This window comes from Cyprinus carpio, chromosome B1, assembly GCF_018340385.1.
Source record: "Cyprinus carpio isolate SPL01 chromosome B1, ASM1834038v1, whole genome shotgun sequence".
Taxonomy (NCBI): Eukaryota; Metazoa; Chordata; class Actinopteri; order Cypriniformes; family Cyprinidae; genus Cyprinus; species Cyprinus carpio.
The window spans coordinates 32,788,245-32,910,313 of NC_056597.1; the positions used below are offsets into that span (position 1 = coordinate 32,788,245).

The following is a 122,069-nucleotide window of genomic DNA, read 5'->3' on the forward strand; positions in this document are numbered from 1 at the left end:
TGGGAACCACTGATTTAAAGTGATGTCAAATACATTTAATACCAACTTCTTTTACTTTCTTTCTTTCTTTCTATACTGAATTAATACTGTACATTACTCCACCTAAGAAGATGCCCCAGCTTCAAATGGATGATTTGACCAACTTCACCAGCCCAACACACTTTGTTACTGAATAGTCCATGTACATGCTTTAACACATATTTCTTCATTATAGCATACTAAAGACACAACTTTGTCATCAACAGTTAACCCATTATTTAATTTTGATGATTATAACTGACAACTAAGGAAAATCCCAAATTCAGTATCTCAGAAAATTATAATATTACTTAAGACCAATACAAAGAAAGGATTTTTAGAAATCTTGGCCAACTGAAAAGTATGAAGATGAAAAGTATGAGCATGTACAGCACTCAATACTTAGTTGGGGCTCCTTTTGCCTGAATTACTGCAGCAATGCGGCGTGGCATGGAGTCGATCAGTCTGTGGCACTGCTCAGGTGTTATGAGAGCCCAGGTTGCTCTTATAGTGGCCTTCAGCTCTTCTGCATTCTTGGGTCTGGCATATCACATCTTCCTCTTCACAATACCCCATAGATTTTCTATGGGGTTAAGGTCAGGTGAGTTTGCTGGCCAATTAAGAACAGGGATACCATGGTCCTTAAACCAGGTACTGGAAGCTTTGGCACTGTGTGCAGGTGCCAAGTCCTGTTGGAAAATGAAACCTGCATCTCCATAAAGTTGGTCAGCAGCAGGAAGCATGAAGTGCTCTAAAACTTCCTGGTATACGGCTGTGTTGACTTTGGACCTCAGAAAACACAGTGGACCTCCAGACTCTGGGACCCTGATATCCAAAGGAAATCACTGACTGTGGAAACTTTACACTGGACCTCAAGCAACATGGATTGTGTGCCTCTCCTATCTTCCTCCAGACTCTGGGACCCTGATATCCAAAGGAAATGCAAAATTTACTTTCATCAGAGAACATAACTTTGGACCACTCAGCAGCAGTCCAGTCCTTTTTGAAGCGAGACGCTTCTGACGCTGTCTGTTGTTCAAGAGTGGCTTGACACTTGATATATATATACTTTTTTGTCCACAAAATATGGTTAAGTAGGTGCAAACAAACACACACACACACACACACACACACACAGATCTGTGAGTTAGCATATGTATTTTGGTAATTTACTCACACTTATCAGGAATCATAAGATGCAGATGAAGATTTTATTGAAGACAAAAAAATGATTTTACAGTAACAGTGAATGTGAAAATAATATTCTACTAAGGCACAAAATAATTTGCTATTCTATCATATTAATTTAACAAAATTGTGATTTCCTTCATTTTCGTCAGGTAAATATTTTCATTAGACTAGACTTATGTTTTAAATAAGTTCACAGGTTATACAATCATCACAAATTAAATTAAAAATAACTTCAGAACAAATATGACTATAAAGACACAAGGGAGACACAAAAATCAACTAATATTACTATAAATGTACTGATATTCTATTTAATATTGCTCTGATTCATTTGTGATGTAACATTATTGATCCAATGGAGCACTTGTGTTAATCTAACTGATTTCTGATGATGATTTCATAGATTTTTGATTATGGAAGTTGTATCATGTATCATGTGACGGTCAGAAGCCACACACAGGACACAACGAGCCACAGGCCTGGACCGAGACGAAGAGCTGATGCAGATCCTGAAACACACACACACACACACACTCATTAGTGCTCGGCTGATCACACACGGGTCTGATGATGAATCTCAGTGGATCAGACAGAGTGGGTGTGGCTTTACCCTGTACAGTGACAGTCGCTGCAGCTGATTGGCCGGGAGCCGTTGACTGCGTGCCGCTGCCTGTGCCGCTGCTGTTAGCGGTGCTGCTGTTGTTGTTTTGGACGGTGATGGGTGCGGATGTGCTCGGGTCGGCTCGGCCTCCATGCAGACCCATGTTCAGCGTGTCTAACTGAGACTGCGGCTGTGAGGAGATCCAGGCCTGAACCACAGAGTCATTCTCAAACACCTTCAGATCGGCCACGGCTGAACCCATCAGAAAAACAACCGGCATACAGTCACACTCATATCCACACTGAGAGGAACGTGTGTGTGTGTGTGAGAGAGAGAGAGAGAGAAAGAAAAAATAAAAACACAGAGAGTGTGTGTGTGTGTGTGTGTGTGTGTGTGTGTGTGTGTGTGTGAGAGAGAGAGAGAGAGAGAGAGAGAGAGTGAGAGCGCGTTACCGTCACTACAGGTATGCTGAGGCTTCTGAAGGTGCTGATGTCCATAGTGATGTTAGAAGAGGCCAAAGCCCTCACGTCCTCAACCGGAGCACCACCTACACACACACACAGACACACACACACATTTTATTATGAAAAAGCAATGCATCATGCAAACCTCGATAGATCCTTTGGTTAGGTTTAATGTAATACTGCAAAGGATGATATCCATTCTTGTTTTCTGTCTAAAAATGGTTAAAATAATGTCTAAAAATACAGATTCTCCATTTATGATGCATCATGTCTCAATGCAAACTATAACACACATCTGGCTGTTTTCTGCATGATCTTTATGTTGTTTGAGGTTGAATTAAAATCAAATATCGCCATATTATTATAAAAACTGAAATGTATGGTTCAGATTGCCCAGTTCATATAGGGCTATGAGTTTTTTCTGAAATGGCTCAGCACTGGACCCTAGTGGAAAGGTTTGGTACTGCACGATATTGAAGTTTTACTGAAAGCTAATTTTAAAGATATCAACCTCAAATTCGGAACACATCTTTAGTTTTGTAGCTTTGAATTTCTAGCAGCTTTAGGTTTTACACGTGTTTTGTAAAATAAATGTAAAATGTAGTGCAGTATATGTAAAGTCTTGCATTTTTAAAAGTAAAGCCTTAAGTCTGTGCTCCAAATAATGTAAGATTTATGACAGTTTAAGTTGGAAATGTCATTTTCAGGTCAATGCATAAAAAGTGGGACTGACAGTTAACAGGTTAAGGGTGGGTAAGAGCTGAGAGATAACTTTAGCAAACATCACTTCTGTAGAAACCCTCTGAGTATATAAGATATCTCTGTGTGTATGTGTGTGTTTTACCAAGGTAAGGGCTGATGAGGTGGAAGTAAATCGGGCTGTTGCTGCGTTGAGCACTGAACGAGGATTTGGCAGTGCTGTACAGAACTGATTTCTGCTCATAGGAGCACGAGGACAGATCCAGAACTTCTGCATTGCTGCACACGAGGAGAGAGAGACATGAATGATTGACTGAATTAATTGAGCTTGTAAACGAGTGTGTGAGCGAGGGTTTGAGTGTGTGTAGTACCTCAGGGCTCGTGCTGTAATGCTCTGAAGTGTTAAGATGTTCAGTGCGCAGATGTTCGAGCCGATGACGTTCAGCTCATTAGTGCCTAAAGTGTGACCGGCCACACTCAGATACCTGAGGATCACCTCCTTACTCTACAACACACACACACAGAGAGAGAGAGGTTATCTAGCTCCGCTCACCACTTCTAACATTTCATATATTAAGTTCACTGTAATGTCTAACAAAATGAAGGACAAAATAACATTTACAACAACTCTTCACAATAGTTAATATAGTTAGCTCATGTGATGACTAACACTAACAATTAGTTCATAAAAATACAAATGTTCATTGTTAGTTCACATTAGCTCAGGTTCATTAAATAATTAAAATTTATGCATTTAGCAGAATGTAGAAACTAACATGAACACGAAAAAAACATTCCAAAGCATTAAACAATTGTAGTTAATTACCTAATATAGTTACCTAATATTAACAAATGAAATCTTATGGTAAAGTATAGCACGCTACAATAAGGTCTCATTTGTTGACAGTAGTTTGTGCATTAGTTAACATAAGCAATATGGGTTATACTTTATTTTAAGGTGTCCTTGTTACAGTGTAATTATACATTTAAGTAATGAGTAATATTAATTAACTCCATGTACTTACTATATGGTTAGGGTTAGGATTATGGTTTGGCTTAGGGTTACTTGCATGTAATTATGAATGATTTATTTTTATTATAATAGTAAGTACATGTAACGTGTAACAAGGACACCTTAAAATAAAGTGTTACTGCAATATGTTTTGCAGCAATCATTAACCTTTGTTGGTGATAATAATAACAATAATAATAATGCATTTTATTAAATGGCGCCTTTCAAAACACCTAAGGTCACCTCACAAGCAAACACATAAAAAATAAATACAAATCACTACACAATAAAAACACACAACAAATACAGATAAAGTGCAGTAAAGACTCAATAAAACATTATAATAAAGCCTGTATAAAAAGATATGTCTTAAGACGTGTTTTGAAAGTCATTAGGCAATCACTGTTACGAATATCAGGGGGAAGGGAGTTAGTTAATAAAATTGTTCATTGTTCGTGTTAGTTCACAGTGCATCAACAACTGTTAATAAATACAACTTTTAATTTTGATAATGTCTTAGTAAATGTTGAGAGTAATGTGAACTAACGTTAATAAACACTGTATAAGTATTTTTCATTGTTAGTTCATGTTAACCCTGCTGAAAAGAAAAACAACAACAACAACAAAAAACAGCCTAAGCTGGTTGGCTGGTCTCTAAAACCAGCCTGCTGACCAGCTATGATCAGACAACCAGCTTAGCTTTTAGCAGTTTTTCTCAGCAGGGAATTCATGTAGTTAAGGTAGTTTTAGTCTCAGAAAAACACACACCTTGTCTTTGTTCCATTCTCCGTTGTTTGAGTCCATCAGTGCGGTCAGCGTGTCGATGCTGGTGATGCTCCAGGTCCTGATCTCGTCGACCGTGGCTTGCCGTGAGACAGACGCAAGCAGCTGCAGCGTGCTGTCGGAGAGTCCGGCCGGATACACCTGGAACACAGCGTCTAAGGCTCAGTGCTTGGACCACTTCTCTTCCCCATCTACACGTCATCATTAGCCGCACAACTTCTTGTCCAAGCTCTTGTTCTCTCCAGACTGGACTATTGTAATGCTCTCCTGGCGGGCCTTCCTGCATGTACTATCAAACCTCTGCAACTGATCCAGAATGCAGCAGCCAGAGTGGTCTTCAATGAGCCGATGTAAGCCCATGTCACACCTCTCTTCATCAGCTTGCACTGCCAGCCAGCAGCCGCTCACATCACATTCAAGGTACAGATGTTTGCCTACAAGACGACCACTGGCGCTGCACCGATATACCTAAACTCACTAGTTCAGACCTACGTGTCCTCCAGAAGCTTGCGTTCTTCAAGTGAACGACGCCTTGTGGTTCATCCCAAAAAGCCACACAATCACTCTCATGGACCTCTTCCTGGACTGTTCCCAGCTGCTGGAACAACCTGCCTATCTCTATCTGAGCAGCTCTTTAGCCATTTTCAAAAAACATCTAAAGACACATCTTTTTCACCCGCACCTGACAAACTAATACTAGCACTTACCTATTCTATACTATTCTATTCGGTCTAATTTATTTATCCTAAATCCTTGCACTGTGCTAGACTAACTGAGACTTGTCACAGCATTTGTATATTGTTGCTCTATCGTTGGTTTGCTTCTACTTTGTAAGTCGCTTTGGATAAAAGCATCTGACAAATGACAAAAATGTGAATGTAAATGTAATCAGCGTTCATCAGCGTCATACTGCGACCCGCCCGAGACCCGCCGGAGACCCTGTGCAGCACAGCTCACTCACCTGCTTCAGCTTGCTCAGAATGATTCCCTGGAAGTCGTTGTCGTCCACTTTCTCCGAGACGGCAGCCAGGTTATCTCTGAGGACCCTGGCGCTCATACAGGCATCGAACTGGGCCGCGGTGTAGCCGAACGGGAACGAGGCATCTGCGATCGTGGCTTCCGTGATGTTTCCCGCGGTGCAGTCTGACCGACACAAACATCAACACAGTCAAACAATCCTGTGAGAGCTATAAAACACTCCCTCTTTATGTCACAGAGGCTCACCATCATATGTCAACTATTTTTCCCAGTTTAAGCATCCTGGTTATTTTTCTACTTCTTACTCTGATTGGCTTTCTGAAGCAATAATCAACAGCAGATTCATGCCTCTGTGTATTCCTATGATTGTCTGAGCTCCATATGCCTTTCCAACGTATTATCCAGTGATTTATTTAAATAATCTTGGATTTGACTGTAAAATGCCAATTAAATACCAAAACTGGTGACGTAGATGGCAGGCAGGACGTCTGGCTGTATCTTTGCAATGATTTGATGTATTAAAACCAAACTTGAAACCTGTTATCATTTCTGTGCTCTTAAAGTATTCACTAAATTTCAAGTCTTTTGATCGCATACTGGTCAAAAGTTATTTGAAATAACATATCCATCTCTGGTCATCTACATTGTTGCTGCTTGCAGCTATTATTCTTTAAATATACAATGTACTATTAATTTGATTACACAAAATATATCTTAATGATAAATTATATGACTTGCAATATATTAGCATCCTTATAAGTCATTGTGTGTGTGTGTGTGTGTGTGTGTGTGTGTTTTACCTGCAGAGCGCCCGATTCTGGTTCGAGCGTCTAACTCAGCGTTGCAGTTTTTAAAGAGTTTCTTTAGTTTCGGCTTCTCCGTGTTTCTCGTCCTCAGAAACGGCATGAACACCTTCATGTACTTTCTCTTCAGAGGCTGTCACACACACACAATACATAAATAAAGCAGCAGTTGACACACCTGGAACCAATGAGGGAAGGAGCGAGTGAGAGAATAAGCGTCCGTACCGCGCTGAAGCGGCTCCAGAAGTCGTCAGTGAAGTACAGCGGCAGGGTGTCGAGGCGCTCCAGCATCTGCTGATCCCAAGCAGAAGAGTTCCTGAAATCCAACAGAGTTCATTTATACAGCGCTTTACACTAAACAGACAGCCTTACAGTGATAAACACTGTTTCATAAACACATTTAATTCATTGTCAGTAACACTCATAATAAACCCTTTTCTGTTTGCTGATGTTTGTTTTATATCACCTGTGCAGTTCAGTGTAATAATTCTAATGATCACAGTCAACTCAAGTTTGTTGAATGACTGAACTGTAAATGAAGAGCTCTTTGCATGATTTTTCTCACCCATAGACAGTTTCTCCTGAAAGTAGCAGCAATTGCACAGCGCTGATCTGAGCGTCGGACAGATCGTGGCACTTCTTCAGGCTCTCAATGATGGCTGGATCAGAGTTTTGAATGTAGACGGGGTCGAGAGTGCAGGTCAGGTTACCCAGAACCTCCACATGATCTCTGCTTAGCCTTTGACCCGAAATACCCTACAACAACATACACATGTTTACAAGAGTCTGGGGTAGCAATGCTGTGTGCGTGAGTGAGTGTGTGTGTGAGCTGCTCACCAGACAGCTCTGTGCGTTGTTGAACAGAGTCTTCTGTTTGTCAAGGACACTGGAAAGAACGGAGTAATCTGCCGTGCCCACAGCGCTGAAATACGAGCGGCAGTTCGCCTCCTCCACCTTCTCATAGCTAACCGACAAACATTAACAAATTACCACAAACGAATAGATGGACAAACCGAATCACAGATGACAAGAAAATCAAACAAACATTCTGAAAAAGAGAAGTTAGGTATCAAGAATTAAGCAGAATTAAAGTCAAACATTCATAAATGAAATAAAAGGACACTCATAAAGAAGAGGATTTTTAGGAATTTGTCATTTTTAATTGTAATTTGTGTACTTCATTAATGACCATTTCTAATTCTTGTCACTCTTTGTGGGATCTGTTGTCCAAGAGCACAACATGCACAAGTAAATATGACAGATATTGCCCTACTAAGTATTTTATCTGAATGATGGGAGTGTGGTGAAGTAGTGAAACAGCCCTTCTGCTCAGCTGAGATTTGGTATGATAGCAATACTCGTTTGTTTTCTATCTTGGATAATTTAACTTTACTTTCATTTGCAAGGTACTCACTTGTAGTAAAGCAGGATGTCTGAAGGTAAATCTGTGAAGCTTGGCGAAGTCTCATCTTTCATATAGTTGTACATGCACATCAGTAGAATACAATTAAAGAGTTTAATGATAAACCGCATAGACGCAGACGTAAGTCCTGAGTGGAGGTAAGTAAGGTATGTACCTGACTCTCCTTCAGCTGGACCTTCTGCCGTCCTGGCCGACGTCTGCAGGCTTTGACCAGCTGCTTGACCTTGGGCTGGGCAAGCGTCTGGACAGACGTGCAGGTGAAGCCCTGCAGAAGCTCCTCAGACAGCCTGCAGAGGGAGACAAACACACTCATAAAACACCTGCTGCGTCTGACTCTGTACTGTCTGTGAAAGAACAGAAGTGTCACTTACTCCTCAGTGTTCTCACTGACACTCGCCACGGAGCCAAACAGCATCACAGCCTGCGACACGACAGAAATCACAAACAGACTCTTAACTCTCCTGTTGAGTTGGGGTCACATTCATCAACATTAAGCTGACTGAAACACTGATTAAACTATTTAATTCCTCTTGAAATATTGGGACTTCTTCTTATTCAGGGTTGTGAACACGCACACAAAAGTTTCTACAGTTTTGGAAAGACTAGAAAGGATTCCATGCAATTTGTCAAAAATCAGTCATTTCTCACATATTCTATATATTCAACTCTCTTAAAATTACAAAAAAACAATACAAAAGACACTTAACAGTAAGCTTCAATTAGTAAACTATTTATTCACCTTTGTTAACTTTATATAATAACAATACAAATGTTCATTGGAGGTTCATGTTCAGGTCGATTAAGTTATACAGTAACTCTTCATAATCAAGAACACTATTATCTAGTTGCTTAGTAGCATGCAAAATACTAGCATATCAGCTGTTTATTAGTCCTTAGTAAGCAAAAATTCATGCCTTTTTCTGCATAACCATATTCTGGATCCCTTAAACCTACAACACACAACTACGCTTTAAACTATTAATAGCCAGCAAATTAGGAGTTTACCGTGGGAAAACTCTAGCTTATAGTGAATATGTGTTCCCCTAACTTGCTACCAATAATATTAACAGATACAGCTTTTGATTTTAATATGTGACCCTGGAGCACAAAAGCAGTCATATGTGACAGTTATATTTGTAGCAATAGACAACAATACATTGTATGGGTCAAAATTATGGATTTTTCTTTCATGCCAAAAATCATTAGGATATTAAGTAAAGATCATGTTCCATGAAGATATTTTGTATATTTAGTAAATTTCCTACTGTAAAAATATCAACACTTCATTTCTGTTAGAACCACTATTGTCAAAGATGATTGATAGTTAGCATACAGTTTGGATTGGCAGTATGGTTCTGTTCTGGGCAAGAACTCCCTGTGCATCCATGCAGCCTAGCTAGACAAGAGCAGGGAGAGCAGCAATAACACCCCCCAAAACAAACAATGCTGATATCCCACAACACAAACTGAGAGCAAAATCTCAAAGCTTTAAGCAACAAGCATGTTGCCCTTAATCAATGACCAAAACCAAATATGTTGCCAAAAATCATGTTGCCTTTAACAGAAGACCGAATGAATATGTTGCCAATACCTTAAAAGCTTAAACAACATGTTCTTAATAACACCAGGTTAACTTAAGAAAAACATGTTTCCAATTCAACCACTGCTTAAAAATACAAGCATATTCCAAATAATGACCGGATTGCTCTGGAACAAGCATGTTCCCAACAATATAGCTATAACTTAAGAACAAGCATGTTTCCAACATGACTAGACTGAACAAGCGTGTCTGATACCAGAGCAGAATAAATGCTGAACAAGCGGCTGCACCCGAAACTGGAAAATGCTACCTTTGGAGGACACATTTCAAGGTAGTAAGGCATAAAGACACGTCGAATCCAATGCAAGCTTCACTTCCTGCCTTCTGAGATTCCTTCATCTGGTCTATATTTAAAGGCAGAACAGATGTATCCTTCACTGCCTTAATACCCACAATCCTGTGTGTCATATCCCGTGATGGTTGAGCAAAATAAAGATGGCATCTGAAGTTATTTCTAGCGAGAAATCAGTATTATTAAGTAATTTAATATTCGCTTAGTTATCACCAGAGCTCATTCTATTTTGTTGTAGATTATTGAACCATTAAGCTGCCTCAGAAGCATGTCTAGTATCAGTTTCATGAGTTAACATCATGAACAAACGCTGCCTGCTATGTCATTGGCTGATAGGCAGCGAGACAGCAGATTTCAACTGAACAACGACCTTTACCATTTTCTCTTGGAGCTGCGCCGCAGCAGAAATGATTCAGTTTGCACCATGATCATTATTTCCTGCTGCTTAAATCTGTGCTGTAGCGCTACAAAAATAAAGGTGACTTGACTACGTTAAACGGGACATAACACACACATCCCATTTTCGGCCAATCTCATGTTAATCTTGAGTACCTATAGTGTAGTTTTACATCATTCACATCTCCGAAGGGTCTTCAGTTTTATCAGATTTATAAAAGAAAGATGCAGCTTTACAATTCTCTCCGAAAACACCCTCAGATTCCAGATTTTCAAATTGTTCAATGGAAAGATTATTTATTCAGATTATTTATAAATCTCAGTTTCAAAAAACTGAGCGTTATGACTGGTTTTGTGGTCCAGGGTCACATATACTAGTAAATGTTGAAATTGACATTAAGTTTAACACAAGCTTTAGAGGTATTTTTCATTGTTAGTTCATGTTAACTAATGTATATAGCTAACAAATACAACATTATTGCAATGTGTTACCGGGTTTTCTGTTTTTACATGATTTTTAATAGTGGTGATTTGTGGTGAACTGCACAGAAACCAATGGAGGTCAACTTGACCCGTACACTATTGTAGGAACAAATGCAGCAGGAGGGTTCAGAGCTCAGGAATTTTACATGGTCCTCTTCAATCATCATTAAAACAGTGTAAAATAAAAAGCATAGGTCATATGAAATAAACATAGAGGAAGAGGAGAAATGTGGGCACCTGCTCCTGTGTCCATTGCTTCTGGTTGATGACAGTGACGTTCACAGACTCCTGAGGGATCAACAAGATGCGCGGGATAGAGCCAGCCAACACGTCCGGAACGTTCTCGATGACTTTAGTTTCGTCTATAGACACAATCTGAGGAGGAAAAGGATGAGAGAATCTGAGAGAAGGTTCAGATGTAGAGGTGACCACTACTTGGCTAAACACATGCCTTCATGACATAAACCAGCTGCAGGATTTCTGGTGCTGAGAGGATGTTGCTGATGAATGTGGGATTTTGGGATATGGCTAGGAGCTCTGAAGGTTCAATGCTGGAGATGGTTTCCGCTGGAACACCCTTGATGAGTGTCCCGAGAGACAGCAGCGAGGAGCTGGTGTTCAACTGAAAAACACCCCGAAGTTTGCTGGTTAAATTACTCAGAAATGTTAATATATATATTACGTCAGTTAACAGTTTTGATATAGTTTTTCTGTTCTTGTGATATTCAGCTCCTATTCCCAAAAATGCAGCTGGAAGCGTTATTTAGACTCACTGGAAAGTCGGACTCGATGAGAGTCTGTATAACTGCATTGGCTTGGCCCTGATTCCAGCCGTCGACGGCGCTGAGGGTCGAGAGCGCGCCCTTGATGACATCAGAGGAGGCGGAGCTTATCTGAGCCTCTGTCAGTCCCACGCTCTGGCTGCCGAGCAGCTGGATGGTGGAGGAGGAGAGCGAAGGGAGATTGGCTGCGAGAGCAGAGGTGATCTGAAACGAAGATGAAGCAGGTCAAATGAAACTTGACTGATTGATTGACTGATTGATTGATTGATTGATTGATTGATTGATTGATTACCTCAGGACTCTTGGTTCCATTACAGAACACGTTGATCCGCTGGATGAGCACCAAACTGTCTGCTTCTCCTAGAAGCTCTAACACAAATGAAGGGATTCCACACAGGAACTGACCTGGCAGCCTGTAACACAAACACACGTGCAGCTGTAGACTAGATTCAGATATTACAGTTGCACTGCTTTAGTTGTGATTTGACCAGACGAGCTGCACACCTGATGGGGTTGAATGACGGGTTCTGATTGTACAGCTGTGTTACGTAGTAGTTGGCTACGCTGGACTGGATGGTTACGGTGCCGTTGAGCAGCTGAAGGTTCTCCAGGTTTTCCAAGAACACACCAATCTATAGAACAATACAAGAGCGCCATTACTGGAAACACTTCTCAGAGATGCTTAAGTCAAGTCACATTTATTACTATAGCACTTTATACAATGCAGGTTGTGTTGAAGCAGATTCAAATAAATAAACAGGAAAACAACAGAATCAGTGATGCAAAATCATCAAATATGAGGCAAATCCAATTTCAGCAGTAAAGCAGAAGACAATAGTGCCATTATACAGTTCTCATCCGAGAGTGTTGTGCCGTCACATTAAGTTTCTTTTAAACCTCAACTAATCAAGCCAAAAGTAAAAGTGGCAAGGAACATAAACTCCATCAGGGGACAGGCGTAGCACGCTTGTTACCTGATCAGACGAAACGAAGGAGTTGAGGTCAGACAGATTGACGAATCTGATGAAGATGCCAATGTAGCTCACAAGCCAGTTTGTGGAGTTTAGCTGAGGATCGGAGGCGTTATAGCAGCGCGGTGAGCCACCTGTATATACACACACACACACGCACAAACAATTTAATAATACACACATACTACAGCTCAACAAGTCTGGATAAATTGAGAATAACTTTTTTTTTTAACAGAGATCACAATTCACCCATGATTCTGTTTTCTTTCTTTTTTTCCATTATATTCATTTGTAAATACTTCACTTGGTTCATTGCTGGATGAATCAGCGTTTTTGAACAAACCTCTTGAATGAATGATTCAATGACAAACACATTTTTAACAGTCACTTGTCGCCACCCACTGGCATAACAATGTTATCAATACAATCTTTATCAGAAGCGTTAAGTAACTCTTCAGAAGGTGATTTACTGTATATAGACATCCGTATTTCTATTCAAACTGTAAATTTTTATCCCCTCTCTGGGTCAGGAGATAATAATGTTCCGGTGTGACTGCACTTGTCAAATGACATATAAATACTAAGTACATATATTTACCATTTGAGAGATACACCTTCATGGAGCTGTAAACATCCTCTGGGGTGAAGTCAGTTCTGGAGAAGTTGTAGTTGTTTCCGAGAACTGAAACACTACACACATAGGCAACTGCTTAGTATAATGCGAGGCATCTCTGTGGAGGTATTTAGTGATGTGTGAGCACTCACAGTTTCCTGTAGGGCAGACAGGCGGCGCTGCTGAGCTGTGCTGGACTGATGAGCTGTAAGCTGAGCAGAGGCAGGTATCGCACGAGTCGATGCTCGAACCACTGATCCACCTCAGACTGGATCTCCAGCTTCAGAACCCCAGGCCAGACGCAGGACAACACCTGCCGGGCCAAACCCACGGACCCCAGCGGCTCCTGCCAGACACACAGAGAGACGAAAGCTTAACACAGGGACTCTGAACTGCAGAGACGCAATCTTCAGCGTCCAGGAAAAATACTAAACCTCCTTCAAAACAATATAAATACACCCTTTTTGTGCTCAAAACAAGTACTACACTGAGGGTACTCATCAGGCAGCTCAATAAGCAGCTACCTTTACACAGCACGCAAGTTTCCATTCCAGGTTTTCCTATGTAAACACACTAGACAGACGTATTTAACTATTGTGCTGCAGTCTTTTGCACCATCTCGCACATAATATATGATGATGTTTAAATTTTTAAAAAATCTATCTCGAAACCTTGTGTTTTTTCCCCAAATGGCGACATCGCACTGTGAAGCAGAAATAGGATCTGACTAAAGGCTGGAATACACCATAAGGCTTCTTCCCAGACTTTTGTGTAGCTGCAGAAAGTCAGAGCCAGTCTGCAGGTTCAAGTTACCAGATTTCACAGAGAAAGTGCAGTGTATGATGGATTCTAGCTTCGGACTCTGATCCCATTCAGTCAGAGGACGTCAAATACATTTGATATTTTCAGACAATTTAAAACACATTTTTTCATGCAACCTGTTTGTTGTGTCATGTAGTGTGTGATGACCAGCTTTTCCTCTGTAACCATCTGAAAGTGTATGATGTCTAGTGTTTTCATATGTTCAGATTTTAAGCCAAGTAGTGTTTTCCAGCCTTTACGCTCACAGCTGCAGAAGAGTCTGAAGACTGTCCTCTAAACCTACCGTCTCCAGATAGCGTGTGGTCTGGTTGTACTGACTGAGCAGATGGCAGAGTCCCGACCCATCTCCGAGCGTCTGAGGCGCGTTCAGGAACTCGCTCAGCTCGGCTGTAGAGATGGAGCTCAGCAGCTGCGGGAGAAAATGCTCAGATGAGAAGGGCTGCGATGGAAAGAGGTCGAGCAATAGAGGAGTGCTGATGTACCTCAGGCTTCCTGTCCATGGGGATCAGAGACTGGAAAGTGTTGAGGTCTGGAAATCCAAACTGGAGGAAGAAAGACTTGAGGAAGAGGTAGAAACTTCCACTGACATAACAGCGAAGAGGAGCATCTGCGGGAAAAAAAATAGACAAACAAACAAACCAGCCATTTTATATAAAAACAATATTGAACAACTCTGGTTATGCCTAAGTTGTACTGTTCTTTAAAACAAAAAGCACACATTTTACCCCTAATAAAATTCTCTAATGTTGTTTACTTGTTTGCCAATAGTGTCAGTGAAGGACACGCTATATGCTAAATCTCAGGCATTATGGCAGCACTTTAAAATAAGATTCCGTTTGTTAATATTAGTTCACTACATTAGTCAACATAAACTAACAATGAAAAAATACATCTAAAACATTTACTAACTGTAGTTTGTTAATTTCAACATTTACTAATACATTATCAAAATCACGCAATTAAAAACAATATGTACTAATACATTATTTAAATCATTTTATCTGTTAATATCATTTAATGGACCTGAGCTGACATGAACTAACAATGAAGAGTTTTATTAACCGTGACTGTAACAAATGTATTGCTTATGGCAAGTTAATATTAGTTAAAGCATTAACTAATGGAATCTTATTGTAAAGTGTTACCAACATTATATATTCATGTACTAGAAAATGAAAGTACATTTACATATATGCATTTGGCATACGCTTTCCGGTATGCATGTGATCAGGTCATGCTGTATTATTATTAAGTCATTATCTAAATTTTTATTTAATTGTATTTACGATGCAAAAAATGAATGCTGTGAAATGAGCAAAAACAAAGATGTCCGCCATTTTATTCCAAATAATTTAAATGTTATTTCCACCACAGAGTGTTAATGAAACACTGATTATTTTAGATGTGACGGGAATAAAGCTGCGTTGAGAATGTTTGTGACTTTAAGAAAAATAATCATGTAAGCATGTAAAATTGTGTTTTATAAGACCCTCTATTAGCGACCCTGGCTGTGCCCACAGCTGAAGAAACACCTGGATGTGTGTGTGTGTGTCACACCTGTGAGTATCTGTTGGATGTTGTTATAGATCTGACGTTGTGTGTTTTCATCCAGAGCCGTTCTTTGAGAGTCCAGCACGCTGACGCTGTGTCACAAACACACACACATTGTTTTACTCTGCATATATGCTACTGTCTGTGTTTATTGTCCATGTTTACTGTTGCCATGCAATGCACAAAAAACGGCTATAAATTGACTTTGATTTTAATGAGTGAGTGAATAATCTGAAAACCGCATCAATATTTTCTCACTACAGCTGAACAAAAACACGTCTCTTACGCCTCCTGTTTGACACTGCAGCCTCGAGCCCTGACGATGTCAAAATACACCGTAACTTCTGCTGAGCTCAAAGTGGACAGCAGCGGCCTGAGTCGAACCGTGAGCCAGACTGACAGCTCAGCATCACTGACTGAAGGAGATGACAGATCGCCTCGCACAAACACTGTCTGCAGGAAGGCCCGCTTCACCTCCGCAGAGTAGCCCAGTTCATTCAGCTGCACGGAAGACCAAGACAGGACAAGATTGAGGCAGGAGGACACATGGACGTAAACAAATGTTAAGGATATTCACAGCTGCAGAGAACAAATCCACAACTTACTTGGATGTTTGGAGAAAGAACATCAAAAAACTCGGAAAGTGTCTGCGTTTGAAGCTCATTCATCACAGTCTGAACATCCGCTGGTCCGCTGAGACGTGACGGGTCGGAGCAAAGCTCAGCCAGCTGGGACACAGTCAGAAACTCTGCCGCCTCGACCTGACCGAGAGACAGAGAAAAGAATTGAGAGAGAGAACGGATCAAATGAAGATGTTACTGCAGGAGAACAATCACCCAGCAATTACAGCAAAATTCATCTTTCAGAATCCAACTACTAATCAATGTCATCAAAACTATCCATGTGTGGCTTTTTTTTCTGTTTTTTTTTTCTTCATAATTTTTTATATATAACTATTTTGTTATATATGTTTTTTTCTCTAAATTTTAATCATTACTCAGCATCTTATTTTAATATATTCTATGTTATATTCTTATTTTAATACATTATATATAAAAAAATGTAAACCAAATATACAAAAATATTATACAATTATTTTAATGTATTAAACATCATAATGCACTCGTTATATGATCTCATGAGTAACTGTAACCCCAGTTATATTACATTAGAATATTTATCTATTCATTGTTACGCCTTTATTAATGTAATTCATTAAAATGCATGATAAACAACCAATTCAGATGTAACAAGGAATCTGCAAACATTACAATGCATTTTAACTTTGGTTACAATTATTTATGAAAACACATAATACATTATAATAAACATTATGAATCCTTTTATAATGCTTTATACAAAAAAGGCTTCAAATAAAGTGTTATATTGCATATTTATTCTTCTTGTCATTACTAGTTTTAGCAATAATTCTTTGCCAATGTTGTACTGTATGTAAGATAATCATGCCAATAAAGTATTCATTTGAAAATGTAGTAAAAATTGTGTGTCTGTGTGTGTGTGTGAGAGAGTTATAACCGCAAAACTGCCGTCTCTCTGCTTACCCCATTAAAGTCTCTCTTCAAGCTGATAAAGTCAGTAAAGTTGGCAATGAAGCGGAACCGTCCAAAGTTTTTCAGCAGCCAATCAGAGTCACTGTTAGTACTCAACACACAAGAATCTCCTGAAAAGATCAGATACACGTTATTTAACACTTGTTTATGCCAACACACACACACACACACACACACACACACACATTACCTTGGCTGGGCTGATGGGAAAGATAGTCTCGTATGAAACTGTAGACGTACTCTGTCTGAATCGGTGTGAGACTGCTGAAAACGTTATCACAGCCTTTCACGCTACAAACACAGGAATAAATCAATGATTGGATGAACTACAAACGTTTTGTCAAACACAGAGGTCCCCAGACATTGCTGTTTAGAAACTACATCTCTGCATAACTCAGAACAGACACATATCAAATAAACACAAAATAATATTAGTAATGATCTGGAGACAGATTTATAAACCCGTGGAAAGTGGAAAATGTCTTAATAAAATGAGACATTTTTTCCAAACAAACATTACTAAACAATAACCTGAACTTCATCAAATAACATGATCATTATAGCGTATTAAAAAGAATATTCATTTAAAAAGCTTTAATGTGGCTAGTTAATTAAGTAGCGTTTCATAACCTGGGCTTCTTTCATTCATTCCGCAGTTTATCATGGACACTAGTCCGTGTGCTGGAAAGGTCAAAATTCAAACTGATGACATAGTGTCCAAACAGACTTTACTGTTTATTACTGTGCATTGTGTGAGTTTTCAAGGAGCAAATGCACACCGTAATGATTCTGACAAAGTGAATGCCCTAGAAATGATTGACTGACCCTGGCCATCGCACTGATGACTGAACTAGACTAAGACACACCTGGGTTCAAAATAGCTGCTCAACACTGCCCTAAAATCAGTGCTAGCAAAAATAAGATGCAGATTTTTTTGTGGATGAAAGGTATCTGCTATAGAAAAGCAGCCAGTGCTCACATTTCTCTGTAAGAATCGCAGCTGATGGTCCTGGGGATGACAGAAAGGCTATCCGGACCAATCCCAGGGAGGAAAATGTGCATGTACATCTGGAACCATAAAGCAAACGTCTGCGGATTGAAGGTTTCAAATCTGTTCGCCAGGTCCATCAATGTCATGTTCAGAATGATGCTGCTCACAGCAGTACTGATGCTTGACACGTTTCTCTGAAAAAAAAAACAGCACAGAGCACTACAACGTCACATATACTCTTGAATAAATGAATATGGAAAAGACAAAACTTGTGATGTTCCAGGAAATCCCTTATATGGACAAATACATTCAGTTTACAGTTTATCACTTTAGCTGAACATAGACATTTTGAATGAGGAAATATGAAGACAATAAACACAAGATTGCAACAGTGTATCGTTTATCTGTGTTCTTCAAGCCATCTCAGTTATTGTCATAAGAATAAAGCATATTTATAATATGAAGCTAATCGTCATAGACTTGGTCAATGTAGAGAATACTACTAAATAATACATTTATTTTGAATATCTGAAACACCATTTATTTGGTGAAAAAAATAAAAATAAACAAACAACAAAACATGATATGAACACCAAAGTCAGCACAAAACATTCCCACCTGTGCAGACATGATGATTAAATTCTTAAAAAAGTCATCCAACTGGTTCTGGTCTGGAGAGTTTACAATAGATCCAAACAATTCTCTAACAGCAGACTCGTCATCTACCAGACCTGGTGTCAAGATTCGCTCCACCTTCTGTTCACCAGTTAGAGAGCCAAACACGGCTTCCTGCATAGTAAAAAAATGTTACTTCTGTTAGGGAAGAAAACATCCACACTAAATTCAAGATCATCACTGCACACAGAATTTCTGGAAGCAAGAATAATTTTAATTCTGTTTTACCCTAGAGATGTTGAATTCTGCCAAGTCAGAATAAGGCACATAGGTGAAAAACCGACCAAGGTTCAGAACCAGCCAGTCAGTGTCATTTTGGACACCCTGTTTGCAGGCTATATAGAAAAAGCATTGCATTTTTGAAATGTGCATTGTTAGTTGGTGCAGTTGATGTCAGCCGTGACCTTAAGCAGCATTCCTGCGGTAAACTGGGGAGGACAGGGATGAGCTTCTCGGTGAACCACACTTCCCAGTCATGAGCCACAAATCCCGGAGCTCAGTTCAATGATCCCGAAGGTTCGGTTCATCATCACGTCTCTCACAGCGGGGGTGATATCGGGAATCTGCAGGGATAAAACACCGGGAGTGTGAATGGCACAGCGTGAAAGTAGCGTTCTCTGGGCTAGTCTTCATGGCTTCCACGCGACCTCTGTCAAACGCTTTGATTCATTGACTTGCCTCAGGAGATGCGGTTAGAGCCGTCAGAAACTCCTCCACGTTCTTGAAAGCGTTGCCATTCTCCAGGCGGTCGAACACAGCGTCGATCTGATGGGTGTTGTTCAGCGCTCCGGAGCTCAGTGTCAGCTCAGCTACTTGGCTAGGGCTCAGCAGCGCCAAGGATGCAAACTGAAGCACAACATGGACAGCAGATGATACATCACAGGTGAGGCCGTTTACTTCAGATCAAAAATACATTCCTAAAATAATGACAATTCACATGGGCAACTGGAGCAAGCCAAAGGCTACTCACGCTGGAGAAATTTTCATTCAGCCTTTGCAAGTCCTCCAAGGTAGCGTAGACGGAGAAGTTGCCAAAGTTCTTCTCCAGCCAGTCAGCGCTGCTCGTAGTATTGGCAAGACAGGCAGGATCTGGATTGAACATCGGGGGAATTAAACAGAACACCTTTGAACTGGCGAAACACCCGTGACAAGCCGAGACGCTGAAGGATGCCTAAGGAACTACAGCATGACGGGTGGCAACTCAAGACATTGATAGGGCTTAAAGTACCTGGTAGGTCGTCTCTCGAGAGGAAGGGATTGACAAATTCAGTGAAGACGACCCGTTGTTGCCCCACCTCCATGAGGGACGCTTGACGACTTAGAGCCTGCACCCTATTTCGGGAGAGATCGTCGGTCGTTACGGATTGCTCAACTCCACTCCCCTGACTACCACTTCGGGATTTACAGAGCACTGAAGATACTTACACAACTTGGTAGGTGTCGCAACTGAAGTTCTTGGAGCTAAGGCAGGACAGGAAGCGGAGACTCTGGAGACTGCAGGCAAGAATGGTCTCAGCCTTCCCTGGAACCAGTCGGTAATGAAGCTGACATCTGTCAGTTGTGCGGCGCTGAAGTTGTTGACTTTCACCTCTCCAATGGCATCGAGAACACGGGACTCAGGCTGATGGCCACCGAGGGTCTGTGAAAGCAGAGGGACATATCTCAATGTAGAGCCCAGAGACAGCACTCCATCTCCTGTTCCAGAAAGCAGGGGTGTCACTCACGTTGTTGGAGTACGCTGACAGAGCAACCTCCAGAACTCCCGCGACTTTCTGGAAGAAAAGCTTCCACGTCTCTGCGCTGCTGTTCACGCTGCTCGGCACCTTGCAAGTCAGCAGTGTGACGAGGGCGTCAGAGGACAGGGAGGATGCAACCTTGAAAGGAGTGGGCAGATTTGTGCAGTCAGAGAAATGGGAGTATTTGCAAAGACAGGCATTCAGGTGCACCGTTCATGGAAGACTTACCGGAGAGCAGGCATAATTAGAGATGGCGAAGTCGCACAGCTGAGCCGAGGAAGGAGGCTGGCTCCCGGGTCCACCACTGCAAGGGACAAAAACATGTTATCCATTTTCACCACTTTAAAGCCAATCTCTGTTCTCAGCAGGCACCAAACCGATACTCACCTGTGGACACCTCCACACAGCCTCACCTCTGCAAAGCAAACAAAAACAAAAAAAACAAAAGATGAGGTCTAGAACTTACTAGCTATCTCATGATTTTATCACAAACTGATGAAAATCTATCAATCGCAAACTAGCATCCTGTGTTCTGACTCACCATCCACTATTGTCTCTTTGCACTGGCGAGAAGGAAGACAAAGCAAGAAAATATAAGAAAACCATTATGTACAGCTTCTAATGGGCTTGAACTTTACCCATAACCCATGTACGACAATGAAGTACTTACGAAACCCACAGGGCGAGGGGGCGTGCAGCCTGAGGAAAAAACCAAGACAAACAAGATTTCTGTCAATGGGAGGCCACTTGCAAATGCCTTACATTCACCTGCATTTGGTAAGGACTCTTTTGGTTTACCAAAGAACAACACTGCGATCTTTACGTATTTGAAGAGAGCTGCTCAGGCCATACCTTCTGGTGGTGACTGTCGAAGTTTGTCTATGCTTGACTTCAGCTCCACTCCAACTCCAGTTGGGAGAACCGCCAAAGCGCTCTCCATGCCTTTCAATCTGTGGAAACGTGCAAAAAATGGAAAATCTCAACATTTACTTCTATTCACTGAATTAAGACAAGAAACCAAGGGAGCCAGATTGTTTACATTGCGTCGTAAGAGTCGCAGGTGAGGTTGGCGGGGATCACCACCAAAACTGAAGGACTGAAGCTGGCCAGCAGGACCACGAGATTAATTTGGAACCACAGCTCATAGTCACTGGTTTGGAAGAGAGGGAATTTGGGAGCCAGAGCCGTCAAAGTCAGGTTCAGTATTGCGTCCCGGACTTCCGCGTTTGTGATGTAGGTGATGTTTTCCTGAGAGGGGAGGGTGGGGGAAGAGATACATTTAGCACCACGACAGGACCTTCTAGCACGGCCTCCTTGCCCACAAGCAGCACATTCTTGGTCTAAGCAATTATAGATAAATTGCACTGAGAAAAAAACAAAAAAAAACAAGAATAAATTGTAAAAAGACTCACCTCCTTGCTGACCTCCACAAACGTTTCAAAGAATTTCTCTAGCTGCTCCTCATCTGGGGCTTTTAGGATGCTGCTCAACACCTCCTTCACCACGGTCACATTTTCAAGAGCACCGGTGGACGGATCCAACAGCAGCTCTGCTTTCTGGTCAGGTGACAGGGATTCCAAAGCTGCCAGCTAAGGTGAACAAAACCCAGACACAAAGTAAATAACGCATGACGGTTGGTGATTTGCTCTCTTCCCAAAGACATGGAGAAAAAAAAAAGAAAACCAAAGAAAACAAATAAACAACCAAAAATCACTACCAGCCAAGAACTCCCTTAAAGCTGTGTGAGAAGAGAAACGTAATAAAAATAGGTGATTTACCCCACTGATGTTCAGCTCCTTGAGGTCTGAGTAATTGGCCACCGTGGAGAATAGACCCAAGTTGATGTCAAGCCACTCAGCATCGTTTCCGATGTCCTTTCTGCAATCTGTTTTTCAAAATAGGGGTGGAAGAAGATCAGCCTGCGTCGGTGCGCTGCTATGAAGCCGACACACAAAAACCCTGACCTGTCAGCTTAAACAAAACCAGCAACGCATGCCACCCGGCAACAGAGAGGTGCCGGGAAAGCACGCCCTGGAAGGCCTACCTGGACTGTTGTATCGGACGGCAAATTGCTTCAGGTGCTCCACCAGAACCCTGGTCATCTCCTGCCTCCTGGTGAATGTCATTTTGTCGAAAACATCTCCCATTCCCTCAACGCTGCGACAGAAAGGAACAGAAGGGTGTTAAGGTGGGCGTGTCGATGCAGATCGACAAGCTTCCTTTCTCCACATTCAGGCACTCACATCACATGGTAGTTGGTGCAGTTGATGTCAGCTGTGACCTTAAGCAGCATTCCTGCGGTGAAACTGGGGAGGACAGGGATGAGCTTCTCGGTGAACCACACTTCCCAGTCATGAGCCACAAATCCCGGGAGCTTCAGTTCAATGATCCCGAAGGTTCGGTTCATCATCACGTCTCTCACAGCGGGGGTGATATCGGGAATCTGCAGGGATAAAACACCGGGAGTGTGAATGGCACAGCGTGAAAGTAGCGTTCTTTGGGCTAGTCTTCATGGCTTCCACGCGACCTCTGTCAAACGCTTTGATTCATTGACTTGCCTCAGGAGATGCGGTTAGAGCCGTCAGAAACTCCTCCACGTTCTTGAAAGCGTTGCCATTCTCCAGGCGGTCGAACACAGCGTCGATCTGATGGGTGTTGTTCAGCGCTCCGGAGCTCAGTGTCAGTTCAGCTACTTGGCTAGGGCTCAGCAGCGCCAAGGATGCAAACTGAAGCACAACATGGACAGCAGATGATACATCACAGGTGAGGCCGTTTACTTCAGATCAAAAATACATTCCTAAAATAATGACAATTCACATGGGCAACTGGAGCAAGCCAAAGGTTACTCACGCTGGAGAAATTTTCATTCAGCCTTTGCAAGTCCTCCAAGGTAGCGTAGACGGAGAAGTTGCCAAAGTTCTTCTCCAGCCAGTCAGCGCTGCTCATAGTATTGGCAAGACAGGCAGGATCTGGATTGAACATCGGGGGAAATTAAACAGAACACCTTTGAACTGGCGAAACACCCGTGACAAGCCGAGACGCTGAAGGATGCCTAAGGAACTACAGCATGACGGGTGGCAACTCAAGACATTGATAGGGCTTAAAGTACCTGGTAGGTCGTCTCTCGAGAGGAAGGGACTGACAAATTCAGTGAAGACGACCCGTTGTTGCCCCACCTCCATGAGGGACGCTTGACGACTTAGAGCCTGCACCCTATTTCGGGAGAGATCGTCGGTCGTTACGGATTGCTCAACTCCACTCCCCTGACTACCACTTCGGGATTTACAGAGCACTGAAGATACTTACACAACTTGGTAGGTGTCGCAACTGAAGTTCTTGGAGCTAAGGCAGGACAGGAAGTCCCTGGAGACTGCAGGCAAGAATGGTCTCAGCCTTCCCTGGAACCAGTCGGTAATGAAGCTGACATCTGCCAGTTGTGCGGCGCTGAAGTTGTTGACTTTCACCTCTCCAATGGCATCGAGAACACGGGACTCAGGCTGATGGCCACCGAGGGTCTGTGAAAGCAAAGGGACATATCTCAATGTAGAGCCCAGAGACAGCACTCCATCTCCTGTTCCAGAAAGCAGGGGTGTCACTCACGTTGTTGGAGTACGCTGACAGAGCAACCTCCAGAACTCCCGCGACTTTCTGGAAGAAAAGCTTCCACGTCTCTGCGCTGCTGTTCACGCTGCTCGGCACCTTGCAAGTCAGCAGTGTGACGAGGGCGTCAGAGGACAGGGAGGATGCAACCTTGAAAGAAGTGGGCAGATTTGTGCAGTCAGAGAAATGGGAGTATTTGCAAAGACAGGCATTCAGGTGCACCGTTCATGGAAGACTTACCGGAGAGCAGGCATAATTAGAGATGGCCAAGTCGCACAGCTGAGCCGAGGAAGGAGGCTGGCTCCCGGGTCCACCACTGCAAGGGACAAAAACATGTTATCCATTTTCACCACTTTAAAGCCAATCTCTGTTCTCAGCAGGCACCAAACCGATACTCACCTGTGGACACCTCCACACAGCCTCACCTCTGCAAAGCAAACAAAAACAAAAAACAAAAGATGAGGTCTAGAACTTACTAGCTATCTCATGATTTTATCACAAACTGATGAAAATCTATCAATCGCAAACTAGCATCCTGTGTTCTGACTCACCATCCACTATTGTCTCTTTGCACTGGCGAGAAGGAAGACAAAGCAAGAAAATATAAGAAAACCATTATGTACAGCTTCTAATGGGCTTGAACTTTACCCATAACCCATGTACGACAATGAAGTACTTACGAAACCCACAGGGCGAGGGGGCGTGCAGCCTGAGGAAAAAACCAAGACAAACAAGATTTCTGTCAATGGGAGGCCACTTGCAAATTGCTTACATTCACCTGCATTTGGTAAGGACTCTTTTGGTTTACCAAAGAACAACACTGCGATCTTTACGTATTTGAAGGGAGCTGCTCAGGCCATACCTTCTGGTGGTGACTGTCGAAGTTTGTCTATGCTTGACTTCAGCTCCACTCCAACTCCAGTTGGGAGAACCGCCAAAGCGCTCTCCATGCCTTTCAATCTGTGGAAACGTGCAAAAGTGGAAAATCTCATCATTTACTTCTATTCACTGAATTAAGACAAGAAACCAAGGGAGCCAGATTGTTTACATTGCGCCGTAAGAGTCGCAGGTGAGGTTGGCGGGGATCACCACCAAAACTGAAGGACTGAAGCTGGCCAGCAGGACCACGAGATTAATTTGGAACCACAGCTCATAGTCACTGGTTTGGAAGAGAGGGAATTTGGGAGCCAGAGCCGTCAAAGTCAGGTTCAGTATTGCGTCCCGGACTTCCGCGTTTGTGATGTAGGTGATGTTTTCCTGAGAGGGGAGGGTGGGGGAAGAGATACATTTAGCACCCCGACAGGACCTTCTAGCACGGCCTCCTTGCCCACAAGCAGCACATTCTTGGTCTAAGCAATTATAGATAAATTGCACTGAGAAAAAAAAAACAAGAATACATTGTAAAAAGACTCACCTCCTTGCTGACCTCCACAAACGTTTCAAAGAATTTCTCTAGCTGCTCCTCATCTGGGGCTTTTAGGATGCTGCTCAACACCTCCTTCACCACGGTCACATTTTCAAGAGCACCGGTGGATGGATCCAACAGCAGCAAAACTTACATTCAAGGTAACAAGGAATCAAAAGCTACCAAAAAATGTAAAAAAACCAAAAACACTCACAATAAAATCAGAAATGCATACTAGCGTAGAATGAAAATTCACCAAAATTTTTCACAAGCCATTCAGCACTGCTCATAATGTTAGAAAGACATGCAGGATCTGGATTGAATACAGAAAATTGAGGGAATTAATCAAAGCACCCCTGAATTGTGAACTTTGATATATTTATTGGTTTTATTGTAACCACTTTTCGTAAGTCTCGTAAGTCTCGTAAGTTCTGTAACAGGTTTGAATCATTTAAACTTAAAAACATTTTTACTGCACCTGAAAGTTGTCTAGACAAGAATGGCTGAATGAATTGGGTGTAGATGGAGGTCTTAGATGTTCCATTGATCAGATTCACCTGCTGACTGAGTGTTTTGACTCTATTCACAAAAAAAATGTTTAAAGATTAGCCACAATTTCAATTTGCTTCTCTGTAATATTAGTATATACAAAATTTTGATTCATACATTGTCTGGTAGCTGACACATGAAAAGTTTATCTTGCTCATGTTGGATATAAACTCTGTGGTAATAAACGGGAGGAGTGGAATAAGCCTGACACAGATCCATGACTGAACAAACTCCATGTTTTGCACATTTTCTGCAGTCAGTGTGTGTAAAGCACCAAAACTGTCAGCAATGTCCTCGTTTGAAGAAACTCCCTAAAATAAAAATAAACTTCATTATGCACATAATTATATGATAACTCACTAACAGCGTTCAGGCTGAAATTGCACCCTGCATATAGTTCACAGTGTTCATTGATATTGAAAGAAATAAATTATAAACATTTGATGGTTCATCTGATTGCAATCATTAAGGCAAATATTTCAGAAAATCAGAAAGCGCTAAATAAAAATAAAATAAGCAAAAAGCAAAGCAGCCAGCTGATGTTTTCCAGCAAGTTTAAATAGTTTTAAATGTGTTTTTCTTACAAGGTGAACCATAACATTTAGTGTTGATGCAATGATCTTTCCAAGCTCAGTTTGGAGCATGTGAAGTTTTTCTTGAGGAAAACTTGCTGGGCTGTTTGATATACATTGTAGATGGTGTACAGTGTCATCCACTGCATTTAAAATCTAAATATGAAAACACAAAAAAGTACCACAGCTGAATAATTAATTTGATCAAAAAGCTTGTATTATAATGGCAACTACATGGGGACATTTAAGAACATTTCTTTCTCTAGCTACTGCAGCCATGCATTTTTGCCATAATAATCAAGTGAGGAAATTTATTTTTTTAATTTTTTTATTTTTACACTATGAGTCCAACAAAAAAGGTATATTTCATACAGAGATCTGATTTTAGCATCGAGACAGTCTGGGATTACATGAAGAGACAGAAACTGAGACAGACTAAAATCTTAAGAGCTTTGGCAACATCTCTATGATGCTTGGAGAAATCAACCTACAAAATTGCAGTGCTGTGGAAAGTTTTAGGCACTTATCAGTTAACTTCTATTAACTAAATCAAATGATTTGGTATGACCACCCATTGCGTTTAGAACTGATTTTATCCTAGCTATGCGTGTGCACTGTGTTAAGGGTTAGGTACTGTAGATTTCAAGTTTCTTAGATATGTTGCCGTGTTCTGTCTCAGCCTTTTTTTTTTTTTTTTTTTTTTAAATCTCTTCCTATTATCCCAGACTGACTTAATGATGGTGAAATCTATGTGTGGATCATACTTTCTATTGTTATCTGTAGCATACAAAAATCTCACTGGATTATTATAATTAATAGCAAAATGTACACTGCTCTTTAAAGCTTGGTCAGTATTTTTATTTATTTTCATTTTTAAAAGAAATGAATGCCTTTAACAAGGATGCATTAAAATTATCAAAAGTGACAGTAAAGACATTTATAATGTTTAAAATAAATTCTGATCTTTTGAACTTTCTATTCATCTGTGAATCCTGAAAAATAAAATGTTAGATTAATATTGGGCGGCACAACTGTTTTCAACATTGATAATAATCAGAAATGTTTCTTGAGCAGCAAATTACATTTTACTATATATTCACATACAGAACAGCTATTTTAAATTGTAATAATATTATACAAAACTAATGTTTTTACAGTATTTTTGAACAAACACATGCAGCCTTGATGATCGGAACAATTACAAAAATCATTACATTAGCATTCAGCAGCTTTACTCTCGGAACAATAGGTATTTACAAATCTGAGCCCTCCTATGTCCACCATATTTATACTACATTCTACATTCTAATGTCATAAACTCTAAACATATGTAGTTCCAGCATGTGTCAGAATTTTTCACCTGAACTGTAAAATTCACAAGAAAATCAAGTTTGCTATGTGCAGATGCTTCTCTCTTTAATCCATATATTTGTATATTAATTCACATATAAAATGTATTGTTGTTCTTAAAAAGCATGCAATTTATTCTTACTGCCTGATTCTAAGTAACTGTTTTTTAGTGCCTGCTGTGTCAGTTTATGAATAATATCACAACAGTGAATAGTTTTATAAGTAGAGAGGGAGATGTAGAAAGAAAGCAGAGAGAAATCACTCACCAGAGAGCTGAAGTTTTTCAGATTATTCAGATCACAGCTGTTCAAAGTTTGATTGCTGGTTCTACTGTAACAGTGGGAATAAAATATATTTGGTTGAAATCTATGAGCTAACTATTATGATACAATGCACTAATGTTAATTAAGTACTCACTCAGTAGTGAGACTGCATGATCCTGTTTCTAGGAAAAACCATAGATATTTATTTATTACTTTGCAGGTACTCAGATTAGTTTGTAATACGGAGATACTAGCCCCAAACAGGACTAGTGTACAGCGCAAAGTCTATAAAGGCGCAAGGCCGCGGCAAACAGACGTTAATATGTATTTACATGATAGGGAATGAGATTGTACTTGTTAACTGTAAAAGCTGAGCTTATTATGACACAGGGGGAAAAAAAATGCCTTCATCTTGCAAATGTTATTCATCAGTGTGAAATGTAATAGATCATAAAGACTACCTGAGTTTAAAAAATAAATAAAGTAAATAAATAAAACTATAAAAGTAAATAATAATAATAATAATAATAAAATGAAAATAAAAGATTTTACAGAACATTTGATGACTCTTCTGAAAAGTAAAGAAAGTATGACACCCAGGCCTGATGTTTAATTCTATCCACTAGGGGGCGCCACCTTATTATAATTGGTCTCCTCGACAGACTGCAAATGCTTTTGCATATATGTGCTGTACTATACCAGATCGCCTTCATACATACTCCATACATTGCAGTTTACTGGGTTAGGCCTATGTGTCTTTGAGTACTGTCATGCATGCACAAGATGTTGCATTAATGTTTAATAATCTCACCATCTGAGTGTGTTGCATTGCACTGAAAGAAAAGCAGGTAATATAAAAATTAGTATTTTACATTATGATACTAAATGCCTCCTTGAACAAGAAAGAATTAAGTATAAAGTTATCTGGACTTACAGATTTGTAAGTATACACTTTTGATTTTGTAAAGAAAAACATGAAGCAAAATATGGAAATCATTTCCTCTTGGGGTTTCTCCTGACTCACCTGTGCATTACCCAGAGATGCAGATGTTGCTGTGGAAGGGCGAGAAGAAAATATAATCAGTGTAATCATCTTATGAACTTACAGGAAGCACAGTCATTTTAAAAACATTCATTCTGTAATAAATAAATATATTCAGATGGCTTACTAAGACATACTATTTTATTATTACGATTATTCTTAAATGGATTTGAAGGTTTAGCGATATATGTGGTTGTTCGTTCAGTAGTTGTTAGTTCGGCAGATTTTGTAGCAACAGTAGATGTTGGTTCTTGAGTTACAGAAACAGTTATTGGATGTGCTACAGTTGCGGTAGACATCATTGTTTGTGTACTTGCAGAAGTTGTTGATGCTTCTAAGCTTTTAGGTAGAGCAGTTCTAAAATCTCTAATTGCTGTAGAAAATAAAGCTACTAAAATATCCGTTTTCGAACTAGTCGTAGTTTGTCTTATCGGTGTTGTACCGAAGGCTGTGAACGGTTCTACAGTGCTGAGTGATGAAAGCTTGTTTGTGCTGAAAGTGTTTTATTAGAAGTAGTTGTGGTTGTTTGTGCAGCAGGTGTAGTAAACTTTGTTTTAGAAGATATAGTAAATAAATGTGTTAGCATTGCAGGTGTTGTATCACTAGTAGTGTGTGGAAGTCGTGTTGCATCGAGAGTATTTGGTACTACAGGTGTGGTAAGAAGAGTAATTGCTGATCTTGCAGATGTCGTAAGAAAAGTAGTTGTTGGTGTTGAAAGCAGTGCTCTAGATGTAAATGCCTCAGAAATATGTACAGGAGTTGTAGTTTCTGCGTTTGTAAGACTGTATTTTGCACTGCAGAGCTTGGAGGGCATGAAGGTGTTGATTCACTTGGTGTTTTGTTTGATTCCAAGATCTCTGGCAATGTTCTGCAAATGTTTTAGTGATAGCAGTCGATTCTTCTTGTGTCACTCCAACAGTTATTAGTACCAAAGAAGTTAATTAAAAACATTCTATGTTTTCTAAATGTTTTGTATGCATGGCAGATGTTGAAGTCACAGTAAATATTGCTCTGTCAGTTGTAGTAGCAGTGCAACGATTGCACTTTCAGGAATTTGTTGTTGTCATGACACTATCTGCAGTTTTTGATTCAGTTTCCACACTGGCAGTAGTTTGTGGTAATGGAGATGCTGTAAGATGAACAGTTTTTGCTACAGGTGTAGTGGGGAAATTACTTGTTGTTTCAGAAGTTTCATGGAATTTAGTGGTTGATTAAAGTTTTTCTAGTGATAGAAGTAGATGTTGCAGATGTTAAATCACTAGACGTCTGTGTTGCACCATCAGTGTTTGTTGGTTTTAAGGATGCAGCTGCAGCCAGTTCTGTAGTACTGTAAAAAAATGTCTGTAGTTTTTACAAAATAATTTTGGCAGCTATCACAGACAGAACAGTAATTAATGCAGGTGCAGATGTAGCACAGATGGAGGTTGCTGGTGTTGTTTGCAGTGCACTGGCAGTAATTGATGATGCTTCAGATGTTGTAGGTGTAGCAGGGTGGTATAACCCTTATTGCTATTGGCTGGGGTCATGCTGGAACTTTAAACCTATCAGAGCTCGTTGTGGGGAATATAAAAACGAGAGCGTTTTGTGGCTTGGGACACACCATCAGTGGCCCCTTTTTGTGGATCCTTCCATTGTAAATTTATGGAAGGTGTAGTAGCAGTGCAGCTGCAGATTTGGTAATATCAATGTGCTTGTTACCGCCAGGATCATTGTTTCTGGTTTTCCGGCTGCTGTGCATTGGACGCTCATGTTGGTTCACAGTTAGGCTTGTCTCAATGCTAAAGGGAATTTTGTCAATTAACAAGAGGCTGATTTGTTAATGTTTGTAGTTGTTGTCACACAAATAGTCTGCATTTCCTATGACTGGTGTGTAGTACGGCGCCATAATGCTCCTGCGGTTTATATAATTGTGAGTTCCCTTGTTTTTAATTCCCAGTTTATTGTGAGTAACTCACTTTTCTATGTTTGGCAGGTAACTGTACATGGAAGGGTTGTTGTGATTGTTTAGTTTGGGGCAGAATACATCCACTGCTGTGACAGCCCGGCTGTTTTGCCTGGGTCTTATCTTGGTTAATTTGATTATGGTTTGTGAGTTGGTGTTTATGCCATGGATGCTTGCATGCGGGTGGGTGTGAGTGTGTGTGTGTGGTGTGTTTGTATTGTGGTTGTGTCTGAGTTGTTGTTTCCTTGACCAGATATTTGACTCTGTTTTTTTTCCTGTATTTTGTGATTTTTGTAATTTCTCCATGTATTGTATTTTCAGTCAATCTGTATAGTGGGAGAGCCCAGCTGTGGTTGTAATGTACTGGTGTGTACACAGAGTTGTGATTAGTTTGCTGTGCTCTCACATGCTGGCCACCTCTTTTACTTTCTATTGTTTCTTTGTGTATTTGCATGTATATTTTGAAATTGTGTTTTGTTGATTGAGACCTTGTGTAAAATTAATTGTATTGTGTATTTTTAACTTTTGTATTTCAATAAAGTGCTTGTCTTTATATTTCCAGTCCACGTCTCCATTCTCACCCTGTCTTGGCAGTGAACCTATGTGCCTTTGATAAAGTTACTATTTCCCGGTATTTTCCGGGTGGCGTAGTTAATTAATGGTTAGATATTAGTTTTGTAAATAGTTTCAAATTGACCACCTTCGCCACACAGACAAATCAGTTGTTCCTGCAGTTGTTGTGTAAATTGCAGTGTTTGGTATCTCAGTTGTTACAGCAGTAACGGTTGTTAATTCTGCAATTGTTGTTGGTACAGCAGTTGTTTTTGTTTCTGCAGATGCTGTGGTTGGTGTCTCTGTTTTGTTAAAGTAGTCTGTAATTTCAGTTTTTGGCATAATAGTGATCATTTGATCTGTTGCTGTCTGGGATACAGCACTCAGAGATTCAGGTGTAGTTGTTTGTGCGGCTGTTGCTGTGGAGAAATTTGAAGGCATGTGAGCATATAATGGTATTTGTCTTAAATTAATCATTAACATGTCCTTGACACTCTTCTTCTTCTTCTTCTTTCTTCTTCTTTTTTTTTTTTTTTTTTAAGTGTCAATGTAATTCACATTCACTAAACTGCTTTAAGACTGAATAAGAAAATGCAGGGTCAGCACCCAATGCTTATTCAGAAATGACATGATCATGCAAAGCGGCAACAGATGAAGAATTTCCAATTTGTTTGTTTTTCCCATAAAACACAGTTATGTGTGAGCACAAGATTAAGGAATGCTCTTTCAGACTTAAGGCATGCTCTCTTTTTTTGCATGAAAATTTGCACTCTTTTCTACTGGTGACATTAAAAGAACAAAGGCCAAGAGAATGCATGCAGAGGTATATGGAGTAATGATGAAGGACGTCTGTGAAATCAGTAGCCATGCATGATTCATCTTTATAAGGAGGTGAGGATCCAGATGAGCAGACTACAATCTTCAACTGGAGTGACTGAAGTGAAGCCGAGATGACCAACAGACTTCCCAAGGATATTACTGTGTTGATAGCATTATTGGTTTATTAGTTGGTTTATTAAGTATTATTAGTTTTGTTGTCATGTGTTGAGTCTATTTAGCATGTTTCTTTCATAAGAATGTGCGTGTTGATGTGTTTTGGTATATATGGTTTATGAGCACACAAATTTGTATAATGACATGGGTTAGCAAACATCGTAAACATGGTTTATGAGGTTTACATTTCCTGTGTCCCCATAAACCAAAAGGCTTAAAAACATACTAACCAGTGTTTTTTGACATTCAAAAAATGCCTGTAGTTTTGTGTAAGGGGATTTAGGTAGATTTAGGTGTAGAGTTAGTGTAAGGGGATAGAAAATACAGTTTGTACAGTATAAAAACCATTACACCTATGAAGAGTCCCCTTAAAGCACAAATGCAAGAATGTGTGTGTGTGTGTGTGTGTGTGTGTGTGTGTCTCACCCATACAGAGGGCAGACAGCAGTATCAGTCTGCTGAGCATGATGTCTTGTCTCATCTTGTTCTCAGTTCATCATTTATGCTGCAAGGGTGAAAACAGATTTATTATTCAACATACACTGTAAAAATGTGTAAATTTACAATATGTTCCCATCTGCTGTGCTTTCACATTATTTTTTACAGTATTAAAGCTTATAACAGTTTATAAAATATATAATTTCTGTGCTGTGATGCAGAGGTTAGCACATCATTCCGGAGGTCAAAAGAATTTCAGGGTAAACATAAACTGAACATCATTTTAATAATAATTTGTATTTAGGACTTTCGACACTGTGCTTAACCCTGTTTCCCTTTCAGTCAGTCACTTTCAATGTCATGTCGAGTAAAATTAAACGAGCCAATGCACATAGGCATGCGAAATTTATAGAATGCGAGTATAAGAGGCAGCAGCTGCATCACATTGATTCATCTTTTCTCTTCAGAGCCGAGCTGTTCACAAGACTGCTCATTCATCCTGAAGAATCAAGTGTTGCTGTGCTGAGAGAAAACTCTTCAAGTGGTGTTGGTGTGATGGCAATGAAGCGGTGATCCACAACAGAAGTAGAAGCATTCTTCTCTGTTTTCTGTCTGAGACAGCCCACACAGCCTTTTCACTGTGATGTGTGTGGTGCTGTACCTACACATCGCACTTTTTCGCTGCAACTGTGCGGCTATCTCCCCCTGTGTCCTTCAGCACCAAAAAAAAAAAGTGCCGGCTGACGATCAAGATCACTGTCTCATGTGTTTGGGCATCTCTCTCATTGAGGTGGAGTTCATGGATGACTAATGTTCTCACTGCTGGAACATGACTCATGATCTCAGTGCTGTGCCCGGGACTCTGTTACCTCAAATGGGATCAAATGAGTCCCTCTGCCTCTGCTGTGATCTATCACTCATCTCGGTGAAAGCCGGGGCGTTGCTTCTTTCGGTGGTGGCGGAGGATCACAGTGAGAGATTCTCCAAGAGGGAGCTCTCACTCCTCACACACTACAGCTGATGGGGCAGCTGGAGGAACAGGCTAGGTCCTGTGCAGCACAGAGCATACCACTTGTATCTTTTGGCACCTCCCAACAACCATATATCAATCGCTGCTCTCTTCAGGGATGACCATATGGCTGCTTGCCCCTTTCAGGTGTGGTAGCGTTGCCTGAATCAAACCCAGAGATGACAGGATGACTCAAAACTCACAAATTCTCGATGAAAGAGCAGTTTCCTCTATCTTTGGGTCTCAAGGAAAGTAGGGTAGCGGGCAGCCGTGGGCGGCTCAGAACCGTGGAACCAGGTAGGTGTTGTGGCACTCAAGACCACACGTCATGCCTGAAAAGCTGTGGGTTACGGCCAATCTTGGACCTGCGAGTTTCGAACTGTGCTCTTCACAACCTGCTGTTCAATAGGTCCGCCCCCAAGATTGGTTTGCAGCAATCGACCTGAAGGATGCATACTTTCATGTCTTGACACATCCTCACCCAACTAATTTCCCAATTTTCCCACCACACTCCAATGCAACACTAAGATCCTGGCCCAGCTATGTGCCCAAGGTTCCTACCACTCCCTCCAGGGACCAGGTGATGAACCTGCAAGCACTGCCCCTGGAGGAGGCAGACCCAGCCCTGGCTTTGCTCTGTCCCGTCTGTGCTTTGCGGCGGTATATACACAGGATTCAAAGCTTCATGACCTCATACCAGCTCTTTGTCTGTTATGGAGGCCAGCAGAAGGGGAAGGCAGTCGCCAAGCAGAGGATGTGGCCCGCTGGATAGTGGATGCCATCACCTTGGCCTATGAAGCACAAGGTGTGCCCTGCCCACTCAGGCTGCATGCTCATTCCACCAGAAGTGTGGCAATATTCTGGGCGACAACTCATGGTGCCTTGCAGACAGATATCTGTAGAGCTGCAGGCTGGGCGACTCTGAACATGTTCGCTAGGTTCTATAGCCTACGTGTTGAACCGCTATCCTGTGTTCTTACCTCAAACGGGTAGTGGCACTGAGAGGCCCTGGTTCAGAGTCAGCTAGCTGCGTCTTGGCGCTTGTTTTTCTCCAGAGGGTTCCCTAACTGGGCAAACCCTTTCGAGTCCTCCAGTGCTTTGGAATTTGAATGTGGTGGAGCGTCCTGCATCAGGCCTTCATCCGATTAATTCTTGAAAGCTGGTGTGAGGCTGGTGCCGTTATGAATTACCCTGTTGGGATCCCATATGTGTATTCTCAACGGTACAGCTACTAAGGCCATGTTTCCCCTGCCAGAGTCCGCTCTTCAGTCTCTGAAAAATATGCAGCCTCTGAGCCATCCCAAAGACTTCCATTTGCAATACGGCCCTACGGGGTTACTCCACATGAGAAAAATGTCACTCCCCCCTGTGGGTGAGGTGACTCTCCAATGTTTTTCTTCCAGGAGGAAGGGCACGTTTTCCCAATGTTATCCAAGTCCCACTGAGTGGGTTTCTCAAAGAACAGCAGTGATTGACCTTCTCTGTGTAAAGCCCTTTCCTGTCATCTGCCTTATAGGAGGGATCAGGAGCCTTATACAGGGCACAGGAGGGAGCAGCATCTGTGGCGTGTTGGTAGAGATTCCCAATTCGTCAGTCACCGACGTGATGTCAAAAGTGACTGACTAAAAGGCAACATCTGGGTTACATATGTAACCCTTGTTCCCTGAAGGAGGGAATGGATACGTCACGTCCTGTCGCCACAGCTGTACCACCTCTTGGCGGCCAGGGCACAGGCTTGGCTCCTCAGTGAAAACATGAATAAATGCAACGCACCTGCTGCCTCTTATACTCACGCTGCGAGGCATGGCAGTCAGATGCAAATTTCACATGCATTGGCTTGTTTAGTTACAGTCAAAATTGATTGGTCTCTCTGGCGAGATTCCCAATTCATCGGTCACCAACATGACATCTCCGTCGAGGGTTACATACTTATCTGAGACGTTTGTCTTTTTTAAACCAGGCTTTTATACTCAGGTAAGTGGTGCTACACACTACAGTTTTAAAAGGTGGTCAGCACTGCTTATAACCTACATGCAAAGGCAATGCTAACCCTGTTCAACAGTGCTTTTGCATTCAGTGTGAAATAAACATACAGCCACAGAACAGTGTTACCAGACTGAGTTGACAATTTCCAGTTACCTACCCAAAACAATCAATGCCAAAAGAATGTGAGGCCATGTCAACAAAGGTTGATAAGGACCATTAAATGAATCAATTGCCCAGCCAGGCGAACGATACAACAACAAAAAAATGAATCCAAGAAATACAGTGAGCTATTAACTTCACTAACGTTAGTGTGGTGGATCAGTGAATGCGGGAGAAGGTGAGAGCTGACATACATACTGAGTATGTGTGTGTCTGTGTACAGTAGAAAATCAGTCCAGTCTCCCCAGCTGTAAATATCATTGGCTGTTAAAGTCTTGTGTTGCTTATAATAAATTGACATGTTGATATCACACAAGCAGTCTTTCAGAATGCTCTAAGTTACATATAGAGGCATACTGTATGCTTTAATGAGTGTGGTGGGGATGATGGACTGTCGCTCTGGGACAGGTGAGAATGAGGTTGGGGTGGGGTCTGAGGGGAATCACAGTATACTCATTACAAAAAAACTAGACTACACCACTGATTATATCTGCACCAGTTTAAACCCATTCAGCTGACTTGTAGACCAGTCGTGAATTCTCACTTTGACAGAGGTTGAATCCAGAAAAGCATATTATCATACTACTCTTACTATTTCTACCATATGTACAATTGTTACATTTACAATTAGTAATTTACATACTACTTGATCTGACATTATTAATTTATTAATTAATTAATTTATTTGATTATTTATTTACAGTGTTGGGGAGTAGCTAGCTATTTTTTTCAGTTGCTTTACAGTAGCGAGGGTACTTTTAAAACAGTGTAGCTTTTCCTGTAGCTAACTACTTTTTCCATCAAGTAGCAATGTAGCGCAACCAAACGCTACATTCCGTTTCGAAAACATTTTCAGTCAAACATTCTAATTAATTTAGTGTGCTCCTGCTTAAAAGTGCTCATCAATGTCAAAATGTTTGAAATAGCCAATCAAATTGAAGAAGACAGGATTTACTATTCACAGAAGCTGGTGGCATGCCACTTGAATGGCAAGACAATTCAGCAATATTTGCCAACTGTAGGGTGACCATACGTCCTCTTTTCCCTGGACCTCTTTTTGGACATAAGAAAATGCGTCTGGCTGGGATTTCTTAATTGCCCAAAATGTCCGGGATTTGGCTTTTTTCTTAATCTCATATACGCCAGGAAAGACAAATTATAATGTAAAGAAGTATGCCAGTCATTCATTAATGTTAATGAAATAATAATTTCAATAAATAAATAAATGACATTTTTATTTCTGTATTGTGTTATATTTCTATGTTAGTAAGTGGTGTTACTCTGTCATAATGAGCTTGTGTCCCTGCTTAAAGCACATACAGGAGGTGAATAATAGGCATTTTAAACTGATAAATGTTTCTTTTTTATTGCATTCTAGATAAAATGTCTAATTTACAATTATGAACAGTCATAATATAACCCCCCCCCCCACACACACACACTACACATGCAGTTTTTTAATGAACACTAATCTAACAGAAAATAAAATCGCAGTAGTGTGCTTATCATTTGTCAAAGAATGGTTGTGGTGGGATTCACGCAAAGTGCAGTGTTCACCTGTGCAGTTGATGATTGACATCTCCATTCACAGTCAGTAAATACTCTGTCAAATATTGTATTATTGTGTGTATCGGATAGTTTACAAATCAAATGATTGGGACACTTTTTGTCATTGAAATTGCTTGGAAAAGTGTCCCAACCAGTGGCGGCTCATGGGTATGAAAATAGAGGAGTCACACTTATTGTATTGGTCTGGGATCCCTGCCGATTATTATTATTATTTGCTTAACCACTTTAAAATGACTTTTTGGTTGCTTTTAGTCAGAAAACGTAAAGAAAACGACACACATACAACAAGATAATATAATATCACTTACCTGGCCTATCACTTAAAGCAAACATCCATCCCTTCTTAAAAGTCTGTGCTAAAAGAGAGCTACCTGTTGTGCTATTTCATTAAGCTGACTGCTGTAGCCTATATCAGCTTAGGCGTGTTCTTCTTTTTTTTTTAATTTGTATATATACTGTATGAATGACAGCTTGGTAAATCTGTTGGCGATCAAATATTCAATATCACTGCTCATCATAAGTACTTGGATCATTATCAGCACAGCGCGAGACGTTCAAACTAATAGCACGCAATTTACATCTCTATGATGATTGGTTGATACCAGAAAGGAGGTTAGCCTCCTCTATGAGGTTTCTTTTCTCAACACTCATCAGTGCTGAAAGTGAACACTCGATGCTGATTGGCTAATTTTTTTTACCAACTGGGGCACGAGAGATCAACTCTCCCCCGGCCTCCCCCTCCCCTTCTTTATCACCTAGCAGTTGTAATTACATCAGCAGATTCTGCACATTTGTGATAGAAAAGCTAAAAGAATAAACTACTTTAATTTATGAGTACCTTGTAGCTGGTCAAGCTACAGTTTCAGAGTAGCTTCCCCAACACTGTTTATTTAGTTTCTAAGTTATTAATAGTTGGATCTTTGTTATAAACAGTTTTTTTTTGCAACTTAAAGGGGTCATATGATGCTTTTTTAAAGATCATTATTTTGTGTATTTGGTTTAACAGAATATGTTGACATGCTTTACTGTTCAAAAAACACATTATTTTTCAAATACTATTCATTATTGTAGGTCCTCTATGCCCCGCCTCTCTCAAACGCGTTGTTTTCTACAAAGTCCCTCCTTCTGACAAGCGCAGTCTGCTCTGATTGGCCAACTGATCCAATGCATTGTTATTGGCCGAACACCGCAAGCACTCGTCGGAAATGTAACGTCCCTTTCCATAATCATGAGCTTCATCTTTCAAATAAATGTAAAGACAGTTAATAATGTGCTTAGTTTTACCATCAGATAAAGCCAAAAGGGGAACAGAGTCGCGTGACAGACACAGTGATGAAGCTCATGTGTGTTTGCAGTACACAAGCCACGGACGGTTGAGACAGCTGACTCCACTGTGTGACCCTCTCTCTCTCTCTCTCTCTCTCACACACACACACACACACGATGCACAAAACTCAGCATTTGAACAGTCAATAGCAAATACTTAAACTAATAACAAAACATACAGTAGCTGATTCAGAAGCACCAGACTGTCGTAGCAAAGTCAGAATTACCTCCTCTCCTAGGTTCACGAAACGGTCGACCATAAAATGCATTGCTGTTCTGTTGTAAGTAATCTTAAAGATTCCTAAATGCATCTACTTTCTGAAGGCCAAATAAAGTGCTTTTGCTTTTGGCTAGATACACACACATCTCCCTGACATGATGCTTCAACACTAACTGTGTTACTGAAACCACACCTTCTTTCTCTGCGTGAACATCTTGACGGCATTACGCAAATATTTCCACATAGTGACATAGATATGTGGAGGGTGTTTGAATGAACTGTTTTAGGGGGGCGTGGCAGAGTCTTAACATTGCTAAAAAATATCTCTTTGGATTTGAGACTTTAGTCTTTGCAAACTTTACAGATCTTCTTTATTCACCAAGAGCATGTAACGCTCCAAAGAGAAAGGAAAAATTGAAATCGCACCATATGACCCCTTTAATATATTTTTGTGTAAGCTGTGATTCATTTTATTTTTCAGGATTCACAGATGAATTGAAAGATCAAAAGATCAGCATTTATTTGATCAATGTAATGCATCCCTGCTGAATATTAATAATAAAAATAAAAATAAAAACTTTGAATGGCTGTCACAGTTTCCACAAAAATACAACATTGATAATAATCAGTAATGTTTCTTGAGCAGCAAATCAGCATATTATTATAATTTCTGAAGATCATGAGACACTAAAGACTGGAGTAATGATGCTGAAAATTCAGCTGTTTTTACTGTATTGTTAATCAAATAAATGCAGCCTTGGTGAGCAGAAGAGACTTTAACAAAAAAAAAAAAAAACATTTGGCCTGAAGTGTATTTCTGATGTCAGCATCATTTGATATATATATATTTTTTTTTTGTAGAAGTAAATTGTAAGAAACTACACAACTAATATACAGAATAAAAATCACCTGGAACAGTATGAATGCCTGTAAGAAAATAAGGGAAAGATCAATTTTGAGATCTTATAATGGCAGAGAAAATAGCTTACCTGTTTGACAGCTCAGGTGACTGACAGTCAAGTGAATGACAGAAAGTGTGTGTGTGTGATAGAGAGAGTTCTGGGTGGAGCTGACTATATGATAAAGTAGCTGCCGCCCAAATTCAGACCATTCTGATGCCCCCAGCACACACACACACACACACACACACATACGCACACGCACACACACATGCACGCACACACACACTGGGTTTCTAATTAGAATATTACAATCTGTACACATTTAAAGAGCTTTGCAAGATTAAGACAGAAATGTGATTTGCTGATTGATAGTTTGATATATGAGATTATTGTGAGGAATGTGATAAATGTGACAGGTACAGTATGAACACACATCCCCATTTATGTCAACTACCAGGAAGAGAAAAAAAATTCCCAGAAACATGAACATCTTCATCTGAGTTTTGCAGATGAGCTTCTGAGTTCAGATGAAGATTCTTTAGGTTCATTCAGCATTTCCTGCATTGAATCATGTGGCTGGTTCTGATCTGTCTAAACAGATTGATTGTGCCTGTCAATCATCTTCACAGGGCTGAACCAACTGTGTGTTTGTGTTTTTGTTGTCTGGAACATTCTGGTTATTAAGGACATGTTGTTAGTGAACTGCTGTCAGTTACAGTGTTTTTTACTCTTCGATACACAGTAATATAATGCAATAACAATGTAATGTATAGTCTAGTTCCTCCAGTTCTATTTAACATCCTAAGGAGGTTTCATATTATAAATATTTTTATAATCTATTTCCTTGCTGTCTCTGAACAGTAATTCTGTAATGGTTTCTGTAAAGCTGCTTGAGAATAACATGTTAAAACACTGCGCTAATAAAGCTGACTCGTCTTTTGACAGCTTACGAAACCATTAAAAAAAAAAAGAAAAGAAAAAGAAATCGTAAAGTGTTTTTCAAATAACTTTGTTTGAGTATTATTTTCATGGACACGCAGTAGCTTTCTTCTAACATCGACAGGACAGATGATTGCATTCATTATTAATGTTTCTAGAGTTATAGTTCTCCATATGTAAAGCATTTAGCCAATATGAGTCCAAACCTGTGTGAACTTACCAGCAAAACCTAACAAAAGCACAGTTCACTCGTCTCCTCAAAGTACTCTTCATTATTACACTGAACAATGTGGTGTAGTTCTTTCCAAACAACACACTAAACTGAACATGAAGCTCTGAATGCTCCAGTAATCCCTGTTTTATTTACAGTTTATCTTTTTTTTTTGTCTTGTTTTATTATGATGTGCTATTTTTTGCATTTTGTTTATGGCTGATCCGATCAAATAAGGTGTCTGTTTGTGTGCTGGTGTTGATCTGCCCTGTGTCTCATGTAAAGAAAGAGAAGGTGGTGATCTTCATGTGTGTCCTGTGTTCAGCAGAATATCACCATCTGCTCAAAGACTCCAGGCAAAACAGCAGACCCTTTATGAGCAGTTGCTTCCTGACCTCCAGTCACCATTCAAAAGAAGATATTTTGAGAAATTATTATTATTATTGCGTAAACTTTCCCTTTTAGACATCAGCTCTTTGTTGAATGTCTTTTAGTAAATAATGTGTTACTAAATAAATCTAAATATCCAATAAATAAATAAATATCCAATGCCACTTCATGTGTTCAGATTTGTGTTCTCATAACCTTTGTCTTAATAACTGTACTGTAAAAGTAACACTCATTTGTTTTGTCAACATTCAGCCAATAAACTCAAATGTGTACAGATCCTTATGAATGTTGAAGTCATTGCATTAACATTTTGATTATTGTCACCAACTGGTTGCAAATTAAGTTGAAACAGGATCTAGTTGCAGCAGTTTTCAAAATGTATTAAATAGATCCCGGGACACACTGAACACAGAACAGAACAACCTCGTTGAAAACATCAGGACGACTAAACTGAAGTGAACACAGGGCTTAAACACACTAAGAGCTCATTGAGGAGAACAGAAACAGCTGTGAACCAGTCGACGGATCACATCGCGCTAAAGAAAACCACACTTTAAAACCATAAAAAGACTAACAATTCCCCAACCGTGGCGTTTTCTCAGCCATGCTATGACTGACAGTAGAACCATCAAACAGACCAATAAACTCAACATAAAAATCACAAAATCAGTGCAATTTTCAGCGTAATCTTGACGGATCAGGAAAGGATTTTTAGCGAACATCTGCTCTGTTCCTCACACAAGACTGCAGTCATGCTTTTCTTTATACTGTATTTATTTTTGAGAAATGGTTGTGCTTAGGTTTAGAGACAGGCCTGAGATTAGCAATTCCAAATTAATTTTTTATGCTATATTGTTAGTAAAATGATTCACAGTTCTACGTTTATATGTTTTTATATTCACTATAAAATGGTTATGTTTAGGTTTGCGGTAGGGTTGAGGGATCTGAAAAACGAAATCATTCAAAGCTAAAATTATAAAAGTCCATTGATACAAATATATTTCTGATCTAAATGATTTGTAAGTATTTAATGTTTCTTTAGTTTTAAATCTGTAACAAAGTTTATGTTTTAGATGCTTCAATTCGTCCAGACTGAACATTTCAGCATCAAACTAAACATTCAAAACTGCAGGTAGAAAGCGTTCTAAAGCTGTAAGTGTTGCAAAGCAGTACCCACATATCAACAGTGAGCCCAGGCTGGACGTACTTTGAGACGACTAGTTGGGACAACGTTTGGGTGAATTCCGTTGGTCTGGCATGTTTTTTTTTTTTTTTGCTGTTTTAAGAAAACTGTATTTATTTATATTAAGGACTCAAAAGGTTTTGTAAACTGAAAAAAAAAAAAAAAAAACATTCGTGTTTAATTGCACAGTTTATATATTTTAAGATGTAGATTCTTGCTGCTATTACAATTTCACAAGCCACTGTCAAAAAAAATGTAAAGTTTTATTTTTATTATTATTTTATATTTACTATGTGTGTATGATCATAGTTCTTGTTGCACTGTGAAACGAGGAAAATTTCATCACATCACATGAATCTAATATATATATGTGACATAAAGAACCTTGAACCTTGATGTTGAAGTGAAAGTTATTTTTTAAGTTGATAATAATAATAATATTGATAATAATAATAAAAATTATGGAATCTATGAGTTGTTATCTTTATATAGTATCTAAAGTGTGTCAATGGCCTGGAACTGACATCTTAAACAAAACATCACTGTGTGTGTGTGTGTGTGTTTCTGGTTTGGTTTCTCCAGGAATGTTGATCTTCTAGTCTTTGTGATTTTAACAGCTGTTTGAGAGCTGAATCACACAAACAAAAGGACTGAATTACCCAACAAATCAAATGCAAACACATCCACACCCTTCATTTTTGGGTCGTCTCCAGGATTTTTAGGTGGAGCCTTAATGTTTTACAAGAAACATTTTCCCCTTCCAGAACAGAAAAGATGACATCACAACTTGTGCCGTGACACAAAAATCACCCTGTCCCCATCTCTCTCTCTCTCTCTCTCTCTCTCACACACACACACACACACACGTTTTGCTAATGTAATTGAAAAGCCAGACTGCATAACATTGGAATCTAAATTAAAGTATTTTATTTCACTCCAATATAACTGATAGCTTGTTGCACAAAGTAAAAAGTCATGTAAGTGCAATAACTGATTATTTTACACAGAACTCAAACTGAATGAGTTACAGCAGGTTTCCCAGCATGCTCTGCTTCTAATTGTGTAAGGAGAGTAAATGTTGAAATGTTTTGTACTGTATGTTCAATTCTGTTGGGATTAAAAGGGGTTTATGTTATGTTTCTGTCCTATTACAATATTTATGTTTATTTGAAATGTAAACTATGCACATGCATGTGTGCTAATACTGGATATTAGTTAATTGCATAATATTTGGCTTAATTTGATCTTTTCCGAATTCAGTTAATGTTTGTGGGGAAGTCATGGTCTAGTGGTTAGAGAGTTTGACTCCTAACCCTAAAGTTGTGGGTTTCAGTGTCGGGCTGGCAATACCACGACTGAGGTGCCCTTGAGCAAGACACTGAACCCCCAACTGCTCCCCGGGCACCGCTGCATAAATGATACTCACTGCTCCGGGTGTGTGTTCACGGTGTGTGTGTGTTCACTGCTGTGTGTGTGTGTGTGTGTGTGTGTGTGTGTGTTCACTGCTGTGTGTGTGTGTGTGTGCGTGTGTGTTCACTGCTGTGTGTGTGCACTTTGGATGGGTTAAATGCAGAGCACAAATTCTGAGTATGGGTCACCATACTTGGCTGTATGTCACGTCACTTTTTTTTTATTGTATTTTTTTTTATATACACATATAAATCTTTTGGAACAATATACAGTGGTGTGCAAAGGTTTGGGATTTCTTTTTGGAAAGAAATCAATACTCAACAAGGATGCATTAAAAAGATAATGAGTGATAGTAAAACTGTATATTGTTAGAAAAGATTTCTATTTGGAATAAATGCTTTTATTCATCAAAGAATCCTGAAAAAAGCATCAAATTAACTAAAAAGTAAAAGTATATCTGAGTTAAGGTTGTCATTAATGAACAATTAGGACTATATATACTAAATACTGAATTCCAAGCTTCCTTTACGATATCTGTTCCTGTTGCAGAAAATCTACTTTATGAATTCATGTCAAAAGCTTAAAGTGGGAGCAGTGTTTTCTAAGTTTTAATTGTTCATTTGTCATAGTTTTAATATTCTCTATAGTTTGACTGTACAGTTGCTGTATTGTGGTGTTATGGCGATTGAATCTTGTTTCTTATTCTCACGCTAAGGGCTGGACAAATGCTTCTGTTATGAAACCCAGAGAAACAGGAACACAACAATCAGGCCGTTATATGATCTGTCAATGCATCTGCATGCATAAGCCTGTGAATTCTGACAATTCCTCAACGTCAGTCAGCCGAGCTCAACATCAACAATGTGCCTGAGGTGGAGCTGGTTCGTCCTGCTGAGGATTTCGCCCAGAGCCGGAGCATCTCAGGTTTAAGCATCATGTGTGTTTTAACACAGAAGGATGATTTACTGCAGGAGTTTCTGCTGGTCATCTGATGATTTTGAACGTTTGTTTACTGGAAAATGTTCAGATCCGGTATCTCGTTGTATCAATGCCATCCTTAAAACAGCAGAGAAACTGCTCAACCTCAAGATCAGTCATGCTTTTATTGCTTCTTGTTTTAATCATGAACTTCACAAAAAGTCATGAATCTCTTCCATCTTTTCCTTCACCCGTTTGTACACATCGTGCATGTGACAGTAAAGATAAGCAATGCATGGTTTCGTTACGGTGCTCCGGATGTCTCATTATGATCAACTTTAAAGTCATTCACATGTCACAGCATCTTAAGTGACATGCTCAAGTAGCTGCTCTAAAGTGACACTCTTGAACAAAAGCAGCCATAATAATAGTAATTACCATCATAATCTCTTTTGTTTAAATATAAAGAATGATGTCATGGTATCTGAACTTTGACGTTCAGTTCTGAACCGCTGGACTCATTCATTCATTCAGAACCGGTGCAGCCAGTGAATCTAGCTGCTTCTCATTTCACACACACACACACACACACACACACACACACACACACAAACACACATACTCACATACACATACTCTCTCTCTCACACACACACACACACACACACACAAAAAAACAACCAACAAAAAAACCAACCAACAAAAAAAACAACAAAACAACCAACCAACAAAAAAAAACAAAAAAAAAAAAAAAAAAAAAAACGCACACTCACTCACACACACACACACACACACATACACATTCACTCACTCAAACGCACGCGCACACACCCCCACACACACGCACATTCACACAAACACACACACACACACACTCACACACACACACACACACACAGACACGCACGTTCACTCACTCACACAAACGCACACACACACACACAGGCACAGATTCACTCACTCACACACACACACACTCACACATTCACTCACTAACACACACACACACACACACACACACACACACACACACACACACACACACACACACACACACACACACACACACACACACACACACACACACACACATTCACTCACTCAGATGATTATGAATAAACCCTAACAGAAAACATTCTACATGAAAAAAAAAAAAATTAATTAAAAAAATAAAATAAATAAATAAATAAAAAACTTTATTTCTTTAATTTTTATACCATATTACAAATAGGGACATCGAAAAGTAGGTGGTATATTATTAGTTAGAAGAGCCACAAACCTCTCAGCCTAATTTATTTCTTTCTAATTTTAAAAGTGCTAAAACTTAAATTAAAGAGTCACTTAGAATAAAAGCATCTTGTTGTAGTTAAAAGCAGGGGCGTTGCACAAGATCCCGGGCCCTATGCATAGGCAGTCCTGATGGGCCCCCATGCCCCACCCCCCCACCCCCCCACCCCCATGAAAATATCCAGGTTAAATAAAATATATTCCAGACTTTTCAAGGGCCCTCTCTTCCTTCGGGGCCCTGGTAATCAGTACTGGTTTTACCCCCAGTCGACGACCCTGCTTAAAAGTAATAATCTTCATGTTTCTGTTTGCTTTTTATTAATATAATCTTTCCCAATCTTTCTTTTCCAGGAATTATGTATTTTACATGTCTGTCTGTACAGTTACAGTAATGTAAGTCAATGGTGTTTGCAAATTAGTCGGTAAAAACACAACTGTTAAGAACACATCCTTACTGTGTGTCTGTATGCTGTACTGTGTGTGTGTGTGTGTGTGTGTGTGTGTGTGTGTGTGTATATATATGTATCCCTATTTCTGTTTTTAAAAGCAGAGTGTGGAGAGTCTGATGGTGATGTGTGCTGGGTCGGCTCATCTGACAGCAATCCAGATATCATATTTACATGTTATAGCCTACTCATAAATGATCAATCTTTGGATTAATTATTTAATTTTTGTTTTGCCATTTCTATCGTTCATTGTTCCCTATATTGTTGCACTTTATTCTAGTCGGCCCATTTCCTGAAAATAAATAAAAAATAAATCTGATCTATGATGTAATGCATAAAACCATTTTTTTGATTACTTGAAGTTTATTGATTCAACTCATTCATTCAATTTATTGGTGTTGTACTCTTACACAATAGCATTAAAATATTCATAATTTATTGATTTTCCCTGATTTGTCTTTATCAACTTTTAATTTTTCCTTTCTAAAATACCTACTGCTTATACAAAGTCAGAAAGTCTTCAGTGTTGTGGACATTCAGATGAGATCAGTCATCAGTCAGGTGTTGGATTTACAGAAATCGTTTCAGGTTTAAGAAGTGTTTCAATAACGGCATCAACTACTGATGAACATTCATTTTTATTGTAATCATCACTCTTTGGAAGGCGTTTGTCTTTCAAACACATTAAAATGCACAAATTCACAAAATTTCTTGTCATCTGATCCTCTTTCACCTAATATATTTGTATATGAAGTACCGCTGAGATTTTAAAATAAATATTTTAATAATGACGTATCACATTTGCAAGTTCACGGATGTGACATGCATGTAAACAAATAAAATATTTCATTTTTTCAGTAAGTGTTTTATTTTTATTCATTTTAAAATGATGTTTTAATTGAACATTTTAATGATTTAATTAATTATTAGCTCTTTATTAAACTCATAAACCTCCTGCAGCGCCTTCACAAACCCAGTTTGGGAAACCTTGACGTAACATTATATTTAATGCACTTTATGTTGTTGATAACAAGAAATTTAATATATTTTCTTACTCTATATTTTTTTTATATCAGAATGGTACAATATTATCCTATTTAAATTAATGTGAAAAACGGTCAATGTGACATAGGTCAAGAGAAATCTAAAGGTAATCTAAAAGTAGTCTGTTTATATTACCTAAAACGTGTAATGCAATGGATTTCGAGTCTACCTACAATTTTTATCATGTAATTTGGAATCAGTAATGGATTACAATTTATAAGTAATCCACCCAGCTTTGTCTATAGGCTATTTTAGTCATTTAAATAAACACGGGTTATCTTAATATATTGAATAATGACTTTGTTTTATAATATTACACCACCCAAATATATCTACTTCCTTCTAATTCAATTAACAGGTTTTTACTGTAGCATTTTTACAGTCTTTTACAGTTAAACCTAGAGTCATTTCTACAGTGTAGAGCTGAATGGGAATTGCTGCTGAGATGCTTGAGGAAGGTCTTGAACTTCTGTTATAAATGTACGACAGAACGCTAAAAACAGTGGAGTTGATCGTGGACTTCAGGAGAAACCCCCCTGCACTCCCCCCACTCACCATCATGAACAGCACTGTGGCTGCAGTGGAGTCATTCAGATTCAGGACCTGAAGTGGGACACTCACATTGACTCCATTGTGAAAAAGGCCCAACAAAGGTTGTACTTTCTTCGCCAGCTGAGGAAGTTTAACCTGCCACAGGAGCTGCTGAAACAGTTCTACTCCGCCATCGAGTCTGTACTGTGTACTTCAATAACTGTCTGGTTTGGTTCAGCTACAAAATCAGACATCAGAAGACTACAGAGAACGGTTCGGACTGCTGAAAGAATTATTGGTGCTCCCCTGCCCACCCTTCAAGAACTGTATAAATCCAGATTGAGGAAAAGGGCTCAGAAAATCATTCTGGATCCCTCACATCCAAGTTACCCCCTTTTTGAACTTTTGCCATCTGGCCGGCACTTCAGAGCCACAAATACCAGGACAGGCAGGCACAAGAACAGTTTCTTCCCCAGGCAACCTCATGAACAGTTATTGCTCTCTCCATTGTGCAATAAAAAATATGTGCAATACCTCTTATATTCATTTGCTACCACCCATCTTAGTCCATCCCTACATCTTATTTCATCCACAGCACACCTGTACATACAATTTTTTTATTTTTGCCTATTTTTGTATATATATATATATATACATAAAAAAAAATATATATATATATATATATATATACATACACACACACACACACACACACACACACACACAATATGAGCAATCTCACACTCATAGCCGTGAGATGTGGCTGTACCTTACAGCTATGAGTGTGAGATTGCGTTTACACAACAGTTGGACGGCACAAGTGTATAAATACATAAATAAAATAAAAACGGAGAGTCTTTAAAAGCCCTCTTTTGTGCAGAACTACTTCCACCACAGATTCAAATCTCAGTTTGACAGTTTAATAGCTGAGCTCAAGCCTCCATTACTAATTACAAAACATCACTTTAGAACTAATAACGAAGGAATGTTGGGTTGCTTCACTGAAAGCTGTGTATTATGTGGAGCAGAATATTATGAGAGAGAGATTGACTGAGAGTGTGATCACCTGCATCTGATACAGCATTCTGTATTTCTTTAGCTCATTCTCATATATAAAACATTAGTCTGAATGTCCGCTGAGGAAAGCGATATCTTTGTCGTACTATCCTTTCATCTGTTAAGGGTGATTAACTGCCTCTTACAAGCTGTTATTAAAAGTAAAAATAACTTCCTTAACACCCTGTTTCAGTCTCTTTCAATATAAACAAATTATATGTTTAACCACTATAGAGACACCCGAACCAGTGGTAAATTCCAGCAGATCTGGCCGAGGTGAGGCACTCTCTGTGGGTTCATGATTGCTGAACGGCCGCTGACACTCTGGAGCTCACATCTCCGAAAAACTCGAAACTAATTTTAAAATAGATATTATCTTTATTAACAAACAGCATATTTAAAGTCTAAACAAATCTGTGTATTGTTGTTGTCTCTGTGTACTGGAAGCTTCTGTCACCAGAATAAATTCCTTGTATATGCAAACATACTTGGTGATTCTGTACCTTGACTTCTTAAACATCCAGTGGGCTCGTTTGAATTCATTGTCAGGCGTGTTTCAGAGAAACAGTGTTCTGTAACAGAAAACAGCTTCTGTTGAGGTTTCTTTGCACTGCAGTCTCGTCATTAAAGTCCTTCCTGAAACTGAGGTACAAACATCTGTGTGCAGTGGCAGAGCTGATTATTGCTCTCATTCTCTGCAGGCAATTGGTGATAAATGTTCAAACTTTTGCTGTTGTGTTCTGGACATTACTGCGTGACGGTAAAGAAAAGCATGCAGAAGCAATGAGGCTCTCAGCAGAAATGCATTGGATCCAGGCTAGAAGCTTTACAGATGACTTTAGCCCCCTCTGCTGGTCAAACACATGAAGAGGAAGTATTGATTAATGGGTTCAAGTCATTAAAGCTGGTTTTGCTATTTGCCGGTTTTATTCCTTGAAATATTTGTAGTGTCATGATGTGATGCAATGTAAGCACATGCACTGTGACAATAGAGTGATGCAAGAGAATTTTAACTCTTATTTGAAAATGTGTGTACATTTTATGGTAATCAAATATAATTCAAAATAATTATTACTCCATCCCCCATCACCAGCCTCCATGACAACAAGTGCAGTTTAGTTTCAGTGTAATCTGCAAACTTCCAGTTACCATAATGCCAGCTGTCACTAACTGACTGACTTACCTTGAATAATAGCAGCATGTGTAAGATCGTTCCTGACTCGTGCTCTGAACAGAAGCTTTAAGTTCCTTTCACTTCTGTATCAAAAAATAAATAAATAAATAAACAAATAAAAAAGAACCGTGGGACAGTTTTACTTCGGAAATGTAATTACACTGGAACCATTAATGAAAAACACATGGAACTGGTTCTCATTGTTTAGTGATTTTTACAATATCACATAACAAAAAACAAAATACCAATATAAGACATAACAACCATCAAATTTGATTCACAGAATCAAATATAAACAAAAAAAAAAAAAGGACAATGTGAGTTCACAATCTTTTTTTTATTTTTAAGTTGCTCTGACATTTGTCTACGGCCATCTGTGTCTGATCTGTGACTTTAACACAAACTGGCAGTAAGTGAGTTCTTAATTTAAAAACAACACTGTGTGTAGAGTGTCCTTTTCTGCTCCTCAGAGTAAGAAGGCCCTCTGTGCAGGTTTATACAACATGAGGACAGAACGATCATCTGTGGGTCAACTGCGACACATAAGGCATTTAGTTTGACGTTCGTGATTTTTTTTTTTATTGCATACTGGCTGGGCATTTGTAAATAGTGTAACAACAATAGAGGTGTGTGAAGTAATTTTTGTGCGTTTAGATAAAATTGTATGAAAAGATCAATAAGGTCAGATCTCATGCACTGTTTGTTTCAGGCGCTTCATCAGACTCAAGCGATCATTCAGTCAACAGATGTTAAAAATTGTTATTTGTCTTAACTGTAAGGTTGCAGGCGAGTGAAGGTGTGTTTCCAGCAGATGGCAGCAGCTCATCATGTTTGTTTCAGTCCTCTTCACAGCGTCTCCTGTGAGCCTCTGGTTTCTTCAAAAGTTTTAGTTTCAATCTCAGCGCAAACATGACGTCAGCGCTCATGTCGGCTTAACTTCAGATGCTGTGTGAATTAAAGTTCGGCTTTTCTCACAACCTGAGCTTCAGCACTCGCTTGTGTTCTTTCCCCAGAGTGCTTTGAACTGTTCTGATCGGGTGTGCCTCACACGTCCTAAAAAGTGCAGCTGTGGGCTCTTTGATCGCCCTCTGGTGGCTGGCTGCAGTACAGCTCATAAACCCCGCCCTCTCCATGTAAACGAATGGGACTTGAGTCAAAATAATAAAAAAAATATATACTTCCAATACAATTTTCCGAAATATGGTTTTGGTCATTTATGGTAGTTTTTTTCACGCTGATATATGTTCAATTGTTAATTTTTGTAATAAGTTTGATTTTAGCTAGGAATTTGATGCTATAATGATAAAGAACCAAATTGCCTATCACATCTATGCTGATGATACACAGATTTACTTAGCCTTATTGTCAAACGACTACAGCCCCATTGACTCCCTCTGCCAATGCATTGATGAAATTAGCAGCTGGATTTGCCAGAACATTCTTCAGTTAAACAAGGAAAAAACTGAAGTTATTGCATTTGGAAACAAAGAGGAAGTTCTCAAGGTGAATGCATACTTTGACTCTAGGGGACAAACAACTAAAAATCAAGTCAGGAATCTTGGTGTGATTCTCAAGTCAAGTCAAGTCAAGTCTGTTTTATTGTCAATTCCTCCACATGTACAGTACATACATACAGAGAATTGAAATTGCGTTACTCTCAGACCCATGGTGCATACAGATAACAGTAGAGCCTAAAAATACAGATAGATACAGATAAAATATAAAATATAAAAAACACTATACAAATAAGGGCATGTAAAAAATAAATAAAAATAAAAATAAAGTTAAATAAAGCAGCACATGGCAGATAGAGTGTAAACCGAACAAACAGTGCAGATAAAGATTGTAGAAAAAAAAAAAAACTTATTCAGTCTGATTAAAGTGACAAAGGTTTATAGTTCAGTGGTGCCTGGGGCAGAAGAGGGAAGGGGGGGGGGCAAGTTCGGGAGAAGAGTCTTCCGGCAGGACGCGTTGCAGGCGCCATACCACACAGTGATGCAGCTGGTCAGAATGCTCTCGATGGTGCCTCTGTAGAAGGTGTACATGATGGGTGACGGGGCTCTTGCTCTCCTCAGTTTGCGTAGGAAGTAGAGACGCTGCTGTGATTTCTTGGCCAGTGCTGCGGTGTTGTCGGTCCAGGAGAGGTCCTCTGTGATGTGCACACCCAGGAACTTGGTGCTGCTCACTCTCTCCACAGTCGCACCGTTGATGGTCAGTGGAACATGCTGAGTGTGCGCTCTCCTGAAGTCAACAAGTCAATCTCCTTCGTTTTCTCCACGTTTCAGAGAGAGATTGTTGTCACTGCACCACCCGGCCAGGCGGCTCACCTCGCTCCTGTAGTTTGTCTCGTCTCTGTTGCTAATGAGACCCACCACAGTCGTGTCATCCGCAAACTTAATGAAGCGGTTGGAGTTGTGTGACGATGTGCAGTCGTGGGTCAGCAGAGTGAAGAGGAGGGGGCTCAGCACACATCCTTGGGGGGCCCCAATGTTCAGTGTGATGGTGCTGGATATGTTTGCTGCCGACCCGTACTGCCTGAGGTCTTCCAGTCAGAAAGTCCAACAGCCAGCTGCACAGCGAAGTGTTGAGTCCCAGCTGGACCAGTTTGTGAATAAGCTGTTGAGGTATGATTGTGTTGAATGCTGAACTGAAGTCTATGAACAGTATACTGACGTATGAGTCCTTTTTATCTATGTGTGTGAGTGCTGAGTGGAGGGCAGTTGCGATGGTGTCATCGGTCAAGCGGTTGGACCGATATGCAAACTGGAAGGGGTCCTGGAAGGGGTCCAGGGAGGGGGGGGGGCAGACTTGATATGGTGCATGACTAGCCGTTCAAAGCACTTCATGAGGATGGGAGTAAGTGCAACAGGACGGTAGTCATTGAAGCAGGATGGAAACGCTTCTTCGGGACTGGAATGATTGTGGTAATGATGGTGATTCTGGAGACAGTACTTAGTTTCAGTAGTCATGTCAAAGCAGTAACTAAATCAGCATATTATCATCTCAAAAACATTGAAATAATTAGATGTTTTGTTTCCAGTCAAGACTTGGAGAAACTTATTCATGCCTTTATCACCAGCAGGGTGGACTATTGTATGGTCTTTTTCACTGGCCTTCACGAGGACACCATTAGACACAGGGGCGTGTCTAGAGCATTTTAAATGGGGTGGCCAGTCTGGGGCACTGGCTCAAAAGAGGGTGGCCGGAGGTGGGGGGGTTATGGTTTGCGGCACGATGTATGTTAAAATACATCGTGTATACACTCACTAAACAAAGAGTGACAGCTTTTTTAGTGGTAATGAGCACTCTTTGCAAGCTTTCTAGTCTTTGGTCCATTTAAAATGTAGAACTTTGTTTTTCAGCCACACACACGTTGCAAAGTTTCGGGAATGACATCTGCATATTTATGTGGGATTCACTCTGGAAGTAGCAGTGATTGACACAATGATGGCCAAAGCAATAGACGGGATGTGAAAATGGGCATTAAGACTAGAGCACCCTCACTAATTTTAGAAGCACTCTCAGTGATTATTTCTGGAACCTGGTTAATACGCTTTTATTGCAAAACTATATACAAAAACAACAAAATACAAATGCACTTAATAAAACAATTGAATGAATGCATATTTATAAGTTAAGCACTTAACTAAAATAAGTAGGCTATTAATAAAATAAATAACTAGAGAAGGCTTACTATAATCAGCTTGCTTCCATTTAATGAGATAAGCCTACTCCTCATCTGAATTGGAAAAAAAAGCGCTTCTAGTCTTCAGTGATACAAGAACGTTTGAGCATACACGTAATCTCTGAGCAAAAGCAGAGCCAATTCATAAAAGAACAATGTATATTTAAAAGCACACATCCAGTTTTGTGTGAGTGAAGGAAATCCACTTGCGAGTGGAGATTCGTGCTCGCGCTTTACATGGATCACGTAACATTATGCGCTCTCGATATGTCAAATATCACGCTATAGAAACCGCCTAAAATAAAGTATAAAGAGGAGAAGAAAGCGGCCCTAGGCAGTTACACATTGCCAGGATCCGTCACTGCCAGATGCAGTTAGAAATTTACTAAAAACAAGTCTATCGCAAGACATCTGGTGGCCGGGGGTGGGGCGGGGTATACCTGGGGTGGCCAGCCAAATTTCAGGGGGGGCCGGTGCCACCCCTGGCCACCATGTAGACACGCCTCTGATTAGACAGCTGCAGCTCATCCAGAACACTGCTGCCAGGATTCTGACTAGAACCAGAAAATCTGAGCATATCACACCAGTCCTCAGGTCCTTACACTGGCTTCCAGTTACATTTAGGATTGATTTTAAAGTACTTTTACTCGTTTATAAATCACGCAATGACTTAGGACCGAAATATATTGCAGATATGCTCACTGAATATAAACCTAACAGAGCACTCAGATCATTAGGATTGAGTCAGTTAGAAATACCAAGGGTTCACACAAAACAAGGGGAATCTCCTTTTTTTATTTATTATGCCACCCGCAGTTGGAATCAGCTTCCAGAAGAGATCAGATGTGCTAAAACATTAGCCACTTTTAAATCTAGACTCAAAAATCATTGGTTTAGCTGTGCATTTATTGAATGAGCACTGAGCGATGTCTGAACTGATTGCACTGTATTTTATGTATTGCACTGTATTTTATGCAACCCAAAATGATTGCACTATATTTCATGTAAAATCATTTTCTATTTTTAACTGTCTTTAATTTTAAATACATTTTTAAACCATTTTAATTTTTTTATATTCTTTGTTTCATTTTTGTGATTATTTTGTCATGATTATTTTACTTTCTTTTATGTAAAGCACTTTGAATTACCATTGTGTACGAAATGCGCTATATAAATAAACGAATCTCTACTGTGCAGACCCTGGCTCCAAATGAACCTCAAGTACAAGTACAAGTAGCAAGTACAACCCACACCCCACCCAATATTTACACCATGGATACTGGAAACTTAGAGTCAGGCTATTACCTAATTATTTAAATCGTGTTAATCAGTTAAGGGAATAGATTTTTCCCTATAGATTTATATTACAAATGTGGCATGTTGTTGCTACTGTTTCTAAATGTGTAGGCTGTTGTTTTTTATATAACAAATGCTATATAGATTAATAAAAAAAAAAGTACATCATAGGCATGGTAATGATTAATAGGCTAGCCTTATTATAACAAATGCTAGTTAAGAAATATGGTACATTTCCATCAGAACAAGTACAAGTCAGAATCGAGAGCCATGTGTAAAATGGGTTCTAATGATGAGAGATGGAAAAATTTGGCCGATATTCCAAGAGATGACATTAAATCATTAAGAGCCTGATGAACTGGTTAGGAGCAAGAAATAAACAATAAGAAAATGTTAAGTTAGATTGACTTCCCATGGCATGTTGAATTAGAACATTCTGTCAAACTATAGCCTGTACGTGCCTAAATAATATAAAATACATTATAAATATGATGTAAACAAGTCACTGTTAACTAGGCTATTACTTTATTGCAGTTATGCTATCAACCAACTTTGCATGTGTGGATGATCGCACAAAAGACCATCTTACAAAAATAAGCAAACAAACATATAAATAAATCTAATGAGGGAGCATTGGATTTGACCACTGTATGAAGAATTTTGGAGTATAATGTCACAGTCTACTTTATTTTGTTATCCTCACTTACAAAAATGAATTGTTGTGTCCTGCACCCACTAGTAAAAAATATCAAAAATTAAATCTGGTGTCTGAATAATTTTTGGTTTGACTGAATGTCGTCCTTTGATCCAGATTAATGGTAAATATGTACAGTTTTACAATGCCAGAGCATTAGAAGCATTATAGAATCTCACTGTCAAAATTATGTGAATAAAGAGCACTTTTGCAGGACCCACTTTGTAAAAATGATTTTTTGATAAAAAGATTCTATACTATACTAAATAAGAATCTATACTAATTCAGTCTTTCTCCTTCAAACTTTAAAGTTGAATTCAGTGTCACTTGTCATTTCTTTACAATTTTTAAAATTAATTAATTGATTATGAAATCTATTAGCAAAGTACATCCGATGGATTTAGTGGTTAAAGACACATAATATTAAGTGTAACCCTTTCGCATACTGTACATTCATGCTGTAGGTATCATCCACACATATTGCTGAACCTGATAATTACACATACAGCACACTTTACATCAAATTAAATCAAACTGTTAAATTCAAGTGGAAAATGAAAAACCCTTCACTCAAATGTGTGAAAGGTTTCCCAGTGATCGTGTCCCACTGTTGGCCTTCCTCTGTCAGTCTCAGGATTTAAGGAGCTTTATTGCCTTCAAGCTTACAGTATACAAACACTAAAACACTAAATCACTAAACAAACATGATATAGATACACACACATCTACCCACCTCTGTCTGTGTCATGCCTCTCTCTTTGTTTGTGTTTGTGTGTGAGTGTTTGAGAGAGAGATGCACATATGTGAGTCAAAGTTGCTCACCTAGATATGAAGAGTTGTTTAGTGTGTGTGTGTGTGTATGTGTTGGCGCCAGGGCTCTTTAGCAATCAAAGCAGAGGGGTGTGTGTGGGGAGGAAGTCTCTAGCTGAAAATACAGGTGTGCTTGACAATCAAAGGCCGCTTCTCTGAACACTAAACACACGGCACTGCAGAGGGGGAGGCTCGTCTGAGACTGCTACACGTATCTTGTCGGACTGCTGTGTGTATCTTGTCGGCCAGTAGGATTTCCTGGATTTCCACTGACAAACACTCTGCTGGAAATCTGTTATTGGGTAGCTGCTGCGGTGTGTAAATATGATCTGAGGAGGCGGAAGTTCCCCTCAACCAAAACAAACAGAAAATCTGTGAAATTAGCCTTCTGCGCTCGCTTCAGCCGCAGTAACTGAACCCCGTCTGAGCTTCAGTGCAGTCGTCTTCAGTGAAATGAACTAACTTCACAGTCTTCATCAAGTCCATTATAACGAGCCAGACTAACACCAGCTCCATAATGGACGGTTGTATGTTTGAGAGCGGCAGATTTAAGGGAAGACTCTTTCAAAATCATTTTTTTCATGTATTGGTCAATTTGGAGCTTTTGGGTTATTGTTGTTGGTGTATTTTCTACTAGAAAGAAAACATCCAAAATATACATTGAAGTGTTTACTTTATTTCATTTTATCTATTTGCATTTGTATATTTCAATTCCAACCGATATCTTTACGTTTTTTTTTCTCTTACAGACACCAGACTTTTATGTATTTATTCATTTTATTCAAACTTTTATTCCTCTCGTTATTCTGAAGGTCGGTTCATATTTCATTCACACTGATTTATACAACATTATGCCTAAAAACTTGGTGAAAATGTTTGTTTCTGTCTGATGTTAGTATGACTCTGATTTATAGAGTGATGAAAAGAGAAATCCAAAATCCCCTCCGGAACAACCTTTAATATTCCCCCCCCAAAAAAATCAAACTAGAATTGTCAACCTGACTTTTCCTACTGTTCATATTTATGGTCTGGAAATGTATGCAATTCAGTATTTATTTGATTAATTAGTGCCTCATTTGCATATTTAAACACAACATTTCAGAAAACGTAATACACTTTTTTTTTTTTTGCAATTCTTAATGTAATGTGTAATGTCACTTTTAGTCTCTTTGGGTAGAAGCATCTGTTAAATGTAATCATTAATTGGGTATTTAACTGATGTCTATTAGTAACATTTTTACCCTATTCACTATTTATCCCCAATTCATAGCTAAAGACACACACACACACACGTAATATCTGACCATTCTCTTTCCGTTGTAACATCTGAAATTTGAACACGTCTATCAAGTTTGTACATGTATACTGTGTGTTTGTATGTGTGTTCACTGGCTAACAAACCCGTGACCTTGCCATCGTCAGCTGCGTCCTCCAACGAAGTACTGAACAGTGTGTGTGTTTTTAATAAGCAGAAGAGAATTGCTCCTAAAACTAAAGTGTTCATATTTTTAGTTTATTTTTGCACAATACATGCACTAACAAGTAAGAAAATCAGGCAAAAACCTTATTTAAAGCCTCCTTAAAACAACCTTTGATTCCCTTAAAATTAGAAATGAACAAACAGAAATTTAGGAACATTTTTATACTACTACTACTACTACTACTACTACTACTACTACTACTACTAATAATGTTTTTAAATAATAATAAAAACACAATTGTATAGCAACTTTTGTGTAGTGAATGCATCTCAAAGTGCTGCACAAGTTAGAATATGAAACACTTTATAAATAGTTTATAAAGTCTAAAATAATAAGACAGTCAAATCAAGCATAAAATAAAGAAAGACTTAAACTCCCTGCGGTGGGAAAATATTTGTTGTGTGTGTGTGCTGGGGGGGGTGATTTCCTATCTGTCTTTCAGGTAGTTTGAGGTCTCGCTCGGACATGTTGAGACGCATGCAAGCAGCCGCGCTGACTGTCTGTGTGTGTGTGTGTGCGGCAGGGACAGAGCTGCATCAATGAAAGTGTGTATGAATGAACTGTGTGTGTGTGTGTGTGTGTGTGTTAGGTGGGGCTCTCACTGTCATAAACTCGTGCTGCTTTCAGAGTGGTGTCACATTCATCAGGAGACGCTGAGCAGGTAAAACTCTCTCATCACTCATATTATTATGATAATGCATGATTGTTGTTATAATAGTGTGAGAGTGTGTCAACTGAAGCTTTGATTTCAATTCAAGATTCAAGTCTTTTTTTGTAATTTATCTTGATGTGATGAGAATAAAACAGTAAATCTCTCGATAAAGAGCGTGTTGATGCATGAGCTCATCATGAGCTGATATGATGTTAGTGCTGATGATGGCAGATATACACATGCTGAACTCTGTGTGTGTGTGTGTGTGTGTGTGTGTACAGATGTGGCCACACTCGAGAGGCCTAAAATGTCTCTAGTCAGAAATGTCCTCCTGTAGAAAAGTGTCTTGTAAAGACTCTGAAAGAGCTCTTCTCTATCCGAAAGACTCAGAAACAGACCAAATGTTCTGCATTAAATCTGCTGTCAGCAGGTTTTCTGAGTGTTACATTCAGTACAGTTAGTCAATATTATCTTAGTATGAAAACCATTGAGTGTGTGTGTGTGTGTGTGTGTTCAAGAGAGAGAGAGAGTGTGATTGTGGGAGGTATTTCATCTTAACAACACTTCATCACCTCACACACACACACACAAACACACACACACACACAAACACACACTCACCGCACACACACACACACACACACACACACACACACACACACACACACACACACACACACACACACACACACACAGACACACAGACACACAGACACACACACTCTGGCTTTCAACAGTCTTTACAGCTGCAATCCTGAGCCTTCATGTTCATATAAACACACACACACACACACACACACACGCACACACACACACACTGTACACATCAAAGTCTTAAAATCATTTTTGTAAAGTCTATTAAAATGACACCAGGCTAAACACTAATAAATGATTCTGAATTTTGCATATTGATATTGAATTAAATTGAGAGTTTATATCTTTGAAGGAGTCATGTCAAGTTCAAGTCACTCCTGGATATAGTTTTGTCCCAAAATTATATCTAAACAAACACACACACACACACACACACACACACACACACACACACACACACACACACACACACACTATACTGTATATATTATCTGACACATCTCTTTGGAAGTGTTTATGAAATTCGGATGTGTCTGTCAAGTTTAAACAAGTTTACTGTGTGTTTATGAGTGTGTGTGCGTGTGTGTGTCAGGGATAGCGCATCCAGGTGTGAGGGAGTGAGAAGCTGTTATCATCAAGAGTGTGTGTGTGTGTGTAAGATGTTTGCGAGGTCCATATGTTTTCAAATATCCTCACAAATGTGGTAAAGCAGAAGTGAGTGGCGAGGACATCTGAAGAGTGTTTCTGTCTGACTCCAGCAGGTTTAGTGTGGAAGAGACTGGGATTGATATCACTGCATCTGTGAGACGTGCTCACTAATAGAGAGAAACTGTGAGAGAGAGAGCGCGTGTGTGTGTGGTTAGTGCTGAGGTGTGTGTTTTTTGAGATCACGGATGCATTAAGGTGGCGTCTAACTAGTCGACTCAAAACAACTTAATTGAGGTCGGTGAGTCTCACCTGCTGACACTTCCCGCTGAAATCTCGTCCTCTCCAGTCCATTCAGAATAGGTATGTTTACATGCACTAATTTTCTAATAAATTCAGTTTCTGATTCAATTTGATTTTTAGCGTATTTATCGTTTTGCCTTGATGACATCTCTAAACGTAGAACTGACGCAGAACTCAACAGAACTTTTTTTTTAGTGGATATTTAGTAAAATCGCCTCCACTGATCAGTTCATAAGACGTAAATAAACATGCGCTTTATATCTTACAAATGTGTGTATGTACACAGATCTTATTCTAAACAGTTCTGGTAAACTTGTGCATCACTGCATAACGTGTGTGCACAAAATATTTTGGAATCCAGCTGATTAGATATTTTTGTTCATGTGTTGACATGTTTAGTTTTTAGGTATTGATTTGGTTATTTCAGGTCTACTTCCCACCTTCAGGTCGTTCGGATCGATGGAGGCGTTTGATTACGAGCATTTGGGTGGATGGAAATGTAGCTCATGTGAACATTAGCTGGCACACCAGACTCAGGATGAGATTTTCAGAGTAACTGTACACTGTGAATGTGTGTTTGCTGCAGACATTACATTCAACAACAGACAGCGATTTGGATGGACTGTTTGTGATTGGAGCAGAAAGCTTCGGATCCGAGCAGGACAGCGGTCACTGCAGATTTTGTTGTAGGGTCATTAACTAACGGCCACACCAAATCCCTCCAGTGACGTCATATGTGTATTAAGGTTTGTGCGTTGATGCGGCTTTAGAGTCGCTGACAGTCAAACCGCAGCTCAGTTCGTCAGCACCACAGACAGTGCTTTTCTAGTCCATCCTGAAGACTGTTCCAAAAGCTAGACAATGACGCTGTGCTCTTCTTTTGGTGATCAACACTTCAGTTGCAAAAAAATGAAATGGCAACAGCCAGTCCCAAACTATAGACATGAAAGCCTGCTATCTGCACATATTTGAGAATATAAAAAGGAATAATATACAAAATATAAAGACACAAATATGAGAAAATGCAACTTTAAGACAGTAAATGTTGCCTGCAGTAAAATTAGTTAACAAGATCTGTATAACAGAGAGAAGAAAAACTATGCCTTTTTTAGATAGCACATTTTTTTCTAAGGCAGGGTCAGACAATCCTATAATGCACTACAACAAGCTCAGTGAAAACTTTAGTTCAGAATAGGATAAGGTGAGAAAAATGTTTATTATAAATAATTGCATTTCATTTAATGCTAAGCAGTATTAATAAAAAAATTATCGTTTTAAAAGTTTTTTTTTCTTTTGTGAATACATGACTTGGCATTTAAAATTAAAGTTTTCAAATAGTTTTGTGTTTATGATTATGATAATAAGCTAAAATAATATGATAACAACACAGTTTGCAGTATCAAGCAGCATGACTGACTGTTTGTGTTTGGCTACTGGAAGCGAATGACACCAGAAGCCTTAGGCATTCAAGATACAAACTGCTGCACCTGCTCTCCTGTCCAAAATAAGGTCAATTCAGCTGAATTCAGTTCAGTTTTTTGGTGACCTCATACAATTATGCCATGCACAGCTTATACCTTAAACTATTGACTAAAGAGGCGCAAGAAAAATGGTATCAAAGAAAGCAGGAATCACTTGACGAATCCTTCAGACTGATCCGTTTGTGTGTGTTTTGTGTTTCCACAGGTTCAGGCAGTGATTTCAGATTGCCTTTAACTGTCATGTGGTGATACAGTCTCTCTCACACACACACTCATCATGGCCCACCCGTATGACCCCTGGTTACGCGCGGGGCCGCCGCAGGAGGAGGTGAGCGTGTCTGGCTGGTGGGACATGCACACCGGAGCAGCTGCAGGCTGGATGGACCTGCAAGGGGCAGGACTGGGGGCGGGGCCAGCGCCGGGCGGCTCCATGAGCTCCTACACACCTGAGCCGCAGATGTGCTCCGCCCACTCCGGCCTGCACTACCCACCCGAGGGCTTTAAGCTGGAGCCGCTGGTGCAGGATCTGCTGCCGCTGGTGCAGGCCTCCTCGGAGGAGCAGCAGGACGCCACAGGCGCTTCCGCTCGACCCAAATCGCAGCGTCGTGCCGGAAGTCGCGCTCCTGGCCAGGCCTCCTGCCGCTGTCCCAACTGCCTGAGCGCCGAGTCTCTGGGAAACTCTGATGACAAACGCAAGCACCTGCACAACTGCCACATCCCTGGCTGCGGGAAAGCCTATGTGAAGACGTCGCACCTCAAAGCGCACCTGCGCTGGCACAGTGGTGACCGGCCCTTTGTCTGCAACTGGCTGTTCTGCGGCAAGCGCTTCACCCGCTCGGACGAGCTGCAGCGCCACCTGCAGACACACACCGGCGCCAAGCGCTTCGGCTGCAGCTCCTGCCCTCGGGTCTTCCTGCGCGCCGACCACCTGGCCAAGCACATGCGTGTGCACGAGTCGCCATGCCAACCGGCTGAGGAGACTCGATCAGCTACCGCGACAGGGAACAGCGCAGCCGCAACGTCACTGCTCAGAGTGAAGACAGAATCTGAGAATTGCAACGACGACGCAACAGTAGCGAATGGCTAATCGCTCGACTGCTCGTAAGAGCAACGTGACCAATAAGGCCTACCGTTAAATGAGATCATTCTGAAATGAACTATAATCACATCTGTATATGATCTGTAGAAGACGCCATTAGGATTAAATACGTAATGCTTCTCTATCTTCAGTTTTATTTATATTTGTACATTTTGCGTTTCATATTCTCTGTTGATTAACTTAAGATGATGTGTTTCATCCGTGTGTTTTTGTCATTGTAATCTTGAGATGTTTAGTGAGGACATGTAATTAGCTCCAATAAATATAAAGCGTTTTGTTAATTTTTCATATATGTCTTGTGATAGTGCCATAAAAAATGTCTAACAATAAACATACTCAGCAATATCTAATTCAGTTACATCATTTATTTACTCTTTAATTAATTAATTACTAATTTCTCTTATTAAATTGACAGCCAATATTCAGTATGAAGGTTACATAAAAAGACAGAAGATGATTAAAAAATAATATTAAATCAAGTTAATAGAATGAATATCATAAAACTGGGTAACTGTAAATAAACTGCAAGTTAAGTCATTAAAAACAAGATGAGAACCAGCTACACATGCTGCATATCACTAACTAAACATGCTAAAACACGCTGAACCTCCAGAAAACATGAACATACAATAAGAGCAGAGCTTCACTGTTCACTATTCACTATATGAATAAAATACAAAAATCATTGTCATTAAAGCCAAAAAATTATTCAGTCAAGATCAGTGAGTGATTTTCTCTTTGTATTTTGTTGTTGTATTAAGATTAAGGGCACAGACAGCATCAGGTATATTAGGCTGCTGTCACTTCAAGACCTAATGAATGGAATATATATATTTACACACATCCGCTTTTACATTCACTTAAGACATAACTGACTGTGTTTATGTGAATTCTCACTGCTATGACATATTTTGCATGTATTTGACAGTTTAAGTGCAATTAGCCACAAAAAAAAGCTCAATGCAGTCCTCAGATGCTATGAAAGCTGGCTGCATGTGTGCACACAGAAAAGCACCTGTCGGAACAGTGCACAAGGACCGAACTGAATTGCTTTTTTTACATCTTTTATTGAGCTTGAATGAGTTGAAATTTCTTGAATGTTTAAACTGTAAAGGCTTAAAAACACATGCAAATGACAGACCTTCGTGACAACACAGCAATGCAATGTCACGTGAGTGTAATTGTGACAAAGACATTAATCTTACAGTTTGTACCTGCTGACAAATTTTGTGTTTATTTTGTGTACCGGTGTATCGCCCACACCTAGCACTATAAAGGTTACTTCTTTGAAATAAAATAAAAAGACAGATGAAGATAAGTATTATTATCAATAAATAAATAATATTTTCACTCCATTTTACATCCCTCCATTCTCTTTGTCTTTGCCGATGTTTTCTTTACCAAGGTCACATTTTCATCCACTTGGAAGAAGTCTCGAGGGCGCATCCTTTTAAAAAACCCATGCTACACACACATACACACAAACACATACAGATTGGACTGAGAATGTGAGAGGTGAATGATGGCATCAGGTGTCTGCTGATTGGTTCTTACCTTCACTAGCACTACCAATATGATAATGAACACGATGAACCCACCCCCCACGAAACTTCCAACGATCAACATTATCTGATTGATTGGAGTGACAAGCTCCACCTTCACTGGAACCTAAGAGAAACAGCTCTAAATCATCATCATTTTAAGCAATTGGTTCAAATGATTCAGAGCTATGAAAGCTCAGTTTCTCCCATTACTACACAGCAAAATCCCCAGTGTTAATTTAACACTCTGAGTGTGGACTCATATAAACACTGAAGTAGTGTTAAAAGTAACACTGAAGCAGTGTTGAAGTTAATGAGATAATTAGGTGATTAATTGAGTGATGATTGACCATTATTGAAGACACCTGATGTTAACAAGCAGAATCACCAAATGAGAAAATCACCATTTGTGTGTCACCATTATAGTGGTCAGTGTTTGCTTTACTTGGGATCTTGACCCTTGACTTTTTAACATAAAATTTTGTTTGGCTGATATAACTGAGTTATAACAGACAGATAAGCCGAGAGTAAAAGTCATCAGGTTGTGATGATTATGTTTTAATGTAATCATTATGTGACTTGAGTCACTGAACTCATTCAGAGTCTTTTCTCTGAGTTATATTTCCTTGATTGAATATAACAACTTTTGATGCCACAGTGAAAAAGTCTGCATTTGCTATACATTTTGTAAGGGTCCTTTGCAAACTGTTCTGATTTCTTTTTGAAGAGTCATTATTTTAGGCACACACAGACATCAAGAATCAGTGTATGAATCTCAACAATGGTGACAAACAGCATATTCAGATAAACAGATCAACTCTGAACATCACAAAACTAAATACTAAAAAGTCACATAAAAACGGCAAAAATGATGAGTTTTTATTGGCTATAACATGCTTTTTTGATGGTCACCATTGTTGTGATGCTCACGCTGATTCTTGATGTCTGTGTGTCTAAATAAAAAAAAATTATTTATTATGTAGCTGTAACTTTTAAAAACATCTGTCTGATTAGGTCAAAATGCAAGGTCTTGTATTTTTCATTTAACTTATGTAATAAATAAAGACAAACCAACTCAAGTATTCAGACCCAAAACACAACCAGCAACACATGATCACATTTCCTCTGGTTTATCTGTCTGTTATAACTCAGTTACCACAGCCACACAAAACCTAAAGTTAACCACTTAAGGATCAAGATCCCAACTAAAGCTAATACTGACCACTATAATGGTGACACACAAATTGTGATTGTATTCTTTGGTGATTCTGCTTGTTAAAATCAGGTGTCTTCAATAATGGTCAATCATCACTCAATCAAACACCTAATTATCTCATTAACTTCAACACTGCTTCAGTGTTACTTTTAACACTACTTCGGTGTTTATATGAGTCCACACTCAGAGTGTTAAATTAACACTGGGGATTTTGCTGTGTATATCTAACAAGAGTATAAGTTGACGTGTGAAGCTCGGCTCACCTCAACAAACTCCTCCGTCCTGCTGTGGACGTCAAGAACAGCCACAGAATTTCCAGACAACATCTCAGTTTGTGAGAAATTCATTCGTATCTTCAGAAGATTCACTGTGTCGAAAACACAGTGCTGAAAAAAACATGTTCATCATCAGACTGAAGCTCTGTAATCGGCTGAAACTGTGACAGAGCACACGTACCAGCATGAAGATAGAGAAGCTGAAGCAGGAGAAGCCAGAATCCAGCAGGACGGACTGCTGCAGAGAACTGGACGACGAATCCATCGGATCGAAGAATCCTCGAGTCATTCCTTGTACCACATCCACATTCAGATTCAGAGAAACATTCAGCTTCTTCTCCAGAGATCCTGAAAGAAATGAGGAGGTGAGACATATTCTTCATGTGACAGAGAGGCTCTCTGAAACTTCATTGATGTTACCTGTGCTGCTGGTCCTCTCGGTCACCGTGAAACATGACGTGAGATTAAATGCATTAAATGCGTTGCTACCCCGACATTCAAAGTAGTTCAGACTGATTTCCTTTGGACTGAAACTGAGCTGCGCAGATACAGACATCACAGGCCGAGCCCTGAGAAGAGAGAAAAGAGTCAATACTCATGATTCCAGACAGTGAGACAAATCGACTGGATCACTGATGTGGTAAAGAGGTTGTTTGTTTGTAAATAATGTGATAAATTTGACAGTTTGGCACTTAATAAATTTTATTCTCCAAACTAAAGAATGACGTACTTGAGCAGGACGATCCCTCCTTGTGCTCCGATCACGATATCTGTCAGATTATCATTATTCATGTCCATCTGACCGGACAGAGACACTCCAAACTGCTGCAGACCGGGCAGAACTGAGCGCGCTGGGATCCGCTACACACACACACACACACACACAGATCTACTGTGTCACAGTGGCTCATCGTTGTGCAGGTTTATCTTGACGTGTCTGTCTGTTTATCTGGTAATTTTAGGCACTTTCACATCGGAGGAACATTTTCATAGTTCCTAGAACTATAGGCGGAAGTTCTCGCTTTTTGCCGTGTTCACACCGCAGGAAGTAGGAATGATTTTAGTTCTAGAAACTCAATTTGGGGGCACTAAATTAGCTCCTACTTCAGAGTAGGGTCTACAACAACTCTATAGGAACTACCAGTGATGTAAGTGTATGCTGATTGGCCAAACGTATATGAAACACCGGTTACCTGCCATTTTTAAAAAGCAGTGAAAAAATATTTACTCCATGAACATGGAAAACAGCAATAACGGCATATTTTCTCAGCCTCTATGATACGTAACACTGCAAGTTGTCATAGGAGATTTAGTTAGATTTTCATGATCTTTCAATCGTGTAAATTGTGCGTTAACATTTCATTTCCATTATCAAGAAACCTACGACACACAACAAAAACAGCTCCGAACATGGTGTCCTCCATTCACCAGCTGTTGATGTTTGTAAGTGCCACAAATAAAGATGTTGCTGTTGGCCGCTTCAGAATTCTGCTGCCGGTGTGAATGCAACCAGTAAAACGGCCCGAGGTAGAAATTGGTTCTGTTGGAACCTCCATGCTGACTAGTTCCTTAAATGGAGTTCTTAGGACTCTGTGGCAGAGGTGGGACTTTCAAGTCACATGCAAGTCTTCAAGTCATATACCAAGTCCTCAAAGAGTTAAAGTTAATGAGATAATTAGTTGACTAATTATATGATGATTGTGCATTGGTGATGAAAACCTGCTGTTATTGAGAATTACAGAGGATCAGATGTTGATGTTTTATTGGTTAAAATTGGTACCACCATCATGGAGATCAGTGTTTGCTTTAGTTGTGCTCTTGACCCTTGACTCCTGGGTTAGATATCTTTCTGTAACAATGCATGGAGTGTTGTAAAGCAGGGAGATCAGTACTGTACAGTGAGCAGATATTAGCTGTTTTTTATGCTGAGATGTTAATCAAAAGTTGGTCTGATTACAATCAAAGTAACTTTCTGTATCTATATGTCTAGGATTTGCATAATCAACCCTGTGGAAAAAAAAAAAGAGCTGCTCTAATGGTTACTGTGAATGAATTTTAAATATGCAATGCATAATTGTTTTTTTTTTATAGTCCAGATCAAGTTAGACACACACAGACATCAAGAACCAGCATATGAATCTCAACAATGGTGGCAATCAACAAAATGTTTCATGCTGCAATACATGCTGGGTAACACTATAGTAAAATCTCCCATCATGCACTGCAGTATGAAAAATTATTGTCACCACTGTTGAGGATCATATGATAAGTGTCCATGTATAAAAGCGTGATCTAAAAGAAGCCTCTTTTTCAATATTGAAGCATTATGGTGGCATGTTTAATATGACTTTGTTTTCAGTTCAGTGATAGCTGAGTTTCAATCAATAAACAAAAGAGAGACCATTTCATGATGTTCATTCATCATGCGTTATAGGCAGAAAGTGCAAGCTCATCTGCTTCTTCAAGCTTTGATTTGACAATGCATAAACACTTGCTATAAAATAACATTATAATTGCTTAAAAGCAAATTACTTTGAGCTAACGAAAGGGTCAAGAGCTCAAGTAATGCAAACACTGATCTCCATGATGGTGGCATGATTTTAACCAATAAAACATCAACATCTGATCCTCTGTAATTCTCAGAAACAGCAGGTGTTCATCACTAATGCACAATCATCATTTAATTAGTCACTTAATTATCTCATTAACTTTAACTCTTTGAGGACTTGGTATATGACTTGAAGACTTGCATGTGACTTGAAAGTCCCACCTCTGCTTTGTGGTGCAAATGCCCCTATATTCTGGCTCAAACGTGAGCACAAACACAGCGTTTGGGATTGATGGAAGCACAGCAAACTCTCACCTGAGGAGTGAGTTCAGGGTTTATGCCATGCGTCCTGTCACCCAGGTAGATGTAGACGACTCCTTCATTCTCCAGCGGTGCGCCACTTGACACATCTGACAGACCGTCTCCATTCAAGTCCTTTAGGGAACCCACAGATGCAGCAAATCTGCCAGTGGTTGATTCACTCACATTCAGTATCTTCTGAAAATACTACAGAGAGAGAAAGTTAAGAAAACAATCTTTATTGGTACATGACCAGCACCAGCACAAATTTAATGCAACAGAATTTTTCCAGGTTTTTACTGTAAATTTTACAATATCAAACATTTTTTTTTTATCAGTGTATAGTCAGGGGATTCATTTTCCCCTATGCCTAAACTGAACAGCTGCTCAGAGAATCATGAATCTGTGTGTACCTGCTCTGATAAAGTGTAGACGTACAGCCTCCCTTCAGTCCTCGGCTGAGACTGGTAAAATAATGGAGCTCCGACCAGCAGGAAATCTGAGTCTCCATTAGAGTCCACATCCAACAGACTCAGAGACGCTCCGAAATATGAGCCAATCTGATGCCAGAAATCAACACATAACAACTTTAAAATGAATGTAGTTGCATGCTAGAATATCATCTTTATCGCCTGATGTTCACAGATGATATGAAGATAACATGTTAGTAGTGAATAGCTGCAGGCATATGACAAAATGATTGATGAGTTTGACCTTTGACCTAATAATTATGTCCATATGTGCCCTTTGACATTATAATAATTTCCATATGCGAACCCCGGTGTGCGTGAAATTCATCTGTCATCCTTTGAGCTCCGGCGGCTAAAATGTGTTGTTTGCTCAGTGACCATGTGATGAATGTGATCACTGATGAATGTGTTTTTTAGATTTTATGGAACATTCCCATATCCGGACTCATCTGCGGACGTGTCTGTGTGTGGTACGTGACCACTTTATCAGTTTGCTCGCGCTCTCTCCCTCTCTCTGTTTCCGCTGGGAGAGAGAAAGCAGATAAGCTGGCAAATCATTTTAGATGCACTACATCGATCTCACGACCGAGCGATATTACTTTAAATAAACAGACTCCCTTTACATCTGTTGTCCAGCGGTTCTTGTTTATATTATAACTAAGTTTCTTATTTTAATCATGGTATTCTTACATGATCTACATTATGGAGCAAAAGTTAGTTTTGATCATCGTATCTAATTCCGTCTCATCAAATTCCTCTGAAACAAGAGAGAGAGAGAGAGAGAGAGAGAGAGAGAGAGGATTAATTCACATTTATTGTTACAATTGACTTATTACAGGAGATTTACAAAAACACAAACAAAAATTAAAATAGATAATTTTCACCCCCTCCCCTTTTTTATTTTAAAAAACCTCAAGATCAATTCATTATCATGCAGTGTACATAATACTTCATTTATTCCCCATAGTTCTCTAAACCTTGGTAGAGATTCCACCATCTTGTAATATGCATACTCCACCCTAATTCGAGAAGCTACCAAACCTAAAAACATAGGCACAACGCTTATTGACAACTTGTTTGAAGATAAAAAGGAGTTGAAAAACAATGGTTTCTCTAACAACCAATGACCAGCAGGTGTATTAGGAGATCTTGACACGATAAAAACCTTCCAGGCCTCCAGCACAGATCTGTAACAGGGGCAGGGGGGAAGATCCACCATTTCTTTCTCTTGCAATTGCATTAAAAACAAATGTTTATCAAACCCCATTCCACCTGCCCTCCTTAAAAGAGCTGTTGCAGTGTCCATCCAGGAAGAGTTTTTATTAAACAAGAGTCTTTGGGCTGTTTGCAACTGAAAAGTCATTATCCTGGACTATACAAACACCAAGCCCTGCCCGCCTTCTTGTACTGGAAGATACAAAGCGGCTGCTTGAATCCAGTGCTGTCCTGACCAGAAAAAGGTCACCAAACTCCTTTGAATGCTTTGAATCAATCCTGTAGGTGGTTGCAGTATACATAGTTTATGCCAAAGAGTGGAAGCCACTAAATTATTAGCAACCAAAACTCTTCCCCTATAGGATAGCTGGGGTAGCAACCATTTCCAGCGAGACAATCGGGTACACACTCTTTCCTCTAAACCCTCCCATTTTAACTTTTAAAACTCACTTTTCCCAAAATAAATACCTAAAATCTTTAACCCCTCTTTTTTCCATGCTAGACCCCCTGGCAACTGTGGAAGATTCTCATCAGAAAACTGCCCTGCCCAAAAGGCCTCACTTTTATCCCAGTTCACTTTCGCCGATGAGGCTTTTTCATACACATTAAGTGCACTAACCAGGGCCTTAATGTCTCTTTCATGATTAACACTGTCACATCATCAGCATAAGCACTCACAGTAATACTTGAACTCTGAGATAAACCAGGGAAAATAAACCCAGACAAAGTTCTACGTAAGTTCAAAAGAAGAGGCTCAATAACAATGCTATAAAGTTGCCCTGATAAAGGACAACCTTGTCTGATACCCCTTGAAACTGGGATTGGCCGGCTTAGCCCGCCTCCCACTTTAACAATGCAAGCAGCACCGGAATACAGCAATTTGACCATATTTAGGAAAGAATCACTAATACCAAAAGCTTTTAAAACATTAAAAAGATAGCCATGATCAACCTGATCAAAGGCTTTCTCTTGATCTAAAGAAATTAAACCAACTTTCAATTCAAAACTTTTACAAATATCTAAAATATCCCGAATTAAAAACAAATTATCCATTATTGTCCTCTCTGGGATACAGTAAGTTTGATCTTTTTGTACAATCAAGTTTAGATATTTTTTTTATCTATTAGCAAGACACTTACACATAATTTTGTTGTTACAGGCTGAACAGGACGTGAGACAAGCGGATCCATTTGTAAGCTTTATTAGGAGATGTGGTCAGAAACGGGCATGGGTCAGGCAAAGGCAAACAGGTATGTAGCAGACAAGGCAAGAGCAATCCAGTAAACTAGCGTGGGTCAGTCAATGGCAAACGTCATCCAACAGGGCGAGACTAGAGAGGTAATCCTAAGTACACAGGCAAAGATAACAACACGAGGAAACACAGAAAGGCAAGACTACAGAGAAAACAAGACAACATGGGCTAAACAATACTTGGCCGTCTGAAAGTGATCTGAGTGAGTGTTATATAGTGAATGTGTGATTGGATTCAGCTGTGTGTGTGTAATCTGTGCATTCAGCTGTATGTGTGTAATCAGTGCAATGGATGATGGGAACTGTAGTCCGGGGTGACGTGCAACAGTGGGTATGGTCCAAGAGTCCATTTAGTGAGTGGGTGACCTCTGGTGGTGGGTGAACGAAAGTTCCTAGACCAGATTCTTATATGGGGAGGCTGCAGACCTGGAGCCGGTAGATATAGGCCCCAAGCATTAACACGCCCCAAGCAGTTTTACGCCCCTGTTGTTCCTCATGCGTCCAGTAGGGGGAGGCTGTATATTAGTATATGAGCCTAGTCATCAAAACAGCAGACCATATCTGTATGATAGCGGCAGACATTTTTTGAAGCGATACGAAATGAGGTATGTAAATAAGTTATTGTTGTTGATTGTATTGTAATGATGCAACATTTATTATTTATAAACGATTGATGCGATATCAATTCAAAAGATGGGTCAATAATTTATTTCGAGAGGCAAAAGTACTTGATTGAGCCAGTCTTTCTTTTTTTCTGGAAATTAATTTTTACTCTTTTTCAGTATGCCCTTTACACTGTGCTGAACACTCCATTCAATTTTACTTCGGTGAGCTTTTCTATTTTCTTCCTTGGAAGGTTGTTATAAAGTTTATTGCTGGTCATTAAATTCTAACAATACAACTTAAATACTAATCCTGTGGCATTACAATTTCTGTTAGCTTGACATGCCTGCAATCAGGGAGTGGTGGTGTCTACGTCTAATTGAGCGGTTTGAGACAGAGGGGTATGTTTATTAGTTTCTTTACATCTCAGTTTGGTGTTTCATTCTTTGTTCCTTTCTTGTCAGTAGAAATAATTGACCAAACTGAGGCATTACAGGTTACTAAATTATTTATACATTATACATTGGTTATGTAATTCTTAATTATACATTAAATTATCAATGCAGCCTGTTTATTGTCCACAACAAGAGGTGTCCTATTGGGGGCCAACAATGTAGATTTTTTTTTCTTTTTTAAAAGGCATGGGAAAAGGTTCGCCCACTGGACAGAGGAGGCAAGATGCCTGACTGAAGGGACATTACGACCACTTTACAGGAGTTTTCCAGGACTAACACATGACCTACCACAACATGTTGTTGCCAGTAGGAACCGAAAGTTGTCCAGCCAGGCTCTGGTGGACTTCATTGTGGCAAGAGGTACCGATAACCACATTCAGGTACATACATCAAGAATGCATTTTTTAAAACTGAATTCTTAACCAATAGCTTGTCTAGTAAATAAACAACTTACACATACATGGAAATGTTTTTAATGTCATTTTCAATTTTCTCTGCACAGTCCATCATCAGTGGACAAAAAAAATCACAGTGGCTTGACACTTTTTCCAAGTGTTCCATAAAGAAAGTGCCTGTGCCATTGTTCATTGAAGATCAGGAACAAATTGATATTATCTACACTCACCTGACTTCAATTCTGAACAGTACACCCACACACACCACACAGTGACCAGATCAGATTTATTATGGATGTCCTTTTTCCAGAGGTAGGACTAATGTGTTAGTTGTGCTCTGCATGGTGTCATATTCACATTGTTTTTAATGTCAAATAGTTTATCCATAATGTTAGACCATTGCGCTAAAAATAATAGTTTTGTGCTTAATATAGAAAAGGCACTTTTGATTTTGTTGTAAAAAAAAAAAAACAACAACAACAAAAAACTAAACATGCAAAATGATGCTTGGCTTATTTGGGCAGTGATAAATCTCAATTCTTTCTCTGGTAGTCCATCATCTGTGCTCTTGCTGTTGTGGAACATGTGTCCATCATGGAGGCTGAGGAGAAATTCCTGCGAGGACCTGTCATTGACGCAAGGTACTGTAAGGATCCTATAAAGGAAATATTTATAATTAACCATTGTTTCTACCACTATGCAACTTTTGCTTTATTTATTTTTATCAGTGAGCGGGAGCACTTTGACAGCAGGATAAAAAAACAATTAAAGAAGAGTGGCAAGCCATAGGAGAGTCTACAGGAGTCATGCAGAATCTACAGGAAGAAATAAGTCATGGTGTTAATAAATATTTTTGTGAACAACAATATTGTCTCTTTCTTTTAAATGACCCTTGGAATTTTAGAAAAGGGTTACATTGTGTTTGTCTTCATAAAATGCTATGTAGGACATGTTTTGTAGCTGTATGACGACCAATTGTGAATTGTACAGCAGATATTTCATTTAGGATGCAAATGATTACACAGTACTGTATGTCTAATGGCCTAAATATGGTTAATATCTAAATATAGCTTAATATAAATTCACAACATCATATATCAGTCAGTCTCCTGTATATAAAAACAGTTTATAAATAAATATAAATAATACATTTTACAGTAGGTCATAGGTCTGCAGCCTCCCCATATAGTGTTATTCGCCGTATGTCCTTCTCCCCCTACTGGACGCATGAGGAACAACAGGGGCGTAAAACTGCTTGGGGCAGTGGTCAGCAATGCAACAATACCCAAATTCTCCAAAAAAGATAAAACACCCTATAACCAGATTCTTGACATTTGTAATTAGTGGTCAGTAATGCAACAGGTCTCCAATTTTTTAAAAAAGATAAATCTCCCTTTTTTGGTAATACAAAAAAGCACAGCACAGCACATTGACAAGATATAGGCAAACAACCATCTTTACTACATTCACAGAAAACCTCATATAAGTCTTGTCCAATAAAGTTCCAAAAATGCTTGTAAAATTCAGAGGGAAACCCATCAATACAGGGAGATCGTACAATACCAAGCTGACCAACTGCGGTAGTGAGCTCTTGAAGAGAAAGTTCAGTGTCCAAATCAGTCTTAGAGTCCGAGTCTATTTGAGGCAAGTCTTGAATTAGCTGTTTGGCACAGTCAGCATCACATTGTTCAGCAGCATAGAGATTGGAATAAAAATCCACTGCATGATGCCTCATCTCTGTAATATTATTGGTCACCCTCCCATCAGGAAGGCGAAGACATGACATCTGTTTCTGTTGTGCCACTTTGTGCTCCAAATTAAAAAAATAAGCACTAGGAGCATCCATGTCATTAATAGAGACAATCCGAGACCTTACAAGAGCTCCCTTCAACCTTCTCCCTTCTTTTTTTTTCTTGCAGGTTGTTAAACAGATTAGAATCATATCTATTAATAAGATCCACCTCCATATTTTATATGTCCTTTTCAATTGACTGAATAATTAATCTTGATTTAATAGTGGAATTAGCAGTATGTTGCAAACAAAACATTTTAATGTTTGTTTTCCCTATTTCCCACCACTGTTTTAAATTTTCAAAAGTGCCTTTACACAATCTCCACTGTTGCCAAAAAAATCTCAAAATGTTTAAAAAAATTAAGATCCTGAAGCAATTTAGTGTTAAAATGCCAATAAGATGACTTCTTTATACACTTGGACATATTTATAGTAAGAGAAACCAAATGATGATCTGTGTACCCTACTGGAGTGATAAAACAATCAATACTCCGACTATTAAGATGATTGGACATATATATCCTATCCAAGCGAGCAGCACTGACTCTATTATCTGTTATTTTAATCCAAGTATATTTTCTCACTTGTGGACTGTAAAAAATTGCGCTGTAAAATAACGGTAATCTACTGGCAGCTGTGGTTGCCAGCATTGTACTGTTAATTTACAGCTCTCTACAGTTAATTTACAGCTCTTCATTTTTACAGTATGTTACCGTTATTATACCATGTTGTAACTCATTTCATTTGCGAAACCGATTGCTTCAAACCATTCAAGTTAAAAACAACAACAACAAAAACTACTGTTTAGATGGTGTTAGTCCAGTGAACTTATGTCATTTGTGTCCACTAAAAAGAAATAATTTTTAATATAAAATTGCAAACAATGAAAGTGCAATCAAACAAAGCATGACTTTTACTCAAATCTTTGTAGAATGTCATCAACTAACAATAGTACACATTTATGTACTAAAATGCATAGCAAATAGATTGTCACTGAATCAGCAACTCCACATTTACTGTCTTTATATAAAGCAGCAGAAGATCAGTGTTTGTGGATAATCATTGAGTGAAGCACAGGCTCTACTCTCCAGCACAATGGTGAACCACAAAACTACATTAAACTAACAGATCTCTCTTGTGCAATCACACATTAATACGATTGAGTTCTGTATTTACTCTCATCACCAGTGTATGACTTTGCATAACATTTTTTCTATAAACATTTACTAATATTTTAGTGAAATTAAATTTGTTTTGCTTGGTAAACCTGACTGTTACGTTTTACAGTATATTGCTGTTTTTCCCTTGAATTAACAATAATCTACTGGCAGCTCTGGTTGCCAGCATGTTACTGTTTTTCTACAGTTTGTTGCCGTAAATTAATTACAGTTTATTGCTGTCAAATTACGTTTCATGCTGTTTTTTCGTCATCTTATATCTTTAACCCTTTAAACCCCACACCAAAATCCTCAGTTTTAAATGAACACTTATAATGTGTGCACACTACAGAGTGTTAGAGTAACACTGAATCAGTGAAGTTAATGGGATAATTCTGTGATTAATTGATGATTGAGCATTAGTGATGAACACCTGCTATTAACAAACGGATTCAGTGAATGAAAGAGAAACACAAGAAATACAATTTTCAAACACAGCCTTAGATGAAATCAACTGAAATGAAAGACATTAAATCTCTCAAGATCTGATTAAACAACTGCTAAAACAGCTTCACCAGCCTCAATTATTACCAGAGTGACTTTATTCCTGTGAAACATCTGCAGAAGATCTTACTGAGAGTTACAGAGGTTTAGATGTTGTTCTTCTTTTTTGTTCACTACCATGGTTGAGATCAGTGTTCACTTTAGTTGGGCTCTTGAACCTTGACTTTTTAATGTTCACTTTTGCTGCTGTAACTATGTGTTTTTGAAACGCGTTTGTTATGGCAAAAAATAATTCAAGCAAAAAAAAAAATCTTGTATTGTCGTTTTGTAGATTGATAAGAGCATTGTTCTTTTGCTTCAGATTCACTGATTTTATCCGGTGCTCCTTCTCATACTGAGCATTGTTACTAAAACAGAAAAACAAGCACTGCCAAGCAATCAGTTATGAAAGACTGTAAAAACACAACACTCAATTGAAAACAATTAAAAGCTTTATTGTAGTTTAGACTGACAAGTCAATAATCAGAATATTAATCTCAACAATGGTGACAATCCAAAAAAATATATAAACAGATCAGTTCTGAACATCACAAAACATGCTACTAAAGCTCAACACAAAAGCAAAAATAAAACACAGTAAGAATCCAAGGAAACAAGTGGACAAATGAGCAGTATAATTTATTCATGCTGTAATGCATGCTGGGAGAAATGGGTGGTACCCAGCATGCATTGCATAATGAAGCTTTTGATTGTCACCATTGTTGAGATTCATATACTTATCCCTTAGATCTCTAATCAAATGTTAATCAAAATAAAAATCAAAAACAAAAAAAACCTAAAAACTTATTAAATAATTTTTCTTTCATTCGTTAAACTACTGATCAAGCTCATAACTTCAAATCACAAAAAAAAAATATATGTATTTAACACTCAAACAATTACATCATTTAATCCATCAAAACTTTAAACGCATATTACAGATAATGGCTATTAGAAAACCCCAACATCACTTAACCCTCCACAAACATTTTGCTATAATAATTGTATCTTAACAAAACAACTATAGCAATTTAACAAATGCTAACGTTCAAAAGTCAAGGGTCAGGAGCACAACTAAAGCAAACACTCATCTCCACAATGGTAACGTCAAACGAAACAATAAAACAGCATCATTTAAACTGTTGTTTATTCTCAATAAGATCTTCTGTAGATGTCTGACAGAAATAAAGTCAGTCTGGTTAGTAATAAGTGAAGGTGGTAAAGCTGTTTGTTGATTGTTTAAATCTTCAGTTGATTTCATCTAAGGCTGTGGCTGAAGTCAGTTGTAGTTCTTGTGTTTGTCTTGTTTCTCTTTTCTTCAGTGATTTTGCTCGTTAACAGCAGCTGTTCATCATTGTCTGAATTCACTCATTAGTTTTCATTCTCTCTGTCAGGTGGACTATATTAGTAAACTCATGTAGGGAAAAGTGAATGAGGGTGTAGGGTGTGATTTGAAACACAGCCTCTGAGTGTCGACTTTGAACGTTGTTAATTCACGATATATAGCAGCAGGCTACTTTCTCGAAAATGACAAATATTACCCAGAATGCACTGTTTTAATGGAAAACAGAATGTTACTGTCAAAATTTGGCCGTTTTTTACAGCGATTTTTAACAGTGTGGGTGTTTGATCCGCCACATATCTAAAAGGTCTACTTCTCGAACTATTTTTGATAATTGAGATGAAGACTGAAGGTGAGGTTCTTCATTTGTGCAATCAATAGTGAAATTCTCAGTACAATTCCAATCGGCTCCCATGATTATATTTCCATCAGCACAGAACATTAAAGCATTTCTTAACATGCTGAAAAAATTTGTCGTTCATGTCCGACATTAGGTTTTTTAATAAATAAATTTTATTAATTATTAATTAATAAAAATCAACAGGTAAACCATCTAAACCAGCAGTTTTTCTACTGGGGAAGACCCGTATAAAAACTCTGAGCTATCACTTGCTCACATTTATACAAATTATTATAAAAACCAACAGCGTGCTTATGAATAGCAGCATGATCAGACAACACATGCCCAAAGTCAGATTTTAAACTATGAATGAATCTTTTTTAACCATTCTTTTGCTCCAATCAAAAAAAAAAAAAGAAAGTGTGATGGAACATCCATTTCCATTATATTCTTAAAACGGGACCTAATCAGAGCCCCCTGTGCTGATACCCCTAACAAGTTAGTTAGCACAGACTTCTTAACCTCAAGAGCTTAAAAAAAACGTTGATCCTTTGTGGCCTCAGCTAAGAGTCCCACTGTAAAACCTGACAAGTCACAGTAACTCAACCCGTTTGAGTAAACAGATTGTCTTTACTTAAACCATGTAAGTTTTAAAACTTTGCAATTATGTTATCAAGTGATTAATTAAGTGCTGATTGAGCTTTAGTGATGAACAGCTGCTGTTAACAAACAGCATCACCAGCTCCACTTATTAATAACCAGACTGACTTTATTTCTGTCAGACGTCTACAGAAGATCTTAATGAGAATTAACAAAGGTTTAGATGTTGATTTATTGTTTCATTTGAAGTAACCATGTTAGAGATCAGTGTTTGCTTTAGTTGGGCTCTTGACCCTTGACTTCTGTCTTAGATTATTTTTTTTTTTTGGATGTTGTAACCATGTGTTTTTGAAACATGTTTGTTATAACTCAAAAAACCCAGAAAAAAATATGATCAGGTATTGATTGTTATACAGCATATTGGTGATGATAATCATCAGTTATGGAGCTGTTCAGAGTTCAAAATCTTAATAAATAGGTGTTCTATAGTTAGTTCAGTTGATTACAATGAAAGCCATTCAAAAAGTCAGTGTTTTTTTCATAACCAGTTAATATAAAGGACTTTCCAAACAGTTTGGTCTTCTATGGTGTCAATTAGTCACACACAGACATCAATAATCAGAATATGAACCTCAACAATGGTTACGAAAAAAAAAAAAAAAAAAAACATGCTGCAATGCATGCTGGGTACTATTGTAGTACTCATCCATGGCTCCCAGCATGCTCTGCTGCATTTTTTATTTTTTTTTTATTTTTTTTATGGTCACCATTGTTGAGGTTCATATGCTGATTATTGATGTTTGTGTGTGATTACATAACACCAGAGAAAACCAAACTGTTTTTAAAATTATTTATATCAACTGATTATCATAGAACCACTGGCTCTTAGAATCACTTTTACTGTAATCAATCGAACTAATTACACAACACCTATTTCATCAGAGATTAGATTCCAAACAGTTTAATAATCAATGATTATCATCACCATACAGTATAACAACCAACATCTAGGTACAGGTTTGATTAAAAAAAAAATTGATAACCTGAATGCACTGTAAGTTGCTTTGGATAAAAGCAGCTTTTAAGAGTGTGAGTGTGTATATAACACCTGATGATATTTTCTCTGGGCTTTTGAGTTACAACAAATGGTTATACCAGCCAAAGAAAAAACTAAAACAGAAACCAAGGGTCAAGAGCACAACTAAAGCAACCACTGATCTCTAACATGGTTACTTCAAATGAAAACATAAATCAACATCTAAACCTTAGTTAATTCTCATTAAGATCTTCTGTAGACGTCTGACAGAAATAAAGTCAGTCTGGTTATTAATAAGTGGAGCTGGTGATGCTGTTTGTGGGGTTGTTTAATCAGATCTTGAGAGATTTAATGTATTTTATTTCAGTTTATTTTATCTAAGGCTGTGTCTGAAGTCAGTTGTAGTTCTTGTGTTTCTCTTTTCTTCAGTAATTCTGTTTGTTAACAGCAGCTATTTATCACTAATTCACAATTATCACTCAATTAATCACTTAATTATTTAATTGCAATGTATTTCTTCTTTCAGTGAACTCAACTGAATTAAGTTCAGAGTACTCATAACTGTTAGTTTTAAAACTTAAATGGTTTAAGGCAATCGGTTTCCTCAAACGGTTTGAGTTAACATAACTTGTCAGGTTTTAGTGAGGCTGTGTCTGAAGTCAGTTGTAGTTCCTTTCTCTCTTTTCTTCAGTAATTCTGTTTGTTAACAGCAGGTGTTCATCACTAATGCTCAATTATCACTCAATTAATCACTTAATTACTTAATTGCAATGTATATCTTCTTTCACTGAACTCAACTGAATTAAGTTCAGAGTACTCACAACTATTAAGTTTTAAAACTTAAATGGTTTAAGGCAATCGGTTTCCTCAAACGGTTTGAGTAAACCTACCTTGTCAGGTTTTTAAGGGTACCTTCATAACAAAAACATTGGTGACAAATCACTTTTGCTTATACTTAACGCTGGAGTTCTTCCACTTCAGATTCCAGCGCTTTCACTGACTTCATCAAGACTTTGGTAACATTACAATTATATTGTTGACACAACTGCTTTGTTTGGACTTTTCCAAAGTCCCACCACTGTTGTAAGGACATAAATTCATTTTTTGTATTTTGATAATTTTCCAAAATGATACAAAGATTTCTTTAAAATTTTTATCTTCTAATAAAGCTGTATTAAAATGGCAGTAGGCACTATTGGGGTTTACACATTTTAGGAAAACACAAATTACAACAAGTGAATGATCCGAAAACCCAACAGGGCTAATAAAACAGTTTTTAACAACTTTAAACTGATATTTAAAACAATAAAAACGATCAAGTCTGGCCATGGACAATCCATTGTCTTTACAATGAGTCCAGGTATACTCACTTTGGTTACAATGTAACCCTCTCCATACATCACATAATTCATGGGTCTCTAACAATTGAATCAAACAAGTACGAGAAGCAGAATGAGGCTCAACATGATTTCTATCAAGTCTATTTTCTGTACAATTCCAATCCCCATCTATAAATAAAAAAACTTTTTCTTTACAATCTCTAATAACACCACTTAAAATTTTCAAGAAAGTCAATGTCTCCATATTCGCCATCTTCTAGTTGTCTTTTGGCTTTCAAAACAAGTTTCTTTAAATGACAAATCTCTTGATCAGTGAAAACTTTCTCTCCTCTACTTTCAGAACATTTTTGAAAATGACTTATGGAATTAATGAAGAGTTGTAAATCAGAAAACACTTTCTCAAATTCCAAATTCCTAGCTCCTTTAGTATTCTTGAGAAAATTCTTAATGCTCAAAATTGAATAGCCACTTTTTAAGGGGGGCAAAGACTGCGATGAAGCTAATGAATCTTCAGAGTCTACCTCAACATCACTGTCAAAAGTCTGAGAACATTCATGAAGAGGAAATGTTTTCATTTTGACAGCAAATTTACAACCATCTCTATTTTTTCTTTTCCTATCCTTATCTTTAATAGATTTATCATCTACAAACATCTCACTTTCTTCAACCAAAGAACATCCTACCTCATCCACTTCCTTCTGAATGCTAGTACTGGCTTCCATTTCAATGTCAATATCACACTGAGGACCATCTTCAACAGAAACTTCAACAACTACTTACAATTCATTCTGTTTTTGTCCCTGAAACTCGTTTGACTCATTTCTTTTTTGTTCTTGAGAATCATTTAGTTCATTTTGTTTTTTTCCCCTGAGGACCACTTTTTCATTCTGTTTTTGTCCCTGGGATTTATTTGATTCGGCCAATTTTTGTCCCTGAGTTTCATTTGACTCACTATGTTTTAGACCCTGAGAACCATTTAGTTAATTCTGTTTTTTTTCCCTTGAGCTCTATTTGACTCGTCCCATTTTTGTGCCTGAATTTCATTTGTTTCACTCTCAAGTAACACATGACACTCAATTCCACAAAATCATATGATTTATTTCCCTTTTGTCTCTGAGATTTACTTGACTCACCCTGTTCTATGTTTGCAGTAACTACTTTTTCTGGGCAGGCACGTATGAGATGGCCCTCCATGCCACATTACATAAACATTGTAGTCATAATCATCCACTCTGAACTTTAACACTAAATTTAACTCTTCAATGTTGTTCTTTGATATCATAAAAACTTGCCATCTAAAAGAAAGAACATGTCTCAATTGCGGAGATTTACAGCCGAGAAAAATCACTCTAATTGGCGACATTAACTGTCCATGTCTAATCAGTTCCCTCTCTAGCATTTCATTACTAATGAATGGAGGGACTTGCGACAAAACAATCTTTTTTGACGGACTAACGAGCGGCACCGCTTGAACAAAGATAACTTTAATTCTTACACCTTGTTCAACAATGGTTGTGACTTTATCAAAACTATCCACAAAAATCACAACTCCATTGTTCATTCTAGATGCGGATTTAATGCTGTCGAAACCAACAATCTCCCCGACTGCCAAAGCACATTCTTCCACAGAACATTCTATAGTCGGACAAAGTTTAAACGCATGTCGGCGTGTGACCGTTTTTAGCCCCATGCTTCCAACTCCACTTACCGGCATGACTCCCGGTTACACCAGTTGTCGCTGCCACCAAAACTAAACCACTTAAACTATACCACCAGAAATAACCAAATATCTTAAATAAAACTAAACAAAAGAATAGAAAAAACAGAGCGAAAAGAGCACTCACACCAAACCACGCTCCCAGTCTCGCATCCGCTCACTCAACAGAGAGAGTCAGAGAGAGAGTGCGCGCGAAGCATTGTGATACAATCTCATGATCTGTTAAAACTGTTTATTCTGTTTATTCTTCATCAACACGTCCTTGTTTTAATCACAGCCCCCATACAGAGAGAGAGAGTGCGAGCAAACTGATAAAGTGGTCACATACCACACACAGACACGTCCGCAGATGAGTCCGGATATGGGAATGTTCCATAAAATCTACAAACACATTCTTCGGGGATCACATTCATCACATGGTCACTGAGCAAACAACACATTTCAGCCGCCGGAGCTCAAAGGATGACAGATGAATTTCACGCACACCGGGGTCGCATAAGGAAATTATTATAATGTCAAAGGGCACATATGGACATAATTATTAGGTCAAAGGTCAAACTCATCAATCATTTTGTCATATGCCGGTGGCTATTCACTACTCATGTTCTAGTAACAGTACAGTCACACTGCTGTTTTTGTTCCACTGACTTTCACTGACCTTGCATCCAAAAGCATTGCACTAATGCCATCTGAAATTATCACCCTGTATTTTTCATTACATCATATTCTCCTCATCTGTCCTGTTCTTGTTATAAATGCACAAATAGATCTATTGCCTTGCTCCTTCACACCCCATTCCAGTATATCCTTTAACACAATAATAACAAATTCAATAATCACAAATACTCTAAAACCTTCATACACTGTAAAACCCGACAAGTAACTTAACTCAAACCGTTTGAGTAAACAGATATCCTTAAAAACATGACAAGTTATGTTAACTCAAACCGTTTGATGAAACCGATTGCCTTAAACCATTTAAGATTTAAAACTAACACACTGTAAAACCCGACAAGTAACGTAACTCAAACCTTTTGTGTAAACAAATATCCTAAAAAACATGACAAGTTATGTTAACTCAAACCGTTTGAGGAAACCGATTGCCTTAAACCATTTAAGTTTTAAAACTTAACAGTTATGAGTACTCTCAACTTAAATCAGATTAGTTCACTGAAAGAAGATATACATTGCAATTAAGAAATTAAAGTGATTAATTGAGTGATAATTGAGCATTAGTGATGAACACCTGCTGTTAACAACACAGAATTACTGAAGAAAAAGAGAGAAAGGAACTACAAACTGACTTCAGACACAGCCTCACTAAAACATGACAAGTTATGTTAACTCAAACCGTTTGAGGAAACCGATTGCCTTAAACCATTTAAGTTTTAAAACTAATAGTTGTGAGTACTCTGAACTTAATTCAGTTGAGTTCACTGAAAGAAGATATACATTGCAATTAAATAATTAAGTGATTAATTGAGTGATAATTGAGCATTAGTGATGAAACAGCTGCTGTTAACAAACAGAATCACTGAAAAAAAGAGAAACACAAGAACTACAACTGACTTCAGACACAGCCTTAGATAAAATAAACTGAAATAAAATACATTAAATCTCTCAAGATCTGATTAAACAACCCAACAAACAGCATCACCAGCTCCACTTTATTAATAACCAGACTGGCTTTATTTCTGTCAGACGTCTACAGAAGATCTGATTGAGAATTAACTAAGGTTTAGATGTTGATTTATGTTTTCATTTAAAGTAACCATGTTAGAGATCAGTGTTTGCTTTAGTTGGGCTCTTGACACTTGATTTCTGTCTTAGTTTTTCTCTGGCTGTTGTAACCATTTGTTGTAACTCAAAATCCCAAAGAAAATATCATCAGGTGTTATACACACACTCACACTCTTAGAAGCTGCTTTTATCCAAAGCAACTTACACTGCATTGAGGTTAGCATTTTTTTTTTTTTTATCTAACCTGTACCTAGATGTTGGTTGTTATACTGTATATTGGTGATGATAATCATTGATTATTGAACTGTTCGGAGTCTAATCTCTGATGAAATAAGTGTTGTGTAATTAGTTTGATTGATTACAGTAAAAGTGATTCTAAGAGCCAGTGGTTCTGTGATAATCAGTTAATATAAAGAACTTTCCAAACAGTTTGGTTTTCTATGATGTCACTTAGTCACACACAGACATCAATAATCAGCATATGAACCTCAACAATGGTGACCATAAAAAAAAAAAAAAAAAAAAAAACAAAGCAGCAGAGCATGCTGGGAGCCATGGATGAGTTTTGTACTACAATTGTACCCAGCATGCATTGCAGCATGTTTTTTTATTTTTTTTCGTAACCATTGTTGAGGTTCATATTCTGATTATTGATGTCTGTGTGTGACTAGTAAACACCATAGAAGACCAAACTGTTTGGAAATGCCTTTATATTAACTGATTATGAAAGAACCACTGACTTTTTGAATGGCTTTCATTGTAATCAACTGAACTAACTATAGAACACTTATTTAGTAAGATTTTGAACTCTGAGCAGCTGTATAATTGATGATTATCATTACCAATATGCTGTATAACAACAAATACCTGATCATATTTTCTCTGGGTTTTTTTGGGTTATAACAAACATGTTTCAAAAACACATGGTTACAACATCCAAAACAAAATAATCTAAGACAAAAATCAAGGGTCAAAAGCCCAACTAAAGCAAACACTGATCTCTAACATGGTTACTTCAAATGAAACAATAAATCAACATCTAAACCTTAGTTAATTCTCAATAAGATCTTCTGTAGACGTCTGACAGAAATAAAGTCAGTCTGGTTATTAATAAGTGGAGCTGGTGATGCTGTTTGTTAACAGCAGCTGTTCATCACTAAAGCTCAATCAGTACTTAATTAATCACTTGATTACATAATTGCAAAGTTTTAAAACTTACATGGTTTAAGTAAAGGCAATCTGTTTACTCAAACGGTTTAACATACTTACACATTTCTTTAACAATCAAATAACGTCTGCACATAGTAAGAACATGTTCCATAGTTTCTAAAATCTGACAACTTTTGACAATTTGATATTTACTTCAGTGTTTTGTTTTTTAACAGCTTGTCTAGTTAATTTGTCCATCCTCTTGGACAATATGTATTTCAAGGCAATAACTACTTTACTGGCATCTGCTAGATCTCTAATCTGCTAAATGTGACTGTAAGGCATAAAGGTGTAAATAAATAATAAACATTAACTTCAAGATTTTCTGTAAAGCTGCTTTGAAACTGTGTGATTTTGAAAGGTGCTATAGAAATTAGCCTAAATTTGACTTGACTTTTATGGATGGCTTTGTCAGCTCTTCACATTGTGAAAGTGTTATTCATATTTATAACTTACATTTTAAATAATTTATGATTTATAGTAAAAAAAAAAAAAAAAAAAAAAAAAAAGAATTAAAAGTATCAACATTTAAAAAAAAAGTAACTGAAAAGGAATAAAATGCAATCTATAATTAAATAAGTACATAAGACATATAAACACGTCTACACTGTAAAACCTGAGAAGTCACAGTAACTCAAACCGTTTGAGGAAACAGATTGCCTTTACTTAAACCATGTAAGTTTTAAAACTTTGCAATTATGTAATCAAGTGATTAATTAAGTGCTGATTGAGCTTTAGTGATGAACAGCTGCTGTTAACAAACAGAATCACCAGCTCCACTTATTAATAACCAGACTGACTTTATTTCTGTCAGACGTCTACAGAAGATCTGATTGAGAATTAACTAAGGTTTAGATGTTGATTTATTGTTTCATTTGAAGTAACCATGTTAGAGATCAGTGTTTGCTTTAGTTGGGCTCTTGACCCTTGATTTCTGTCTTAGATTATTTATTTTTTTTGGACGTTGTAACCATGTGTTTTTGAAACATGTTTGTTATAACTCAAAAACCTCAGAAAAAATATGATCAGGTATTGTTTGTTATACAGCGTATTGAAGATTACGATCATCAATTATGGAGCTGTTCATAGTTCAAAAACTGACTAAATAGGTGTTGCATAATTAGTTCAGTTGATTACAATGAAAGCCATTCAAAGAACCAGTGGTTCTATCATAATCATTTAATATAAAAGACTTTCCAAACAGTTTGGTCTTCTATGGTGTTAACTAGTAACACACAGACATCAATAATCAGAAATATGAACCTCAACAATGGTGACGAAAAAAAAAAAAAAAAAACATGCTGCAATGCATGCTGGGTACTATTGTAGTACAAAACTCATCCATGGCTCCCAGCATGCTATGCTGCATCAAATTTTTTTTTATGGTCACCATTGTTGAGGTTCATATGCTGATTATTGATGTCTGTGTGTGACTAAGAGACACCACAGAAAACCAAACTGTTTAGAAAGTTCTTTATATTAACTGATTATCACAGAACCACTGGCTCTTAAAATCACTTTTACTGTAATAAATCGAACTAATTATAGAACACCTGTTTCATCATAGATTAAACTCCAAACGGCTCAATAATCAATGATTATCATCACCAATATACAGTATAACAACCAACATCTAGGTACAGGTTAACCTGAATGCACTGTAAGTTGCTTTGGATAAAATCAGCTTCTGAGAGTGTGAGCGTGTGTATAACACCTGATGATATTTTCTCTGGGATTTTGAGTTACAACAAATGGTTACAACAGCCAAAAAATAAACTAAGACAGAAGGCAAGGGCCAAGAGCCCAACTAAAGCAAACACTGATCTCTAACATGGTTACTTTAAATGAAAACATAAATCAACATCTAAACCTTAGTTAATTCTCAATCAGATCTTCTGTAGACGTCTGACAGAAATAAAGTCAGTCTGGTTATTAATAAGTGGAGCTGGTGATGCTGTTTGTGGGGTTGTTTAATCAGATCTTGAGAGATTTAATGTATTTTATTTCAGTTTATTTTATCTAAGGCTGTGTCTGAAGTCAGTTGTAGTTCTTGTGTTTCTCTTTTCTTCAGTAATTCTGTTTGTTAACAGCAGGTGTTCATCACTAATGCTCAATTATCACTCAATTAATCACTTAATTATTTAATTGCAATGTATATCTTCTTTCAGTAGACTCAACTGAATTAAGTTCATAGTACTCACAACTATTAGTTTTAAAACTTAAATGGTTTAAGGCAATCGGTTTCCTCAAACGGTTTGAGTTAACATAATTTGTCAGGTTTTTAAGGATATTTGTTTACACAAAAGGTTATTCACAAGATACTAGTACTGTTAAACAATTAAGCTAAAATCATTTGATTAGGATTTAAACCACAGAATAGACAAAATCCAAACGTTTATTTTATGGCCCTTCATGGGAATCTGTAATTAGAAGAGGGAAAATTTGGGTTTAGCATCAGCTTTGGGCTGGATTTTTTTCATTCACCTGTCAACCCTGACAAACACAAATTTACACAATATTTAAAAAATATAAATAAATAAACCAAAGTGGTCTGTGTAGAAATAATCTGACTCTTATCCCCATTTTATATGGCATTTCAGACCCCATATAGCAAGTGGAATGTTTGCTATTACTGTTTAATACAAACTAGAAAAATGCTAAAAATCATGAGAGCGTGTGTGACTGGAAGAGGTCCACTGATTTATATTATTCATAAGTGGTTGCTATGCAGCTGTTGGTTGGTAGGGTGGTCATAAGTGTCCGAAACACTCCGGCCAGACTTCTTCTAAAGTGTCTTAAACATGAACACATCACTTCAATTCTCAGATATCTCCACTGGCTGCCAGTTCGTCAGAGAATAGACTTCAAAATTCTCCTTTTTGTATATAGATCCCTTCATAACCTAGCTCCTGTCTACCTCTCTGAACTCCTTCATCTATACACTCTTAAAGCCTATGTTCCTACGATCAGGTTTTGTTGGTAGTCCCTCACTTTAGGCTCAAGTGTAGAGGGGAGTGTACATTTGCTGTGCCAAAGCCACAATTTTGGAATATCCTGCCTTTTAGTGATTAGAATGGCCCCTTCTCTGTCCTTGTTAAAAACCTATTTGTTTGCCATAGTTTATAGATGAATGCTATACGGTAATTTTTAACCATGTTGTTCTTATCTTTTTGCCTGGTTTGTTTTCTTTGCATGTTATATAATCTTGCTCTTCTGTAAAGCACTTTGGTTGTTGTAAATGTGCTCTACAAATAAATTAACTTGAACTTGATAAGTGGTGGTTAGGCTGTTTTTAGTTTTTTGCAAGGGTGTTTCTGAGTGGTTGCTTTTCGGTGGACTGTAGGTTTGGAAGCTCCTGGTCTCACCGGTGGAGAGAGATAATATTGTGTCTGAGGGTTTTTCACTGACTTGTTCTCCGTTGATGTTGCTCGTCGCGGTCCATGTGTTTTGGTTCTTGGTGAAGAGGGTCACCAGACCCGTGTGTTCGGCCCGCGGCGCCCCAGAGAACAGAAGATAGACGCCGCGTCTCATTCCCAGCACAGAAGAGTAACCTGAACACCATCAGCGTCATTAACACACACACACACACACACACACACACGAACAAACAAAAACTCAACATACCCATGTACGAGTCTTTATTTACAGCTGGATCGATGATCTCTGTCTGATTGAAATCAGATCCTGATCCCGTCACTTCATACAGAGCTCCACGCCAGTCATTCGATCCGACCGAACCCACGATCACAGACTCCTGAAACAAACACTGCAGTCTCAGCACTGACATATTACACACAATAACGGAGAGCAGTGAAAACAACTCCTCTGATCTGATTGGCTGTATCTGTGCGCAGGTTTATATCTGTCCATCTGTTCTCACAGTACAGCCACAGCTACAATGAGAACTAGTCACTGGATCTCACAATGTTTGCAAGGTTAGTGGCATAAAATCTTTGAAAGATGCTCATAGTTTGAATTGTGACACTTAGGAGCAAATAAACCTAATCAGTTTCTCTTGACTGGTTTTACCTAAGGACCCCAATTAAACATCAAGCGGTGGCATAACATTGATTATCATATCGTATTATAAAAGCACAAATCTTGAGTGCGTCTCAATCAGCTCCCTAGAGCACTGACTGGGGAGTCTGACATTTCTAGGACTCTCCCAGTGTCAAAACTGTTCCAGTACACTGTGTTCCTTCCTAAAATTCCCACAATGCACTACAAAAAACAGGGAGCACTGCCACTTACTATGTTCTCTTTTGACAGATGGCAACATTTTGAGATGTGAGTCACAGAGGGGAAACATTTTAGTGAGTAAAGACTTAAATTTCAGTCTGCTTCTTACAGAAAGCATCATATGACTTCAGAAGATATATTGCAAGAACATTTATGTCCTATTTTGGAGCTTGGCCCCTGGTCACCGTGATGTGCTTTCACTGAATAGAAAAGAGCAGCATGAATATTCTGAATATTAAAACAACCGTTTTGGAATATAGTTTATAAACACCATTTCTCTCACCTCGTGGTAGACGACACTGAATCCACTCTGTGATAACTCTCTCTGTCTGTCTCTGCCGTGAGCTTCCACTGACCCTGAAACACAGAAGAAAAACTCTCACAATCATCTGTGGATTCTTCATTAGCTGCTTCTATTTAAACTCTTTATTTAGTGTCCATTTACTGTACTTCTACATTTTACCTTCAATATTGTAGATCGAAGACCACTGTAGTCTTGCAAGTCCTTTAAGTCCACTGTAGTCTTGAATGTAGAAGGTGTTGTTCTGTTTTGGTTCTGATGCCATCTGAGTGAGTTCAGTTAAACTAACCTTTCCCACCTGAAGAACAGTGTGTAGTGTGTCATTTCTGTGTGACTATCTGAACATACAGAATAAATCACATGCTTGAGCTTTAGAGAAACTCACCCCGATCACGTAACGGAGGATATTCTGTTCATCACATGTGTTGAGGACATTATGATCATCGTTATCACTGGGGTCTCCATCTGTGATGATCACCAGAGCTTTCTGAGCGTTGGGATCAGCTCCAGACGACACGCTATTCAGAAGATTCTTTCTGATGATATGATAAATCATAAATCATGACATATGAACAGATTTCAGCCTCAGTGTCAATGTTTGTCTATGCCAATGTTTTTTTTCTTTACTTCTAATTTAAAGAACGACAAAAGTACAACTTCAGCAACAGTGTTTAACAGTCCAGAATATATATATATATATATTTTTATATTTTCACAACATATATTCACACGTGTTTTTTTTTTTTTTTTTTTTTTTTTTTGTTTATATCAACATTTAAAACTCTTCTAGTGTAATTCAGTGAATGCTCATAATCATATGAAGGTTTCACTCACAGAACGTAGTAGATTGCTTTGTGTGTGCTTGTGAGAGATTTCATGTGTCTCTCTTTCATGAGTTTCTCTTCAGCAGAGCCGTTCTGATAATCGTTGAAGTCAAACACAGTTCGTACATCTGTTGAAAACTGTACAGCAGCAAACTGACAACAAACAACAACATTATCATCATTAGACGACACGTTCACACCTCAATACACATATTTATAATATGGACATTCACATGCTGATTCTGCTGGTTAGTGATCAGATTTGTGGTGATGTTCCACATTATTAGCTGATGGATTATTTTACCTTTATGGATGAGTATGAAAGTTTTTTCATAACATCTTTAATGAAGTATTTGTTCATTTCAAACTCGTATGATTTCATACTGCTGGATCCATCAAAGAGAAACACCAGATTGACTTCTCTCTTGCTGCATTCTGCAGAAACACCACAACATACACAAACTCTGCTGTTACTTTAGCAGTCTTAACACAGTGTCCTATACACGTGATAAAATGTATCTTTTCCAAGTTAATCGCAGTTTTTGTTCTAACCAGCCATGACGGCGACACGTCACACACAAAGTTTCTATTTCAGAAATGGTTTCTGCAACTTTGCGGCTGACAACATACAATATGTACAACATACAAACTATGACAATGACAATCTCAGGTACTGATTATGTATTTTATTCAGTGTTATTACACAGCTGGAATACTTGATTCTGATTGGTCAGTCACGACATTCCGAGGTGTGTTATCCCTGGATAACAACCTGTAAAAGCTGATAACACAGGCTCATCTGGGTAACAGCAGTCGGCGCTGTACTCTTGCTTGAACTATTTTTGTTCTCGGTGGAAGCTTTGCATTTGTTTAGCTAATAAAATATTAAAACTCAATTCAAAATGGTGTACAGTTGTTTAATTATGTCATCCTGGTATCGTGGACTCGCTCTCATTTCATACAAGCCCAGCTGCTGCCATTTTGCTACGATTGTTTTGTACGCTGTAATGGATTATAAGGAACTAACAAACTGGTAAGGATTTAACACTAGAAGTCCCAGAGATTTGTAACCCTCCTTTAGCCAAGTGGATGCTAACTGGCTAGTCTTTTCAAGTAGATATAACTGCAGGCCGGAGATCTCCAAAATGGGGCGTGAACTCCAAAATTGGGCAGAACCTCCAAAATGGGGTGGTGTCTCCTCGCACAAAGACTTTCACCATTGGCTCTGGCTCCAGCCAACTGTTATTGACTTACATTTCAAAATAAAATTTTATAAATTAAACATTGTTTCTAGTTCATTTTATTTTCATAAAATAAAATATGCTATATAAATAAATATTCTATGTGAGAGCAACCCCAAAGCTTGTGGCCAGTGATGTTCGGACTGGAGTTTGAACCTCTGCTTAATGATATAAACGTGAATCACCCACGAAGTCTCCCGCGAGCCGTCCCAGCGCAGCTCTAACGCTTTTTTCTCAGCAACGGGGGCATCCTGGGGCTCGAAATTTGCAGGGTAGAAAGGGGTAATGACGCTGGGTGTAACTAAAAAGGTGCCATTGTCCGGCGAGGTCCAGTTGGGGAGTTATGGAATGATCTCATATCGCATAGTGTAGGAAACAACACTTTAATTGACAACCAATAAAATCTTTAGAATCAGTTATGGGGCGGTGTTTGCACTTAAATTGATTGGGGGAAAAATTGCGCTTGCGTGTCATGTGCCTGTCTGTCAATGGGAGGAAGCCACGCCCTATTTTGGAGCTCCCACCCCGTTTTGGAGTTCCCGCCCCCATTTGGAGATCTCCAGGCTGCAGTTATACCCTTCTCAGTCTTTTGGCTATCATTAGCATCAATTCATGTGTAAATATGGTCATTACCTGAGCAATCTGCAGGGGGGTTGGGGGTGTGTGTGTGTGAATGGTTGCTGGTGGCTTGTTTGTATGTGTGGGGGAGGGAGGGCTGCTAAAAGCAGAGAACTTGATTGACCATGTCTCACATTGGCATGTAGGGTCTTGCCCAGGTGTAAACAGGTATGAATTAGCACATCTAATTGCATGCAGCTTGCTCTCAAATGAGAGGTAATTCCTTTTGTGCTGAGGTGGATAAAATCTCACTGCACATAGCCTACTACTTCAGTGCCCTCAAGAATTCTGTGGTGTACGAACCTCCTCTCCAAGAAAAGAAAAATGCAGAGAAGACTCACCACTCGGCAGGCCTTGGAAATGATCCTGAGTGAAGTAAACCCTTGTGACTCAGATGGAGAAGACATAGAACTTCATATTTCATTTCATATTATTTCCTATTTCATTTTAAACCAGTAAGTGGAAAACACCAAAAAAAGCAGAGTGGAGTGACATAAATATTTACTCTGCCTTTTTTGTATTGTCCACTTTTTTGTTTGTACTACTTAGCGGACATTCACTGCCATCTGCACTCTAAAAAATGCTGGGTTAAATATAACCCAGTGCTGGGTTAAAAAGGGACCAACCCAGCGGTTGGGTTATTTTGACCAGAGGTTGGGTTGTTTTGACCAGAGGTGGGTAGTCCAGGGGTCAGAAAGTAAAAGTCCTGCCATATTTTTGCTCCATCCATGAACTCAGCAGCTGATTTCACCAGAGGAGGAACCAAGTCATTCCTTTCAAATCACAAACAAGTCTCAAGTCAAATCCCAAGTCCTCAAAGAGTTAAAGTTAATGAGATAAATAAGTGATTAATTAAATGATGATTGTGCATTAATGATGAACACATGCTGTTATTGGAAATTACAGAGGATCAGATGTTGATGTTTTATTGGTTAAAATGATGCCACCATCATGGAGATGAGTGTTTGATTTAGTTGGGCTCTTGACCCTTGACTTGTTGCGCTAGATCTCTCTCTCTGTAGAAATGCATGTGGTTTTTACAATGATGAGATATTTGCTGTTTATATGTGATGAAACAAGCATCATGAAATGGCATGATTTCATTTAAAATAACTTGCTACCATTTACATGTTCAGGCTTTGCATTAAGAACTATGTGAAACTACAGAACACTGTTGTTCTAAAATATATGGTGAATTAATAAAAAAAAAAGTATATGTGTGTGTATATATACATATAATACACCAAAAGAAAAAAGCTACTATACTATTTAGACACAGAGAGACATCAGGAACCAGTATACCAATCTCAACAATGGTGACAATCAACAAACTGCTTCATGATGCAATGAATGCTGGGTAACACCATAGTAAAAACTCCCATCATGCACTGCAGTATGAAAAATTATTGTCACCACTGTTGAGGAAAGTATGATAAATGTTCATGGCTAAATTCCTGAGCTGATATAGCTTTTTTTTTATTCGATATTGACACATTAAGGTGGCATTTGTTTAATAGTTTTTTTTTTTTTGTAGTTATACAGTAGTTAAAACAGTACCTGAACAATAAACCAAAGAGAGAGACCGCTTTACGATGTTTTTTTACCATGAGTTATTAGCAGAAAAATCACAAGTTACTCTGCTACTTCAAGCTTTTGATTCAGCAATGCACAAATGTTTGCTGTGAAACAATATTGCAATTGCTTAGAAACCAACTACTTTGAGTTATTAAAAGGGTCAAGAGACTAATTAAAGCAAACCTTGACCACAGTTATGGTGGCATCTTGTGTGCTTTTAAAAAAAAAGAAATAAATCAGTATATTTCATCCAAGGCTGTGCCTGGAGTCAGTTGTAGTTCTTGTGTTTTCTCTTTTCTTCTGTTAAGTTGATTGTTAACAGCAGGTGTTCATCACTAATGCACAATCTTCATTTAATTAGTCACTTAATTATCTCATTAACTTTAACTCTTTGAGGACTTGGGATCTGACTCGAGACTGGTTTGTGATGTGAAATGAATGGGTTGGTTCTCCTCTGGTTAAAAAACAGCTTGCTGAGTTCATGGGTGGAATAACATATGGCAGGACTTTTACTTTCTGACCCCTGGACTTTATACCTCTGCCAACTGCTGGGTCAAAACAACCCAACTGTTGGGTTGGTCCCTTTTTAACCCAGCGTTGGGTTATATTTAACCCAGCATTTTTTAGAGTGTGAAGTGCAAAACATTATTAGTTGTTTCTTTGCTTTAGTTGTATCTTTTTATTTAGGAAGATATTTCAGACATTATTCCGATACAGAGAAGGAGATACTGGAATTATTATTAGTATCTATGCATGCATTTGTGATATCATTTGACTTTTCCATTGCTCACAATTTGAATTTGTTCACACTGCAGATGAGGAGACTGCTCCTCAACCAAAAAAGAGAGCCCGTTTGGGGACTGACCTGACAGAGACAGCGAAAGATGGCACAGTGTGTGCGTGAAGAACAGGTGGGGACGCGTCTCCCTTTCACCCCAATCAAAGCGTACGCTGCAGATGGAGAGCCAACGGCTAAGGCCAGGAAAAGTATCTCGAGTCGCCTTCAGAGCTTCCTGTGTTTCATCACTCTTGACATGCTTCATAGCATTCAAGAATGGACTATTCAACATGCACAGGAAACGGAGCATGTTCATTGGTTCATGGCCCTCCCTGAACTAATGGCATTTATTGCAATTGTCATCTTGCGGGGGCTTACCAAGGTTCCATCACTACGTGACTGCTGGTCAGCAAACCTGGGAAACCCACATATCATTGGAACAATGCCGCGAAACCGCTTCCAAGACATCACGCGACACCTACGCTTTGATGACAGGTCCACCCGGAGTGATCGAGCAAAGACTGATAAGTTTGCTGGCAATTTCCAGTGTGTGGGGATCATTTGTCACCAATTGCATCACGTCCTACAACCCTGGTCTACATATCACCGTTGATGAACAGCTTTTCCCATCAAAGACTCGCTGCTGTTTCCTGCAGTATATTGCAACTAAACCTGACAAGTTTGGGATCAAGTTTTGGGTGGCTTGCGACCTAAAATCCAAGTACATTTGTAATGTCCTCCCATATCTTGGCAAGGACCCTAGTCATCCCAGTGGAGAGAGACTGTCTGAAAATGTAGTGATGAGGCTGATGGAACCATTCCTAGACAAGGGCAGAAATGTTACCACGGACAATTTCTTCACATCGCTGTCACTTGCGCATAAACTTCTTAGCCGGAAAACCACCATCCTCGGCACAGTCAACAAGATTCGCCGGGAAACCCCCTCAATCCGCTAGACGCACAGATCACAATGAATTCACCACTCAGGTATGTTGCAGGTCTTTTGTGGTTCTATGTTTATGTGTTTCTAATTTTTAGAATCAACACCGCCAAGTGTGTCATTGTGTCATTGTGTGTAAAAGTGCTATGAAAATAACAATTTATCTTATTTATTAGGTGTTTTCAACCACTGCTGCTACGCGTATGCGCCCAAACGGAAGAAGACCGTCTACATTCTTAGCAGCATGCACAGCGTGATTCAGACTGATAATACCACCAAAAGGAAGCCAAAACACTGTCACCCTTTACAACACCACAAAGTGCGGCGTGGATGTGATGGACCAGATGGTGCGGGAGTACACTGTCCGCACAGGGACACGGCGCTGGCCAGTTGCCGTGTTCTATAACATGATTGACATGGCAGCACTGAATGCACATGTGCTGTATCAAGCATGCACCGGAAGGCAGGAAAGACGGGTGGACTTCCTGGTGGAGCTTGCAAGAGAGTTGGCTAACTCTCATATGTGCGCGAAGAAGGCAAGAAAAGAACAATTGCTTCGGACACAACCCTCCACACCTAGCCCTGAAAAAAAGAGCCATGTGTCAGGTCAAACACCAATGCAAGAACAATCATGCCACTGTGCGATGTGTTCACTGCTACAGATACACATGTGGTAAATGCAGACGGGAGATACCATGGCAGTGCCAGGATTGTGAGTGATTGCTGGAATGTACTCACTCACTTTTTAATATTATTTGTAAATATGTGTACAAATGGTTGGTTTCTTTATTTTATTTTGTACTATTTTATCAAAAAATCTCAGCAACAAAGGAAAAAAAACATGTGTGTTGATTTCTCCCTAAGATGGCAAAGTGAAACACAAGTTTCCTTGAAGTGGCTCAGCATGGCCCCACATTGTTTACATAACAAAAGCAACTGTTCACAGCTGATTAAGGATATTAGCCTAAAGCCTTCCAGCCCATCGGCTGTCCTGCGGGTTTTATAGGTAGAAAAGCCAAATGGCTGCTCTCTGGGACTTCTAGTGTTAAAACGCGTTCGTCTTAATTATTTTATTGTCTTAATAATTTTGTGGTGAAATGTTGTGTAATAAGTGGTTTGCCTGCACCCTTTCCCTTAAATGTCCATTTAGTTTGAACTGCTGTCTTCATGGAAGCTTTGCATTCAAATATTTCAACTCAAATCAATATTTTGCATCTAATTATTTACTTATCTAAAATGTAGCTGTGTAATAAGCGGAAGTGTACCTCCACTTCGCGTGGGGTCCTGATCACTCTGTCGGGGTTTATTCTGCGAGAACAACCGGCTGGATGTACATTATCCCTTACTTAAAACTGTCTAATATGAGTCTGAGTATCATTTTGCATGATCTTTATAATGAAAGCAACAATTGATAGTTTACCCCAGATCTTGAAAATAAAGTAAACATGTAAGTTAAGTCTGTGAACTCATTGCGAACCAACAAGGTTATTCCATATAACAAAGATGGTATCAGTCATTCGGTATGTACTTTTATTAATGTTAAAAAGGTTTAATATTAGATGAATAGATGCTAAACTTATCCATTTGGTTGTGAGTGCGGTGTGCTTCTGAATGGCTGTGATATCTGAGTGATTCTGTCACGTCTGGTGTGGACAGACAAACTGCTTGTCGCAGGAATCTTGTCGTGTCACGTCTGGTTAGGACGGTGTAACCCTAAATTACTGACAAAATGGCCAATGAATCCATATATTTCCCAATCATATCCTTAATCTTTAATTATCAATTAATATAACTCCAAATGAAATGAAATAAAGCAACACATGGTGTACAGTGTTAAAGTCTGAGATGGTTAAACTGCATGAAGTCTTGGTTTGTGTGAGACTCATCAGACCTTGGTAAGCAGCGGTGAAGTTGGAGATGGCCTGTAAGCTGCTGTTGAACTGGTAGCAAACGCCGTTCAGATACGAGTTTCCAACACACTCATGAGGAAAATACGGACTGCAGCTCTGAGAAGGAGACACACGAAATCTGACACATCAGCAGCTCCAGCAGATCACAAAATCAGCTCAACATACTCAGACTACTGTAAGTTTAAATATGAACTATTTAAAAAATAAAAGACCCACACGCGCACACACACACACACACACACACACACACACACACACACACATATACTCTCACACAAACACACACATGTTGGTATACTTTATTTACCAAATGGCTCATCAAAATACAAAAACTAAATTAACATAAAAATAAAAGTTAATGAAATTAATATAATATCTCCCTCATGTTCTTATAAACCTGTATGTCTTTCTCTCTTCTGTATGAAAGCTTATGCTGGACTGAAGCTTTCAAACTTCAGAAACTAATGAAAAAGCATCATAAAGCACCATTTTAAGTCACATGTTTGTTTGTGTGAAGAACAGACTGAGACTGAATAGTTTATTCAGTCATGATCTTCTAGTGAACTGTTCACCTGAAACTTAATAAAACCTAGTAAGTATAACAACTAAGTAAAGATAACTAATTAAATCTAAGTAAGGTAAACTATTGGATTTTACAGTGTACATTTTACTAATTTTTTTTGAATGATTGCTTGTAAGCATCTCATTTGATTAATTCTGATTAATTCTAATGTGTTTAATTTAATTAATAATATTGCTTGTAATCTGTTGCCACAATTTTATTGAGTAAATGTAGAGTATCACTTTTTACAGTGCATTGTGATGCGAATCATTGATTCAGCGTAATGTTTATTTCAGTCTGTTCATCACACAAACCATCAAATGACTCAAGAAGACCTGAAATACAGTGCATGAGTCAGTGAACACATTCATGATGCTCTTATGGTGCTTTTGTGGCACTATTTGTCTTGCCAGTGGGGGATAAATGACAATTAATATACAGTAAAATGTACCAATTTAGCTATGCTTAAAACTATCAAATGATGAGGTCACAGAATAATTGAACTGAATTGAGCCGAATAACGGCACTAGAGTATATTCTGTAGTTGAAATTAAAGTTGTAACTGAAATGATTGAAATTGACTGAAAACTTTGTGACACTGATGCTGACTTGACTTTTTTGGGCTTAAAAGCTTTAATCTCAGTTCATTTTAATTGCCTGGATGTTCACCATATGTGCGGTAAATGAAAGGAATAAGACATATAGGTTTGATTAAGGGACTAACTTCCACATTGTGTTTATTAATGCTCAGGTATTCAGCACATCTACACACAGACAGTGACTCATGAGAATGCAGGTAATTACTCATGTTCAGGGCTGTCAGTGGATTAAAACATCGACTCATATCCTCTTGTTTAACATGAATAATCTTAGATCGCAGATTGAGATGGACTAGGGTGAGAATTTTAATTAATAACACCCATAACTTCAGTTTAGATAACTAAAGGTTATCAGTGGGTCATTGATAAGTAATGCAAACAATCATCATGAAGTCTTATTATCATGAGGACCATATGCAGCTAAATGGTAATATAATAATTAACTTTCTCAAATTCTTATCAAAACACACTAGACTAGCAAAAATAACATGTTACTGTAAATAAACACAGCACCCTCAAAAATGACATTGACAGAAATTGCTGACAACTCACGGAAATGCACAAGATATGTCTGTGTGTCAGATATATTTGGCATCCCATTTTTCCCTGAGATGATTAACCAGGATAAATAGTTCTTCCACGTCGTCTCTCTCTCCGGGATAATCCCACTAATTTCAGGCCCTGTTTACAGTGCAGTACAAAGTGTTTTCTGTACAAAAGACAGGTTCTTGTGTGATTTGATGTTATTTGGTTTGAAACTGCTGGTAAATAAAACAGCTAAAAAGAAAGTGTTTTGTATTATTAATAAAGTACTTGGAGGACAAGATGAGGCTCTTCTTTGCTCAAAACCAACATGAACACTCCTCGTACAATTACAATGTTGTTTCCCATAATTAAACAATAATACACTGTAATATTTCACTCTTGATTATCCCTTTGGTTTTGTAGTGGAGTGGAAATATGTTTGAGCTTTGACATCCCTACAAAAATATGCTTACTCTGTGCAATAGTTTAATTTTCAAATCATACTCATGTAGTAGTCCACTGTCACTTTAGTTGAGCGTGAGCATTGCTGCAAAAATAGACTGCAAAAATAGTGCTGAAACAGCCACTGCTCTGCTGCTCACACTTCCACTGTGAACACTCGCCTTTTTATAACATGAGCACCAAAAAAAAAAAAAAAAAAACTTATGGTGTGAAAAAAAAAGAAAAAAAACAAACACTTATGGTGTGAAATAAACCAAATGCCTACGCAATGAGCCGAGATCAAGCACACAGTGGTTTGACTGTCAGAGACTCTGAACTTACAGTGAGAGCAGCAGAAGACACAGCAGAAGACATGCCGAAGAAGCGGACGCTCTCTGAACCTGTCAAACCCCAGCAGAGAGAGAGAGAGAGAGAGAGAGAGAGTCATCAGCTCAGTATAAAGCAGTGAAAGTCCACAGCAGTCACTGATAGATGTCTGTGATGCTGATACCTGGCCGCTGCAGCCGTTTGCAGGACTGCAGATCTGCTGTGCAGCTGTACATCTCCCCTGCTGAGTTTCCTTCTAATGGAGCTCCAACAATGATCCTGAGAAACACACCCGCACAACCAATCAGACACTCAAGACCGTCAGGAAACACCTAGCAACCACACAGAACACCCTAGCAACCAGTGTGTGTCTGACTCACTGCTTCCTGTTTCCAAACTCGGTCTGATAAACGCTGTAACCAAAGAAATCTTCTGGCGTGCCGTTAAATCTCAGTGGATGTTCAGTGTCGATGTTGAAGGCCTCTGAAAGAGACGCTGGAGAAGCGAGAGAGAGACTGTTGAGACATCCGGAGACGCTTGTGAGACTTCATCCTCAGTCTTTCTTAAAGATGCACTGAGTTCCTCTTCTAATTATTTTGTTTTTTTTAACAATCATGCATGTTTGTTTCAGCATTTTAAGGCCCCGGTATACTTCAAACAAAGTTCATTTTCGTTCTTCGTTTCAGGGCAAAAAGAAGTTTGAAAAGGTATACTGTTTACAAACTTTCCAACACCCCTGCACTGCTGGAGGCGGGTGTAGATTAATGTTAACATGTTGCGATGCTCGCACGTATCCCCTAAACACAACAGTGATGAAGTGTAGGCAATTTAGGTGTGAGACAGGCCCCAATGGTCAGAATATTATAGACAGAAGAATAATGATTAGCAGCAGTTCAGAGTCAAGTATCATGTTTGCAATAGAAAAAAACCACAATCAGTCCTTTATGGGAAGTGTGAATGTCTTATAGTCTCTAAAACTTTAGCATGATGTGGGAAAAAATATTGGTTTGTTACTTTATTTTATTGGTGTTCATTGATTTTATTAAACTGGATAAATTGTTACACCTTTTTATTTTTTATGTGGTGTCATGATTTACTTTTGAGAAAAACAAAGGTTTATTATTGTATGTTCGTTTGGCCTTTAATTTATTGTATACCCTTTAAATTCAAAAATCACACGTCAGAAAAAGGTGGAGTTTCAGAACACACCCACCAATTGCGTAACTGACATGGATCAATGAAAGCTCAAAGGTGTTTAGGAGCCAAAACAAACTCCCCCAGAAAGTTCGCTTTGGTCAGCTGTTTCGAACTGCTGAAACAAATTCAAAACGAACTTCGTTTCGGCCTGACGTCATATCAGTTCGTTCTTCGATTTTGTTTGAAGGAGCCTATATCAGCCCTTTATGAAACACTGACACACTGCCTCATAAAATGCTGAAACAAATGTGCATGTTTATTAAAACAGAATAATCGTGAGCAATAAACCCACATAACTACTTGCTACCTGAGGACCAACAAGGTTTGTTCCTGTGTGTCAGAAGAGTACGGTTCCATTTACCATATTTGATGTGCTCTTTGTATGTGCACTAATCAGTGTTTACATGTGAATAAAAGCCTAACTGAAATCTGTTCATCATATACTCTGATCGGATCACTGAACCAGTGAGTTGTTGACTCAAGAACAGCTGCACTCGGATCAGTCCAATTCACAATCGAATCTTTCAGTGTGATGTTCAACAGGATCATTGAAAAAATCAGCTTGTTCACCAATCGGACATGGCTATCAGTTCTCCGTGAGGGTGTCGTTTCCTAAAGTTCGACTTGAGGAACGATGTGTTTTTATGAAATAAAGTGGAGTAAAAGTATTATATTATGCTTTGAAATGTAGTTAAGTTTAAAGTTTCTGAAAATAAAAACAAATCCGATAAAGTACAGATGCTTGAAAAAAATGTACTTAAGTACAGTAACGAAGTAAAAAGTTGTTACCTTCCACCACTGTTAATTAACACATCAGCTTTCTATTGCTTTACATAAAGTTTATTTTAATGACTAATGCAAAAACTACAAAGAAACTAAAACATTATTTACTCTTATGAATAAATATCTTACCCAACATGAAGAGAATCAAGCCGAGCGTCTCCATCCTGCTGCTGCTCGTCTGTGTGACAAACATCTTCCTGTTCATTTCTTCATGACAAACTCATCTCCAAAAAAATATGGTTTAAATAAAACACAATGCTCGTCTATGAACCAATCAAAGAACTAACAGCAGCAGTGTCCATGCATCATGATGTTTGCAGTTAATTAAGTGATAAACAAATGTTGCAAATGATGTACAAAATAACATACTCATCTTTGCACCAATAAATGTACAACACTATATTTTACTACCAATATATATGTAATATCTAATTATTAATATTTAACTTGTCTTGGAAAATCTCATGAGATCTTGGCAAAAAAGTCTCACAATTTATTTCCAGAACATGATGCATGATTTGATACTGTTCCGGAGCAGAGTGTGAATTTAGTGTGGTGTTAAGAGCGACTGATATGAACTATCATCACATCTGTAAATGATCTGTAGAACTTGGCACTTGCCACGATTTGTTGCAAAATAATATAGAGCTGGATCTAAGCGCAAGCAGTCTTATTTAAAAAAGAAACAGAGCAGAATTGTAAGCCCTTCACTTTAGATAAGGGGAGGGGCGACGGTGGTAAACACCTGTGCTGCATTTCTAATGGAATCAATAAAGGTATGAGGTCTGTTGTTGTTTGGGAAGGATTTGGTATGAGAGTGCTGCTGAGCTTCTTGCCAAGACTACCGTGTCGGGACGTGGTTTGGATGTTTCTCTGTGACATGTGCGAAGTGATTGGGAGGGATAGTTTTGTAGCTTTGGGTTACCCTAACTAAAGTTGGCGGCGGCCGCTGGTTGGTTTTCCCGAACACTGTACCCCATGTCCGGTAGCGGGTAAGAGGGCCAGCAGCCCTTTATCTGCCTTTATTGTTTATTAAATTGTGTATAGGCCTATATATGAAGTGTCTTATTCACCGGGGAGTCCTGGTTTAATGTGACTGACTAATTGTTACCAGTCCCCCGGCACTTGTACAGTATGTGTTTGTAATTGTGTGTGTGTGTGTATAGGGGGTATTAGGGCAGGTTATTATCTTTCATGTGCCATTTTTCATATTATTTTATATTGACGATGGCTAAGTAGTTGGCCAGAGGGGATTTAGCACGTAATTGAGTGGCCTTTTGGTGTGTAATGAAGTGTGTGATTTAACTGATGGACATATGGATTTTGCTGTTTGCTGTGTAATGGAATAGTGTATAATTGGCTAATTTTAAGGTGTTGAAACCCTCTGCTGAACAATTAACTACCACTCTAAAAAATACTTATTCAAATAAAACCCAGATCTGTAAAAAAAACTAACAAACATGTGACACCCATCTTAACCTGCTGCTTTGCCCTTTTGAGGTTTTAATGATTTGTATTATTGTATAAGAATAAAAGCCATATTTGTATTTATTAAGGTTGTGTGCTTGAGTTTCCTTGGCTATAGATGCTAAAAATAAATGATTTTTTCCAGTCAGGAACCTGTTGGTCTCTCTCTTTACTCCTTTGAATTTTAATTGGAGTGTTACAGAATGGCAAAAACCACAGCAAACAGAACAACCAACTTAAACTGACCCGACGAGCATTCCAAAAAGCAAAAGTCTCGGGCTGGCAGGAATTGTAGGTGGGGGGAGTGAATGTACAGTACTCTCTCCACCTTCAATGAAACGACTGAGGTACCCTTTTAACTGTTAAAATTATAAAACACTATGACAAGGTAATGTTTAATTTATTATATTTATTTATTACATTTTATATTCTCACACATGAATCAGCGTTTTCTATAATGTCTAAACTCTAAACTCATCGATTCATCGCTCTGTTGAGAATGTCTTGAGTCTTAAGCAGGAACATAATATGAGTGGAATGAACTTAACTCCCAGATGGCATAATTAACTAAACACAGAACAGGTGTGACTAAATCAGCAATTAAGACAACAAACACCGTAATTAACACAGGTGGGAAAACTAGAACAAAGGAAACATGCACAAAAACACAAAACAGAACCTTATCCTCAGCATTAGGATGAAACATGTAACAATGCTTTTATATCTTCAGTTTTATTCATATTTGTGCATTTTGTGTTTCATATTTTCAGTTGATTAACTGAAGATGCTGTGTATTTTTTATGTCATTGCAATCTAAACATTGTATAGTGAGGATATGTTAGTTTAGATAATTTAGAAAAAGTAGATAATTAGTCTGAATAAAGCATTTTTTTTTTCATATATGTCTTCTGATAGTGCCCTAAAAACACCAATCTACCAAACAGACTCAGCAATATCTCATTCATTAAAATCATTCATCTATACCAAGGGGTTTTGAAAGTGTGGCGCAAAGAGTAATATATCCTGGTGACATGTCAGTTGATAGAGATATTGCTATATTGTTTATTTATCCGTGGAGTGCAGGAATGCTTAAAGTCACTGATATGTTATAACGATAATGCTTAAGGTTACTAAAAGTCCAATAAAGCGAGCAAGAGAATGTCTCAGGTTAAATATGTCCTCTACGGGTCGCTATAGGGAACGCCTTCAGTGTGACCAGTATCTGAAGCATAAATCTAAAAACGACAATAACATTGGCCGGCGACAGCCTATGATGTCATTATCCGGCATGATCACAGTATAAAATGGCACTGGGAGAACATGTCAACCACTTCTTCATCTGAAGCTTACTTCCCAGGGAACAATGGTTATATGCGTAAACCTGAGATGTTCCCTTCCGAGGGAACTTCGAACCGTTGTGTCCTCTAGTGCTCGTTATGGGGAACGGTATATCCATGCTGCCATGCTTATGGGAGCGCATTCCAGAAACCACAGCGAGCACTAAGTACTAACTCTACCATAGCCATGGGAGTTGCCCCTAGGATGCATTGAGGGCTGTCAGTGACATTATCCCCTCTGGCCAAGGGCCTGAGCTGCATAGCCTAAACAGCTTACCTGATAATGGCTGGGCTGGGAAGCTCGAGCCTAGGGCAGGGCTCAAAGTCTTAGAATCAGAAAAAAAAAAAGATATTCCTTTGACGGGATATGCCCAGGTGTCTAAAAACCAGACCCTGGCATGTCACCCAGGGTGCTACAGCCAGCTTTAAATGAGCTTGCTCAAAGAACTGACTCGACAGATCTTTGGTAGTAACACCCTACTCAGAAATGTATCAACAGGGATACACAGTTTGAGTGGAGCCCAAGGTGAAAACCAGGGCCTCAGAGAAAGGGAATGAGGCTGAGAGCGCATAACCCTTACCATACAGGATTTTAGAAAGTGCACAGAATGCCTACTGTGCACACTTACCACAATGTGGATTTTAGAAAGTGCACAGAAGCCCAGTGTGTGCACTTATCATAGCATGGATTTCGAAAAACCGTTACTAAGGGGTAGCCAAAACTCTCACTTAGAAAGGCCTGGGAACCCTACGTGACTGTGGCATGCTCAAGGAGTGGCAATTAATTCAGCGGGAGGCAACGTGCTCAGAGCGCATGTGGATTGAAAGGCATATCTCATAGAAGATCAATCCATGTGAGGGGAGTATCGCATACTCAACCATAGCAGTCACAGAATAGACTCTGGAACATCCACTAATGCATAGCTAGAAGGGGCATAGCACTCAGCTCTCAGACTGAGAAGGGGACACCAGTGCCCAACTGAGAAGCAGCGTGCTCGTAAATAACCCCCCAGAGTGAGGGGAGCACTGCTGATCTCACCAAGAGAGCAGCCTAAGAGGAAGGCAGAGTCCTGATGTGCTACCCTGTGAAGCCCACAGAATGAAGGATTTGACTCTCAAATGAGAGGGACTCAGATGCTCAGAAGTGAGCAGTGTGCTTGCAAGAGAACATCCCCTAAAGCTACTGGAGACCTTCTATCGCTCTGCAGTTGAGAGCCTGCTGACATACTGTATCACAGTATGGTATGGCAGCTGTACTGAGGCAGAGAGAAAAGTAAAAAAATTGAATAACAAAAACCGGCAAGAGGATCATTGGCTGTTCTCCACACTCTCAAAAGGTTCTTTCTTTACAACTCTCACTGCCTCAGCAGAGCTCGGAACATTGAAAAAGACCACTCTCACCCTGGTTCCCACCTGTTTAACCTGCTGCCCTCTGGCAGGTGCTACAGGTGCATCAAAACACGGACAAACAGACTCAAGGATAGCTTCTTCCCCAGAGCTATAATAACACTGAACACTCACATGCACTGACTCAGTGCAATATGTGGATTACATGTGTATCATATTTCTGTGCAATCTCTATCTTTATTCCTTCAGTACAGTGTAGCACTATATCACAGCAAAATATACACACTTTATTACAACAATTTACTACTTAAAACACTTAAAATTTAAAACCGTAAAACACTTAAAACACTATAAAATATTTATACCAAAACCAAAGGTGATGAACCACCCCTTTTTTTTTGCATTTGTGAAGTTGCAACTTGTTAAAACATACAAGAACAGGGAAAAGACACATGGATGCATACTTACAAATAACATTCCTTAAAAAAAAAAAAAACAAGGACAGAAAAAAAACTAAAATGGATTTGCACAAATCAAATTATTGTATTATCCACACCAAGAAAAAGCACAGAGTTAAGATTAGAAATTTGGCACGGTTTTTATTATTTGTAAGTCTAAGAGATGAAACAACAGTCAAATTCAGCAAGAAAAAGGGGGAAAGACAAAGGAGACTTAAGCCATTTTTGCTTGTAAATTAAGAATTTGGGATTTAATATAAGGAAATTAACAACATATTTAGCAGATAATAGCTTTGGATTTTCATAATAAAAAATAGCATCTTTGAGGACGAAGGTATGGGTCACATTTGTAAGACTAGAAACATAAGAGCTTTAGTCAATCCATGTCAACCCCTAATTTTTTAATTACCTGGTGTGTGGAGATTCTAAGAAATCCACATGGTGATAGGAGATTCTGAGAAGAAGTGTTGTTCTATTCATAATGATGTTTCATTTCAACATGTTAAAAATGTAATATTTCATGGAAAGACAGTATTCTCATATACATATATATATATAAACAGGTTTCATTTTTATATTCAAAAATGTTTTTGGTAAACTTTATGGTATATTTCATATGTAATTTCACAGTATTTCTAACTGCGTAGTCATATGAGTCGACTTATGTCTAGAACAACAGTATATAAGATAGACTCTGCAAAATAGAATAGGGTTTTTGACTTTCTGAGACTCTGGTCTCTCTATCTTTTCAGCTCACTTCCTCTTCTTTGGCTTCACTCAACAACTCTTAGACCCAGACTTAGAACTCTTACAGGTTTTTATTCAAATTCAGATACCTTGAAATTCAGATACTTTGATATTTTGATACTTTAATATTTTAATACTTAATACTTTGGTATTGTTTGATTTAGAACAAATAACTGTTTATTTTTTACTTACAATTTTATTAATGTTTTGATTAATAAGGGCTCAATCCATCATAAATGGATTGTTATTAAAAATGTACTAAAATTGGATTTACATTTTCTATATTTGAAGGTTGTTATTATTATCCAGGAACTTTATTTCCAAGTTATGATTTGTGGTTTCTGTTCTCTATATTCTTTTTAATAAATTTACATTATTATTACCACCTTGACCGTCTGAATTGGATTAAATTTTGCATCAGTTTATGGAGGCACCACTGGGATACTGATCGATCCTGAAGTATATTTGATGCATCGCAAGGAAAGATTAAAAGAGAGGGTGAGCTGATCATCTAATTCTCTTTATGGGCTTCTGTTGTGCAAACCTGCTGAGTCTAAGAGCTATATCTGCGGACCCATTTCGTTCATTTTTCTTGACTGCAGCAAGAGAACAAATTTGGGGCGGTACGGTGGTTTAACCGTGTGTGAGGAATGAGCGCGCACTCTGTGTTTGAGAACGGCGATTTGCGGCATTAAATGTGTGTTCACTGAATGGGTTTACCGACAGTGTGGATAATTCTGCGTAGCAAGTACACTTTGCGGGGCGTACCGGAGGCTGTATTGCGGGCGCTTTCAGGTTTACTGAAGCGCAACAGTTTTGAGACACGCGCTGTCAGGGATTACTGCAGCGTGCTGGTTCAGATCTGTATGTCGATTCTCTGTTTTGATATAGGCTCTGGGATGGACTCGGCAGTCTTGACACTGGCAGAATTCCACCTTGCGACTAAATTCTAAAATCCCATATATTTTGACAATTGTTTGACTGTGTGCAGAATACCACATTGTAACTAATTTTAACTCTGTATAATTGTTATAATTGTCAGACGGCTAATTAGGTTAAACAAATTAAGAATAAAGAGAACACCAAATTTAACAATTTAATTAAGTGAATTAATTAAGTGAATTTAATTGAGTATCTGAATTGAATAAAACTTTTTCTTTGTTGGGGGTGTCAACACACACGTGAAGTTATGGCTCATGTGTATGTAAAAGGAGCTCCTAACGAAGCTCTCACTGCTCAAGTAGCGATGTTAGGCATCGGAAATAAATAAAAGATTAAACAGAAAATGGGTAAAAGATGAATTTAAAGAAATATGGGGTCCGTAGGCAGTGTGAATTCGGGGGTGATGAAGGAAGTTAATAAGTTAATGATCCTAAGAAACAAAAGAAATATGCACAAGTTTTGTGTTTTTGAGGATTGTGCAAGCAAAAAGGTCTTTTAACATATCTCAATGGAAGAATAGTTTATGTGAATAAACTGGCACAAGCTGCTAGAGATGCTACGCAAGATATGTGGGATTTATTAGACACTGTAACTAAGGAACCAAGAGCAGATACAGGGAGGAGTTTCCTAAAAATTGATGATATCTATAGCTTCAAAACTGAAAGCAGCAATTGCCAAGGCAGGGAGACATGTGACGAATGTTTCTGAGAACGGTGATATACAGGTTGCAGCTATTTCTCCTGGGGACCTGGAGGAAGCTGAGAATGAGTGGGGCGAGTATGTGAAACTGCATCCAAAACTACCCCGTTATAGTGAAATAGATCAGGAATCAACGGCGGCTGGTCAAGTGGGGGTTTATTGATATCTATTGGTGTGCGAGATTTGACTAGTATTGTAAATACACTGCCACTCATGAAATCTAACAGTACCAATTCTGAATTTTTGGGATCGTTTGTGGGTAATGGCAAGAGCCAACCACCTAGCAGTAAAAGATAAAAGATCTGTAGTTCAATTTGTGAGCAGGTCTTGCCCCTCTACATACACGGGACAGATCGTTAATCTCACCCCTCCTTTACAGCCACCAGCAAATGCAGATGATTACGCAACTCAGTATAGAGTGCTGCGTACTGAAGTACAGCGTATAATTGGAAATGGAATTCAGACTTTCACTAATGTGACAATAATGATTAGGCAGGGTCCTAATGAACCATTTGTTGATTACACTGAGTGATTCACAAAGGCACTGAAAGAATTTGTGGCAGCACGAGGGTTCCTGCTCCACACTGCGCAGTTAAATATGAATGCTAAATTTACACAGTTGTTTCATTCTTCTCTTTCAACAAAAAATTGACCTGGTCTTCTTTTGTTGCATGGGGGACACACGGGCTCAAGACATCGTGGAACAACAAAAGAAGGGACTGGTTGCTGCGGTTGGCCAGCCCTCTGCTCCAGCATTTCGTTGTTATCATTGTATCATTGTTATCATTGCCAGCGCGATGGTCACTAAGCAAACAGGTGCCCTGATCGAAATTTAGAGTGAAATTTCAGAAAGCCTAGTTCCTCTTTTCAACAACAGCAGACACCAAAACCACTTCCTCGAGATTGTGCTTAAAATAACCCTGGTGCAGAGAAGCAGGGTGCTGACATGGAGGCTCAGATAAAACAACTCATGCAGCAGGTTGAAAAATTGACAAGAGCCCTTGAGAATACAGACTGACAGATAGTGGCCTCCATTTTATAAGAACACGAAGACCCTCGTCCATTTTTACATTCTAACCTAGGAGGCCAGGAGTAGCTACATTCTTGTGGGCCCCTGGGTCTGTGTCTCACTAGCTGTTATTAATTTGCCTTTAGCAAACAAACGCATCTTCAAGGTGTATCTGGTCGCAGTCTTGTCACACAGTCTCTATGATTCCTCCAATAATATATCCATTTGAACAGCCTTTTTGGGTGCAATTCTGGGTTGGAGAAAGCCAAGTTGGCACGGTAATGGGAATGGATATATATTGAGTAAATTGGAGGCAGATGTTTTGCTGACTAGGGGCCAATTAATTAGCCAGTGTTTACCAATTTCCATACCAGTGTTTAATAAAAACGGGAATTCCTAAAATTAAGCCTTGGAGCTATCACAAGTTAATGAAGTCACAGAGGTCTACTGATTCCTCAGTGATACAATATTTCTCTGAGAAATTTCCAAATTTGTGGTCAACTTCTAAACTTGATGTTGGTCTTTTGCAGGATTGAACCTTTGAATGTTTCAGGTCCTATACATCCTTCTCTTCTCTTCTTAATCTGCCTCCACCTCCTCCTCCATCGACTCTTACAGCTGATGACTTTGCAGTTTTCTTCACAAATAAGACAAGAACCATCAGTGACCAATTCTCCACACCTCCTCCTTCTCTCCACTCTCAGAGACGGACGTTTCCAAACTTATCCTGTCCAGTCATCCTACTACTTGCCCACTGGATCCGATCCCCACTCACCTCCTTCAAGCGATTTCTTCTTCAGTCATACCTTCACTTACTCACATTATCAACTCCTCTCTTCACTCTGGAACATTTCCCTCAGCATTTAAGCAGGCTCGGGTAAGCCCACTGCTGAAGAAACCATCTCTAAATCCAGCACTTCTAGAAAACTACAGACCGGTATCCCTTCTTCCATTCATTGCAAAGACACTCGAACGAGCTGTGTTCAACCAGCTCTCTATGTTTCTTGTACAGAACAACCTCCTGGACAGCAACCAATCTGACTTCAAAAGTGGCCACTCAACTGAGACTGCACTGCTCTCGGTTACTGAAGCCCTGCGACTGGCAAGAGCAGCTTCAAAATCCTCAGTACTCATTTTGCTGGACCTGTCTGCTGCTTTTGACACTGTTAATCACCAGATTCTCCTGTCCACCCTCAGAAAGGTGGGCATCTCTGGAACCGCACTCCAGTTAACTATAGACTACACCGCATTGAATGCTGTGACTCCTAAAATAACTCCTATTGTTGCTAATCCGTCAACCATTCTTAATGACATTTCTCCAAACCATCGCTATTTTAGCGCAATAGACATAACCAATGGCTTTTGGTCTTGTCCTATCAGAGAAGAAGATCAATACAGATTTGCCTTTCAATATTGTGACGACATTCTTCTCGCACCTCTAGACAAAGCACAACACTTGAGTGGACTCACTCGGTTGTTGAAAATACTCCAAGAGGCGGGTTTCCTCTTGAACAAACAAAAGGCCAATTGTTTCAATCGGAAGTTACATTTTTAGGTCAAAGTATAGGTCATGAGGGAAAGAGACCTCTTCCAGACCGGGTCATAGCCATTACTCAATTAAATAAGCCAACCACAGTTACTGGTTTAAGATCACTAATGGAGCTATTTAATTTTAATCGGATGTATATCCCAGATTTTTCTGATTTGGCTAAACCTCTAACAGAGGCTCTTAAAGGAGGCCTTCAGGGTGCTTCCCCTTTGGAGTGGACAGCAGACATGGCTGAGTCCTTTACTCTCCTCTCCCGCGTTATATCACCCCGATATGACAAAGACATTCCATGTATGGACACATATTGGCCCAAGTGCTTATAACTGTGTGCTGGGACAATGTAAAGGTGACAAAAGGTATGGCATTGTTGGGTAATATTCAACTTTGATTCCCTCTTCCATGAATGGACAGATGAATGGACAGATGCAATGTTTGATGGCCTTGGACTGTGCTGAGTGGGCGTTGAAGATCACTGAGCCCATAGTCGGTTACAATCAGATGATCCTTCACTCTCCACATCGTTTTCTATGCCTGCTCGCAAAGACAAAAATAAAGTCGATTTCAAATCAACGACGTGCAAAATGGGAAACTGCTCTCATGAACCCTCAGCTCACAGTTGTTGCAGACAACCGGACAAATTCTGCCTTCCTAATGGAGAATGAGGGGAGTGCACATGACTGTGCCGAGGTAATAATCTGTGACAGGGGACATATTGTCAGAGATGAACCGTTTTCAGATTCTCTGGACATGTTCGTGGATGGCAGCAGTTTCTACGAGGGTGACACACGCTACACGGGCTGGGCGGTAGTGGAGGGGAAGACGGGCGAGGTCTTGGCTGAGGGGTCGCTTCGGGGAGGAAGTGCTCATATAGCTGAATTGCATGCTTTGGAAACTGCCTTAAATCTGGCTCTTAAACAAACTGCAGGTGAAAATAGCTCCACTAATGTAAATATTTTTACTGATAGTGCATACAGCTACCATGTAGTGCAGAGTTTTGGCCCTGTTTGGAAACGTCGTGGTTATTTGACCACAGCGGGTACGCCAATAAGTCATCAAACCATGATTAAAGAAATTCTTGACACGTGTGAGGAAATTCCACCAAACAGTGTCGCGGTATGTAAAGTCACAGGTCACAGTACATTCAATGATTGGTTGGCGAAAGGAAACTCTCTAGCTGATAAGGCTGCGAGAGAAGCTGCAAAGAGTGTGGCACTTGAGGAAGTGGCTGTCATTTTCCCTGTTCATCCTGACTGCACGGGTTCCGAAACTTTATCTAAATTGTACACAACTGAGGATCGTGAAATGTGTCAGAAATTAGGAGCTACCTTAACTAAAGAAGGGCTTTATGCTCTGCATGACAAAGTCATTCCGCCTAGCGGATATCAAACTGAACTAATTGATTTGTACCACAGCATTGCACACCAAGGGGTTCAGAAAACATATGCTATGTTACAACAAACACGGTTTTGGTCAGAGATGTTACAAACTGTGAAGGATAGACTGTAGACTGTCCAGATATATCCACTGTTTGCAAAACAAAGCCATAATTTGGAAAAGGTAAAATCCCAATTGGTCACAGTCCTCGCCCGCGAGGACCATTCACACATTTACAATTGGATTTTATTCCGTTACCTTCTGATCGTGGGTACAAATATGTATTAGTCCTCGTTATAAAATTTCCAGATGCTCTGAAAGGGTATATTGGATTTTCAGTCCCTCTCATTGCACCATGGTTCGGGAATGATAGATTTTCATGAAATAGGGGTATCTTTACTGGGATTTAGGTTATAAGTAATGTCTGTATTTGGTATCTGTGAGGTGACTGAGGGTCTGACCTAGGTCAGGAATGCAATAACAGTGATTATTCATTTAGCCCGGCTTCCAGAGAATAATACATACATACGTTTATGGCAATTAATTTATTTTACGATATAATAAATTAACTAAAATTCATCATAGTTGTATAAGACATATAAAAAGAAAAATACAAATAAGTCAAATTTCTTTCTAAAAAGGTCTTTGGGTTTCAACTGTACCTTCCCCTAAAGCTCTGTTGTTGCGTTCAGGTCCTTCGGGTCCATTGAAGGACACTTTTGCAGGAGTATCTTAAAGTACTCACCCTCAGTTTGAAGAATGCCCATTTCAGTGCCCTCAGTGCTCAAAATGCTGGAGATCTTTAAAACACTATATTCAATGTAAAGGTTAAAAAAAATCACGTACAAGTGGGGGACGAAGTGATGATACAGAAAAAAGTAGGGAACTTAGGACCAATGTCCTCCAGGTATGAGGGTCCTTCTTCGGTGTTGTTGACTACTCCAACATTTCTTCTTGTTGAAATCGAGCCAGGGCTGACTCAATGGATGCATCTTGCACAAGTGAAGCCTCTGTCGCCGCTTGCTGATACTAACTCTCTCTCTAATGTGATTTAGTCCAACAGATGCAGTATTTTTATATCCAAGGAATGGCTGCTAAGGAAGAACAATGACTAATTGTTTCCTCTCTTTAGGTTCTCAACTATGATTCCATCCGGACCTGTTGTGTTAATATATATATATATATAAAAAAAAAATTGAAAACCATGGTGTTTGTGTTTATGTGTATTGGTGTTGTCCTGTTTGGTTGTCTATGTGTCGTTGTGTGTGTTGTGTTTTTATCCAAAAATTTCTGCTCCTACTATTTTATATCTCTAATAGGTATGAGTGCATGCTGTCACAGAAATATTCTGCGTATATTTACCACACACGACTGGTTCTAAGGGTGACTCTTTGGTGTGACTTCTGCAACAGTGTGGCTCATTTGACGATCCAGAATGATCCCGGAGTGGGTGCTGTGCTCGTGGCTGGACATCAGTGTTTCATCGCATCATCATAACATCACTCGTTTACTAATTCTACATCACCTGAGAGACCTGGGCTATAGTCTACCGGCTGATATATATATACATTTATAAATTGCTACATTAAGATGATTAAGATGCCTTTCAAGATCATTGATCAAAGAGATTATTATTCTCCCATTTTTACCAGTAGTGATGAGGAAATCTATACCTTGCAGGTGAAGGGTAAGGAGAGTTTATATGTTGAAAACGATCAACGAAAGTTTGGAAATTAACGATATGGTACCCCCATATGATGAGGACAAATATCTTCAACTATTACCTTTCAAGGGCAAGAAGAGAAAGAACGATGATAGAGTTTAGAGTTGGGAAAGATGGAAGGCTGTGGTAAGTCCTCAACCCAGCAAAAGTCCAGGGGACGCCAGGGGTCGAATTTCCTTAGGAGTTCTCGTCTGGCCATCTTGGTGAAGATCTTTGTTAATTTCAAGGTAGCTGGGGTTAGAGAGGTATCTACAGTACTATCTATCTGAAATCTTGCTATTAATTTTCTATATTTTCATGTATGTATCATGTATTTTTCTTTTGAATTACTCTGTATTTTTGGTTTTGATTTAAGGAAAAGTTTGTGGCGAGTCTTTTGATAAGACTCGAGTGGGGGATTGGTGTGTGGAGATTCAAAGAAATCCACATGGTGATAGAGATTCTGAGAAGAAGTCCAAGTATTTAAATTAAACCCAAGTGTTGTTGAGAGATTCTGAGAAGTCACGTACTCAAAATGTGTTCTATTCATAATGATGTTTTATTTCAAATGTTAAAAATTAATATTTCATGTAAAGGATCTGTCTCATATATATATATATATATATATATATATATATATATATATATATAAAAATATATATATTAACAGGTTTCATTTTTATATTCAAAAATGTTTTTGGTAAACTTTATGGTATATTTCATATGTAATTTCACAGTATTTCTAACTGCGTAGTCTGTTTTGCATAAGAAGTTGAACTGCACATATTGTTCTTTTGTATCAATATTTCTTAGAATTATCAGTATGATACTTTGAAACTAAAAGAGGAAGAAGTCCAAAAATCGATACATTGACTAGACTATTTTTAAAGGTCAGGTGTTATTAGTGATAGCCAGATGATGACTTATGTCTGGAACAACAGTATATAAGATAGACTCTGCAAAATAGAGGGGGGTTTGACTTTCTGAGACTCTGGTCTCTCTCTATCTTTTCAGCTCACTTCTATTCTTTGGCTTCACTCGACAACTCTTAGACTCAGACTTAGAACTATTACAGGTTTTTATTCAAATTCAGATACCTTGAAATTCAGATACTTTGATACTTTGATATTTTGATACTTTAATATTTTATTACTTAATACTTTGGTATTTTTAATTCAGAACAAATAACTGTTTATGTTTTACTTACAAGTTTATTAATGTTTTGATTAAGACGGGCTCAATCCATCATAAATGGATTGTTATTAAAAATGATTGGATTTACATTTTCTATATTTGAAGGTTGTTATTATTATCCAGAACTTTATTTCCAAGTTATGATTTGTGGTTTCTGTTCTCTATATTCTTTTTAATAAATTTACATATTATTACACCTTGACCGTCTGAATTGGATTAAATTTTGCATCATTACCCTACAATCAAAAAAAAAAAAAAAAAGATGGGCAGCCGTTTTCTCAACAAAATCACAAAAAGAGCAAGTCTCATCTACATCAGCATAGTTAAAAATGGGCAGATTGACAGGATAGATTTTATGAAGGATTTTATAATGAACCTTTTGAATAATATACAAAATTTACTTGGCAAAAGCCAGATCTCCAATTTATATTTGTTATAAAGGAACCCCAATAGAAATTTCCCTCTTGGAGTAATCTTTCTCTTTGTTTTTAAATATTTTGCGAATATCACTGAAACTCATAACAAAGAAACATAAACAAACCAAAGTAACAAAAATTTAAACACCATTGAAATTAAGTCAAGTCACCTCTAACCATAAAACTAAATAATTTGTATCTAAATTTAAAAGCAACTGAACAACATTAATTAGGAAAACAGTGTCAATAATGCAAAATGTTATAGGCAGTTCATCAGTGAATTCAGTGATGTCATCATGCAGCTCAGTTCAGTTTAAATAGTATCTGTGCAATCATTTGCATTCAAGTCAACAATATCACTGTAAATGAAGTGTCCCCAACTAAGCAAGCCAGAGGCGACAGCGGCAAGGAACCAAAACTCCAACAGTGACAGAATGGAGAAAAAACCTTGGGAGAAACCAGGCTCAGTCGGGGGCCAGTTCTCCTCTGACTACACTGTAAAATGTGATACTCTATATTTACTCAATAAAATTGTGGCAACAGATTACAAGCAATATTATTAATTAAATTTAACACATTAGAATTAATTAGAATTAATCAAATGAGATACTTACAAGCAATCATTCAAAATGAGTAAAATAACATGAAAAAAATAAGTAAAATGTATACAAAAATATTGGTTTTGTTGGACAAAAAAACGAGAAGCACCTGGCTGCAACCTGCATATAGAGGCGGGTTGCACATGTTAACCCGCCCCATACCTACTCTGATTGGTTCGATCGTCTTTCATAGGCATACATGATAGGAAATGTGTGCGTAGTTGGAATAAAACACTAAAAATAATAAACAAAATTTACTCAATAAAATAGCAACAAAAGATTACAAGCAATATTATTAATTAAATTTAACACATAAGAATTCATTAGAATTAATCAAATGAAATGTTTAGAAATTAACCATTCAAAATGAGTCAAATAGCACAAAAAAATAAGTTTTAAAAAAAAAAAAATTATTTGAGAAAGAAAAACAAAAATCACTATGCTAATGAATACTATGTTATGCATACCAGGCCAGTAGTTGGTGATTAAGAAACACAGCGCAAAAATGTAATTCACAAATTCATGTTTTTGTTGCTTACATGGAGATGACACAGGCATTGTGTTCAAACAGCTTATGTTTTTCAAGCCCCCAAAACAGAGTTATTGAAGACACCTGATGTTAAAAAACAGAATCACTGAAGTAGAATAATCTACATTTTGGTTACCATTACGATGGTCAGTGTTTGCTTTAGTTGAGCTCTTGACCCTTAAACTTTTAAACAAATTTTTTGGTTGCTTTAATTGTAATACAGCAGTTAGAAGTTAGATAAGCCAAAGAAGAATAAGATCAGGTGGTGTTGGTTGTTTTGACATCATTTGATCCAGATTTCTGAGTTGGTTGTATCTTATCAGCAACAGGCGTCCTTTGGCTGAACACTGTAAGGTCTGGTATTTTCAGCATAATCAGAGCGATTCTTAGAAGCACTTCTGATCACAACATTAAAGGCACACAGACATCAAGAATCAGGCTGAGAACCTCAACAATGGTGACCATCAAAAAGCATGTTGCACTGCATTCTGGGTGCCACCAATCAAAACTCAATTTTTAGTAGCTTGTTTTGTGATGGTTACAGTTCATCTGTTAATCTGAATATGCTGTTTGTCACCATTCTTGAGATTCATACGCTGGTTCTTGATGTCACTGTGTGCCTAAAAGTCTTCCCTCTCCAACTACAATTTTTTTCTTAATCAGAATTCTTAAACTCTGGATTTTACAGAAAATTTTGGATATTCTATTGTTGAATTACAGGGGCTGCAATATTGAATGGTAATTTAACTCCGAGAACAAGCTCTACTTGTAACACTCAGGCCAAACAATGATTATGTAAAATCATAACCAACACCACCTGATCTTCTTTACTCTTAGCATGTCTAGGTTGTTATAATTCAGTTCCAACAGCCATACAAAATGTAATATTAAAAAGTCAAGGGTCAAGAGCCCAACTAAAGCAAACACTGACCACTATAATGGTAACCCCTATAAATTTACCCTTTTCTCCTTCAGTGATTCTGTTTGTGAACTTTAGGTGTCTTCAATAACTCTGTTTTGGGGGCCTTAAGACACAAGCTTTTGAACATGACGCCTGTATTATATCTATATAAGCAACAAAAATGTGAATTTGTAAAAAGGCTGACATCATGTGCATGCATATAATGTTTTCACTGGGTGTTTCATGATCGCTAACTACTGGCCTGACATGTATAACATAGCATTCTTTAGCATAGTGTTTTTTGTTGTTGTTGTTGTTGTTTGTTTTTTTTTTCTCTCAATGAAATCAATATTTTTGTTTAAATTTTACTTAATTTTTTCATGTTCTTCTACTCATTTTGAACGGTTGCTTGTAAGCATCTAATTTGATTATTTCTAATTAATTCTAATGTGTTAAATTTAATTAATAATATTGGATGTAAAATTTTAAACAATTTTATTGAGTAAATAAAGTGAATCATTTTTTACAGTGTAGACGAAACCAGAAGTTCAATTCCAGGCTGCAGCAAAGTCAGATTGTGCAGAAGAATCATCTGTTTCTGTGGTCTTATCCCGGTGGTCGTCTGAGACAAGGTCTTTACAGGGGATCTGTCTCTGTGGCTCATCTACCGTAGCTGTCCTGGTCTCCGCTGTCTTTCAGGGCTGTAGAGGTCCTTTCTAGGTGCTGATCCACCATCTGGGCTGGATACATACTGGATCCGGATGACTGAAGTGATCCTCTGATCTGGATACAGACTGGATCTGGTGGCTACGGTGACCTCGGAATAAGAGAGAAACAGACTAATATAAGCGTAGATGCCATTCTTCTAACAATGTAGCAAGTACATCGGGTGTTATGGGAAGTGTTCCCCGGTTCCGGTTTACCTAATTAGTGCAGCCTAAAAATCCTTTAACGGATTTGGATATTAGAAGCATATTAGTGTGCTATGTGTAAGCCAGGTTAAAGAGATGGGACTTTAATCTAGATTTAAACTGCAAGAGTGTGTCTGCCTCCCGAACAATGTTAGGTAGGTTATTCCAGAGTTTGGGAGCTAAATAGGAAAAGGATCTGCCGCCCGCAGTTGACTTTGATATTCTAGGTATTATCAAATTGCCAGAGTTTTGAGAACACAGCGGACATGGAGGACTATAATGTAACAAGAGCTCGTTCAAATACTGAGGTGCTAAACCATTCAGGGCTTTGTAAGTAATAAGAAATATTTTTACATTTATACAATTTTTAATAGGGAGCCAGTGCAGTGTTGACAGAATCGGGTTAATATGGTCAAACTTCCTGGTTCTAGTAAGAACTCTAGCTGCTGCATTTTGGACTAACTGGAGTTTGTTTATTAAGCGTGCAGAACAACCACCCAATAAAGCATTGCAATAATCTAACCTTGAGGTCATAAACACATGGATTAACATTTCTACATTTGACACTGAGAGCATAGGCTGTAATTTAGATATATTTTTGAGATGGAAAAATGCAGTTTTACAAATGCTAGAAACGTGGATTTCTAAGGAAAGTTTGCTATCAAATAGCACACCTAGGTTCCTAACTGATGACGTAGAATTGACAGAGCAGCCATCAAGTCTTAGACAGCGTTCTAGGTTATTGCATGCAGAGTTTTTAGGTCCTATAATTAACACCTCTGTTTTTTCAGAATTTAGCAGTAAGAAATTACTCGTGATCCAGTTTTTTATATTGACTATGCATTCTGCTATTTTTTTTAAAAATGATATGTTTCGCTGGGCCGTGAAGAAATATAGAGCCGAGTATCATCAGCATAACAGTGAAAGCTAACACCGTGTTTCCTGATGATATCTCCCAAGGGTAACATGTAAAGCGTGAAGAGTAATGGCCCTAGTACTGAGCCAACATAGTTTTCTAGTCTATGCAAAAGAATGTTGTGGTCAACAGTGTTGAACGCAGTGCTAAGATCCAATAGCACTTATAGAGAGATACAACCATGATCAGATGATAAGAGCAGGTCATTTGTAACTTTAAGGAGAGCAGTCTCAGTACTATGATATGGTCTAAATCCTGACTGGAAATCCTCACAGATGCCATTTTTCTCTAAGAAGGAATATAATTGTGAGGATACTACCTTTTCTAGTATCTTGGACAGAAAAGGGAGATTCGAGATCGGTCTGT

At 38.6% G+C, this 122,069-nt stretch overlaps 4 protein-coding genes and 2 long non-coding RNA genes across 7 annotated transcripts; 2 read left to right on the plus strand and 4 right to left on the minus strand.

Annotated features, from left to right (window-relative positions):
• Nucleotides 1-1,210: 1,210 nt before the first annotated feature.
• Nucleotides 1,211-19,049, minus strand: LOC109056812. The gene is made up of 32 exons (XM_042716049.1): nucleotides 18,948-19,049; nucleotides 18,663-18,833; nucleotides 18,033-18,238; nucleotides 17,244-17,344; nucleotides 17,045-17,163; nucleotides 16,088-16,243; nucleotides 15,769-15,983; nucleotides 15,489-15,574; nucleotides 14,414-14,538; nucleotides 14,215-14,340; nucleotides 13,262-13,455; nucleotides 13,095-13,186; nucleotides 12,500-12,630; nucleotides 12,030-12,157; nucleotides 11,818-11,938; nucleotides 11,517-11,729; nucleotides 11,195-11,365; nucleotides 10,981-11,118; nucleotides 8,344-8,393; nucleotides 8,127-8,259; nucleotides 7,964-8,046; nucleotides 7,387-7,513; nucleotides 7,115-7,305; nucleotides 6,775-6,865; nucleotides 6,547-6,682; nucleotides 5,730-5,911; nucleotides 4,754-4,909; nucleotides 3,345-3,478; nucleotides 3,119-3,252; nucleotides 2,197-2,357; nucleotides 1,820-2,111; nucleotides 1,211-1,718 (listed from the first exon to the last, which is right to left on the minus strand). The coding sequence occupies exons 2-32, from the start codon at nucleotides 18,672-18,674 to the stop codon at nucleotides 1,642-1,644; spliced, it is 4,281 nt and encodes a 1,426-aa protein (XP_042571983.1). The 5' UTR covers nucleotides 18,675-18,833; nucleotides 18,948-19,049; the 3' UTR covers nucleotides 1,211-1,641.
• Nucleotides 19,050-19,192: 143 nt separating this feature from the next.
• LOC109056810 lies at nucleotides 19,193-40,544 on the minus strand. The gene is made up of 37 exons (XM_042716050.1): nucleotides 40,420-40,544; nucleotides 33,150-33,228; nucleotides 29,219-29,247; nucleotides 29,006-29,027; nucleotides 28,349-28,376; nucleotides 28,198-28,261; nucleotides 26,594-26,737; nucleotides 26,127-26,320; nucleotides 25,939-26,039; nucleotides 25,696-25,773; nucleotides 25,470-25,609; nucleotides 25,104-25,312; nucleotides 24,918-25,015; nucleotides 24,736-24,764; nucleotides 24,607-24,628; nucleotides 24,455-24,482; nucleotides 24,296-24,371; nucleotides 24,056-24,205; nucleotides 23,762-23,970; nucleotides 23,565-23,668; nucleotides 23,306-23,424; nucleotides 23,014-23,181; nucleotides 22,699-22,898; nucleotides 22,500-22,612; nucleotides 22,234-22,340; nucleotides 21,868-22,044; nucleotides 21,495-21,703; nucleotides 21,308-21,405; nucleotides 21,126-21,154; nucleotides 20,997-21,018; nucleotides 20,843-20,870; nucleotides 20,684-20,759; nucleotides 20,444-20,593; nucleotides 20,145-20,358; nucleotides 19,690-19,808; nucleotides 19,398-19,565; nucleotides 19,193-19,282 (listed from the first exon to the last, which is right to left on the minus strand). Exons 2-37 carry the CDS (start codon nucleotides 33,202-33,204, stop codon nucleotides 19,193-19,195), a joined length of 3,867 nt encoding a protein of 1,288 aa, XP_042571984.1. The 5' UTR covers nucleotides 33,205-33,228; nucleotides 40,420-40,544.
• A 9,105-nt stretch (nucleotides 40,545-49,649) lies between these two features.
• LOC122136087 lies at nucleotides 49,650-52,475 on the minus strand. The gene is made up of 3 exons (XR_006153911.1): nucleotides 51,695-52,475; nucleotides 50,931-51,004; nucleotides 49,650-50,598 (listed from the first exon to the last, which is right to left on the minus strand). It is a non-coding gene; the product is annotated as an uncharacterized LOC122136087 (long non-coding RNA).
• Nucleotides 52,476-59,394: 6,919 nt separating this feature from the next.
• On the plus strand, nucleotides 59,395-64,008 carry LOC109046526 (transcription factor Sp6-like). The gene is made up of 2 exons (XM_042717209.1): nucleotides 59,395-59,548; nucleotides 62,768-64,008. The coding sequence occupies exon 2, from the start codon at nucleotides 62,840-62,842 to the stop codon at nucleotides 63,647-63,649; it is 810 nt and encodes a 269-aa protein (XP_042573143.1). The 5' UTR covers nucleotides 59,395-59,548; nucleotides 62,768-62,839; the 3' UTR covers nucleotides 63,650-64,008.
• An 850-nt stretch (nucleotides 64,009-64,858) lies between these two features.
• Nucleotides 64,859-103,824, minus strand: LOC109081260 (integrin alpha-L-like). The gene is made up of 20 exons (XM_042717205.1): nucleotides 103,736-103,824; nucleotides 102,007-102,121; nucleotides 101,811-101,905; nucleotides 101,642-101,700; nucleotides 99,154-99,268; nucleotides 92,415-92,545; nucleotides 92,121-92,263; nucleotides 91,672-91,822; nucleotides 91,449-91,584; nucleotides 91,269-91,342; nucleotides 90,371-90,500; nucleotides 90,155-90,297; nucleotides 69,955-70,101; nucleotides 69,557-69,748; nucleotides 67,424-67,554; nucleotides 67,114-67,262; nucleotides 66,875-67,041; nucleotides 66,682-66,804; nucleotides 65,216-65,329; nucleotides 64,859-65,125 (listed from the first exon to the last, which is right to left on the minus strand). Exons 1-20 carry the CDS (start codon nucleotides 103,809-103,811, stop codon nucleotides 65,009-65,011), a joined length of 2,508 nt encoding a protein of 835 aa, XP_042573139.1. The 5' UTR covers nucleotides 103,812-103,824; the 3' UTR covers nucleotides 64,859-65,008.
• Nucleotides 72,944-74,796, plus strand: LOC122135949. Of its 2 annotated transcripts, XR_006153803.1 has the most exons (6): nucleotides 72,944-73,304; nucleotides 73,417-73,481; nucleotides 73,720-73,915; nucleotides 74,038-74,242; nucleotides 74,483-74,571; nucleotides 74,659-74,796. It is a non-coding gene; the product is annotated as an uncharacterized LOC122135949 (long non-coding RNA). The 2 variants fall into 2 exon arrangements; XR_006153802.1 differs by lacking the exon at nucleotides 72,944-73,304 and having other exon boundaries at nucleotides 73,350-73,481.
• Nucleotides 103,825-122,069: the final 18,245 nt, after the last annotated feature.

Excerpts from the sequence above, each read along its gene's own strand:
- LOC109056812 (XM_042716049.1), bottom strand. Across the intron at positions 13,187-13,261 it reads TGTCTGCCCTACAGGAAACT|TGTTTCAGTTCTCGGAAACA; the intron begins GTGAGTGCTCAC and ends CTATGTGTGTAG. Across the intron at positions 3,253-3,344 it reads ATTACAGCACGAGCCCTGAG|CAATGCAGAAGTTCTGGATC; the intron begins GTACTACACACA and ends CCTCGTGTGCAG.
- LOC109056810 (XM_042716050.1), bottom strand. The coding sequence starts at position 33,204 with ATGAGACAAGACATCATGCTCAGCAGACTGATACTGCTGTCTGCCCTC. Across the intron at positions 23,425-23,564 it reads CTCGAGAGACGACCTACCAG|ATCCTGCCTGTCTTGCCAAT; the intron begins GTACTTTAAGCC and ends TGTTCAATCCAG. Across the intron at positions 21,019-21,125 it reads CCCCTCGCCCTGTGGGTTTC|TGCAAAGAGACAATAGTGGA; the intron begins GTAAGTACTTCA and ends CCTTCTCGCCAG.
- LOC109081260 (XM_042717205.1), bottom strand. The coding sequence starts at position 103,811 with ATGAACAGGAAGATGTTTGTCACACAGACGAGCAGCAGCAGGATGGAG. Across the intron at positions 90,501-91,268 it reads TCAGTGTCGTCTACCACGAG|GAGTCTGTGATCGTGGGTTC; the intron begins GTGAGAGAAATG and ends TGTTTGTTTCAG. Across the intron at positions 70,102-90,154 it reads GCAACATCAACGGAGAACAA|ATTGGCTCATATTTCGGAGC; the intron begins GTCAGTGAAAAA and ends TTCTGGCATCAG.
- LOC109046526 (XM_042717209.1), top strand. The coding sequence starts at position 62,840 with ATGGCCCACCCGTATGACCCCTGGTTACGCGCGGGGCCGCCGCAGGAG.